Below are 118,660 nucleotides of genomic sequence, written 5' to 3' on the forward strand. Positions count from 1 at the left end.
ACCCATCCAAATGCCTCTTAAATGTTGCAATTGTACCAGCCTCCACCACTTCCTCTGGTAGCTCATTCCATACACGTACCACCCTCTGTGTGAAAAGGTTGCCCCTTAGGTCTCTTTTATATCTTTCCCCTCTCATCCTAAACCTATGCCCTCTAGTTCTGGACTCCCCCACCCCAGGGAAAAGACTTTGTCTATTTATCTTATCCATGCCCCTCATAATTTTGTAAACCTCTATAAGGTCACACTTCAGCCTCTGACGCTCCAGGGAAAACAGCCCCAGCCTGTTCAGCCTCTCCCTATAGCTCAAATCCTCCAACCTGGCAACATCCTTGTAAATCTTTTCTGAACCCTTTCAAGTTTCACAAAATCTTTCCGATAGGAAGGAGACCAGAATTGCACGCAATATTCCAACAGTGGCCTAACCAATGTCCTGTACAGCCGCAACATGACCTCCCAACTCCTGTACTCAATACTCTGACCAATAAAGGAAAGCATACCAAACTCCTTCTTCACTATCCTATCTACCTGCCACTCCACCTTCAAGGAGCTATGAAGGAATTTCAGATGAGTGTGTGGATTCTTCTTTTCTGGTCCCGTACTAATGCGAGTATTTCATTAGCTGTCATCTAGTTGTGTTCTTTGAAGAGGATGTTTTGCCTGAGGACATTGGGAAGTATATTATTGCTGTTGCGTACATTGGAAACATTTAACAGGCCTTGGATAGATTCACTGTCACCAATCCTTCTGATTAGTATCAGTCCGCATTATATACTTCAAACTGGGAATGAAGCCCACACAAAGTGGATAGTCTTGTTGGACAGAATAGATTTATTACATAGTAATTACTAGCCAATTACGTAATCTGAGTTATGTAAAAGTCTGTTGTGAGACCTCAAGTTGCAGGCCTCAGGTTAAAGTGTAAGCACCGATTAATGTTCCACGACATGGAGCTTTGCACCAGAAAACCAACAATTAAACTGATAACTGGTTAGCTCCTCCCCCAAACAGCCCTTTATGTTCTGAAGGGATGCTTAATATAACATCGGTTCAAAGTCTGAAGCTAGAACAACACCTCCTTATTGCTAAAAAGAAGACCTGTTAAACCTTAGCTGTTTGGAGCAAGATCACCTTGTTTCATGTTGACCTTGGCTCTCTCAGCTCCGAGTCAGAATGTTTCAGGACTGGGACTTGAACACATATCCATTTTCCAAGCAGAACTGAGGGAATTGTGCATTCTCAAAACTTCTTTCTTTCGAATGAACATAGCCCATAGTTTAACTTAACTGCTCGTAGAAGATGTCGGGCACCTTTCAGAGGAGAATTCAAAGATTCTCCATCAGCCTAGCCAAAATGTATCCCTAAAAGATCAGCAATTAGTCAGAAATTCCATTATTGTTTGTTAGATTATACTGTAGGAGAAAATGAGGACTGCAGATGCTGGAGATCAGAGTCGAAAAGTGTGATGCTGGAAAAGCACAGCAGGTCAGGCAGCATCCAAGGAGCAGGAGAGTCGATGTTTCAGGCATGAGCCCTTCATTAGGAATGTGGATTATACTGTATGCAAATCATTTGTTTACCAAACAGCAAATGCAAGGGTCAAAAAACACTTGGAAATGAGTCAGTCTTTTTTTTATAACTTCAAAATTGTTATGTTCAAATGTGGTGGTGGTGGAAAAACTGTGTCTTTTCACTTTTGTACTTTTTAAAATTATGGACTGAAATGAGAATGAGCTGTGCTAAAGTGCTTTAAAGTAGCACATCACATTGTGAAAAGCAAGTCATGTGACACTGATAGCAAGCATTGTTTAAACAACAGCTTGAACAAGCAGGAATTGAAATTTAGGTTGGAAATGTACTGGGGTCAAGGGATTCTGTATTCAGATGGAGCTTTTGGATGGCAACAAGAGTTTGGCCGATGGTCTATGGACTAGTGACCAGTTACCAATGACAAAGACCTTTGTCTGCCAACAGCCATGTGATTGGGTCTAAGTAACTGAACATCTTGGGTCTGGGAATGGCTAAAGAAGAAACCATTAGGTCTTCATTCAACCAAGAGCTCAGTCCATTCTCCACAGTAAGTCTCTTTAAACCACTGGGCCACACACCACCCTGCCTCCAAATCATCTGGCTGCTCCATCAAGTGGTTAAAGTGCCTGTCTTGTAAACAAGAGATCCTGGGTTCAGAGCCCAGCAGTGCCTCTCTCTCACTTCAAAGAACCCACAATTCAACTTCACTCAAATGCTACATTCTTCATAATCAGATTCATCCCACCCCAATTTTATTCTTTTCCATCTGGCAGAAGATACAAAAATTTGCATACATGTATGAATAGGTTCAAGAACAGCTCCTTCCCTGCTTTCATTAGACTTTTGAATGGACCTCTCAATATTTAAATTTAATGTTGATCCTGCTATTTGTGCAGCCATAACATAATGATCCTTGCTCTGTTCTATTACCTGAAGTTTCTCTGTATGGTGCGGCCAGCCTGTACTGCACACAAATCAGAACTTTTCACTGGACCCAGATGCACATGACAATAATAAATCAAATCCTGGAACTCCTGAAGACCACTGCAGGTCTCCTTACTTCCTAAATGGACTGCAGTCCTTCAAGAGACCAGCTCACCACTACCTATTTCAAAGGCAATTAGGAATGGACAATTTAAAAAAAAAGCATCTCAGTGAACAATTTGTATTTCACTTTCTTTTTGCATATGAAGGGTTGGGGAATGTAACTACACCGACGTGGGAGCATGTTGACTAGCGCCTGGAGAAAGCAAACGTAATATTAAAACAGAAAGTGCTGGAAACACTGGGCAAGTCCCACAGCAATTCTGAAGAGAGAAAAACAAACATAACTGCACTTCCGGGATGAATCTTCATTATTGCAAAGGATCTGCGACGTTAACTCGGCTTCTCTCTCCGCTTGTAATCCAGCAACTTGTTTTTTGTTTTATTTTGCATACGGTGCAGATGTACGTCTTTACGCTTTTGCATTGCTTACCTCTTTGAAGAACTACAATTCCCGAAAGCCTCCCTCCTGCCTTGCGCCTATCCCAGGCAGGGTTGGCGGGGGGGGAGGAGAAGGCTGGCACATTCCCCTGTCAATCAAACCGCCTACAAAGGAGGAGAAGGAAGGTCATGATGACCGGTGCAGGTCGCTAGGTAGCAGAAAGTACACCGTCAGAAGTGACAGACTGCAAGGGAACTGAGCGACTGCTTCTTCCATTTCCCGGATTGGCTTTGCTTTTAAATCACCCGCAAGGCTGAAAAAAAGTTGAATTGCAGAAACGTGGCAATGGGAAATACCCTCGTGTGATTTTTTTTATTGTAAAATTTGGAGATCTGCCGGCTTGCTTGCTCCTTGATTGTGAGATTGAATTCCTTGTTGCAGTCAAACCCTGTCCTTTTTTTAATTATTTGCAGTTGTTGAAGCCTGTCCTCTTCTGTGTTTGAGAGGGGTTTGTTTTGCTTACATCTTAATTGCCCATCCCCTGTTTCCTGTGTGTGTGTGTATAGTTTTGGAGGTGACGATGTGGAGACTGGCCACTTGCTCCGTGGTGTTCCTGCTGCTGCGCTCCCTCACCGCTCTGCCGTGGCCGCTGCTCTGCGCCGCTACCTGCGCTCTCTACCTCGCCTCGGGAGGCCGCACGTTCCTGGGCATCTTCTTCAAGACCATCCGCCGGGACGTGCAGTGAGTACATTGCCAGCCCCCTCCCTCAAGGATGGGGAGGGACACCTGGGGTTTAATGCAGCTTCGGTGCGTGGGCGAGGGAGGCAGGGAGGGTGGGGGAATGTTGCATTTCAGTCAGATATTCCCCAGCTTGCGGTCCATGGGGTTGGGGTTGGGGGGGGGGGGGTTTAAAACCAACAATAGCCCTCACCCTCTCATCTCCGCACCCCCCCCCCCCCCCCGAGAGAGAGAGAGAGACACACACACTGACCCTGAAAATCTCCCAAGTTCACATCTTTTAATAAAAGCAGAAATTGCTGGAAAAGCTCAGCAGGTTTGGCAGCATCTCTGGAGAGAGAGTTAATGTTTTGGGTAGAGTGAGCCTTCCTCAGGACTGATCTTTTCCCACCTCAGCAGAGATGTTTTTAAGCATGGCCTAGGGGATTTGAACTCTCGCCTCCTGGTCCCTCCTCAGTTAGACTGCACAGCACTGCCCCGGTGAGGAGATGTTTATTGCACATCTCTGGAGGTGGTGGGACTTGAACATAGGCTTCCTGGCTCAGAAGTGTGGTCACTACCACTGTGCCATGAGAGCTCTCTGGCCCTGAGGTAGATGTTTTCCAACCAGGCATGCTTTTGCAGCAGCGCAGTGGCTCAGCGGTTAGCATTGTCCGTGTGGAGTTTGCACATTCTCCCCCTGTCTGTGTGGGTTTCCTCTGGGTGCTCCGGTTTCCTCCCACAATCCAAAGATGTGCAGGTCAGGGTGGATTGGCCATGCTGAATTGCCCAATGGTGTTCAGGGATGTGCAGGCTAGGTGGGTTAGCCATGGGAAGTGCAGAGTTGTGGGGCTGAGTCTGTGTGGGACACTCTCCAGAGGGACAGTGTGTATCTGTGGGCCAAATGGCCAGCTTCCACATTGTAAGAATTGCATTTACATGCCTGGGGAGTAGGTGGGACTAGAACCAGGGCCTCCCTTTCCTCTTTAGGCTGAGGTTGAGTTAACCTGCCCTCCCATTGGGGCATCACTTCTCACGGGGCATCCGTTTGGGTGGTGAGTGAGCGAGAAAGAGGAAAGGTTTTATTTTTAACAACAAACGCAGGTATATTTTTTGTGATTGTGAAGGCACCGGGAAAGAGTGCAAACAATATATAAAAGAATTGAGCCAAGGAGATGCAGCCCACGACCCCGAAGTGGGATGTCAAGCTAGGTTTGGGGTCATGCCCTCTGAGGCAGATCTGTGGCCAACTCTCTCGCCTTCCCCACTGAGTCTTGTCCTTCCGTCTCCCCTCTCTCACCGTCAACCATTCCATGGCGGGCAAGTTTCAAGAGTCGTGATAATTTCCAAGCCTCAAAATGGGCCCACAGCACGGGGACACAAATTGGGAAGTGCTGTGATACAGGAATGGCTGGATTGGTGAAGGTGGGACTGTTTTCCTTCATGAAAGAGGAGGTCCTGAGGAGGTTTGACAGAAGTCCTCAATACCATGAGGTCAGGTCCTGAAGGGAGACACTGCTCCCCATTGGCAATCAGTTCCAGAACCAGAGAGAGTCTGGTTGGTGAAAGAAGCAACCACAGGGGGGGGGGGGGGGGGGGGTGTAAATTTTCTTGCTGCCTGAGATTGTAGCGGAACATTCAAAAGGAATTTGGATAATTTTCCAAAGATAAAATAAATTGCAGGTTATGTGGGGAAAAGGCAGGGGGGTGAGATGATGAACTATAAGAGAGCCGGTATGAACCTGACAGACTAAATGGCCCCCTTAAATGGCCCCCTTACATCCTGTACCCGTTCTATGATGTGTGTCCAATGAACCCTGATGAAGGATGGGAGCGTGAAAGAAATATTCAGACTCCACCAACTTCAGGACATTCCGAAGTATCCACACTGTTGTAATTTAGAAAACATGGCAGCCAGTAGGATCCCACCATTCCCATTACTTGTTGTATTTTTCTTTGTTTGCCCATGGGATATGGGCGTTGCTGGGTAGGCGCCCAGGGTGATAAATGTCAACATCCCACAACCAGATCACTTTTTTGTTTGGACATTAGCTAAAGGCCAAATAAAAGCAAAATATTGCTGGTGCTGGAAATCTGAAACAAACCAAGACAATGGTGGAGAAACTCAGCAGGTCTGGCAGCGTCTTTGGGAACAAAAAACACGAGAGAGAGAGACAGATGAAGAGCTGCAGGATAAATGTTGATGAGGACACAGTGGCCTCTTTACCACTGTTTGACTCAAATGGTGTCCGCCTGGGAGGGCAGACAGAGACCCCTTATTTGCCTGAAAGGACAGCAGCTCCAACATTGTGGCACTCCTTCAGTATTGCACTGAGGTACCAGTTTTGTGTTCAAAAACATGGAAGTGCGTCTTGAACCTACAATCTTCTGGGTGAAGACTCCAGTGTATTACCTACCGAGCTGAGGATGTCTAAAGGCATTGTTGATACAGAAATTTCTCCTAGTGTGTTCCCCCGTCAGCATTGTCAGAAACATGTCTTTGAAATGCATGGCAGCAGACTGGCGAAGGCATTGGGTCGAGAGTGTGGCGCTGGAAAAGCACAGCTGGTCAGGCAGCATCCAAGGAGCAAAAAAAATCAATGTTTCAGGCATAAACCCTTCATCAGGAATGGTTTATGCCTAAAATGTCAACTCTCCCTGCTCCTTGGATGCTGCCTGACCTGCTGTGCTTTTCCAGCACCACACTTTCCGACTCTGACTTTCCAGCATCTGCAGTCCTCCCTTTCACCTGGCGAAGGCATTGGGCAGAGTTTTGAATTGCAGTGGAGACGTTGGTAAAGTGGCCACCCATCATCTCCTCTTTACCCCTACCCCCACCCCCACCCTCACCCCCAAGCACGCACATGCCTACTCAGCTCAGGAGTCGGCAGGAGCCCTTACAACTCTGCCTATGAGGTGCCTGCCTGCTCAGAGAAAGGGGAAGGAGGAAGCAATTGGGTGAACAGTTGGCAAAGGGAAGAGAAACAGATGGACTATTGCAGTGCTGTGCTCGCAGTGCAGAAGTAGCTGCAAACTTATTGCTCAGTCTGATGAAGATTGTCATCATATTTAAATACATGGCACTTCAATAATGGTGAGGGCAGGGGAGCAACTGTAGCACATGAGAGGTCATTCTGTACCCCAGGAGCTTTAGTGTTCTGCCTGCTTATTCTCTTTTCACAACGCAAGGTGAGGATTTGGGAATGGAGTAATTTCTCCAGGCTCGTAGCATCAAGCAGTTCATGTCAAATAATAGCAAAAAATGTCTATTTATATGACACTGCTTTGAAGTGAAAGAACATCCCAAGGCTCTTCACAAAAGCAGGGTGACACTGCGCCATGTGAAGTTAGATGTCCACAAGCTTGGTCAAGGAGGTAGGTTTTCAAGGAGGGAAGTTGAGGTGGAGAGATGTAGGGAGGAAATTCAAGAGTGTGGTGTCTAGCAGCTGTGCAGTTGTCTGATGGTGGAATGGTTAAAACCAGGAAGGCACAAGAGGCCAGAATTATATAGAGCGGTTGAATAGTAAAGCTCCCAGCCAGTGCACGCCTTCCTCCTTGCAGTCTGGCTTGCATTTGGTTTTAATTTCCGAGCAGTGTTATGTGAAGTGTGTACATTTATATCTGCGCATTGTTGCTGCTGGGGGAGTTTAATGTCACGTTGAAGGGTTTGACTGTGAACTGGAGATAGGGATAGGGCTGCAGCTAATGCATCTGAGGCCTCCAAACCCAGCAAAGGTAGAATTATTCAGCTGCTGAAATCATCATGCTTTTGTTATTTCCTGCTGGCCTGTTGCACTGTCAAGCTAGCTGGCCTCACCAGCTTACATTTCACAACTTGGATTTGTTTTAATCAAGCCTCCTACTACATCTGAACTCCCTCAAAGTCCTGTTTCCCCCCTTGTCCCTGCCTTGTGCATCATTTGATTCCAGTGCAGCCTTTTTAAAAACGCTAACCCTCGTGTTGGAATCCCTCCTTAGTCTTGCCCTTTCAAAACCCCTCGAGGAGCTCTGTGTACCTCTGACTCTGGTTTTTGAGCATCCCCCACTTCCACTGTCTATAGCTGTGTAGCTCTAAACCTCTGGAATCCTCACCTCTTGTTCCTCCTCTAAGGTTCTGCTTAAAGTCTCCATTTTGATCTGTTTATCTAGCACGATATATCCATTTTGTTTCTATGCCAGATAAATATTGACAATGTTTCCGTGAAACACTTCAGGACAAGTTTACTCCAGAGGTGCCATATAAATGCAAGTTGTTGCTGTATAATTTTCTCTTCCCATTGAAGGTCCCAAGGTCACTCTTTGTCTTCTGATATTTCGCCCAGGTGACGTGTGTGCCTTTAGTTAAAAATCACACAACACCAGGTTATAGTCCAACAGGTTTATTTGGAAGCACTAGCTTTTGGAGCGCTGCTCCTTCATCAGGTGGTTGTGGAGCAGGGCCATAAGATACAGAATTTGTAGCAAAAGATTACAGTGTTATGCAACTAAAATGATTGTTGTTAAGTCTTTCACCTTTTAGAATGTGTGCCTTTGCCAGTCTACCCGCTGGTAGATTGTTTGATTGTGATGACTACAGCAGTTGAATAGCACCCTGAATTTGGCTTGTGTCCAAGTGGGGTCAATGTTAAGCAGGGGGAGCTGGATGAAAATGACAGGCAAGGAACGCCTAATGATTTCACTCCTCTCGCATCCTTCCTCAAACCTCCCTCACGCACCAACACTCAGAATTACAGACTGGCTTTTATGAGGAAGTCATTGGCTGTCAGTAACACCAAGTGGAGAGTACCGGCTACATTCACGCAACTTAAGATTGTAAAGGCTATGCTGTTCATATGAGGCACTGAGTCACTTCTGAGACAGTGTCAAACCAGTCGCTAATGATCTCTTGGAGAGCATCTAGTTACATACTAGCTACCAGTCAGAGTCACAGGAGTCTTACATCACAGAAGGAGCCTGTTCATTACACGAGGTCTGCGCCAGACCACTGCAGAGTGTTTTTATCCAAGTAATTTGACCAATCCCCAACTGAACCAGCCTCCATCACATTTCCAGGTACTGCATTCCACAGAGGGTGGTACGTGCATGGAATGAGCTGCCAGAGGAAGTGGCGGAGGCTGGTACAATTGCAACATTTAAGAGGCATCTGGATGGGTATATGAATCGGAAGGGTTTGAAGGGATATGGGCCGGGCACTGGCAGGTGGGACTAGATTGAGTTGGGATATCTGGTCGGCATGGACCATGCTGTACATCTCCTATACCTATGACTATTTGCTCAGTGAAAACTTTGCTTTTCTTTTCTCAGCTTAGCCTTGCTTTTTTGTTGTAACTTGCTTTAAGTCTGCGCTGTCTTGTTCATGTCCCGGTAACAAGTGGGAACAATTTCTTCATGTGTACTGTATCCAGCCTGCTCCTGATTTTAAGGAATTGGGAATGTCTGAAGGATGTTTGTGGCTGAGGGTTGTAAAAAAAGTTTCTGTCATCCCAGTGACTGGGTTACATTGGGACAGTACAGGAGTGCAAATGACCATGACCTATGTAGCTAAGTGTGGCCAACTCAGCCTGGACTACGGATTGAACTTGAGACCTTCCTGACTTGTATCAGACAGCATTACATTGTGCAAAGTCTATTTTAATAATTCACCAGCACTTCATTATAGTCAAGGACATTTGCTTGGTATGTTCCTGAGATCAATTAGTCATCACATCCACATGTTTTCTGAGTGGTTTACAGCGTTTACATCATTAGCACGATTCCCACGTTGTATTTTAATGTTGGTTACAGCTTTACCCACATTATGGAGTTGGAGGTCAGTGCCAGCTAAGAAATTTGGTTGGCTTGTTTGATTAAACCAGGTTCCGCTTCTACATGAGAAGGCAAAACGTTACCGGCTGATGAGAAGCTGAATGAAATACCTCCACAGAGGCTGGTATCCCATCACCTAGTCGGCCTTTATTTACATGTGGAGAGTCCTTGACTCTGATCCAGCTCTCGGAGTGAGCAGAGCCTCTGACACTTCTGTTTCTATCTATCAGGCAGGGCTCCCGAATTGGACCAGATTAACCCAATCAGGGAACTCCTATTCTTTTGAGGCCCACCTGGCTGACTTCATTACAGTCACTACATTGTGCCCTGGGACAGATTGGAGGGCTGTTTCAAGGGGCTAACACAGGAATGATGGGCTGACTGGCCACCTTCCACATTGCTAGATTTTCTTACAATTTGGGGAAGTGTTTCCTCTCTTTCTATTTTGATGCGCGGTGATCATTGTTCGTGTTCTCCATTCTCCTAGTTCTTCATTTCTTTTCATTCTTCTGTGGGATGTAGGTGCCACTAGGAAAGCTAGCATCTGTTGCCTGTGCCTCATTTCCCTTGAAATGATTGAATTGCTGGGGCCATTCAGGAGTCAGCAAAGAGTCGTTGTTGTGGGCCTAGAGTCACGTGTCTGCCAGACCAGATTTCCTTCCCAGAAGGACTTTGGTGAACTAGGTGGTCTTTTTGCGACAATCCATGATGGTTGACATGGTCACTGTCACTAGGGCCAGTTTTATATTGCATTCCGAAAGAACTGCAGATGCTGTAAATCGGAGACAAAATTGGAAATTGCTGGAAAAGCTCAGCAGCATCTATAGCAAGAAATTGGAATTGCATTCTGAGAAAGGGTCACTCGAGCTGAAATGTTAACTCTGACTTCTCTCCACAGATGCCAGATGTGCTGAGCTTTTCTAGCAATTTCTATCTTTTCTCTCTTTTATATTGTATTCCAGTTATATTTAAATCCCACCGGCGTCATGGGTGGGATTTGAACCACTGTCCCAAGAGCATTTGCCTTACCTCTGTATTGCTAAGATAATGACATTCCCGCTCTGCCCCATCTCCCAAGACGAGAGACCTCACAAAAGAATTCTTCCATGGGATGTGACGGTCACTGCTCAGGTCAGTATTTATTGTTCATGATGCGATTGCCTCGAAAGAGTGATGATGAGCCATTTCCTGGAGGTGCTGCTGCCTCTGTAGTGAGGGGGTACTGTTAGAAAGGGAGTTCCTGGTGTTTGATCCAGTGACGTAAAGAACAGTGATACACCATCCGGACTTGGAAGTATATGGCTCGGAGGGGAACTTTCAGGCAATGGTGGTCCCAAGTGTCTACTGCCTTTGGCTTTTGGAGTTGTAGCAGTCAACGGTTTGGAAGATGTGGAGTTGCTGCACCTTTAACCAAGTCATATTGTCCTTAGCTTTGTTCCCCAGAGAGGCCGTAAAAGAGACAGACTCCGAAAAGTCTACGTTTGAAGAGTTTTAGGGGCAGTTTGATCATAGCTAACAGATACTGTGTCAGGAAAAAGGCTTTCAAGTTATCACTTATACAATGAAAGGGGACTGGCCTGTTCTCCCAGCTCAGCTTTTCTCTGGTTTGGTTTGGTCTGGCTGTTCACTGAAAGCAGGCAGGCAGTTTTGAACATACTGGACCCAAAAGAAGCAGGTCCATGCTGACTCTCCTCTCTCTCTGACTTCTCCCCTGGAAGACCCTGGGTTTGATTTTACCTTGTTGTGCCAAGGGGTGTTTATGGGGATTGTTACAAGTATTGGGAACAGCATCATTAAGTTGGGATGATCTGTTGGGTTTTCGGGTAGGTTAGGTTAGGGTGCGGAAAAGGGTAAAGACCACTTGCTGAAGTAGTTGTTCCTGTGTGGCTGGTGCTGGGGGAAGGTCACTGGGACACAGTAGAAGGAAACTTTAACTTGCCACTGAGGAAAGCTGCCAGCTCTGATGTCTGTCTTGTGCCTGAGGGGATTCCTGTATTCTGTTCTCTTTTTGTTTGTGGGGGGGTTCATTTGGTAATCATGGAAATAAATTCTGTTTTGTTTAAACCCTTCTGGAATATCTGTGTTATACCTGCTGAAAGCAACTAGCAAAGATAGGGTGTGGGCTACTTTCTTGAAATGTTTTAAGGAGGCCTTAACAGTCCATAACAGAGGAGCTTGTACACACTGCTGCCACTGAAATAGAGAACATGGTGCAGGAGTCAGAAAGCTGTGGTGTTAGACAATGTTCACTCCTCATGTCTTTCTCTCAGTTTTTAATTGCAGACTGTGGAATTGGGGCTGACCACATTGGGAGGTGGACATGCTGGCAGGGAGGGTTCTGAAACTTTGCTGTCTCACTGTGGTTTCCTCTTCCCCTTCACGACCTCATTGCTGACGAACCTCTTCAACTTCGAGCAAGAATCCCATCAGGCACAAGACAGACATCAGAGCTGGCAGCTTTCCTCAGTGGCAAGTTAAAGTTTCCTTTTACTGTGTCCCAGTGACCTTCCCCCCAGCACCAGCCACACAGGAACAACTACTTCAGCAAGTGGTCTTTACCCTTTTCCGCACCCAACCATTCTTCTGTAGAGTTCAGTCTGGAGTTTGAAAGGGAGAAGGCAAAATCGGATGTAATGGTGTTACAGTTGAATAAAGGTAATTATGAGGGCATGAGAGAGGAACTGACTAAAATAGACTGGAAGCAGAGGCTAACCGGGAAGACAGTAGAGCAAAAATGGCAGGAGTTTGGAGGTATAATTGAGGACACTGTACAGAGGTTCATTCCCAAGAAAAGAAAGATTAACCGGGGAGGGATTAGACAACTTTGGCTGACAAAGGAAGTCAGGAAATGTATTAAAGAAAAAGAGAGATCCTATAAAGTGGCTAAGAACAGTGGGAAATCAGAAGATTGGGAAGGATACAAAAGCAAACAGAGGATAACAAAGAGTGTAATAAGAAATGAGAGGATCAAATATGAAGGTAGGCTAGCCAGTAATATTAGAAATAATAGTAAAAGTTTCTTTCAGTACATAAGAAACTCCCAGATCCCTTTGTGCTTTGGCTTTATTAATTTTCTCACCATTTAGAAAGTAGTCTATGCTTTTATTCTTTTTGCCAAAGTGCAAGACCTGGCACTTGCTCACATTAAATTCCATCAGCCATTTCCTGGACCACTCTCCCAACCTGTCGAGATCCTTCTGTAGCCTCCCCACTTCCTCAGTACTACCTGCCTGTCCACCTAACTTCGTATCATCGGCAAACTTCGCTAGAATGCCCCCGGTTCCCTCATCCAAATCATTAATATATAATGCGAACAGCTGTGGCCCCAGCACCGAACCCTGCGGGACACCGCTCGTCACCGGCTGCCAAGAAACAAACGACAGGCAAAAGTAGACATTGGGTCACTTCAAACTGATGCTGGAAGCCTAGTGATGGGAGATAAGGAAATAGCAGGAGAACTTAACAAGTACTTTGCGTCAGTTTTCACAGTGGAAGACATGAGCAATATCCCAAAAATTAAAGGGTGTCACGGGGCTGAGTTGAGTATGGTTGCCATTATGAAAGAGATAGTGCTAGAAAAGTTAAAAAGTCTTAAAATTGATAAATCTCCTGGCCCCGATTGGGTACACCCTAGAGTTCTGAGAGAGGTGGCTGAGGAAATAGCAGAGGCATTGGTTGAGATCTTTCAAGAGTCACTGGAGTCAGGAAAGGTCCCGGATGATTGGAAGATGGCTGTTGTAACCCCCTTGTTCAAGAAAGGATCAAGGCAAAAGATGGAAAATTATAGGCCAATCAGCTTAACCTCGGTTGTTGGTAAAATTCTAGAATCCATCATTAAGGATGAGGTTTCTAAATTCTTGGAAGAGCAGAGTCTGATCAGAACAAGTCAACATGGATTTAGTAAAGGGAGGTCATGCCTGACAAACCTGTTGGAATTTTTTGAAGAGGTAACAAGTAGGTTAGACCAGGGAAACCCAGTGGATGTGGTCTATCTAGACTTTCAAAAGGCCTTTGATAAGGTGCCACACGGGAGGCTGCTGAGCAAGGTGAGGGCCCATGGTGTTCGAGGTGAGCTGCTGGGATGGATTGAGGATTGGCTGTCTGACAGGAGGCAGAGAGTTGGGATAAAAGGTTCTTTTTCAGAATGGCAGCCGGTGACGAGCGGTGTCCCGCAGGGTTCGGTGCTGGGGCCACAGCTGTTCGCATTATATATTAATGATTTGGATGAGGGAACCGGGGGCATTCTAGCGAAGTTTGCCGATGATACGAAGTTAGGTGGACAGGCAGGTAGTACTGAGGAAGTGGGGAGGCTACAGAAGGATCTTGACAGGTTGGGAGAGTGGTCCAGGAAATGGCTGATGGAATTTAATGTGAGCAAGTGCCAGGTCTTGCACTTTGGCAAAAAGAATAAAAGCATAGACTACTTTCTAAATGGTGAGAAAATTAATAAAGCCAAAGCACAAAGGGATCTGGGAGTGCTAGTCGAGGATTCTCTAAAGGTAAATATGCAGGTTGAGTCCGTGATTAAGAAAGCGAATGCAATGTTGTCTCTTATCTCAAGAGGGTTGGAATATAAAAGCAGAGATGTACTACTAAGACTTTATAAAGCTCTGGTTAGGCCCCATTTGGAGTACTGTGTCCAGTTTTGGTCCCCACACCTCAGGAAGGACATACTGGCACTGGAACGTGTCCAGCGGAGATTCACACGGATGATCCCTGGAATGACAGGTCTAACATATGAGGAACGGCTGAGGATACTGGGATTGTATTCGTTGGAGTTTAGAAGATTAAGGGGAGACTTAATAGAGACGTACAAAATAATACATGGCTTGGAAAAGGTGGATGCTAGGAAATTGTTTCCGTTAAACGAGGAGACTAGGACCCGTGGACACAGCCTTAGAATTAGAGGGGGTCATTTCAGAACAGAAATGCGGAGACATTTCTTCAGCCAGAGAGTGGTGGGCCTGTGGAATTCATTGCCACGGAGTGCAGTGGAAGCCGGGACGCTAAATGTCTTCAAGGCCGAGATTGATAGATTCTTGTTGTCTAGAGGAATTAAGGGCTACGGGGAGAACGCTGGTAAGTGGAGCTGAAATGCGCATCAGCCATGATTGAATGGCGGAGTGGACTCGATGGGCCGAATGGCCTTACTTCCACTCCTATGTCTTATGGTCTTCTGAGCTTTCTTGAACGGGGCCTCTACTTCTTTGGGGATACACTCCAACCCAGGCTGACACAGCCCGAACCCATTTCACGGCGAAGCTCCACAGTTAGCATTTGGAGGAGGCGATTGTCACTCTGCCATTGGTTGTAGTTGTGCTCTGAGAGAGAGAGAGAGAGAGAGAACAGTGGACCTGACCCAGCAGCTTTCACTCCACAGTGTCCTTCACCGTGACTCCCCCACCCAAATCTGTATTGAGACTGATCCACTGTTTCAGTTCAAAACCTTTGCTTCTCCCTATCAATCTCACTCAAAATAAAACCCACATTTGTCGCTGATGCTGTCCTTTCCTCTCCTACACCTTTAACTCCCGGGATTTGGTAGGGTTTTGCAGAGATGGGGCTAAACTGTCTGACAAAGGAGTAAGTGCTTCACACAAGTGTGGACACAAGACCAGTGCTTAACTTAACCAACTTAAAACAAATATTAATCTGTTTTATTCACTATAGATTCAGACCCATACAGCACAGAAACGGACCCTTCGATCCAACCAGTCCATGCTGACCATAATCCCAAACTAGACTAGTCCCAGCTGCCTGCTCCTGGCCCATATCCCTCTAAACCTTTCCTATTCATGTACTTAAAATTATGTCTTTTAAACATTGTAACTGCACCTGCACCTGCATCCACCACCTCCTCAGGAAGTCCTTTCCACACCTGAACCACTCTGTTTTTAAAAAAAAAGTTGTCCCTCGTGTCTTTTTTTTAAAATCTTTTTCCCCACACCTTAAAAATATGCCTCATAGTTTTGAAAGCCACCACCTTGGGGAAAGGACATCTGCTGTTTTAAGAAAGAGAGTAATGCAATTTCTAGTGCCTTTCATGACCACGAGGTATCTCAGAGTGCCTTTGAACTAATCAAGTACTTTTTGAAATATAATCACTATAGTAAGGCAGGAACTGCGACACTAGATTGATGGGGCTCGATATGCATAGTCAGTAACGTGATAAAGGCAAGATAAGTCTGTAATTTGTGGGCGGCACGGTGGCACAGTGGTTAGCACTGCTGCCTCACAGCGCCAGAGACCCGGGTTCAATTCCCGCCGCAGGCGACTGACTATGTGGAGTTTGCACGTTCTCCCCGTGGGTTTCCTCCGGGTGCTCCGGTTTCCTCCCACAGTCCAAAGATGTGCAGGGTCAGGTGAATTGGCCACGCTAAATTGCCCGTAGTGTTAGGTAAGGAGTAAATGTAGGGGTATGGGTGGGTTACGCTTCGGCGGGTCGGTGTGGACTTGTTGGGCCGAAGGGCCTGTTTCCACACTGTAATGTAATCTAATCTAATCGTGTCTTGTGATGTTGATTTAAGGAATAAATATTGAACAGGGAAGGACCACTTTCTACTTATTGAAGTAATGCCCTGGGATATACTGCGTCTAGTGAGCAGCAGATCTAATCTGAAAGAAAGCACAGTCAACCTTGCAGTACTCCCTCGATACTGCACCAGATTGTCAGGGGTTTGTTTTTGTGCTCAAGCCCTTTTTTCACCTGTGGGACATTGGTTTTGCTGGCTGGGCCTGTATTTTTTTTTGCCTTCTCTCTAGTTGCCTCTTGAGAAGGTGGGAGTGAGCTGCCTTCTTGAACTGCTGCAGTCCACCTGTTGTGAGTTGACTCACAATGCCCTTAGGGAGGGAATTCGAGGATTTTGACCCAGCGACAGTGAAGGAACGGTGAAATATTTCCAAGTCAGGATCGTGAGTGATTTAGAGGGAATCCTGGAGGGGTGGTGATACTATGTATCTGCTGCCCTTCTCCTTCTAGATGGAAGGGGTCATGGGTTTGGAAGGTGCTGCCTAAGGATCTTTGGTGAACTTCCGCACTGCATCTTGTAGATAGTACATTCTGCTGCTGCTGAGTGTCAGTGGTGGAGCGAATGGATGCTTGTGGATGTGGTGTCAGTCAAGTGGGGGCTGCTCTGCCCTGGGTGGTGTCAAGCTTCTTAAATGTTGTTAGGGCTGCACCCATCCAGGCAAGTGGGGAGTATTCCATCACCCTCCTGACTTGGGCCTAGTAGATGGTGGACAGGCTTTAGACATTGGACTTGAACATTGACTCCATGTTGGGTGTTCTAGCAATGGATCTACATCTGAGACACGCTACCACAACCGTACTCTGTTCAGGCAGGATTATTCGGCAATAGAGTTTACAGTTTAATTGTAGGAAAATGTCAGCCATTTATCAGTAAGGCAAAATCTTCAGTTGTACTTCTGCCTGAGATTGGAATTCTTAAACCAGTGACAGCCAATAGGAATGGCCAAACTTAATCCGATTCACAGCCAAAACAGGAGTTCGGCACTGACGTCAGAAATATAACAACATTCCAAACTTCTCTTTTTGTTCCAAGCAGAATTTTTTGGATTGTAAAATTCCGAGTTGGAAAACTCGGGATGTTTCTTGCTGAGCTCTCCCAGAATACTTCCAGGCACAGTGCAATCAAAGGCTATAGGGAATGGGTGTGTGGGAGTGATTCTGTGTGAATGACTGTGCAAGAGAACTAGCACAGCCGTGATGGGTCAAATGGCCTCCTCCTGTGCAGTCCCCAGTTCTGTGAAGCTAACAACAGCTTGCATTTATATGGCGCTTTTAAATATTGAAAGTGACCCTTCACCTTGAGGTAGGATCCTGGGTGAGGGAGTTTTTTTTTCTTCATTTCCCAAAGTGAGAGAGACATTTTAAATGATTCCAGAAAATGGCACTAAGTGGGTGGAATGCTCTGGAATGAATGGTGCTCCAATCGGAGGTGAGAGGGTATGAGAAAGGGGTGGGGGGGGGGGATGAGAAATCCAGGAGGGGCTGTCAAGTTGGAGGAGACTTACAAGATGGAGGACAAGATGAGATTGTGGAGTGATTCAAAGGGTTTGCTGAAGAGACTAAGTTCTGTGCCCCGGGAAATGTGGATCAGGAACATGGGTGTAAGAGCCAATCATTTGGCCATTTTTGAGCCTCCTGCAACGTCAGTAAGATCCTAAGTGGCTTTGGTTGTGATCTCCGTTCCACTTTCCTATTTGTTTCCTGCCCTTCTGTCACCCGGTCTCTAGAGTGTAGCAACCTGGCCTTGAATACGTCTGAAGACCCAGCCTCGACTACCCTCTGGGGAAGAGAGCTTCATATTCCAACAACCCTCTGAGTGAAAAGATTTCTCCTCATTCCTGTCTTACAAAGAGAGACCTTTTTTGTTTTAAGAACAGTGTCCCGTAGCACCCCCCCCACCCCACACACACGCATATGCACAAGAGGAAACGTTTTCCCGAAACCCTCCCTGTCAAGCCCCCTCAGGATCTGTCTTTGTTTCAAAAGGGTCACCTACATTTCTATAAAATTTGAGAGGTGGGCTTGACCTATCCAAACCTCATTCATAAGATAACTCCCCTACCCATCCCAGGAATGAGTCAAGGGGGCATGGGAACAGGAGTAGGCCATTCAGCCCGTCGGGTCTGCTCCACCATTTAATACAGTCATGGCTGATTGAACTTTTCAGTGCATTTTACTCACATTGCCCCCAAGACTCTGTCCAGTACTGGTAATCGGACATCTATCAATCTGCTACTTTAAGTATTCTCTCAGGCTGAGCTACCATGGCCCAAAGATGCCAAAGATTCGTCATCCCATCTCCATCTGAAAATGCATGACCCTTATTTTTAAATTGCGTTGGCTCGTTCTTGGACTCGAGGGTGTGGTGCTGGAAAAGGACAGCAGGTCAGGCAGCATCCAAGGAGCAGGAAAATCGAAGTTTCAGGAATGATGCCTGATGTAGAGCTTATTCCCGAAATGTCGACTCTCCTGCTCCTCGGATGCTGCCTGACCGGCTGTGCTCTTCCAGCACCACACTCTGGCTCTGATCTCCAGCATCTGCAATCCTCACTTTCTCCTAGTTCTTGGACTCCCAACCTCCGGGAAATGTCCAAGAGCGTTTCTTGGATTTGCAGAGCGTTTCTTTCAATGTACTGCCACCCTTAACATCCTTATTAGCCACTGATAATGCATGCTTCTCACTCACTGGGATAAACCACTAAGTATCACCTTGAAGTTTCCTACTATAACTCTAGCTTTTTAACCTTGTTTCCCAACACCGCTTTCACACTCTCCCCTTACTTGGGCTTTAAACTCCAGTCACTGATACACACTCCTCTTTTTCAGACAGAGCGTGGAAGTTTGGATCTGTCACACCTTGAAACTAGTTGAGAGTGTGGTGCTGGAAAAGCACAGCAGATCAGGAGGCATCAGAGGAGCAGGAAAATCAACATTTTGGGCCAGAGCCCTAAATCAGGAAACCGATGAAGAGCTCTGGCCCGAAACGTTGATATTCCTGCTCCTCGGATGCTGCCTGACCTGCTGTGCTTTTCCAGCACCACACTCTCGACTCTGATCTCCCGCATCTGCAGACCTCACTGACACCTTGAAAGTAGGCTACCCTGTTGCTCTTTCACACAGGCTAACACCTCTGTTAACAAAGCCCACGACAGAGGAATTCCTTGGGGATGAGGCAATAGCTTGTGACTAATCTGGTGTCATGTCAGTCTGTGTGGTTTACCTTCACTTCCTGTTTGAATGAAAATAAATCACCTTTACAAATGAGCTGCAATTAGTGAACGTGGTCTTTCAGAAAGGTCAAATAGACGGTTATCACCTTGTCTCTAACCCAGGAGTATCTGGAAGAGTGGTGAAAATTGTGGGAGTAGCTCAGCAGGTCCAGCAGTATCTGTGGAGAGAGAAAGTGGGGTTAGCATTTTGAATCCAGTGACCCCCCCTCACCCTTTTGACCGAAAACATCTGAAGCTGCCAAGTTGAGGAAAAAAAGTCTCCCATTGATGACGGCTGACATATCTCACCTTGATGTTGAGGAAATGAGCAGAGCACTTGCTCTCTTGGTACAATGTGATGGCTCACTGTTTCACAGCATCCCTACAGTGTGGAAACAGACCATTTGGCCCAACAAGTCCACAGTGACCCTCCAAAGAGCAAGCCACCCAGACCCTTTCCCCCACTCTATTATTTGACTTTTATCCCTGACTGATGCACCTAACCTACACATCTCTGAACACCATCGGCAATTTTAGCATGGCTAATTCATTTAACCTGCACATCTTTGGATTGTGGGAGCACCCGGAGCAAAGCCAGGGAGAATGTTCAAACTTCACACATTCAGTTGCCTGAGGCTGGAATTGAACCTGGGTCCCTGGTGCTGTGAGGCCGTTTCCTTCACGTCTCGCTCATTGGTTGCTGTCTGTGTCACCCACCCTCTCCCTGGCCTCTAAAACCTTGTTTTCCCTCCAGTCTCTTCTCCTTTGGTACTTTGCTTCCTATCACTGCACGCCCCCTCAAGCCTGACCGAGAAACTTTGTCCCATGACGATAACACAGGTTAGCTGGCCCCCAGGGAATCAGAAAGGGGGCAGGAGTATAGAGACCTAGCAATGTGTGTCCACATCCTATTGAAGGCAATGGGGCAGCTCAAATTAAGATGGTTAAAAAGGCACATAAAACCCTGCCTTCGTTAGCTGAGGGTTAGCAGATGAATAGGAAAGATACACTGGATATGCTGGTACTGTGTAAACATGAACTAGACTCTCGCACCAATGTTGTGTACATTTACACCAGAGAGTGTGCAGAAGTGATTTAGAAGGTGTTGCCAAGACTGGAGCTACTGAGAAAAAGCTTGATGGTGGGGGGGGGGGTGATATTGTCATTGCCCCAATAATCAGAGAATCCCTACAGTACAGAAAGGGAGAATTCAGCCCTAATCCTCCATACAGCATTCCACCCATTCCCAGTAATCCTGCATTCCCCGTGGCCAATCCACCTAACCTGCACATCTTTGGATTGTGGGAGAAAAGCAGAGCAAACCCACGCAGACATGGTGAGACTGTGCAAACGCCACACAGACAGTCGCCCGAGGCCGGAACTGAACCCGGGTGCCAGCCGCCGTGAGGCAGCAGTGCTAACCACTGAGCCACGTGCCACCGTGAGGATGTTTTTGTGGATGGCTTTTGTAGATGTTTTGTTGCTACACGTGATTGCTAACTTTTCATGTTGGATCATGATTAGAATCAACACTTAAATAATCGTGAGGCCCAGGTTAATGCTCTGGGAATGTGTCTTCAAATCCCATCATGACAGCTGGTGCAATTTAAAATCAATTAATAATAATCACCGGGAATTGGAAGCTAGTCCCTGTAATGGTGAGCATTTAAGGTATTTTGATTTGCTGCAAAAATTCATTGGGTTCACTAACGTCCTTGAGGCAAGGAAATCTGCTGTCCTTGCCTGGTCTGACCTACGCCGCACCACTGTCGATGACTATCAGCTGCCCACTGAAATGGCCAAGCCTGTCCCTTCAAGGGCATTCAGGGATGGCCAATAAATGCCAGCTTTGCTGTTGACCTCCACAGGAAAAAAAATGGTGTTCTTTTTCTACGGAGTTGGTGAGGCAGAGTCGTGACTTCACTGCATAAAACCTTTCGTTTAATTCCAATAGAATTGAGTGGCCTGGATGGAAGAAATTAATGGGTAACTGATTGTCTTTATCAGAGGGATCAAAAACCAGGGGTCAATGGCTCGAAGTAAATTGGTGGAAGGATTATTGAGCCATAGAGCATGGGAATAGACCTTTGGTCCAACTCTTCCATGCCGACCAGATATCCCAATCTAATCTAGTCCCATTTGCCAGCATTTGGCCCATATTCCTGTAAACCCTTCCTATTCATATACCCATCCAGATGCCTCTTAAATGTTGCAATTGTACCAGCCTCCACCACATCTGCTGACAGCTCATTCCGTATATGCACCACCCTCTGTATGAAAATGTTGCCCCTTAGGTCCCTTTTATATCTTTCCCCTCTCACTCTAAACCTATATCCTTTGGTTGTGGACTCCACCATCCCAGGGAAAAGACCTTTTCTACTTACCCTATCCATGCCCCTCATGATTTTATAAATCTCCTATAAGGTCACCTCTCAGCCTCTGCTCCAGGGAAAACAGCCCCAGCCTATTCAGCCTCTCCCTATAGCTCAAACCCTCCAACCGTGGCAACATCTTTGTAAATCTTTTCTGAACCCTTTCAAGATCAGAAAGGAGGAGCAAACTTCTTATTTTACCCACATGTTGAGGGTATGGAACCCTCTGCCTGGCAAGGAAGGGGGAAGACAGAAAGGATGTTGATAGTGTGGTGCTGGAAAAGCACAGCCGGTCAGGCAGCATCTGAGGAGCAGGAGAATCGACGTTTCAGCCATCAGCTCTTCATCAGGAATGAGGCTTTTGAACCGGGGGCTCAGAGAGAAATGGGAGGAGGGTGGGGGGTGGGGATGGGGGGGTTAGGTAGCTGAGGATGAGACAGGTAGATGAAGGTGGGGGAAAAGGGTGATAGGTCGGAGAGGAGGGTGGAGCGGGTAGGTGGGAAAGATGATGGACAGGTCAAGAGGGCGATACCAATTTGGAATTGGGATAAGGTAGGGGAGGGGAAATGAGGAAACTGGTGAAATCCACATTGATCCTGTGTGGTTGGAGGGTCCCAAGGCGGAAGATGAGGTGTTCTTCCTCCAGGTGGCAGATGGTAAGGGTTGGATGTTGATGTCCATTTACGTAGAGCTGTGACCTGTAGGGTTACAGATTGTACAAAAACCCAGCAGTAGGAGTAGGTTATTGGGCCCCTCAAGTCTGTTCGCTAATATCACGACTGACCTGACTGTGATCCTAACTCCCCATTCCTGGTTGCAATCCTATCTCCTGGCTTCCTTGTTGATCAATAAGTGTTTAACTCTGCCTTGAAAACATTCATTTAAGCCAACCCCTGCTCCTACTCCTCGGAACTGGAAGGTCTGTTATTTTGACCTGCTCTACCCGGTTCCACATCATTCCCATGAGACCAAGTATTTATCCTGTCAAGCTCCCTCAGAATCTTCTATGTCTCAGTAAGATCTTATGTTTGTTTTCTCACCTCCAATGAGTACAGGCCCAACCCTTTCCTTTATAAGACAAACCCCTTTAATCAAGTGAAACTTCTCTGAGCTGTTTGCAATGCAGGTTTTTCCTGAAGTACAGAGCTACAAACTGTTCTCCGTACTCAACGTGTAGTCTCACCACTGCCCTGTGGCAAGATATCCCTCCATTTATACACTTTTGGCAAATCTCATTTGCATTGTGGGCGGCGCGGTGGCACAGTGGTTAGCACTGCTGCCTCACAGCGCCAGAGACCCGGGTTCAATTCCCGCCTCAGGCGACTGGCTGTGTGGAGTTTGCACGTTCTCCCTGTGTCTGCGTGGGTTTCCTCCGGGTGCTCCGGTTTCCTCCCACAGTCCAAAGATGTGCAGGTCAGGTGAATTGGCCGTGCTAAATTGCCTGTAGTGTTAGGTAGGGGGTAAATGTAGGGGTATGGGTGGGTTGCGATTCGGCGGGGCGGTGTGGACTTGTTGGGCCGAAGGGCCTGTTTCCACACTGTAATGTAATCTAATCTAATCATTCTACTGCGTTGTTTTTCCTGCATGCTAATTCTTTGTAATTCATGTACAAGGACATGCAGATCTCTCTTGCCCTGTAGCATTCTGCAGTCTTTCTCTACTTATAGAGTCATACGGTCATATAGAGTCATATAGTAAAAAGATGTGGCGCTTCATCCTTTTTAAAATCTTTTTTTTCCAGTCTTAAAAATAAATCCGGGAGAAAGTGAGGACTGCAGACGCTGGAGCTCAGAGTCGAGAGTGTGGTGCTGGAAAAGCACAGCAGGTCAGGCAGCATCCGAGGAGCAGGAGAATCGATGTTTTAGATATAAGCCCAAATACTCTCATTTTAAACTCCCCCCACCTTGGGGGGAAAAGTCACCCTATCTATATCTCCCATGATTTTTGTAAACCTCTATAAGGTCACCCCTCAACCTCCTTTGCTCCAGTGAAAATAAGCCCCAGCCTATCCTAATAACTCCAACCATCCTTGGGACCCTCCACCACATGGGATCAATGTGGATTTCACCAGTTTTCTCATTTTCCCCCCCCCCACCCACCTTATCCCAGTTCCAACTTGGTATCGCCCTCTTGATCCACCTATCGTCTTTCCCACCTATTAGCTCCACCCTCCTCTCTGACCTATCACCCTTTTCCCCCACCTTCATCTACCTGTCATATTCTCAGCTACCTTCCCCCCCCCCCCCCCCCCCCCCCCAGCCCCACCCCCACCCCCACCCCCACCCCCATTTCTCTCTCAGCCCCCTTGGCCCAAAAGCCTCCTTTTCTGATGAAGAGCTTATGCCCGAAACGTTGATTCTCCTGCACCTCAGATGCTCCCAGACTGGCTGTGCTTTTCCAGCGCCACACTATACTTTTCTAACTATCAAAGTAGAAAGTCTCAGATGTTTCCACATATTAAAGGCCCCCTGTGGACTGTTTGTATCTTCACCACTTGCTTTCCGACCTGTCTTCATACTATCATGAAACTTGGCCACAGTACTGCCCATACTTTAATCCAAATCATTAAAATAGATCATGCATAGTGGAAGTCCCTGCACTGAACACTCTCTATCTGCTAGTTATAAATAAAACCCACAATATTGGGGTAACTCAGTAGAGGTAAGGCAGCATGTGTGGAGAAGGAAACCGAGTTAACATTTCGAGTCTGGTATAATTTTATTACAGATAATATCGACTTGAAATGTTAACTCAGTTTCTCTCTCCATGGATGCTACCAGACCTGCTGAGTTTCTCCAACAGTTCCTGTTTTCATTTTGTATTTGTGGCATTCAGTATTTTTCTTTCTTTTTACTAGTTAGAGTTTGCCAATCTGAAAATAATCCATTTGTTCTAACTTGGTTTCCTGTTGTTAGCCAGCTCTTTAACTCTGCCTAGGGTGGCATAGTGACTCAGTGGTTAGCACTGCTGCATCATAGTGCCAGCGACCCGGGTTCAATTCCTGCCTTGGACAACTGTCTGTGTGGAGTTTGCTCATTCTCTCCGTGTCTGTGTGGGTTTCCTCCGGGTGCTCCGGTTTCCTCCCACAGTCCAAAGATGTGCAGGTTAGGGTGGATTGGCTGTGCTAAAGTTGCCCATAGTGTTCAGGGATGTGTAGGTTAGGTGGATTAGCCATGGGAAATGCAGGGTTATAGGTAGGAGGATGAGTCTGGATGGGATGTTCTTCAGAGAGTTGGTATGGACTTGTTGGGCCGTATGGCTGTTTCCACACCATAGGGATTCTATAATACATTGCCCCAGTACCATGGACTCTTGTAGAATCATAGAGATGTACAGCATGGAAACAGACCCTTTGGTCCAACTCATTTCTTCTGCAATAACCTTTTCGGTGAGACCTCATTCAAATGCCTTTTGCAAATCTACATATACGCCATCTATCGGTTTCCCCGAATCCACCCTGCTTGTTACATCCTCAAAAAAATACTCATCAAATGAAGTTTCCCTTTCACAGCACCATGTTGACTCTTTGCAGGAGGGAGGGGTTAGGCTGGGTAACTCTGACAAGCAGCACATACCATGGGCTGAATGGCCTCTCTCTTGTCTTGTAATTTATTTTTATGATTTCAAGATTCCAAGGGAAAAGAACCTGCTGTAGACGCAACGCCAATAGTCGAAGAGTGTGGTACTGGAAAAGCACAGCCGGTCAGGCAGCATCAGAGGAGCAGGAGAGTCGGTGTTTCCAGCATAAGGCCTTCATTAGGAGCTTATGGTGGAAACTCGATTCTCATGCTCCTTGGATACTGCATGACCTGCTGTGCTTTTCCAGCACCACACTCTTCGACTCTGATCTCCAGCATCTGCAGTCCTCACTTTCTCCTAGTTGATTTAAGTGCCAATAATGCAGGGCAAGGTTACCCATGCGGTCATGAAGTGAATGAATTGGCCCTTTGTTTTAGGAGCTGGTTGTCAGTATTTGTTGGTCAATGGACCGACTGAACTCCTCTCTACAGCTCTTCTCATCATCTCTGTGAGAGAAGACAGGGGCAGCAGAGTATTGGATGATCTTGAGGGTAGAATGTCGGAACAGATGACAAGTTGGGGTTAGCGAGGGAATGAATGATGGTCTCAGCAGTTGGGAGCAATCTGGAATTGTCCGATGGGATCCAATGGATGTGGAGTGGGAAGAGTGTTGGAGATGTTTTACTACCCAGTGTTGGAGGGACCAGGAATGCGCTCTCTCTTTCTCTCTGTGTTCACGTTCCTGTCTCTTGTTTTTCTCTCCTTCTCCCGCAGTGCCGCAGGGGTCCTCCTCAAAGTCAAGCTCAACGTGAGGCGCAACTTGAAGCTGAACAACACAATTCCGAAAATCTTCCACGAAGTGGTCCAGAGGCACCCGGACAAGATTGCACTCATTTTCGAGGGGACTGGCGTCGCCTGGAGTTTCCGGGACCTGGATGAGTTCTCCAACCGAGTGGCCAACTGTTTCCGGGAGCAGGGCTTCCGCACCGGCGACGTGGTGGCGCTGTTCATGGAGAGCAGGAGCGAGTATGTGGGACTGTGGCTGGGGATGGCCAAGATTGGTGTGGAGGTGGCACTGATTAACTTCAATCTGCGGATGGACGCACTGGCGCACTGCATCAACATCTCCAGAGCCAAGGCCATTGTGTTCGGGGGCGAACTGAACACTGGTAAGTGCAAGACTATAGCTTTAATAAGCAAGAGGAGCCAGAAAAGGCTTGTCATGGAATCCCTACAGTGTAGGAAAGGGCCATTCAGCCCACCCAGTCTGCACACTGACCCTCCATAGACCATCCCACTCAGACCCAGTGCACCAGCCATCTCCATTGCTCTGCAATTCCTACGGCCAATCTACCTAACCTGCACTCTACAGGGTAATTTAGCATGACCCATCTATCTAACCTGCATATGACAGGGCAATGTTCCATCCCATTCTACCTAACCTGCACACTACAGGGCAATTTCCCATGGCCAGGCCACCAAACCCGGCATTATTTGGAAGGAAACCGGAGCACCCGGAAGAAACCCATCCCGACACAGGCAGTTGCCCGAGGTTGGGATGGAACCCGGACACCTGGCGCTGTGAGGCAGCCGTGTTAACCACTGAGCCACCATGCCACTGTCGAGTTCAAGTGACTTACCTGAGACCAATTCTAAAATAAGAGAATACAGAGGAACCTCGATTATCTGAATGACACGGGCAGGGAGTGTTTTGTTCAGATAATTGGATACTGGATAACACAGTTTAGCCAAGCGTTGGGACCTTGCGATCTTGTTCGGAGAATCTGAAATTTGGATAATCAAATGCCGTATAATCGAGGGTCGTCTGTAAATATAAATGCCATACAGCAGCCTGACCCCAGTTCTTTGGCTACACAAGCTGTCAGAATGTGTCGAATGTGTAAGGCTGAGAGGATGTTATATTTGATGCCACGCAAAGCTTCCAACCTCCTATTTGTGTCATCGTGTAATCACACTTACTCCCACCTCCATATTATCATCCAAACTTTGCCCCATCCCAGCTCATCTGCTGCCAAATTCCTCTCTCATGCAATCAACACTGCCTGGGGTCAACTGTTCTGACATTCTACCCTCCGCAAACTCGAGCTCATCCAATACTCTGCTGCCCCTGTCTCCGCTCACAGCAGGTCCTGTTGCCCACCCACCCCCGCTGGGGGCACACTGGCTCCTTATTTTAACATTGCTCTCCTTGTTTTCAAATCTGTCCATCTCCCCCCGTCCCTATCATCCCCACCACCTGGAAACAATGGAAATAGGAACAGGAGGAGGCCGTTTGGCCCATCGTGCCTGCTGTACCATTCTGTGTGGTTATGGCTGATCATCCAACTCAGTCCCGTGTTCACACATTCCCCCCACACCCTTTGATCCCTTTAGCCCTAAAACTGTATCCACCTCCTCCTTGAAAACTACTCTGAGATACCTCTCTAGTTTGAAACATCTTGAATTTGATTGCCCACCATTGGTGGATGCACCTTCAGTTGCCTGGGCCCCAAAATCTGACAGTCCCTCTCTACACTTCTCCACCTCTCTAACCTGCCTTTGTCCTAAAAACCATTTATTCAAACCTACCCCTTTGACCAAACTTTTCGTCATCTGACCTTGTGCAGCTGAGGGTTGTAGTTTGCTTTAACAGACAATCGTGAGTTGTCTTGAGGGCGTTCACGATGTTAAAAGTGCTTTGTGAATGTAAGTTGTTGTTGTTGTTGTTGTCTGTTTTTTAGTGGTTGCATCAAGGTCATATTTTGCAGAAGTACCATGACTTGAAACCAGTAGACAGAAGCTAAGTAGCTTTATTCATTCAATTTGTGACTTGATCACTGAACTGAAGGTGAAAAATTATCAGCTTCATCTGTGGCTTTTGAGCTTCAGTGAACATCACTTATTCATGTTTATATCAGATGTCTACTGATCTGCCGTGTCAAAAGATGATTTCTAGTGTTTCCTGCCTTGCACAGTTTCGGATCAGGCAAGTATCATTGAAGGGTGGACCCTACAAATGCCTGAAAAAGAAAGAATTGCAAAAAAGTTGATTTGTATTTTTTTTTTTTTTGAGGCATCCCTTTTAAATTCCTCAGTTTTCAAATCCCTGTATTGCCCTTTCACAAGTTGGATGACAGTGCAGTGAGGATCAGAATATTCATTTAATGGATTTTATCTGCAGAAATACACTTTGTATATTGCGCGATCTGAATAGCACAGTGCCATTTCAGTCTGATCCCACGGTCACTTGGTATTTCAGAACTTCAGAGCTGAAAATGTGTTGCTGGAAAAGCGCAGCAGGTCAGGCAGCATCCAGGGAACAGGAGAATCGACGTTTCGGGCATAAGCCCTTCTTCAGGAATGAGGAAAGTTTGTCCAGCAGGCTAAGATAAAAGGTAACACGGTGTCGGTCTCACCCAATAGTACACTCTTTTATCAGCAATTGGAGCTTGATTGGCTATTTCAGGACAGTAAAGACTCAACTACGTTGACCATCGACCTGGAGTCACATGTAGGCCAGGCTAGAAAAGAATGGCAGATTTCCTTCCTGGAGAGATGTTTGTGGATCAGATGGGTTTTTACAGCGATCCAACAGCTTTGTGCTCATCGTTAATGAGATTAGTATTGTGTTCCTGGTTTGCTGATTAAAATTTAAATTAAATCCCTTAGCTGCTGTTGTGAGATTTGAGTTGCTATTTTCGGAGCATTAGTTCAGATCGCTAGTCTCGGTAAAGCTATTTCTCTGCTATCGTCCGGTCAAGGGGTTGCTAGAAAGTCGTCCAGGGGTAAAGTCCTGATAATGATCTAGCCTGAACTACAGCAGCCCTAACCCCTGACCTCCTGCTATCAGTCAGCCTCCACAGCATTGTCTAAGCTGGCATCCTCTGGCCTGCCTGCTGCAGGAACACACAGGAGGGAAGTGAAACTTTCCCTCCAGTCAGTTAATTCTCACTGTGTGGTTGAAGCAAGCGAGTTGCTCTAACCTCAATTGAACGCTGGTTAGGCCTCAGCTCGCACGTTGGTTATGGTTCTGGGCACTACGTTTTAGGGAAGGGGTCAAGGCCTCTGAGAGAGTGAGGGAGGTTAACTGGAATGATGGCGGAGTTGAGGATCTTCACTTGGACGGATAGACTGGAGAAGTTGGTGCTATACTCAGCAGAGATGGCGATGAGATTAGACTGTGTGTCCAAGAGTGTCAGGGATGATCGTGACAAAGTAAATCAGACAGAACTGTTCCCAGGCGAAGGGACAGTTGTTAAGGTTGTATAAAGAACAATACAGCACAGGAACAGGCCCTTCAGCCCTCCAAGCCTGCGCTGACACATTTTGCTTGTCCACACTAAAACTGTCTTGACTTAAAGGATTCATATTCCCTTCCTATTCCCTCCTCAGATGACTCTGGGTGTCTTACAGAAACATATAAAATTATGAAGGAAATAGATAAGAGAGAAGTGGAGAGGATGTTTCCACTGGCAGGTGAAAGTAGGATCAGCAGGCGTAGCCTCAAAGTTAGGGGAGCAGATTTAGGACTGAATTGAGAAGGAACGTCTCACCCAGTGGGTTGTGAATCTATGGAATTCCCTGCCCAGTGAAGTGGTTGAAGCCTCCTCAGTAAATGTTTTTAAAGCAAAGATAGATCATTTTTTGACCAGTAAAGGAATTAAAGGTTATAGGGAAGGGATAGGTAAGTGGAGCTGAGGCCACAAAAAAAGATCAGCCATAATCTAATCCTAGTTCTTATGTTCTTAGTCATGTATTTGTCCAGGTGTTTCTTGAATTACCCATGTTTTCCAATTTTTAAAAATTCATTCATGGGATGAGGGTGTCATTGGTTGGCCTGGTTAATTGCCCATCCCCGAGGGCAGTTAAGAGCCAACCACATTGCTGTGGGTCTGGAATCACATGTAGGCCAGACCAGGTAAGGACGGCAGATTCCTTCCCTAGAGGTCATTAGTGAAGCAGATAGGTTTTTTTTCACAAAGGACAATGAATGCATGGTCATCATTAGATACCCAATTCCAGGAGATTATTTTTAATTGAATTCAAATTCCTCCACCTGGTGTGGCGGGATTTGTACCGAGGTCCCCAGAACGTTACCTGTGGTTGACTGACTGCCCCCTAAAATGGCCATTGGGACAAAGTAGTATTGTCATTGGTCTGGAGTCACGTGTAAACCAACCTGAATAAGGAGAGATGATTTCCTTCCATGAAGGGTATAAGTGAGCCTTTTTTTTTAATGACAATCTGGTCATTTCGTGACCCCTAATGAGACTCAAATTTTATTCCAGGTTTAATTAATTGAATTTGAATTCCTCCAGCTGTCAGGCTGGTATATATTTTTTGAATGCGTCTGTTTGAAGTGTGAGTCTGGGTTGTTGGATTAGCCTAATAACATTCCCATTGTACTCCTACTGCTGCAACACTGCACCCAGCATGAATACACCATGGCCTGTCTCCTGTTCCAGTTCTCCTTCAGCCTCGCTGTGTGAGGTTGAGCCTTTACTTCCTGTTTACTCTGGCTGGTTCCGTCATGTTGAAACAAATCCTGGAGGAATTACGCTGAAAGTGTTGCAAAGTCATTTCAAGTAGGCTTCTCGCAGCAGGCAGAGAGGGATTGTGGTTTCATCTGATCCATTTCAGTTAGTCTCCGAGATAAATCTCTCTGTCTCTCTCTGTCTCTCTCTGTCTCTCTCTGTCTCTCTCTGTCTCTCTCTGTCTCTCTCTCTCTGTCTCTCTCTCTCTGTCTCTCTCTCTCTGTCTCTCTCTCTCTGTCTCTCTCTCTCTGTCTCTCTCTCTCTGTCTCTCTCTCTCTGTCTCTCTCTCTCTGTCTCTCTCTCTCTGTCTCTCTCTCTCTGTCTCTCTCTCTCTGTCTCTCTCTCTCTGTCTCTCTCTCTCTGTCTCTCTCTCTCTGTCTCTCTCTCTCTGTCTCTCTCTCTCTGTCTCTCTCTCTGTCATCTCGATATATAAATGTGAATGTACCTCATCTATATCTCTATTTCTTGATATATACTATACTTATCTCTCTCTACAGATATCTATCTATAGCTCTATCTCTCACTGAAGATAACTATCTATATTTCTACATATTATTTTTGTCTCTTCTGCTCTCTCTGTAACTCTAGATATGCATCTATACCTCTATATTGTATATGTCTCTACCTCTTTCTCTGTACCTCTCTCTACAGATATCTATATCTCTATATTGTATATGTCTGTGTTTCTCTCTACAGATAATTCTGTGACTGTCTCTCTAGAGATATCTATCTATACTTCTATATTGTATATGTCTCTATCTCTCTCTTTCTATATCTCTCTCTACAGATAATCTGTCTGTATCTCTATATATTCGAATATCTGCAGCAGATTTTGCCATGACATCATTCACTTTCATTGAATTGATGTAGTTTGTGGTGGGGGCAAATGATACTGACTGTAGGGCAGAGAGCCAGGAGGGTACATGGCTGTAGGCAGCATTACTGAGATGTAATGGAAAAGTCAGAGAGTGGGAGCTGCCACAGAGATACTGTTTAAAAATCTCACAACACCAGGTTATAGTCCCAATTATCTACTCTACAACCACCTGATGAAGGAGCAGCGCTGCAGAAGCCAGTGCATCCAAATAAATCTGTTGGACTATAACCTGGTGTGTGATTTTTAACTTTGTCCACCCCAGCCCAACACCGACATCTCCACATCAATAGAGATACTGTTTGTGCTGGAATCAGGGAATGAGGAAGGTGTGTGTGTCGATGGAATCTGGGGTCATCTGAGGTCGCTGGGGCAATTTGGTTGGAAGGTGTCCGGAGTGACCTTTAGATGGAGTATAGCAGTGGAAATTACTAATGTAGAGCCAAAAGCCCTGGGGCAGCTGAAGCAGCAACATGACCCAGGAAGAAAAGCATGCAGCTAGGTGGGAAGTTGTGGAACTAGAATTGAATGTCTTCCTGAGCTGGGAGCCAGGCAGTTGTGGGGGGAGGTGCTTGCAGAATCTCTGTGGCTGGGGAGGTGAGGGTGGCTGGCAATTTTAAACTCCCATCTGAAATGGGTATAAAGTGAGGTTGGTGCCCTGCCAGCCCACATTACAAGCTGCGCTCGGTGACTGAACCATTGTCAGTCCAGGACTTCATTGAAATCTGGTTTACAATCCGTGAGGCAGCAACTTGCAGGACAGACCAATGGACTCTCCAGCAACTGGAATCTCATGTGCCTTTTTCACAGGAATGTACAAACCAAACATTGTTGTAGGGAGGACGTGGAGAGAGTGCCGTAAGCGTGGTTCCAGGAGTGAGGAACTTTCATTCTGAAAATAGGTTGAAAAAATGTTGAGGGAAGAAGACGGAGAGGAGAGTTGGTGGAGGTTTTCAAAATCACGAGGGGTCTGGACAGAGTAGACAGAGAAAAGCTGTTCCTGCTCATAAAAGGAACAAGAGGGCATAGAGTTAAAGTGATGCACAGATGAAGTGTGGTGATGTGAGGGGGCAGAAAACATTTTCTCACAAAAGATGAGTGTGGTTAGGATCTGGAATGTACTGACTGGAAATATGGTGGAGACAAGTTTAATTGGGGCATTCAAGAGCATTGGATGTTTGAACAGAAATAAGGACAGTATTTGGACAGCAAGGATACTGGGGATAAAAAGCAGAAGATTGTCATTCCATTAATAGAAGGGGTTGCAGATATGATGGGCTGAATGGCCTGCTTCTGCACTGTAGCAGTTGTGACCAAGTAACTGCATAGGATGTGTGCTTTACACACCAACGTTTCCTCCTCCGTGATGCCTTTAGTATTGATGTGCAGGTGCCAGTGTTGGGCTGGGGTGGACAAAGTTAAGAATCGCACTACACCAGGTTATAGTCCAACAGGTTTACTTGGAAGTACAAGCTTTCAGAGCGCTGCTGTATGGCTGGAGGTGATGCCAGTTTCTTGTTCTTGGTCTGCATGTAGGTGGTGTAGTTCCATCGCCTCGTCTGCTCGGTAGTGTCTTGTACTTTTTTTGTACTTCCAAATAAACCTGTTGCACTGTAGCCTTGTGATATGTGGCCTTTATCGTCATTGAATCCCTACAGTGTGGAAACAGGCCATTCGGCCCAACAAGTCCACACCGATCCTCTGAAGTGTATCCCACCCTGACTCATTCCCCTACTGTATTACTCTACATTTCCCAAGACTAATGCAGCTAATCTACAGTAATGATCAGCCGAGATATCATCAGTGATGGAAAATGGCGTCGGTCACGCCCTTGTGGGTAATCCATATTCGTACCTCACTCAGTCCAACATCAAAATCAAGGCTGAACCTCCAGGAGGTAAAAACAATGACTGCAGAGGCTGGAAACCATAGCACAGCAGTTCGAGGAGCAGTCCTCCAGTGCTGTACTGAGGGAGTGCTGCACTGTTGGAGGTGCTGCTTTTTTTCAAAGCGGTGTTAAACTGAGAGCCTGTCTGCCTTCTCAAGTGGACATAAAACATTCAGCTCTTGAAAGAAGGCTATGGCACTCTGGTGACCAGCATTGTCCCCTAAATGGGAATGGCAGGACTGATGTCTGAAAAACAGAAACTGGATAAGTTAGGGCAATGTTCATGGGAGTGAGGGAAGGGAGGCAAGATCTTAGAAACCCATAAAATTTTAACAGGTCTAGATAGGGTCAACACAGGAAGGATGTTCCTGATGACAGGGGAATCCAGCACCAGGGGTCACAGTTTATGGATAAGGGATAGGCCATTTAGGACTGAGATGAGGAGAAATGTCTTCATCCAGAGAATGGGGAGCCTGTGGAATTCTCTACCACTATAAGTAGCTGAGGCCAAAACGTTGATGTTTTCATGAAGAAGTTAGATATAGTTCTTAATGTTAAAGGAATCAAAGGGTCTGGGGGAGAAAGGGGAGAACACGGCATTGAGTTGGACGATCAGCCACGATCACATTGAATGACAGAGCAGGCTGGAGGGGCTAAATGGCCTACTCCTGTTTTCTATGTTTCTAAATTTGATCTGTCATCAGCGCATGGGAACTTGCTGTCTGCACATTGACGGCTGTGTTTCCTTCATCACAGCATTTTCCAAGAACTCTGTTGACTGTCAGGGGCTTTGGGATGTCCTGGAGTCATAAAAGGTGCTTTATCTTCTTTCTGTGTGAACATTGTGCTGTGAAATTTGGGTATTGACTATTCCTCAGTCTTGTTCCTCTTCAATTTCTATCGGTGAAAAAGCTACTTCTGGCAATAGTTGCGATTTTTAACGTGTGAAGTATGATTTGGCAGGCAGGTTTGTCGCCCCAGTATCTGCCCACTTCATCCTGATTATTTATTTATTTGTTAAGCACTGCTTTCTGTTGTTGGAAACAGGTTTCCAGTCTGCCTCAGCTGATATGGGATTCGAACTCCCTGCTGCTGGCATTATTGTGAACCACGTGATGATCATCGAATGTTAATGAAGGCGAGAAAATGACAGTGTGCAATTTGCACAGATGCTGCATTTTCCATTGACGCCTGAATAATAAACACTTCCCAAGTTATAATTAAACCAAGAGGGAGACAGACAGGTAGGATTTCCCCCCCCCCCCACCCCCCCACACCTCCCCAGGGCTAAATAACAGCAGTCCTGAAAATACGCATTCTAATATTTCAAATTAACATTTTGTGCTACACATGCCAGGCTATGACCATCTCTAAGAAGAGACAATCTAACCACTGCCCCCTTGACATTCAATGGTGTGATCATTGCTGAATCCTCCATTAACAATATTCTTGGAGTTACCGTTGACCTGTAACTCAATGTCATATAAATATGTTCTTGTATAAATACAATGGCAGCAAGAGCAGGTCAGAGGTTAGGAATACTGTGGCGTATAACTCACCTCCTGACTTCCCAAAGCCTGTCCACCATCTACAAGGACCAAGTCAGGAGTGTTTTGGAATACTCCCCAGTTGCCTGGATGGGTGTAGCCCCAACAATACTCAAGAAGCTTGACACCATCCAGGACAAAGCAGCCCACTTGATTGGCACTGCATTCACAAATATTCACTCCCTCCATCATCAATGCAGAGTAGCAGCAGTGTGTGTGTTATCTACAAAAAGCAGTACAGACATTCACCAAAGATCCTTAGACAGCACCTTCCAAACCCACAACTGTATCCGTCTGGAAGGACAAGATAACAGATACATGGAAACACCCAAGCACCTGTAAGATCCCCTTCAAGACACTCACCATCCTGATTTGGAAATATATCATTGTTCCTTCGATATCATTGGTCAAAATCCTGGAATTCCCTCCCTAAGGACATTGACGATCGACACACAGCTGAAATATCACAATTCTTCAACAAAGCTTTAAAAGCTCGTGTTTATAATGAAAATCATTTGAATTTAGATGGAGACATTTTCAATAGAAATATCTGTTGTGAATGAGTTGCAGACCTCCTGCCACTAGGCAGCGCTGGTTCCTGTCACAGTCAATGAACTCTCACTCCAACCATGTATGGGTTGCCAATGCAAAAAATACATATTTGGAATGGTAGCACAGTGAATCCTCTCGAAAATAAATGCTTTTTTACAGAGTTCAAGTCCACGCATTTTAGTGAGAGCTCTATTTCAATTAGCGACACTCAATAAAACCCAACACGTACTGATTACTAGCTCCCTATTTTTATACAACCAACCCTCTCCAAATGAACCCTTAACTAATATAGTGATCATGCGTTGCCTTGTTCCATAGAGGCTTTGACCTTATTAAATAACCTGAGCTACAAATCTTCTCAAACCTCACTGGTTATGTTACTGGATGTCTATTCAAGAGACCCCACTTTGGTGGAGAATTTAGATTCAATTAATTCAGTTCCCCAAGGGTCAGCATTGGAACCCTTGCTTTTCCTGATACACTTTAATGATTTGAATGTTGGTGTGCTGCGGACAATTTGAAAGTTTGCAGATGACGCAAAACGTGGAGAATTTGTAAACTGAGAGGACAGCGTACCCTTTCATAACGTGATACACAAGTTGGTGGAGTGGATGCATAGGTAGCAGAGGAGGTTCAATATAGGAAAGAGTGGGGTGATGTTCTTTTATATTGTCTTTCAGTGCATTTCCTGCCAAGATGTGAGTACAATCCTGAAGGTGGTGCAGGAGCTGGGTGTATGTGCACAGATCCCTGAAGGTGGTAGGACAGGTAGGGAGAGCATTTAATAAAGCATATCGTGTCCTTGGCTTTGCTAATAGGAGGATAGAGTACTGGAGCAAAGAGGTGACGTTCAACTTTTACAGGATACTGGTTAGACCTCAGCTGGAATATTGTGTACTGTTCTGGGTGCTACATCATACGGACATGAAGGAAATGGTGGTGTACTGTACAAGAATGGTTCCAGGGATGAAAAACTTTAGTTATGAGGGTGAAATGAAGAAGTTGGACTGTTCTCCTTGGAGAGGAGGAGGCTAAGAGGCGATCTGACTGAAATTTTCAACGTTGTGAGAGGAGCTGGCTAGACGAGGTAGGGAGAAGCTGTTTGCACTTGGGGAAAGGATCAAGAATGAGAGTGTAAATGGTTTGTAAAAGGAGCAAATGTGATGTAAAGAAAAAGCTTCTTCACCAGGTGAGCAGTTGGAGTTTAGAATGCATTGCCTGGAAATACAGTTCAATTGAGGCATTTGAGAGCGTTTTGGATAATTAATTAATAGCAATAATGTATGAGGATGTGGCAGAAAAGCAGGAAATTGGTAATAGAACGATAACGCACAGGAACAAGCCCTTCAGCCCACAATGGCCATGCCATTGTTTCTTTTATTTCAAAAATATACTTTATTCCTGAAAATATCTTTATATACATAGTCACTGAAGCAGTTCAGTTCTTTACAGTAACGCATGAAGAACCAAACCAACGTTGGAGTTTGACTCTATCCAACAAACAAACCCAAGGCATTTCTTTCTTGTACAAGGTTATACTTGCAGATGTTTGAGGGGGTGGGAAGGATCCAATAACTGTATGGGCTGCCAATGTACTTTACCTGAAAGACGTGAGACTGAACTGTGCCCACTGCACCTTGGCAGCTGCCCCAAACATTAGTGTGTCCCTTGCTCTGGAAGACCAACAAGTTTTGGACAGACCAAAGGGCATCTTTCACTCACTAGATGGTCCTCCAGGCGCAGTCGATGTTTGTCTCAGTGTTCTGCCCCTCCCCCTCTGGGAACAGCCCAGAGAGCACATAACGTCTGTATCCCACTCATCTCTGCTTGATAACATGTCTGTCTAAATGCTTCCTAAATATTATTGCCCATCTCTTGAAAATTGTTTGAATTCTGAAATAGTCATTGAAATCAGATAACCCAGGATTAATATTTCATATAAACATCATCTCAAGTTTTTGTTTGTCTTGAGAGTTGTGTCCAACTCTCAAGGGCTGTCACAGAAGGCTGAAGGGAATATTCATTTTTCAGAAAAATAAGGAATCTTACAAAATTAAAAGAGGAGTTGAGCCAATCTATGCATTTTCTAAATGCTTAGTTCCAAAAAACATAACTTCCAAACGTAAAGGGTCAGCTGATAATGAACATCCGAGGGTGGGGATTACGACAGACTCATGCTTTCAGAAAGTGAGCAGTATTTTAAAGTTATTCCGGTAGGAGATGTCTGTCCTTAGGAGTGTTTTTCTTCCACTTGTTATGATTCCACTGTCAGTATTGAGCTCTCTTAGTCTAAAGGATTGATGCCAGGTACACTGTTGAGGTACCTCTGACTTTGCCTGTTTTGAATTCAACCCCAAGCAAAGAACATGTTCCATTGTCAATACAAGACTGTCTATTTACACATTTGCAAAAGAAACTGCCTCTTGTGGAGACAGCACAAGTTCATTGCGCAGCACAGTGCAACTTGCTGAGGGCCTGTTACAGTTCATTGTGATTCCATTGAACCACTAGATGTCAAGAAGCTCATTTGAAGGCTGGTACAGACACGATGGGGCGAATAGCCACGCTCTGCACCGTAACCCTTCTGTGAATTAATAAATCTGGAATAAGAATCTTGTTATCACTGACCAGGATCTACTGATTCAGAGTAAAAGCACAACAGAATGATCAACTGTGTGACCCTTTTAAGGAAGGAAATCTGCTGTCACTGTGATTCTGACCTGCAGGTAATTGAAAAATCACACAACACCAGGTTATAGTCCAACAGGTTTATTTGGAAGCACTAGCTTTTGGAGCGCTGTTCCTTCATCAGGTAGGTGGTGGGGCAGGATCCTGCTCCACAGCTACCTGATGAAGGAGTGGCGTTCTGAAAGGCTTCCAACTAAACCTGTTGAACTATAACCTGGTGTTGTGTGTTGTTTACGTTGAGAATGTGGTGCTGGAAAAGCACAGCCGATCCAGGCAGCATCTGAGGAGCAGGAGAATTGACGTTTCGGGCAAAAGCTCTTCATCAGGAAAGATTTCCAAATAAACCCGTTGGACTATAACCTGGTGTTGTGTTTTTTAAGTTTGTCAACCCCAGTCCAACACCTACACCTACACCTACCCATCATGGTGCAGTAAAGCATTCTGTTGCACTTCAGGGACAATAAATGCTTTTCTTCCCCAGATTGAATTCTTTAAAATGGTAGAATTCCAGATTGTCAATTGTTGGGGCACTGCAGCGGGTCAGGATGGCAGTTCATGCCCACCTTCTCAAAGGCAGCTATTGTCCAGCCAGTGCCCACAAGTGAATAAAAACAAAAAATGAAAAATTGTGGCTTCCAAAATCACTTCCAGTACAAAGGCCTCGCCATGGATTACACACAGACTGATTTTAAGGCCATTATGTAAAGTGAGCAACGTTCCTCATTCAACAATCCATCCAGTCCATCCTTTCCATTGACTTCAATTGAAAGAAACGTTGAGTGAAATTCAGAAAGTCTGATTATTATGGAGCTCTGACTTGGTGTTGGTTGTATATTATTTCATGATCAGTTACATTGTGTCTCTGTGCACTGACTGCATAGTCACCTTGTACTCCTATATATAAAAGCAGAGAGAAACTGATAGTTAGGTTAAGAAGCACAGGTCTCTTATGTGTTTTTCTGAATAACAGCACTTATTTTTTTTGGACACTGATCCAGCTCTCAGAGTGAATAGGATGTCTGACACTCCTGTTTATTCTTTGTTTTTTTTCTTCCCCACACAGTACCGCCTAATGCGGTAGTCCTTATTTTTCCCCCACACCCATTTTGTGTGTGTGCAGGTGTGAGACACAGTGAGGGACACAAGGTATACGAATCTTTATTCAATTCTCACCACCAGGAAGAAAGGAAACATCCAAGTGGCCAGTGACAAGCAGTGCCCTTCACATCAAAGGGCAATGCTGCGTGATCAAACAGTGAAGGGGAGAGCAGGGATTAAATAAAAATAGAGTTGGAGGGGGAAGTAATGCACTCCACTCCCTGCGGCACCCACCTCTCCCTGAACAGCTCATGGGTGTTAGTGGACACCATGTGCTCCTTCTCCAGAGACACCTGGGCTCTGACATAACCACGGAAGAGGGGCAGGCAGTCGGCCCCAATGACCGCCTCCATGGCCCACTACCTGGAATGACAACTTTTACACTGTATAAGGATTGGCTCCAGTTCTATCCTCCACTGCTTGGCAATATGGTGGAGATAGGGCTGCACACTGATGGAGAGGGCTCAGGGTATTTCTGAGAGTTTAGAGCTTGGATCCTTTCTGATAGTCAATTGCAACACTGAAACTGTTCATTATCTGTCTGCTTACGAATTTTGGCAGTGTTTTTAAATTCCAATGTTTAATTAGGATCAATTGGTGGGCCCACCCAATTGCACACACTCAATTAGAAAGCTCTTGTTTCCCAAACTATCTGTGTGGGATGTAATCTGCCTGTTTACACTTTACAAATGTAAAGTCACATTGCAGGTCTGCCTCAAACTTTCTATGCGTTTTCTTTATGCTTGAGCCTTTATCTCTGTCAATTGGCTGGTCAGTTTTTGGAAGTGTGAGAGACTTTTCTCGTGTTTGCCATTTTGAGAAGGTGGGCATACACAGAATGGAACGGTTTCACAGCACCTGGAGAAAGCTGTTACGCTGTGCTGGTGGTGTGTTACAGTTCACTCGGGGAGTCTGCATTGCTGTTGCAACCTGCACTTTTCCAGGCATGTTGTATCCTGGAGTGACAGCAAAGATTCTCAGTGTCCTTCCCAACACGTGGCTGATCAGGAATCTCTCCCACTCCTCCTGCTGTCTGCTGCTAGCTTCCACATTAGCTGTAGTTACTCACTACGTGATTTCAGGAAGGGATTTGTTGGTGAAGTATAAGACCAGGGACACGGTTTGGGGAACTGTTTTGAATCCAGGTTCTCATTTGAAACCCCTCAGGAAGATTTGTTCTTTTATCTTAAGCACACAACGATTAGATCACTTCCACCAGCACAGGTATTGTCATAACAGGATCACATATCTGTATTTGAGTGCCACTCTCTCGAGACTGCAAAGATAAAGGTGCTGTAAAATTAATTAGAGATTAGGGAAATGAGTGGAACAAACAAGCAGCCCACAATCCTCAGGAATGGCTCCCCGAGGATCGCTTTGTTGCTGCTCACTATCTAGTACCTTGGGACTGAAGGCGGCTATATCAAGTCAAATGGTTGTTGTTGGAGGGTGCAGCACCTAGCTTTGTTTCTGTTCCACGTTAGGGGATGTCTTGTTAAAGGAGAGCATCTTGATCTGAGCACAGCCCATTGAGGAAGCGCACAGCCCAGAGGGCCCGATATATCACAGTCACTGCCAGTTCACCAGCCTCTGGGTTGAGTCCGTGTTGCTGGCTCAGTTTTGTCTGCTCCCACCCTTGCTGTCAGGGCCTGTCCCCTGTACCCGTGTGCATGGGTAACACAATCACCTCCTGAACTCCAGCCCCACGTCAGAGGCTTGAGTGCAGAATCCATCTGGATCCTCCAGTCCTGTCTCCCCACCGCCCCCACCCCCCCCCACCCCCCCCCACCCAAGCAGCAATAATCCATGACCCCCTTGATGCTTGGACTCAGCCTTGACTCTATTCAAAGACCCAGTCTCTCCTGTCTGGGGAAGATAATTCGAGAGAATGAAGACCCTCTGAGAGAAAGGAATTCTCCTCCCTCTTCACCTTAAATCCAGCTTATAGTCCAACAGGTTTATTTGGAAGTACTAGCTTTCAGAGCGCTGTTCCTTCATCAGGTATAAACCTGTCAGACTATAACCTGGTGTTGTGTGATTTTTAACTTTGTCCACCCCAGTCCAACACCGGCACATCTTCATCATTCAGCTGAAAGGGAGACCTCTTATTTTTAAAACTGGCTCAACTTAACCCTCCCCACAACCACCACCATTAAGGGAAAAAAATTTCTCGGCATCCACACCTGAGTACCTGACATGTTTCTTTTGGTGGGAGCTTACTGTGTGTGAATTAAATGAGATTGGAGATTGAGAGGAGACTGTATTGATTCTCCAGGGGCTTGCCTGAGGAAATGTGGTAAGGTCATTTCCCCTTTTCGCAGAGCCTAGGTACAGAAGGCGTCCTCTTTGAGGAAAGGGTCACCCATTTGAGACCGATAAAGACAGTTTTTTTTTAAGGTAATTAATCAGTGGAGTTCTTTACCATGGAGGGTTGTTGAGAGTCCCTAAGTGTATTCAAGGCTGAGAGAGATTTTTAATCAGTACGGGGAATGGGGGAATGGCAGAAAAGTGGAGGTGAGGATTGTCAGACCAGCCACTGAAAGGCATTGCAGACTCGATGGGCTGAATGGCCTTCTTTTACTCCAATGTTTAATTATCCTTTTGTGGTGCACGTGGAATTATCTGTCATGGATGGGACATTTTGAAAATGATCAAACTCGCAGCCTCTCCCTGGCTGGTCGGAGTATGAATTGTGGAGGGTCTGACATTGGGAAATGCCAAATGCTGAGAGTCTGTCTTCACTTTCCCTCTTTTTGTTTTGCTTTCTGAACAGCCCTGAAGGAGATCCATACGCTGCTGGGCAAATCCATCTCCCTCTACTGCTGTGGAGAGCCCGATTCCTCGGAGGTGCTTCCCGGTACGGAAAACCTCGATCATCTGCTGGAGGCTACGTCAAGCCGGCCCCCTCCCCCGCTCCAGAGCCGAGGATTCACAGGTACCAGCCTCGGGGAACAGGGCAATCCTGTCTGTCCCAATCCATTCGGAGGACACCAGAACATCGCTCAAAGCCCTGATGGAAATATAGAGAATAGGGACAGGAATAGTCCATTCGGCCCTTCGACCCTGCTCCTGCATACAGTATGATCATGGCTGATCATCTAACTAGGTCCCCTGTTCCCAGTTTCTCCCCAGGCCCTTTGATCTCTTTAGCCTGAAGAACTATATCTAACTCCCTCTTGAAAACATTCTGGCCTCCTCCACTTCCTGTGGCAGAGAATTCCCCACTCTCTGGGTGAAGATGTTTCTCCTCATGTTAGTGCTAAATGGCCTCCCCCATGTTCTTAAACCGTCACCCCTGTTTCTGAACCCCCCCCCCCCCCCCCACAGTCGTCCTCCTTCCTACATTTCCCCCAGTCTAGCCCTGTTTGAATTTTACAGAATTTACTCTGTGTCTGAAACCCCAGTGAATATAATCCGAACTGATCCACTCTCCCTTCATATGTCAGTCCTTCTGTCCCAGGAATCAGTTTGGTAAACCTTTGTTGCAATCCCTCCATCACCAGAACCACCTTCCTCCGACAGGGAGACCCAAACTGTCCTCAGTACTCCAGGCGTGGTCTCATCGAGGCCTTGTACAATCGCAGCGAGACATCGAAAACCCCAGGAGGGTCGGGGTTAGGTGGGTGAAGGAGAAGCATGCTGAGGAATTTCTCTGTTGGTGGTCTGGCTGGGTCGGAGAGATCACTCTGGTCCTGATTAATGTGAAGTTATTCTTATTATTGCCCTGATCTCTTTAGAAACAGCTCAAGCCTTTTTGCCTGGAGGAATTGAGCAGCACAGCGGGTGTCCATACCACAGGAGCACCAGCCCCTGGGTAATGCCCTCCCCAGCCCACTTTATCATATCTAACCCAGACCTACCCTTTCATCTAAGCATTTTTAAATTATCATATCACAGTGGGCGGCACGGTGGCACAGTGGTTAGCACTGCTGCCTCACAGCGCCAGAGACCCGGGTTCAGTTCCCGCCTCAGGCGACTGACTGTGTGGAGTTTACACATTCTCCCCGTGTCTGCGTGGGTTTCCTCCGGGTGCTCCGGTTTCCTCCCACAGTCCAAAGATGTGCAGGTTAGGTGAATTGGCCATGCTAAATTGCCCGTAGTGTTAGGTAAGGGGTAAATGTAGGGGTATGGGTGGGTTACGCTTCGGCGGGTCGGTGTAGACTTGTTGGGCCGAAGGGCCTGTTTCCACACTGTAATCTAATCTAAATCTAAAAGAATCCCTACGGTGTGGAAATAGGCCCTTTGGCCCAACACCGATTCTTCAAAGATTCTCCTACCCTATTACCCTACATTCCCCCTGACTAATGCACCTAACTTACACATTCCTGAACGCTATGGGCAATTTAGCATGGCCAGTTCACCTAACCTGCATATCTTTGGGCAATTTAGCCTGGCTAATTCACCTAACCTGCATATCTTTGGGTAACTTCACTTGGCCAATTCACCTAACCTGCACGTCTTTGGTCTGTGGGAGGAAACCCACACAGACACTGGGAGAGCGTGCAAACTCCACACAGACAGTCGTCCGAGGCTGGAATCGAACCCTGGTGCTGTGAGGCAGCAGTGCTAACCGCTGAGCCAACGTGCCACCCACACATTTGTGACTCCATGCTGTCTTTGATGGGTCACTGTAAGTATCACTGGCAAGGCCAGCATCCATTCCCTATTCCTAACTCCGGGACCTCACTGGCTTGCCCAGTTATTTCCGAGGACCTCACCCCTAAAAACTCCTTGCAGTGACGCCAAATCCTCAGGAAGAAGTTCAAAGGGGGCAGTGTTTATTCAGTGTGATGGGGAATGCACTGCCTGAAAGGGCATGTGCGAATAGATTTGGTCAGAACTTTGGGGGAGTTCAGCTCATTGCAGCTCACTCCACCTTTCAACAAAACTGACTTGAATTGGTTAAATACTTGGAGAGCAGGACTGCAAACCTGGGAAAGGAAGGCCCTGCGATGGGGGGAAATGAACTCTATGACAGGGCTAGCACAGATACAGTGGGACAAGTGTCTTTCTTCTGTGCTCTTTCCACAATTTAACAGGTTACTTTTCAGTCCCTTATAAATATAGAACATAGAACATAGAAGAATACAGCGCAGTACAGGCCCTTCGGCCCTCGATATTGCGCCGATCCAAGCCCACCTAACCTGCACTAGCCCACTATCCTCCATATGCCTATCCAATGCCCGCTTAAATGCCCATAATGAGGGAGAGTCCACCACTGCTACTGGCAGGGCATTCCATGAACTCACGACTTGCTGAGTAAAGAACCTACCCCTAACATCTGTCCTATACCTACCCCCCCTTAATTTAAAGCTATGCCCCCTTGTAATAGCTGACTCCATACGTGGAAAAAGATTCTCACTGTCGACCCTATCTAAACCCCTAATCATCTTATACACCTCTATCAAGTCACCCCTAAACCTTCTTTTCTCCAATGAAAACAACCCCAAGTGCCTCAGCCTTTCCTCATACGATCTTTCTACCATACCAGGCAACATCCTGGTAAACCTCCTCTGCACCCGTTCCAGTGCCTCCACATCCTTCCTATAGTATGGCGACCAAAACTGCACACAATACTCCAGATGCGGCCGCACCAGAGTCTTATACAACTGCAACATGACCTCAGTACTCCGGAACTCAATTCCTCTACCAATAAAAGCCAGTACGCCATATGCCTTCTTCACCGCACTATTTACCTGGGTGGCAACTTTCAGAGATCTGTGTACATGGACACCAAGATCCCTCTGCTCATCCACACTACCAAGTATCCGACCGTTAGCCCAGTACCCCACCTTTTTATTACTCTTACCAAAGTGAATCACCTCACACTTACCTACATTGAACTCCGTTTGCCACCTTTCTGCCCAGTTCTGCAGCTTATCTATATCCCGCTGTAACCTGCCACATCCTTCCTCACTGTCTACAACTCCTCCGACTTTCGTATCATCCGCAAACTTGCTCACCCAACCTTCTAACCCCTCCTCCAGGTCATTTATAAAAATGACAAACAGCAATGGTCCCAAAACAGATCCTTGCGGAACACCGCTAGTGACGGCACTCCAAGATGAACCTTTGCCATCAACTACTACCCTCTGTCTTCTTCCAGCCAGCCAACTCCTAATCCAAACCTCCAACTCACCCTCAATGTCATACCTCCGTATTTTTTGCAGTAGTCTACCATGGGGAACCTTATCAAACGCCTTACTAAAATCCATATACACCACATCTACTGCTTTCCCCTCGTCCACCTCCTTAGTCACCTTCTCAAAGAATTCAATAAGGTTTGTGAGGCATGACCTGCCCTTCACAAAACCATGCTGACTATCCTTGATCTCATTATTCCTATCCAGATGTTCATAAATCCTATCCCTTACAATTCTCTCTAAGATTTTGCCCACAACAGAAGTGAGACTCACCGGCCTATAGTTACTAGGGTTATCCCTACTCCCCTTCTTGAACAAGGGAACCACATTTGCTAGCCTCCAATCTTCTGGCACTATTCCTGTAGACAACGAGGACATAAAAATCAAGGCCAATGGCTCTGCAATCTCCTCCCTTGCTTCCCAGAGAATCCTAGGATAAATGCCATCAGGTCCAGGGGACTTATCTATTTTCACCCTTTCCAGAATTTCCAACACCTCTTCTCTACATACCTCAAAGTCATCCATTCTACTTAATTGTGACTCAGTACTCACATTGACAACAATGTCCTGTTCCTGATTGAATACTGACGAAAAGTATTCATTCAGTGTCTCCCCAATCTCTTCAGCCTCCACACGCAACTTCCCACTACTATCCTTGACTGGACCTATTCCTACCCTAGTCATTCTTTTATTCCTGACATACCTATAGAAAGCCTTAGGGTTTTCCCTAATCCTACCAACTAAGGACCTTTCATGTCCCCTCCTTGCTGCTCTTGGCTCTCTCTTCAGGTCCTTCCTGGCTACCTTATAACTCTCAATCGCCCCAATTGAACCTTCACGCCTCATCTTTACATAGGCCGCCCTCTTCCATTTAACAAGGGATTCCAATTCCTTATTAAACCACGGCTCCCTCACACGACCCTTTCCTCCCTGCCTGATGGGTACATACTTATCAAGGACACTCAATAGTTGCTCCTTGAACAAGCTCCACATATCAATTACACCCTTGCCTTGAAGCTTACTTTTCCAGGCCACACATCCTAAGTCATGCCTCACCGCATCATAATTTCCCTGCCCCCAGCTATAACTCTTGCCCTGTAGTGCACACTTATCCCTCTCCATCACTAGAGTAAAAGTCACCGAATTGTGGTCACTGTCCCCAAAGTGCTCACCTACCTCTAATTCATTACCCAGAACCAAATCCAGTATGGCCTCACCTCTTGTTGGCCTATCTACATATTGTGTCAGGAAACCCTCCTGCACACATTGGACAAACACTGACCCATCTAACGAACTTGAGCTATAGCTTTCCCAATCAATATCAGGAAAGTTAAAGTCCCACATAACAACCACCCTATTACTTTCACTCTTCTCTTGAATCATCCTCGCAATCCTTTCCTCTACGTTTCTAGGACTATTAGGAGGCTTGTAAAAAACTCCTAACAGGGTGAGCTCACCTTTCCTATTCCTAACCTCAGCCCAAACTACCTCAGATGGCGAGTCTTCATACAACGTCCTTTCCACAGCTGTAATACTATCTTTGACAAGCAATGCCACACCTCCCCCTCTTTTACCCCCACCTCTGACCCTACTAAAACATTTAAACCCTGGAACCTGCAACAGCCAATCCTGTCCCTATTCTACCCATGTCTCCGTAATAGCCACAACATCGAAATTCCAGGTACCAACCCACGCTGCAAGTTCACCTACCTTATTTCGTATACTTCTTGCATTGAAGTATACACACTTCAAACAACTTTCCTGTTTACAGGCACCCTCCTTTGAAATTGATGCCATGTTCCTAACCTCCCTACACTCCAGGTCCTGCACCCTAAAGCTACAGTCTAGGTTCCCATGCCCCTGCAGAGTTAGTTTAAACCCCCCCCAAGAGCACTAGCAAACCTCCCACCAAGGATACTGGTGCCCCTCAGGTTCAGGTGCAGACCATCCTGTTTATAGAGGTCCCACCTTCCCCAGAAAGAACCCCAGTTATCCAAATACCGGAATCCCTCCCTCCTGCACCATCCCTGTAGCCACGCATTTAACTGTTCTCTCTCCCTCTTCCTCGACTCTCTATCACGTGGCACGGGTAACAAACCAGAGACAACAACTCTGTTCGTTCTAACTCTGAGCTTCCAACCTAGCTCCCTGAAAGCCTGCCTAACTTCCTCAGCGCTCCTCCTACCTATGTCATTGGTACCAAATATGTATCTTTTGTTGCAGATCGTCTGTTTTATATCTACACCTCAGGAACGACAGGCATGCCCAAGGCAGCTATAGTTGTCCACAGCAGGTAAGGACCCACATCTGAAGGATTTCAAAAGCCACGGATCTCGCCCTGTGTCACTGCCCAATGCACTCACTCGACCTCTGTCGATCTACATTTTCAACGCCGTTTCTGGCTTTGTTCCCTGTACTCTATCCCCAACCTTTGAACAACAAATTTACTTCAAATATTTGCTCTTACATTTACTGGTTGTCAGCACTGCTGTCTTTCAGACCAGCCTGCCTTTTCAGGTCAACGTAAGAGATCCCGTGGCATCATTGTCCCTGGTATTTATTGACGGATTGCAGTGAGCAGTTTAACTGGCTGCCTGTTTTCTTGCTGTGTCGAAGCTTACTGTGCGCAAATTGGCTGCTGTTTTTCCCAAACATACAGTGATGCTGCTTCAGAGACACTTTCTTAGCAGAGAGGCATGTAGTGATGGCTGAAGGATATTGAAGGTGCTATATCAATGCAAGTTACTTGGAGTCTGCAGCACAGAAACTGGCAATATTCCCAGTAAGTCTGCAGCTGCATTTATGCACCGCAGGAGCCTCTCCCTATTTTGTCTCAACACACCAGCATAACCTCCTCTTCCCTGGACCTACAGTTGCTCAATGGACTTTCCCTTAAATGCATTTTTACTCTTTGGCTCGAGCGCTGCCTGTGCAGTTATAGGAAAGATGTTGTTAAACTTGAAAGGGTTCAGAAAAGATTTACAAGGATGTTGCCAGGGTAGGAGGGTGTGAGCTATAGGGAGAGGCTGAACAGACTGGGGCTGTTTTCCCTGGAGCGTCGGAGGCTGAGGGGTGACCTCATAGAGGTTTATAAAATCATGAGGGGCATGGATAGGATAAACAGGCAAGGTCTTTTTCTCTGGGGTGGGGGAGTCCAGAACTAGAGGGCATAGGTTTAGGGTGAGAGGAGAAACATATAAAAGAGACCTAAGGGGCAACGTTTTCACAAAGAGGGTGGTACCTGTATGGAATGAGCTGCCAGAGGATGTGGTGGAGGCTGGTACAATTGCAACATTTAAAAGGCATCTGGATGGGTATATGAATAGGAAGGGTTTTAGAGGGATATGGGCCAGATGCTGGCAATTGGGACTAGATTAATTTAGGAGATCTGGTTGGCATGGACAGGCTGGACTGAAGGATCTGTTTCCGTGCTTACTCTATGTCTCCGAGTGAGTCCAACATTCGATACCTAATTCCTATCTCTCCTAACCACAAATGGGGAGATTATTTCCACCCTTTCTACCCTTTGAATCTTTACCGTAACCTTCAAGATCTCATCCCAGTCACACTCTTCCTATGTATCACCAGGTGATGACTTGTATCCACCTAGATCCACTCCTGGTGTGAGTTAAGGATGGGTTTCCTTTTTATTCTCACACGGGATGAGAGTGTCAGGGAGGGGCAGATAGTTATTGCCTGTCCCTAAATGTCGTGGAGAAGGTGGGGATGAGCTGCCCTCTTGAACTGCTACACTCCAAGGGTGTAGAGACATTGAGAGTGCTATTAGGAAGGGTCAGGGTGAAGAATTGAGTCAATAATTCTGTTTACAAACACCAAAAGTGATGGAGAAACTCAGGTCTGGCAGCGTCTGTGGAGAGAGAAACAGTGAGCGTTTTGAGTCTGGTATGACTCTCCCTCAGAATCTGGCCTATATTACCATCTGCTGCCTTTCTCCTTCTCTGCTTCTCTTCAAAGTGTAGAGGTACCAGCTATTTGGCCGTTGAGTTTTTCCCTTTACAGATTGAGTTCCTCGCAATGAATCGAAGCCCAGGAAGTCGGGCCTCGTGAATAGTTTACTCAAGTAGTTAGCGTTTGGAACGTGCTTCTGCGAGTGTGGGGGAGGCAGGTTCACTCAAGTGGTTAGGGTCTGGAACATACTGTTTGAGAGTGTGGGGAGGGAGGTTCACTCGAGGGGTTAGGGTCTGGAACATACCGACAGAGGGTGTGGGGGAGGCAGGTTCACTCGAGGGGTTAGGGTCTAGAACGTACTGATAGAGAGTGTGAGGGACAGGCGTACTGGCACAGGGTGAAGGTCTGAATAGTATCTTCCAGAGCAGCCACCGTTCTGTGATCCTGTATTTCCCTCTTGCAGCCCATCCCTCTCCCCCCCGCCCTCTCTCCTCTCTCCCTGGTTAACCAAACACCACAGACAAACCCCTGCTGTGGCATTCAGTGAGATTGAGGTTGATCTGTTGCGCTTCAACTCCACTTTCCTGCCTCCCCACCCCATAGCCCTTGCTTTCCCTTCCTGATTAAAAACCTCTTGATCTCAGCCTTGAATACAGTTAATGACCCAGCCTCGATAGCTCTCTACAGTAAAGGATTCCACAGACTCACCACCCTCTGACTGGAAGCAATTCCTCCCCATCTCTGTCTTAAATAGATGACCTTTTACCCTGAGATGATGCCCTTTGGTCCTGCCCTCTCCAACAAGGGGAAACAACCTCTCCACATGGACTCTCAAGTGCCCCTAAGAATTTTATATTTTTCAATGAGGTTGCCTCTCGTACTTCGAAATTCCAGTGAGTACAGACCTAACCTCCTCAGCCTCTCCTTCATACCCAGGATCAGCTGAGTGAACCTTCAATGGCAGTAGAAGGGCATTACAACATAGAAGAAAGGCCATTCAGCCCATGCATGTCCTTTGTAAAGCTATCTACTTAGTCCCATCCCTGTAGTTCCTGCAAGGTTTCTCCCCCCTCAAATCATTCATTATCTCTGTTGCACCTCAGGCGTGTCCCAGGTCATTATCACGCACTGTTTAAAACAATTCTTCCTCTCATTACCTCTACCCGTTAATGGGATACCTTGCCTCGTGCTTGTACCACTCATTTAATGGAAACAGCTTTTCTTTAGTCTACCATCTATCTATAACCATAATAGATATTGATATAGACAGATGGTATAAATAAATAATAATATTTATAATATATTTATACCATATGTCTATAACCATAATAGATATTTATTTATACCATCTGTCGATAACCATAACAATATTTATAATATATTTATACCATATGTCTATAACCATAATAGATATTTTTAATAGGTATTTTTAATACCATCCACTGACCATATCCAGGCACATTGTAATCTTCTGCACCCTGTGGCACCTCATTTCCTACCAGATGGTCACTTAGCTCTCCACCCTGGAGGTTCCCTGTCTCCACTCCTGATGAAGGGCTTTTGCCCAAAACGTCGATTTTCCTGCTCCTGGGATGCTGCCTGACCTGCTGTGCTTTTCCAGCACCACTCTAATCTAAACCCTTGTTTCCAGCATCTGCAGTCCTCACTTTTGCCTTCTACTAGATGGTGCCAGGGGATCTTCAATATCTGATTTGAGGAAGCAGTCAGGCCTTCCCATTTAAAGTCTCATCTGAAAGGTGTCCCCTCAGACTGTGCAGTATTCTGCTGGCAGTGCCAGTCCAGCTTTGGCACTTGCATGTCTGGACATGAGTGTTCTACCACCAGCTGGCATCTGACCCGTTGCCTGTTCTCTAGAATTGGCACACTTTGCCCAGTAAACTCGACTGATGTGCCACAAAAAGGTAGGTGGGGAAAATCCTGGAAGGATAGACATTGGAGAAATTGAAAATGCAGCAAACTGTCCTCTGCAAACAAAAGCAGTATGTTCAGGCTGACACGCCATTTTCTGAATTTCTTGAGAGTTTGAGCAGCCTACTGTTTCACTGTTACTTTTGCCTTGGCCAATCAGGGTCAACTTGCCAATAAATCAGCATCTGTTCTGCTGTGATATAAATTGTTGCGATTGTTTGAAATTTGGCTTTTCTTGCATTTGTCCTGATGATCAGGAGAGAGAAACCTTTAATAACCTTCAACTGGAAACCAGTCTTAAATGTTCACTCTCCTTCCAGGTATTACCGAATGGCAGCTTTGGTTTATTATGGGTTTCGAATGCGCACTGACGACATTGTCTATGACTGTCTGCCTCTCTACCACTCTGCAGGTAACTGGGTGAGGAGGGGAGGGAGGATTTGGGGGACAGAAAGGGACAGGATACAGTGCTAGCTGTAAACACTGTCACTTCCCAAAATAGACCGTTAAGGTTTGGGACACCGGTCAGCATGGATGAGTTGGATTGAAGGAGCTGTATGACTCTATGTTGGAAAAGAAATAGGCCATTCAGCCCATCGAGTCTGCTCCACCATTCAATACGCTTATAGCTAATCTGATAATCCTCAACTCCACTTTTCTGTTTTTCCCAATAACCATTGATTTTCCTTTACTGCTTAAAGATCCGTCTATCTCCACCTTGAATATACTTAATGACCCAGCCTTGACCGCCTCTTGTGATCAAGAGTTCCACAGGTTTGTTACCCTCTGAGAGGAAATTCCTCCTCATCTCTACCTTAAATGTACAACCCTTTACTCTGAGACTATACCCTCTGAACCTAGATTTTCCCACCAGGGGAAACAACCTTTCCACATCTACCCTGTCAAGTAGGGGTGGGAAAGTGAGGGATGATGAAGGAAGGGGGGAGTGAGAGGTGATGAGGGACTGTGGAGGAACGCAAAGGGAGGGCAGGTGGGACAGAGAGGGAGGGTGAGGGTGGGCAGTGCTGGAGGGAGAGTGGGGAGGCGCATAAAGCTGGTGCAGTGAGGGAGGATAGGAGGAAGGGGCACATGGTGAGGGAGAGAGGGGCCTTGAGGGAAGTGCAGTGAAGCCGGGAGGGAGGTACAGGGCGGGATGAAGGACAATCGGAATGGGGGGTAAGGTGGATGGAGGAAGGGGTCAGTGAAGGGCAGGAGGGCAGTGAGGGAGGGGTCAGTGGGGGAAAGGGCAATGGGAGGGGGTCAGTGAGGGAGGGGTCAGGGTCAGTGAGGGAGGGAAGGGCAGTGGTGGGGGTCAGGTGAGGGAGGGAAGGGCAGTGGGGGGGGGTCTGTGAAGGAGGGGTCAGGGGGTCAGTGAAGGAGGGGAGGGCAGTGGGGGAGGGGTTCAGGTCAGTGGGGGAGGGGGGTCAGTGAGGGAGGGAAGGGCAGTGGTGGGGGTCAGTGAGGGAGGGAAGGGCAGTGGTGGGGGTCAGTGAAGGAGGGGTCAGGGTCAGTGAGGGAGGGAAGGGCAGTGGTGGGGGTCAGTGAGGGAGGGAAGGCCAGTGGTGGGGGTCAGTGAGGGAGGGAAGGGCAGTGGGGGGGGGGTCAGTGAAGGAAGGGTCAGGGGGTCAGTGAGGGAGGGAAGGGCAGTGGGGGGGTCAGGGAGTCATGAGGGAGGGAAGGGCAGTGGGGGGGGTCACTGAGGGAGGGAAGGGCAGTGGGGGGGTCAGTGAAGGAGGGGAGGGCAGTGGGGGAGGGGTTCAGGTCAGTGGGGGAGGGGGGTCAGTGAGGGAGGGAAGGGCAGTGGGGGGGGTCAGTGAAGGAGGGGTCAGGGGGTCAGTGAGGGAAGGAGAGGGGTCGGTATCCGGTTGTGATGCGCCTGGACCTTTCCCCTGTCGGTTTGATAGATCGCTGAGTGTTGTCTCGCTCCTGAGCGGCTCTGAGCTGAACGGAGCAGCATTTATCTCCAGCTGATACTCGGAACGTTAACGACTGGAAACCGAGCGTGTTGTCACTGACATGGTCCTGTTTGTTCCTCTAGGGAATATTGTGGGAATTGGGCAGTGTCTCCTGCACGGACTGACTGTGGTAATTAGGAGGAAGTTCTCTGCCTCACGCTTTTGGGACGATTGTGTGAAATACAGGTGCACGGTGAGTGATACTCTCTGTGAGACGTTGCAGAATACCGCCCCCCCGATTGCCCTTTAACCCTGTGCAGTCTGAGCTGGGCTAACACAATGGCCTTTTGTTCCAGGAAAGGTGAAGTCAGCACAGTCCCAGAGGAACACAGGGCGGCACTCTCATTTACCCCAATGGGCACCGTGCCTCACGCAGGGGGAGAGGTTGACAACGTGAGACCTTCATGGTAACCTCAGTCAGTGCAGGAATTGAACCCACACTGTTGGCATCACTCCCCATCACAAACCAGCCATCCAGCCAAGTGAGCTAACTGACCCCTCCTTACTCAGCTGATTAACACTAGGGCTCCTGCTGCAGGAATGAGATTGAATCTTCTTCAGGTCCATGTTGCTGTTTAATTTGGAATGAGACTGGGTCTCTCTCTCTCTCTCTCTCTCTCTCTCTCTCTCTCTCTCTCTCTCTCTCTCTCTCTCTCTCTCTCTCTCTCTCTCTCTCTCTGTGTCTCTCTCTGTGTGTGTGTCTCTCTTTCTCTCTCTTTCTCTTTTTTTCTCTCTCTCTCTCTGTCTCTCTCACTCTCTCTCTTTCCCTCTACCTCCCCAGCACCTGATGGTTCTCCTGCGTGTTCTCCTCCCTCAGATTGTACAGTACATCGGGGAGATATGCCGTTACCTGCTGAGCCAACCGGAGCGGGCAGTGGAGAGGCAGCACCGTGTGCGGATGGCGCTGGGGAATGGCCTGCGCCCGTCCATCTGGGAGGACTTCACGTCCCGCTTCCACATCCCACAGGTGGCTGAGTTTTACGGAGCCACGGAGTGTAACTGCAGCCTCGGAAACTTCGACAACAAGGTGGGGGGGTGGGGGGGGGGGGGGGGGGCTGGGGGGTGGGGGGCAGAGACGGAGGGGGAGACCTGGGGGGGTGGGAGCAGAGACGGAGGGGGAGACCTGGGGGGGTGGGAGCAGAGAGGGGGGGAGGGCTGGGGGGCGGAGAGGGAGGGGGGCGGAGAGGGCGGGGGGAGGGGTTGCAGATAGGGAGATGGGGTGAGGGAGAAGAAAGGGCGGTGGGAGGGAAAGCACAATGGGCCGGGGGGCGTTTGGGGAAATAAAACCAGGAGTGTGGTATCTGACAGTTTGCCATGAGAAACTGCTCACTGGGTCGTAGTGAGGCAGCAGGAAGCTGTTCAGCCGTTCAATTCCTGCTACCTCTCTCCAGGCTGGGTCCAATCAGTCTGATTTCCCCCAGGTCTCCCCCTCCACCCTCCACAGCACCCTACAGTGTGGAAGCAGGCCATTCTGCCCATTGCATCTACACTGAGCCTCCTAAGAGCATCCCACCCTTTGCTAGGTTTTTCCGGGGAGCTGAGCTTTCCGATTCCTTTCCTGAACTTGCTTCACACGGTTGCAGTCTTCTTGCCCTCTCCACACACTCTCGGTAACCGGGCGATCGCTCAGTGCTACTCCAATCCTTCAGATCCCGGGGAAAGTTGAGCTGCTCCAGCCCTGGTACCCCGTGGGTCCCTCACATCCTCCATCCTGTGTCCAGTGGCTGTGCCTATGGATGCCTGGGCCCTACAGTCCAGAATTCCTTCCCCTTCCCCCCTTCCCTCCCTCCACCAGCTCCCTCTCTCCCATCCCTCCTCCTCTCAGTCGTAAATGGCCTACCCTATATCCTCAGACTGTGACCCGTGGTTCTGCACTCCCTGCTCATCGGGAACAAGCTGTCTGTGTTTACCCTGGCTTGTCCTGTTGGAGTTGTACAGGTTTCTATGAGATGCGCCAGCCTCATACATCTAAGCTCCTGTGAATATAATCCTCACTGATCCAGTCTCTCTTCATACGTCACTCCTGCCATCAGTCTGGGAAATCTTTGCTGCACTTTCTCCATCCCCAGAACATCCTTCCTGAGGTGAGGAGGCCCAAACTGCACACACTTACTTCAAGGTCCCGTGCAACTGCAGCAAGACATCCTGCTCCTGTACCCGAATCCTCACTGTGAAGACCAATGGCCCATTTGCTTCCTTCACCCGCTGCTCCCGCATTCTTACTGACAGTGCCTGGTGTACGGTGGCACCCAGGCCTCATTCCACCTCCCCCTTTCCCAATCGATTGCTATTTGGATAATAACCCACTGCTTTTGCTGCCAGACTGGATAACCTCACATTTATCCACGTTATACTTTGTCTGCTATGTATTTGCCCACTCCCTTGCCCTGTCACATTCCGCAAGTGCAAGTTGTTGTCAAGAAATATTTCAAGCCTTTACTGGAGTTTGAGAGTTTCATAGGATCAGAGAATCCCTACAGTGTGGAAACAGGCCATTTGGCCTATTAAGACCACTCCAAAAAGTAACCATTCCCTTACCCTATTACTCTACATTTGCCCTGACTAATCTACACATCCCTGAGTACTATGGGCCAATTCACCTAACATGCACATCTTTGGACTGTGGGCGGAAACCGGAGCACCCAGAGGGTGTCATTTTGTCGAGAGTGGGACCACAGTCTGTTTGGTGTCACGTTGGCCAATGTTATCTTCAGACATTGCAGCCAAGTAATAATTTCCTGTGAAAATGTGACGTCCTATTTTTTATTTTTGCTGGCATGGGGCAGTATGGTGAGGCTTGCTTGAGCACTGGTGTGTGGGCAACAGGACAGGATTTCCGAGGTATACCTATTTTCCGGTGGCCACGTGGATCCTCGGGAGTTTGTCTGGCAGGGTGCCAGGCTGCAGTTTAAAATCGAATTGTCCTTCATTTCCTTTTGCAGGTTGGTGCCTGTGGCTTTAACAGTCGCATTTTGCCGTTTGTCTACCCGATCCGGTTAGTTAAGGTGAATGAGGACACGATGGAGCTGGTTCGAGGAGCTGATGGTGTCTGTATCCCCTGTAAACCAGGTATCCTTACAGCATCCGGTAACCTAGCAACTGCTGTTCACAGTCCATCCTCAGTCTGTGACCAAAGTACAACCAAACGACTCTTTGTGTTAAAAGAGAAAAACTCTCGGGTTAGTGGCGTTCAGTTTAACTCAGGTGTTACTGACTTAGAGAGCGAACGTGGGGGGATGTGTGCACGTACATACGTATGTGTATGTGCGTGTACACAGGTATGCACACACGGTCAGTCCCTGCCACAATTGCACCCACAGTCAAACAACCTTCAAAATCTCACCGGTTAGATTCACCGTTACAAAAATGGAACAGTTAGACAATATACCAGAATGTTGGAACAGCCCTCCCCCCAGCTAGGGGCTAAAGGAAGGCAGAGAATCGTCATTCTGAATGGCCAGGGACTGAACTAGACCTGCCATACAATTACTGTGGCAACAACAGCAGGTCTGGGTCTGAGGTTCCGTGGCCAGTAGCTCATCATCTGACTCCCCAAAGATTGTTCACCATCTACAAGGCCCAAGTCACGAGTGTGATGGAATACTCCCCGCTTGTCTGGATGGGTGTAGTTCCAACAACACTCAAGAAGGTCCACTCCACCAGCACAAAGCAGCCCACTTGATTAACATCGAATCCACCCCTTCAGCGTTCACTCCCACTCTCGAGAATGCACAGTGGCAGCAGTGCGTACCATCTACAAGGTGCACTGCAGCAGTTCACTGAGGGTCCTGAGACAGCACCTTCCAAACCCAGCGCCGTCTACCCTTGCAAAGGACACCACCATCTGAAGGTTCCCTTCCGCCCAGCTGGAACTATGTTGTCGTTCCTTCGTTGTTGTTGGGTCTGAATCCCAGAACAGCTCCAGTCAGACCACACAGACTGCAGACTGACTCAGCAACACCTTCTGAAGGACAGTTAGGGGATGTGGGCAAAGGCTGGTCCAACCAGCTGCAGGGCCCTGTCGGTGACACCCACATCCTGTACGGAATACACAATTAATTGGCACTCTAATCCCCTCTTTGATTAAGAGTCATCCACATTGCTGTGGGTCAGGAGTCACAAGTAGGCCAGATCGGGTAAGGATGGCAGATTCCCCAATGGACGTCAGTGAACTAGATGGGTCTTTAGGACAAGTGATGGTGCGTTACTTTAATTGTAGACTTTGATTGAAGTTTAGTTGGCCCGCACTCTGACCAGCCACTCTGTCTCCGTTTCCCCCCCGCCCCAGGTGAGGCGGGTCAGTTGGTGGGTCGGATTGTCCAGAGTGACCCTCTGCGGAGGTTCGACGGATACGTCAACGAGACGGCGACCACCAAAAAGGTCGCACAGGACGTGTTCAAGAAGGGGGATGCTGCCTACCTCTCAGGTAAAGGTGGGGGAGGGTATGGCCGGGGGAGCTGGGGCTCAGGTTGGAGTCCAGCCACTCGGCCAGTCATCGGGTCAGGGCAGCAAGCAGGAAGGCCCTGAGGAAGGAGGAGGGGGCATGTTGGAGCCCCCTCTGCAGCAGGAGTTGGGGGGAGCTGGTGGTCGGGAAGGGTATTGAGAGGAGTTCCCGAGTCGGCACGCTGTCTGTTTGCTTCATCAATCCCAACTTCCCGGGCTTCGGAAGCTCGATAAGAGCCTCTGTGCCTGACAGAATCCCGGGCACGTCCCCAACAGGAACCTGCATTAATATAGCGCCTTTCACAACTAAGCTGCTTGACCAATCCACTGCCTAACTGTACTTCTGTCTCCTGGTTCGGTTTTGTCAGACCCGATTTTACAATGTAACTGTGAAGGAACTTTGGATGTTTTGAACGTGAGAACGAATATAATATTTGTAAATGGCGTTAGGCCATTCGGCCCCTCAAGCTTGGTCTGCCATTCGTTAAGACCGCTGCTGCTCTGATTACTCCACATTCCGGCCAACTCCACAGAACCTTTTCCTTCCCCTCGCTCATCAATATCCACCTGCCTCTGCCTTAAAAAGATTCAAAGGTTTTGCTTCCACCGTCTTTTGAAAAAGAAAGATCCTCTGAGGAAATAATTTCCTCCTTAACTGCAATGATAATAAATATCTTATTTTAAATATTGTGTTAAAGGTGCTATAGGCTGTCGTTGTAGAGTCTGCCTGAGTCAGCTCCCCTGTTCAACATCATCATTCCACCTGATCTCATTGTTTCCACGGAAACAATCATCCAATGTGTAAAGGTACAGGAGAAAAACTGGAGGTTGGCACTAGGTAGCGACTGAAGATCTGGTATAGATACGATGGGCCTAATGGCCTCCTGCTGCATGCTATGCCTTTGTGGTCTCAGCTTTCTACCCAATCCTTTCCTTGGCTGGGTAAAAACACTTTGATCTCTCCCCTGAATAAGTTCCCTGATAGAGGATTCAGAATCTCCGTGAGTCTCTGAGGGGGAGCCATTTCTCCCGATCTAGGTCCCAAAATGGCCGCCACCTTATCCAGAGTCATTGGGTCACCTCCACAGTCTCCAGCCAAGGCGGGGATTGACCCTGGCATCTCTATTAAGGACGCTGTACATTTCAGTGAGATGACCACCTTTTACTCCTGTAAATGCCAGAAAAGGCTCTTTCCTTCCTCATAGGAACCGGCTTCTCTATGCAGGGAACGGTCAGGTGAAGTCCCCCTCAGCTGCAGCCTGTGGAAAGACACATTTCCTCCTTCTTTGGGACAGAGACCAATAGAAAACATTTGCCATTTGATTACCTCTGGTCAACCTTTGCGTGTGTCGGACATTTTCAGACCAGATCTCTGTGCAGGGCTGGGCCGCTGTATGAATACAAGGGTCTACCCTTGCCCAACGTCACTCCCCTTGGCTACGTCTAAGGTCATCGATGCTGCTGGCGCAGTCACATTTGGTGACCGGGCCCTTGGAAAACTGAGGCAGTCTCCAAGTACAATCCTCGCTCAGGGTCATGAACCTTGTTCAAAAGGCTCTCCATTCTGACTTGGAAACATTAAGGTTGCAACATGGTGACAGGTCATTTGGATGGGTTAGGCCACTTTTGGAATATTGTGTGCAGTTCTGGTCTCCATCCTATTGGAAAGACGTTGTGAAACTTGAAAGGCTCCAGAAAAGATTTACAAGGGTGTTGCCAGGGTTGGAGGGTTTGAGCTACAGGGAGGGGCTGAATAGGCTGGGGCTGTTTTCCCTGGAGGGTCAGAGGCTGAGGGGTGACCTTTATAGAGGTTTATAAAATCATGAGGGGCATGGATGGGGTAAACAAACAAGGTCTTTTCCCCAGGCTAGGGGAGTCCAGAACTAGAGGGCATAGGTTTAGGGTGAGAGGGGAAAGTTATAAAAGGGACCTAAGGGGCAACTTTTTCATCCAGAGGGTAGTGCGTGTATGGAATGGGCTGCCAGAGGAAGTGGTGGAGGCTGGTACAATTGCAACATTTAAAAGGCATCTGGATGGGTATATAAATAGGAAGGGTTTGAAGGGATATGAACCAAGTGCTGGCAAATGGGACTGGACTAAGTTAGGATATCTGGTCGGCATGAATGAGTTGGACCGAAGGGTCTATTCCCGTGCTGTACATCTCTATGACTCTCTTTGATTGTCTTCATGTACCTAAGCAGTCACAGCTACTCTCCCATCCTCACATTTGAGGGAAGGCTCACATGCCTGATTTCCTGATGGAGGTGGTGAGGTGGTATCTAATGTAGAAATGTGGGTCAGGTTGGGCCTGTATCCACTGGAGTTTAGAAGAAAGGGAGGTGACCTTGTTCAGCCATAACCTCTTGAAGGAACACTGAAAGGAGACTCTCTTTCTCCTTGTCCGAGAGACTAGAGCGAGCACCCACAGTTTTAAGAGGTCTCCCATTTAAAGGTTGCAAAGAGGGGAATTTTCTTTCTCTAGGAAGGTTGAGAGTCTGGAACTTTCTTCTCCAGAGAGCAGTTGAGGAGGCAACAGCTGGGTTTGACGAGCAAGGCAGTCATGGGTTTTGGGGAGTAGACTGAAAAATAAAGATCTCAATTCGATCAGCCATGACTTTATCAAACCGCGGAACAGACTCGAGGGCCGAATGGCCTCCTTCTGCTCCTAATTTGTATATTGGCTGGCCCAATGTAAATGTTTGAAGAGGTGGTATGGACCAGACCAAACCCCCTCAAAACATATCAAGGCGATAGCCAAGATCCTAGCATTTATTTTTATTTAAAGGCTAGTTTAAGGTGCTGTGTTCCAGACACGATTCGATTGGTCAAACTACTGGGCTTTAAACCAAACTCTCTTTATTCTTACACCACAGTTAAAATGCAAACAATAAACAAGAATTGGCACAACTTTAACTCTATCAAAATACTACATGAATAACTACGAGTCATCAACTGTTTCAATATGGCTGCATACCATTACCCCACCCTTGGCAAAGGCAAATTCAGCAAAACCAATTTCCCTCACTCGCTATCTCCTTCAGTCCCAGAGAAAGGAAAAACCAAAAGCTTGAATTGAGCAGCAGCAAGAGAGAGCTGTAACTCGCAGCTTCAACTCCAAAACCCCAGCTTCAACAACAGAAAGCTCAAACCCACGGCTGTGTGAGCCTGACTCCACCCACTCGCACTTGTTTTGTCTGTCCTTTTTAAAAAAAACCAAAGCTATTTACTGTGCTGTCCATGGAGAAACAGAACAAATCCCTCTTAAAAACACATCTCATCACAGGAGAGTCATAGCAGACTCTGTGTTAGCTGTGTTCCCTTCTTTGCAGACTCTGAAAGGCCTTCTGAGTTTCTCCAGCATTCTCTGTCTCTAATGTTGTTTTCCTAATCAGTACCTCTGAATCTCTGATGTTTAGTAATTTTATAAAGATAAAGCTGTTAATACGCCAGGAAAGATATTCCTCAGTTCAGCTCATTGACCTCTCTCGCTACCCAGATGTTTTAGATTAGATTAGATTACTTACAGTGTGGAAACAGGCCCGCCGAAGCGCAGCTTCACCCTACATCTACCGCTTAACTAACAGTACGGGCAATTTAGCATGGCCAATTCACCTGACCTGCACATCTTTAGGACTGTGGGAGGAAACCGGAGCACCCGGAGGAAACCCACGCAGACACGGGGAGAACGTGCAAACTCCACACAGTCAGTCGCCTGAGGCGGGAATTGAACCCGGGTCTCTGGCGCTGTGAGGCAGCAGTGCTAACCACTGTGCCACCGTGCCGCCCACCAATGTGCATTCTTATACCCTGCCTTGCTGTTCATGTGCAGAACAACTTCGATTATCGGAATGAGACAGACAGGGAGTATTTTGTTCAGATAACTGATCTGATTGTAAACAAAGGAAGCATTTACGAGACCTTGAGATCTTGTTTGGATAATTTGGGGCAGCACGGTGCCTGAGTGGTTAGCACTGCTGCCTCACAGCGCTGGGGACCCAGGTTCAATTCCAGCCTCAGGCGACTGTCTCTGTGTGGGGTTTGCACATTCTCCCCGTGTCTGCGTGGGTTTCCTCTGGGTGCTGCTCCGGTTGGTGTGGATTTTATCGTCTGTAGCTGTCAGCTCCTGAGCACTCACTGCAGGCTCCCTGTTCCCTGCAGGCGACGTCCTGGTCATGGACGAGTATGGTTACATGTATTTCCGAGACCGCACGGGGGACACTTTCCGTTGGAAAGGTGAGAATGTGTCGACCACAGAGGTGGAGGGGACTCTGAGTCGGATCCTCGGCATGACGGACGTTGTGGTGTACGGAGTTGAGGTGCCCGGTAAGTCTTTAGCATTCAGACGGAAACGGGGAGCTGGTTACCGGACACTGACCCTTATTTCTGCATCAGTGGAGCCCCCAGGCAGGAATCCTGGTGGCCCTGATCAGATTGCAGTCGGGTGAGGGTGTTAGTATGATGCCTACCATAGTTGAATTGCCAGTCAGCTCGCTAGGGACTTGCAACAGCAAGGCACTGCTGTGTAGTTAGTGCCTGGGCTCCTCCATCTGTTGCTGTCTCTGGTGGTGGTGGGCAGGGTGAGAATAGGGGGTAGAAAGTTGGCTAAGGGGTAACAATGAAGACCCCACCCTCACTGAGAACATCAACCAAGAGGGGGTGCCATTTAGCCACTCTCCTGCCTGTTTTGCCAATCAATGCGATAATGATCAGCTGTCACAGTTATGCCATAGATCAGGGATCACTCAGAGTAAGGAGTTTTAGATTTCCCCACCCTCTGTGGCTGGAAGAGTTTCCTGATTTCAGGAATGAAAAATCCACCTTGAATTTTCGCCCTCCCTCACCCAGCACCAGCCTCACTGACCAGTGGAAATGGCATCTCTCTATCTACCCTGTCCGGTGTCTTAAACATCTTTAAACACCTTAACTCTCCATTTGAATGAAGTGTGGCTGGGTGACCGCTTTGCAGAGCACCTATGTTCTGCCACAGAAATGACCTGGAGTTTTCCACTTGCTTGCCACTTTAACATACCGACCTGTTTCCCAGTGTCCCTGTTCCAGGCTCACTGCGGTGCTCCAGCAAAGCTTAGTAGAAGCTGGAAGAGCAGTATCTCATTTTCTGCTCTGGGAACCTGCAACCTTCAGGACTTAAATATTTAGTTCAACAACTTTAGGGCTGGAGCACCTTTCCCCATCCCAATACACCAAGCCTTGTCATCACATGGACTGTTACCACATGCTACCCACTGTCATCACGTGGGCTGTTACCACACGCTACTCACTGTCATTACGTGGACTGTGACCACACGCTACCCACTGTCATCACGTGGGCTGTTACCACACGCTACTCACTGTCATTACATGGACTGTGACCACACGCTACCCACTATCATCACATGGACTATTAGCACACGCTACCCACTGTCATCATATGGACTGTTATCCATGCTGCCCACTGTCAGTCATTAATAGCCTTCATTAGCAGTTATTCCTAACCCCAGCCTGACCTTTAACCCCAGCCTGACCTTTAACCACTCCTCTGTTTGTCCAGCTGTTTTTCTATCTCTTTGGGTTCTATCTCACCTATCGTTTACTCTTCCCCAGCCCATTTTCTCTATTAAAAAAGTCCTTTTCCCAGCTCCCACCAGTTCTGAGGAAGGGTCACTGCACCCGAAGCATTAATTCTGACTCCCCTCCACAGATGCTGCCAGACTTAGTGAGATTTTCCAGCAACTCCTGTTTTTGTTTACGATTTCCACTATCCTTGATATTTGAATGAAGGCAAAAGTCCTCCTTTTTAGAAATTCTTTGATAGGATGTGGTGTCATTGTCAGGGTGATTTTGTGTTGTCCACCCCTATTTACCCTTGAAATGATTTGATTTGATTTAGGAGTGTCACGAGTGAAAAGTGTTGTTTTATGTGCTAACAAGACACATTTAGATAGGGACATCATGTCAGAGGACAGTTAATGGTCAGCACGTTGCTGTGGGTCTGGAGTCACATGTAGGCCACAGTAGGTGAAGATGGCAGATTCCTTCATGAAAGGACGTTAGTGCACTAAATGGATTTTTCCAACGAACAATGATAATAATGAAGGCTACATTTCAAATCCAGATTTTTACTGATTATATTTAAATACCACCAGCTGCAGTGAGACCTGAACCTGTGTCACGATGGTTGTGAGCCAGGGTCTCTGGATTACGAGACTATTGATGTTACCAACTCCACCGATGAGCCATCGACAACAGGAAAGCGGTTAGTCACCCAGTCCCTCAAAGGGACAGTACGGCAGTGGTCTCTGTTTCACTCGGTGAGGGAGCTCAAATGTGAGCAGAACATCTGCTTCTGGGTCACTATCTGAAGTGCAGTGTGGGAAATACGCTCGTGTGGTTGGTAGGAGAGGGGCAGTTAACTGCCGTCCCTTTACATAAAAATTACTGAAGGAATGAAGCTCCAACAACACTCACCAAAACGCCATCCAGGACAAAGTTGATTGGCACCATGTCTCCTGGTGAATAATTTACACCTCTCTGGTTTCTGTCCCCACTTCAGGTGCAGAAGGTAAAGCTGGAATGGCTGCGATAGCAGACCCTAACCATCAGATCAACCTGGAGACGTTCTACACTGACCTCGAGGTAGCTTTACCTCAGTACGCACGACCCATATTCCTGCGATTATTACCAGCGGTGAGCAAAACAGGTACGAGATGGGAATCTTCTGGAAGCATTCTGCCACCTGGAATGCTGTCATCATGTCCGAAGTTTTGAAAAGACTGATAGCAATAAGCGAATTCAACAAGTTCCCTGCGCGGGTTGTAAGGGCTGAATGATTACATCACATGTTGGCTATTCCCATGGGACTGACCTCTAACTCCAGGACTGTAGCACCACAATTAGTCAGTACCGTCCCTCTGAGAGCGCAATGCAGCATTAATACAGCACCTTTCACCTGGCAATGTCTCTCTGGCACTGGCCCTCCAACCGCGTGGTGCTCCCTCAGAGCTAGCTCTCCGACCTCAGCACCCCCTGACCGCGCGGTGCTCCCTCGGCGCCGGCCCCCTGACCGCGCGGTGCTCCCTCGGCGCCGGCCCCCTGACCGCGCGGTGCTCCCTCGGCGCCGGCCCCCTGACCGCACGGTGCTCCCTCGGCGCCGGCCCCCTGACCGCGCGGTGCTCCCTCGGCGCCGGCCCCCTGACCGCGCGGTGCTCCCTCGGTGCCAGCCCTCCATTTCACACACTTGCCTTTGTTGCTCAGACCTTTGAGTGTAGGAGTTAGGACGTTATGTTGAAGTTGTACAGGAAGTTGGTGAGACCTTGTCTGGAGTCCTGCATTACAGGAAGGATATTATTGAGCTGGATAGTGTTCAGAAAAGATTTACCAGGATATTGCTGGGAATGGAGAGTTTGAGTTATCGGATGGGGTCGGACAGGCTTAGCCTTTTTCACTGGAGCGTAGGAGATTGAGGGGTGACTTATAGAGGCTTCTAAAATAGAGAGGCAGGGATAAGGTGATTGGTGGGTGTGCAAACTCCACACAGACAGTCGCCTGAGGCAGGAATTGAACCCGGGTCTCTGACGCTGTGAGGCAGCAGTGCTAAGCACTGTGCCGTGTAGTTAAATACATGAGTAAGAAATGTTTGGAGGGATATACAGGCCAAGCGCAGGCAGATGAGACTAGTTTGGGATTATGGTCAGTGTAGATTATTGGACTGAAGGGTCTGTTTCTGTGCTGTATGACTCTCGAATTGCTTTCCTGACACTGACTTTTCTTTCTCATACCCAGGAACGTTCAAATTCCAAAAAACAGACATGAGGAAGGAGGGGTTCGACCCGAGGAACATTAAGGACAAACTTTATCTCCTGGATCAAAAACAGCGAACGTACATCCAATTGGATGAAGAGCTCTTCAGAAGCATCCAATCAGGGAAACGGAAATTGTGATGAAAGCTCAGTGATCTCTCTCTAACTGTTTGTTTACCTCACTCTTACTGCTGTGAGTAGCCAGAAATAGCAAAAGGGATAATTAATTCCATTTCTGTTACTTGACCAGATTTGCATGTACAGGAACTTTACAGAGAATTCCATTATTTTTCTTTAAGTTTATTACAGATTTGCTAGTAATTTATGAAGAGCGATTATTACAATTTTGCACAAGAGAATTATAATTTTTATTATCGGTTTTGTTTGGGATGGTGATCTTCAATTGGGACAGAGCTTTTATTTATTGGTTTCTTCGACAGCCCTGTGTAGCATCTTTGGGTGTTTGAACGTTTAATTAAACGGGATTCATACGGGGATGTGAGCTGTCACCGTTTGATCTCCATATAAATTATCCCTCAGTACTGGTCCTTTTACACCATTCAGGTTATTGTTGTTGGATGCAGGGAGTGACGGGTACAGTATCACTCCTGTCCACTAAGGAATCATCTATTTACCACATCTATACTTGACACCCCTACTTCAGCATGGAGTGGGTGTTGGAGGGTCAGCGGTGAGGGATGGAACGCCGCACTGTCGGAGGGTCAGCGCTAACGGAGGGAGCATTGCACTGTCAGAGGGTCAGTGCTGAGGGAGGGAGTTCCGCACTGTCGGAGGGTCAGCGCTGAGGGAGGGTGCATTGCACTGTCGGAGGATCAGCGCTGAGGGAGGGAGCTCCGTGCTGTCGGAGGGTCAGTGTTGAGGGAGGGTGCATTGCAATGTCGGAGGGTCAGCGCTGAGGGAGGGGGCTCTGAGCTGTCGGAGGGTCAGTGCTGAGGGAGGGAGCATTGCACTGTCGGAGGGTCAGTGCTGAGGGAGGGAGTACCGCACTGTTGGAGGGTCAGCGCTGAGGGAGGGAGTTCCGCACTGTCGGAGGGTCAGCGCTGAGGGAGGGAGTTCCGCACTGTTGGAGGGTCAGCGCTGAGGGAGGGAGCATTGCACTGTCGGAGGATCAGCGCTGAGGGAGGGAGCTCCGTGCTGTCGGAGGGTCAGTGTTGAGGGAGGGTGCATTGCAATGTCGGAGGGTCAGCGCTGAGGGAGGGGGCTCTGAGCTGTCGGAGGGTCAGTGCTGAGGGAGGGAGCATTGCACTGTCGGAGGGTCAGTGCTGAGGGAGGGAGTACCGCACTGTTGGAGGGTCAGCGCTGAGGGAGGGAGTTCCGCACTGTCGGAGGGTCAGCGCTGAGGGAGGGAGTTCCGCACTGTTGGAGGGTCAGCGCTGAGGGAGGGAGCATTGCACTGTCGGAGGGTCAGCGCTGAGGGAGGGAGCGGTGCACTGTCGGAGGGTCTGTGCTTTCGGAGGGTCAGTGCTGAGGGAGGGAGCATTGCACTGTCGGAGGGTCAGCACTGAGGGAGGGAGCTCCGTGCTGTCGGAGGGTCAGTGCTGAGGGAGGATCAATTGCACTGTCGGAGGGTCAGTGCTGAGGGAGGGAGCGGTGCACTGTCGGAGGGTCAGCGCTGAGGGTGGGAGCATTGCAATGTCGGAGGGTCAGCGCTGAGGGAGGGAGCTCTGAGCTGTCGGAGGGTCAGTGTTGAGGGAGGGTGCATTGCACTGTCGGAGGGTCCGCGCTGAGGGAGGGTGCATTGCACTGTCGGAGGGTCAGCGCTGAGGGAGGGAGCTCCGCACTGTCGGAGGGTCAGCGCTGAGGGTGGGAGCATTGCAATGTCGGAGGGTCAGCGCTGAGGGAGGGAGCTCTGAGCTGTCGGAGGGTCAGTGTTGAGGGAGGGTGCATTGCACTGTCGGAGGGTCAGCGCTGAGAGAGGGGGCTCTGAGCTGTCAGAGGGTCAGTGCTGAGGGAGGGAGCATTGCAATGTCGGAGGGTCAGTGCTGAGGGAGGGAGCACAGTGCTGAGGGAGGGGGCTCTGAGCTGTCGGAGGGTAAGTGCTGAGGGAGGGAGCATTGCAATGTCGGAGGGTCAGTGCTGAGGGAGGGAGCTCCGTGCTGCCGGAGGGTCAGCGCTGAGGGAGGGCGCTCTGAGCTGTTGGAGGGTAAGTGCTGAGGGAGGGAGCATTGCAATGTCGGAGGGTCAGTGCTGAGGGAGGGTGCATTGCACTGTTGGAGGGTCAATGCTGAGGGAGGGACCATTGCAATGTCGGAGGGTCAGTGCTGAGGGAGGGAGCTCAGTGCTGTTGGAGGGTCAGCGCTGAGAGAGGGGGCTCTGAGCTGTCGGAGGGTAAGTGCTGAGGGAGGGAGCATTGCAATGTCGGAGGGTCAGTGCTGAGGGAGGGTGCATTGCACTGTCGGAGGGTCAATGCTGAGGGAGGGAGCTCCGTGCTGCCGGAGGGTCCGCGCTGAGGGAGGGAGCTCCACATTCAGTGACAAAGATTCACGTGACTGATTCCTGGGATGAAGGGACTATTCTATCAGCAGAAACTGAGTGGAATGAGTGTGTGTTCTCTGGGCTGTTGAAAGGTGAGGGTTGGTCTTAGTGATGTCAAGGATTTGACAGGGTCAATACAGAGGAAGAGTGTCCCTGATGGCAAAGTCTAGAGCAGCTTCAGATAAGGGGTCATACCTTAGAGGCTAAAATGGTGGGGAATGTCTTCACACAAACTATTGTTGTGTGTTAGGAATTATTTACCCAGTTCGGCAGTGTACGTGCAGCTTGTGAATAACCTGGATCAATCTGGGATCAGATGGAACAGCAGAGCTGATGTGAAGGTCAGCCAAACTATGGGAGAGCAGGCCCGAGGGGACGAATGGCCTCCTCAAACCAAGTTTCACCTCCTCTGTACAACAGCTGTAACCAGAATGTGTCAGCGCCCTCCTCAGTTGGCACCTGTGCAGGATCCCACAAAGAAATTGGAAAAGGGCGATGCACTGGAGGAACTCATACAGACACTGGGTCAAACATTACAGGGAATAATGGCCTCTACTGTTTCCAACCCAAGAGAGGACAGGCTTTTACTGGACACCACACCCCCGTGGCAGCTGCACCGTGGGGCCTGACAGTAGCTCCACCCTGGGGCCTAGCGGTAGCTGAACTGTGGGGACCATGGTATCTGAACCTTGGGACCCTGTAGTAGCTCCACCATTTGGCCCTGTAGTCGCTCTGTGGGACCCTGTGGTATCTCCACCCTAGGGTCTAGTGGTAGCTCCACCGTGGGACCCAGTGGTATCTTTGCCCTGGGGCCCAGTGGTATCTCCACCATTGGGCCTTGTAGTAGCTCCACTGTGGGACTCATTGGTATCTCCGCCCTAGGGCCCAGTGGTAGCTTCACCGTGGCACCCAGTGGTATCTCCGCCCTGGGGCCCAGTGGTAGCTGCACCGTGGGGCCCAGTAGTAGCTCCACTGTGGGACCCATTGGTGTCTCCACCCTGGGGCCTAGTGGTAGCTGCTCAGTGGGGCCCAGCCTCTCTCTTGAGGTGATAAGTCTCTCTCTCTCTCGGTGGAGGGAGCTGGTTCTTGTTGTAATCCCCTGACCCGCGATGACCCCCAGACGAGGGGCAGCAGCTTCACCCCGTGTGGCAGCTGCAATGTGAACGGTCAGACAGGATGAAGGTTCCCTGGGGTGGGGTGAGGGGATAGGCTTCTGCTGGAGAAATGAGCCCAGGTCCAGCAGGTTCACAATGACTCCACGAAGGAGTGAGGTGGCAGGGAGCGGAGGGCGGTGCCAGTGCTGGTTTGATTTTTCTTTTGTTCCCCTCTCCCCCGCGTACAGTTTGTGGTTTATGTCCTGAGCAGGTGCCCCCATTGACCTTGCAGTCTGGGATTATGCAGCAGCACAAGGAGGGAATGCTCATGGGAATAAGCGGTGTCCTCTGATGTGCTGAGAATTCTATTACACTGGTAGCTTTCCCTGCCTTTGCTGGTGCAATGTGATTGGAATGATTTCTCATTTAGTGAGGCTACAACGGTGGTGATTATTGACCGTTCGGAATATTAAGGTGTGTTGCTTCCCTCTGATGCTGTGGGTCTCTTTATGCTAATGGGTTTGGACATTCTCTATTGAGCTGCTTGTGGCCTTTAGTGTTGACAAGTCAATAATTCAGCACCACTGCGTGGTTTGAATCAAATACACTGACTGTTTCCAGTTCAGGAGTATCGTCAGGGCAGCAGGAAGTGCTGCTGGGATTTTGGGTTCATTAGCAGAGTGAGGAAAGGCTCAGAGCAGGCCAGGCCTGCCCAGGGAGTGTGAGCTAACCCAGGAGGCACACAGCCTGGAGCCTGGCACTCGACTGGGCTGGGCTGCCATATGTCTTCACTGTCGGAACAGGGAGTGATGCCACAGGGCAGGAGAGGGCACATTGGGACGGCACGGTGGCTCATTGGTTAGCATTGCTGCCTCGCAGTGCCAGGGACCTGGGTTCGATTCCAGCCTCAGGTGACTGTCTGTGTGGAGTTTGCACGTTCTCCCCGTGTTGCGTGTGTTTCCTCCCACAATCCAAAGACGTGTGGGTTAGGTGAATTGGCCATGCTAAATTGTCCATAGTGTTCAGGGATGTGTAGGTTGGGTGCATTATTCAGGAGTAAATATAATAGAGTAGGGGAATGGGTCTGGATGGGTTACTCTTCAGAGGGTTGGTGTGGACTTGTTGGGCCGAAGGGCCTGTTTCCACACTGTAGGGATTCTATGATCACTGAGTTTACAGGATACAGGTCATTAATTTTTAAATTTTAATTAAACTATTCACTATTTGGATATGGGCGTCAGCAGCAAGGTGAAACTGTGTTGCCACTCTGTAATAGCCCTTGGGAGGGTAACAGTGAGCCGTTGTTGCAGTCTACGTGCTGGGGTGGGGTGCTATCAAGGGTTCACTGGGCCTTTTCAGAGCAACCAGAGAGTGCTGGAGAAACTCAGCAGGTCTGATAACTCTTGCTTTCTCTTTCCACAGATGCTAAATCACTGAGGTATCGCAGATAACTCAGTGGATCTGTCATCACCAGTGGAGGGAGAAAGCAAGAGTTAATGTTGTGAGTCCACAATGACTTATTGAGAGACCTGGGGAAAAGCCAGGAGATTAGTATCAAATGCTCAGTGAGCCAGTATGGGCAGAATGGCCTTCAGTACCCGAACAATTCTGTAAATTGGTATCTCACAAGCTCTGCCCATCAGGATATAAAGGACTGCCCCTGGGTGGAGCTAACCGTTGTTAGCTGCCTCACAGTTGTGGGCCATAAAAGGACAAGTACACACATTGTTAGGCCTTAAGCTATACTTAATGTTTCAAAGGACTCGTGTGTATCCGTGACACATTATATCGAGCAATGAAGCCCGCTGTAACCGACCTGTCCTGGTGACAATGTGAAGTCTGTCTGCTGCTGCAGAGCTGGGGCAACTATCCTTCCCACGTGTCCCCAGTCACTGAGACAAACAGCAATAATACGCTTTGCTCCCTGTCACCATTCCCGACACGTGACACCTAAGTAATTCGAGACTAAATGTGGGGACTGGGTCCTCCTCCAGGACATCATGAAGCCAGACCAGGAGAAGTGGGATAATAGTGTGGAGGCAATACAGAGAGCTCTGCGCATGGAGCAGGATAGGAGCCAGAGTTTGTTGGATCTGCACTCTCCTCTGGCACCACTGACTTGGTGGCTTCCTGGAGTCTCACTACTTGGATGAGCGAGTGAAGATGCTGAGAATTGTGTGGGAGAGTGAGGGTACGTGTTTGACACGCTTACCCTGGGGGGCGGGGGAGGGAGTGAATTGACTGGCAAGGAGCGAGCTTTGGTATAAATGGGAGACCTGAGTTTTCTGCTTGTGAAAAAACAGATAAGACTTGGTCTGTATTGTGAAATATACCAACTGTAAATAAACCGATCAATATTGTTCTGTTTTCTTAAAAAAAACTCGAGGCCTCTCTGATGGTTCCAGTAGACCCAAACACAACATGAGGGTGGTGGTTGGTGATTTGGGAGAGAGTAGAAACGGGGTGGAGGGGGAGCTGCAATGGCAAGAGATGAGATGATCTATCACAGCACCTTGCTCGTGCAGACTGGTGGCTTGGATAACGTAGCAGTACAGGGTTTGACCCCTTAGCTTCTCTACCAAGAGCTGGAACTGAGCTGTGAGGGGACAGCATCTGGAGAACGGGGGAATAACTCCGGCCAGAGAGAGCGGTCTGCAATTTGAAATCGCTCCGAAGGTGAATGGCCTCTCTTCACATTCAGCCCATGGCCTGATGGGAGTGCAGTTGGTATTCCCCCTTCCTGTTTATTCACCACCACCGACATGGGAAGGAAACCCATTTACACCCAGCTGCTGCCTGGGAGGGGGAGTCAATAGATGGAAGGGCACAGCAAGCCAGGGAGCATCTGCGAACAGTTTCAGCCCGGAACGTTGACTTTCCTGCTCCATGTGGAATCCCTACAGTGTGGAAGCAGGCCCTTCGGCCCAACAAGTCCACACTGACTCTCCGAAGAGTAACCCACCCAGGCCCAGGCCCATTCCCCTACCCTATTATTCTACATTTACCCCTGACTAACCCACCTAATCTACACATTCCTGCACACTGTGAGCCTTTAGAATGGCCAATTGACCTAACCTGCACATCTTTGGACTGTGGGAGGAAACCGGAGCATCCGGAGGAAACCTGCACAGACACGAGGAGAATGTGCAAACTTCACACAAATGGTCACCCGAGGCTGTGAGGCAGCAGTGCTAACCACTGAGCCACCGTGCCACCCCAACTCAGATGCTGTCTGACCTGCTGTGCCTCTCCATCTTCACATCTGAAGCACTAGCTGATTGACTTTCACCTCCCAGTGGGAGCTATGGGTGATCCAATCTTCTCTGGGTCAGTATCTGGCCCCACCCACCCAGCCTGCCCATGCTGCTGTGATCATTTGGGAGGCTGTGGGTTCTAAGCCATGGGGATTGTGCTGTTTTATCGTCGTCGTCGTCGTCGTCGTCGTCATCATCATCATTCTGGGGCTGGAAATGGTGTCGTCATCGTCATCGTCATCGTCATCGTCATCATCATCATTCTGGGGCTGGAAATGGTGTCGTCATCGTCATCGTCATCGTCATCGTCATCGTCATCGTCATCGTCATCGTCATCGTCATCGTCATCGTCATCGTCATCATTCTGGGGCTGGAAATGGTGACGCAGAGACCGAGAGACTCCAATAACCTGCTGCATTGAGTTGGCTCCCCAACCTATTCTGTTCCTGCAGCATCCTCTTACTTATTGTATTGACCTATCCCCCAGTTTCCTCCTTTTTCCCCCATTAGTGACACAGTCAATGGAACTCACTGACAGGAGCTGCCACCAATCTCCCCCCACCCCCTTTCCCCAATCTCCCCCCACCCCCCCTGTCCCCAATGCAGCACCAATCTTCACTCCAATCCACTCTTCACATCCAGCCCAGGATCGACCACATTGGGTGCAGACCAGCCAATCAGATGCCTGAATAAGAGCATGTTACATACAGAAAGTCTTGCATTTGTATAGCACCGTTTCACATTTTGTCCAGACACTCCCAAACCTTGAAAAGCCTATAATGTACTACAGAGGTCACCATTGTTATGGATAATTTGAAATTGAATAATTTCATCATTTTACATGTCACTTGTATTTTACAGTGAATGAATGATACAGTAAAAAGCTTCAACTCATATCATTTTATTCTTCAACTACACAAAATGACAAAAGTTCCGCTCTCTCTGCCTGAGCCAGCTCATCAGTGCAGGAGTAGCCAGTCTTCAGGAGCCATCTCTTTGCTGCTGGGCCAGCCGAGCCCATGCTGAGACCCAGACCCAACCAGCATCCCCTGACTCCACCGCTACTGCCCCTTGTCGCCAATAACCGGAAATCTGCAACCAGGACCCACCACAATGGGGAATCCCTAACCTGGGCCCACCACAGCCAGAATCCCCAACCCTGGGCCACCACAACGGGGAATCCCCAACCCGGGCCCATCACCTGTAGGAGTATACTGAAGAGGGAAATCAGGAGGGCAAAAAGGGGACATGAGATAGCTTTGGCAAATTGGATTCTCTTTAATTCTAAGGGTTTTTACAAATATATTAAGGACAAAAGGGTAACTAGGGAGAGAATAGGGCCCCTCGAAGATCAGCAAGGCGGCCTTTGTGTGGAGCCACAGAAAATGGGGGAGATGTAAAATATTCATTTGGTATCAGTAAATACTGATGCAAAGGAAATGGAAGATATAGACAGTAGGGAAATAGATGGTGACATCTTGCAAAATGTCCAGATTACAGAGGAGGAAGTGCTGGATGTCTTGAAACTGGTAAAAGTGGATAAATTCCCAGGACCTGATCAGGTGTTCCCGAGAACTCTGTGGGAAGCTAGAGAAGTGAATGCTGGGCCTCTTGCTGAGATATTTGTATCATCGATAGTCACAGGTGAGATGCCAGAAGACTGGAAGTTGGCAAACATGGTGCCACTGTTTAAGAAAGGCGGTAAAGACAAGCCAGAGAACTATAGACCAGTGAGCCTGACCTCGGTGGTCGGCAAGTTGTTGGAGGGAATCCTGAGGGACAGGATTTCCCACGCACAAAGCCGTGTACATCATGTCTCAATAATGTTGACTATCCCTAATCAGTCCTTGCCTTTCCAAATACAAGTTTTTTGAGTTTTTTGAAGAAGTAATAAAGATTGATGAGAGCAGATCAATAGATGTAATCTATATGGACTTCAGTAAGGCGTTCGACAAGGTTCTCCATGGGAGACTGATTAGCAAGGTTAGATCTCAAGGAATACAGGGAGAACTAGCTATTTGGATACAGAACTGGCTCAAAGGTAGAAGACAGAGGGTGGTGGTGGAGGGTTGTTTTTCAGACTGGAAGCCTGTGACCAGTGGAGTGCCACAAGGATCAGTGCTGGGCCCTCTACTTTTTGTCATTTACTAACTGTACTTCTTATGCTCGCATCCAAATCATTTATGTAAGTTTGCAGATGACACCAAAATTGGAGGTGTAGTGGACAGCGAAGAGGGTTACCTCAGATTACAACAGGATCTGGACCAGATGGGTCAATGGGCTGAGAAGTGGCAGATGGAATTTAATTTAGATAAATGCAAGGTGCTGCATTTTGAGAAAGCAAATCTTATACAGTTAATGGCAAGTCTTGCTAATGTCCTAGGGAGTGTTGCTGAACAAAGAGACCTTGTAGTGCAGGTTCATATACACCTGCGACTCCACTTTCAAGGAGCTAAGATAGTGAAGAAAGCATTTGGTATGCTTTCCTTTATTGGTCAGAGTGTTGAGTACAGGAGTTGGGAGGTCATGTTGCAGCTGTACGGGACATTGGTTAGGCCACTGATGGAATATTGCGTGCAATTCTGGTCTCCTTCCTATCGGAAAGATGTTGTGAAACTTGAAAGGGTTCAGAAAAGATTTACAAGGATGTTGCCAGAGTTGGAGGATCTGAGCTCCAGGGAGAGGCTGAACAGGCTGGGGCTGTTTTCCCTGGAGCGTTGGAGGCTGAGGGGTGACCTTATAGAGGTTTACAAAATTTGAGGGACATGGATAAGATAAATAGGCAAAGTCTTTAGTTCTGGACTCCCCGACCTCAGGGAAGAGGGCATAGGTTTAGGGTGAGAGGAGAAAGATATAAAAGAGACCTAAGGGGCAACCTTTTCACACAGAGGGTGGTACGTATATGGAATGAGCTGCCAGAGGAAGTGGTGGAGGCTGGTACAATTGCAACATTTAACAGGCATTTGGATGGATATATGAATAGGAAGGGTTTGGAGGGATATGGGCAGGGTGCTGGCAGGTGGGACTATATTGGGATGGGATATCTGGACAGGTTGGACTGAAGGGTCTGTTCCATGCTGTACATCTCTATTATTCTGTGAACTGGTTGGGAATTCCCAGTTGTGGTGGGCCTGGGTTGGCATCTCCATGTGTAATGTTGTTACCTGTGTCGATACTCTACCATGTCTTGCAGCGGCTGCTGTGGCAGAGTTGTGCGGTGTTGCTGTCCTGAAGGCTGGGACAGTTTGCTACAAATCACGATCTGTTTTAAGGTTTGGTGGTTATTTCAAGGCGAGAAGTGGAGGTGCGGGGAAGGTTTTGGTGAGGTGCTCATTACAACAATCACCAGACAGGGATGTTCCCTCACAGTCGGGGAACTAGGAGGTCTTCAGCGGTCGGGGAATGGCCTCAACCGGGACCTTGGATTCATGTCACATGACAGGTGACCCCACCTCTCACACACCCACGCAGACCCTCCCTCATACACAAGCTCTCTCTCATATGCACACACATATACCAACACATGCACCCTCTCACACATAGTCCACTACACTCTCTCACACACACTTAACCAAGCTTACACACACACATTTATACACACACACTCTGTCATGTGCACTCACACCCATGTACACACTTGTTCTGTCGCTCCTACATGCTCACACATTTTATTTTGCTCCAACTCACCTCATAAACTTATATGTAATTCTGCAAAAACAAAAACCGCATGAATCCATGTAAAACTCTGATAAACCCTCTGTATAGTTTTACAGTCGGACACAGCATTGGGACACAAACAGACTTCATAGCTCAGCTTTTTAAACAATGGATATCTTGAAAATGCAATTTAAAAGAAGTTCTGGGATTTATATATCAAAGAACAGAAACCAGGATATCCCATTATAAAAGATGAAAGTTTTAAGCGTGGCTTGTTTACCGTATCACATCCCCATGACATGGACTCCTTTGGCTAGAAGTTCTGTGAGATTGATCTTAACCTTCACATCCACCTGATGAAGGAGCAGTGCTCTGAAAGCTAGTGCTTGCAAATAAACCTGTTGGACTATAATCTGGTGTTGTGTGATTTTTTTTTTAACTTCCTTGATGATGTCACAGGGAGGACTGATGAAGCTTCCATTTGACAGCACACTGGGAAAGGCAGCACTTCCAACAGTGCAGCCCTCCCTCAGTACTGCACTGGGGAATCAGTCTGCTGAGCACGACCTTGTCTTCCCATCTATCTCCCTGCCTTTGATGCTGAGAACCAGCCAGATTGTAGCTCCATTAGTACCCTGACATCATGGACTCCTAGCCTGTCTTCAATCCACAGCCACCCACCTGTGTTCCAGCAATACTGTTTAAATATCACCTCCTCAGCACACTGACCCGAAACGCCATTACTCTATCCCCATCACCTTCCCCCCCCACCCCCATCCCAGCTGACTGAGGGATTAAACAAAAGCTGCTCCCCACAAGTGAAACATTTTAATATCACACTCATTTATAGCAGGAACATGCATGACAGCCAGTTCTATCCTACTGTCAAATACTCCTCTATATTGTGGAAAGACACTGTAGAGGGCAAAACAGAAATTGCTGAAGCACGTCTGGGAACATCTGTAGGAAGAAAGCAGTTAACATTTCCAGTTTGGTGATTCTTCATCAGGACTCTTAGCAACGAGGAAAAAATGCGAGCTGTTTGTTTTTGATTCCTAATCATACTCGATTTTAAAAAAATCTGCACATATTAGAAATTGGAAACAATAGAACTGCCCGGGGAACTTCAGGTCTGGCAGCATCTGTAGAGAGAGGAAAGCAGAGTTAAATTGCTGGGAAAGTTCCGAACTTTTTGGAAGAAGGGTCATTGGACTCGAAACATTACTCAGCAATGTCTGTTGTTAGAGAAATCTCAGCAGGTCTGGCAGCACGCATGGAGAGAGAAAGCAGAGGTAGAGTAGTTTTTTATTTGTCACTTCTACCATTACTGTATCAGTTGTATAAAACAACAGTGTTGCTCCAGGACTGAGGACGCTACATTGACAGCATAAACTACACACTCGTACACGGCATGCAGTGCATTAGAAGTGCAAAACACGCAGGTTACAGTGTAACAGAAGAATGATAAATATATATTATTTATTTTAGATTAGATTACTTACAGTGTGGAAACAGGCCTTTCGGCCCAACAAGTCCACACCGACCTTCTGAAGCGCAACCCACCCATACCCCTACATCTACCCCTTCACCTAACACTACGGGCAATTTAGCATAGCCAATTCACCTAACCTGCACATCTTCGAATTGCTGCTAGAAGTCCAAAGATGTGCAAAGAATTTCAGATGGAAAAGAGTCTACCACAGTATGATCAACGAGCCTGATGGCTTGGGAGAAGAAACTTTTGCACAGTCTGGCCGTGAGAGACCGAATGTTCTAGAATCTTCTCCCTCCTGTCAACTGGCAGAAGAGTTTGAGTGAGGGGTGTGTGGGGTCTTACACCGACGCTGCATCCGAAAGGCTAAGAACATTACAGACTTTTCCACAATGGAGGGAGAGAGACACCAATGATCCTCTCAGCTGTCCTCACTATCCGTTGTCGGGTCTTATAATCCAAGACGGTACAATTTCCAAACCAGGTTTAATAGTTCTTAAATGAACAAATTTGCTGGAATGTTGATGTTAGAAATATTGATTATTATTGTCAAAGAACCTGTATGATCTAATAGTTTCTGGGCTATCGTGGATTAACCTATTGAATGCTGTAATGTTAAAATCTGTAAAGTGATTTTTGAGATATCCTGCCTTATCTTGCCATCACCACCAGAGGGTGGTATTCTTTAATAAAAGTATGTGATGACCCATATCTGTGTTATGGACTGAAAGAACAATCATTTTTTTCCAGAAACAACAACACTTTACCCAAATAGAGTTCTTAACTGAAAACTGAGAGGTTCAGTTCAAAAAGTGTTAACCTCCAGCTTCAGTAACATTTTGCAGAGATAGTTGGATTTTTATTAGTTAGTAGGGGGAGAGGTGATGATTCACGATAAGCGATAGCAGATTTAAAACAGATGAGGAGAAGTCACTTCTCTCAAAAGGGTTGTGATTCTGTGGAACGCACCCGCCCAGACTCTGTTGTGCTCCACCAATGTCTCTCCTTGCTCAGGAGGCTGAGGACATTGTTCAGAGTCCTTCCTGAATGTTTATAGATGCTGTACCACACTGTGATGCGCGTCCAGAGATGATGCTTTCTTTGGTGCAACTGCTCTGCCCAAGACCACATCACATGAACCGATAAACTTACTCGATTGATTGATCATTGTATAAGGAGGAGATAGATTTTTGAGTTTTAATTAATAACGGGTCGAAGGGTTATGGAGAATGGGCAGGAAAGTGCTGATCTCATCTCAGACTCAACCCCAATGAGCATCTTAAATGGCATGGCAGACTCGAGGGGCTGAATGGCCTACTGTTCCTGGTTCTTATGTTCTTATTGGTGAGTATGGGGAGCTAGCCATTTGGATACAGAACTGGCTCAAAGGTAGAAGACAGAGGGTGGTGGTGGAGGGTTGTTTTTCAGACTGGAGGCCTGTGACCAATGGAGTGCCACAAGGTTCGGTGCTGGGTCCTCTACTTTTTGTCATGCTCGCATCCAAATCATTTCTGTACCTCACATTTATGTAAATAAGTCGGTAGACAGATCAGGAGAGGAGTGATAGGCTTTTTGGTGATTGAGTTATTATTGTCACATTTCACTGAGGTACAAGTTTTGTTTTGTGTGCAGAACAGGCAGATCATACGATGAAACGATCATGGGGTGATTGGACAGAGCCAGGAATACAAAGTTATGACTGTGCGCCTTCTCTGCAAAGTACAAGATCAACATTACCCTCTTACTCTCACATTTCACCTTTACCCTCTGACATTTCAAATCTAAAAGTGAGAAAGGTAAAAGTGCTTGCAGAACGTTTGTAAGAATAGTTTTTCAGACTGGAGGCTTGTGACCAGTGGGGTGCCACAAGTATCAGTGCTGGGTCCACTACTTTTATATAAATTATTTGGATGTGAACCTAAATGATGAAGAGGTATAGTTAGTAAGTTTGCTGATGACACCAAAATTGGAGGTGTCGTGGACAGCGAAGAGGGTTACCTCAGATTACAACAGGATCTGGACCAGATGGGCCGATGGGTTGAGAAGTGGCAGATGGAGTTTAATTCAGATAAATGCGAGGTGCTGCATTTTGGGAAAGCAAATCTTAGCAGGATTTATACACTTAATGGTAAGGTCCGAGGGAGTGTTGCTGAACAAAGAGACCTTGGAGTGCAGGCTCATAGCTCCTTTAAAGTGGAGTCACAGGTAGATAGGATAGTGAAGAAGGCGTTTGGTATGCTTTCCTTTATTGGTCAGAGTATTGCGTACAGGAGTTGGGAGGTCATATTGCGGCTGTACAGGACATTGATTAGGCCACTGTTGGAATATTGCGTGCAATTCTGGTCTCCTTCCTATCGGAAAGATGTTGTGAAACTTGAAAGGGTTCAGAAAAGATTTACAAGGATGTTGCCAGGGTTGGAGGATCTGAGCTACAGGGAGAGGCTGAACAGGCTGGGGCTGTTTTCCCTGGAGCGTCGGAGGCTGAGGGGTGACCTTATAGAGATTTATGAAATCATGAGGGGCATGGATAGGATAAATAGGCAAAGTCTTTTCCCTGGGTTCGGGGAGTCCAGAACTAGAGGGCATAGATTTAGGGTGAGAGGGGAAAGATATAAAAGAGACCTAAGGGGCAACCTTTTCAGACAGAGGGTGGTACGTGTATGGAATGAGCTGCCAGAGGAAGCGGTAGAGGCTGGTACAATTGCAACATTTAAGAGGCATCTGGATGGGTATGTGAATAGGAAGGGTTTAGAGGGAAATGGGCCGGGTGCTGGGCAGGTGGGACTAGATTGGGTTGGGATATCTGGTCAGCATGGACAGGTTGGACCAAAGGGTCTGTTTCTGTGCTGTACATCTCTATAACTCTAAGATCTGCCACAGAGAGCTTGCACAGAGTCGTCCTGTGTCAGCGCCATCTTGAATCCAGCTGAGTGTGTCCTCTCCTGTTAGCAAGAGGCAGAGGGAGGGATTCATTAGAGGTCTGTAAAATTAAGAAAAGTTCAAAAGTGTCCCCACAGAGAGAATCTTTCATTTTCTGGGGGAGGACCAACCAGAGGCCATTGACATAAGAGAATCACCAAGAAATCCAACAGGAAACGAGAAAGAATCCTCTCCACCTGCACTTTCTATGACAGGGAGGGGTTGGCCTGAATTGTGTGAATGCATTTAAAGGAAAGCTAGACGCAAAGAGAAGGGAATAGGTAGTGATAGATTTAAATAAAGCAAAACAGGAGGAGGGCCAAATATACAAACTGACATGGGCTGGTTAGGGTTGATTGGCCTGTTTTAGATTCCCTACAATCTAAATGTGGAAACAGGCCCTTCGGCCCAACCAGTTCACACCGACCCTCGGGAAAGTAACCCACCCAGACCCACTTCCCTCTGACTAATGCACCTAACACTACAGGCAATTTAGCATGGCTAATTCACCTGCCCTGCACATCTTTGGACTGTGGGAGGAACCAGAGCACCTGGAGGGAACGCACACAGACACAGGGAGAATGGAATCGAACCTGGGACCCTGGTGCTGTGAGGAGTAGTGCTAACCACTGAGTCACCGTGCTGCCCACATCATATTTGAAAAATTCATTCACAGGACGAGAGCGTCACAGCCAAGCCAGCATTTATTACCCATCCCTAATTGTCCCAAGGGCAGTGAAGAGTCAACCTCGTTGCTATGTTTTTGGATTAGTGGTGCTGGAAGAGCACAGCAGTTCAGGCAGCATCTGAGGAGCAGCAAAATCGATGTTTCGGGCAAAAGCCCATTTCTGATGAAGGGCTTTTGCCCGAAACGTCGATTTTGCTACTCCTCAGATGCTGCCTGAACTGCTGTGCTCTTCCAGCACCACTCTAATCCAGAATCTGGTTTCCAGCATCTGCAGTCATTGTTTTTACCCATTGCTATGTGTCTGGAGTCATATGTAGGTCAGACCAGGTAATGATGGTAGATTCTCCCTGAAGGACATCAGTGAATCTAATGGGTTTTTCCAAGAATTGGCAATGGATTCACGGTCATTATTAGACTCTTAGCTCAAATTAGACCATCTGCCGTGGAGAGATTCAAACCCAGGTGCCCAGAACATTATTTGGGTCTCGGAATTAACAGTCAAGCGATAATATCACTAGGCCATTGCCTACCATAATAATATAAAATGTACTGGTAATTTAAAGGCTGAGATTATTGTATGCACACCTGATATGGTTACTAAGCGATGAGAGAGAGAGAGGGAGAGTCAATCATGACTGGCTACCTGGGGCAGTGAGCTTCATGAACATTACGCTATCATTTTCCTTCTCATTGTTACTGAGCACACACTGGTGTACACATCAGTTCACGCTGAAGCATCAACATCAATATTTTGGACACAGTGTATTTGTCAGAAACATTTATTTGCTATCTTAAATACTTTTACACCAATCCCTAAAACATGAGTCTTCTCCACCCATGAGAACACTTTTTTTTAAATAGTTGTCTGGGTTAAGTGGTTTAATTTTTAAAACCCTTTGTTTAACTAGTTTGCTTTAATTAGAAAATAGAATTCATTGTGAACACAAGGGGCTCCCACCGAGATGCTTCCTGCATTTTGAAGGCCTCGTTGGTGTCATTTGGAGTTCCAAAGCTTCCTCTAATCCTTTATTTTTATTCAGTTTAAACTGTGCAAAGCGATAAGGTCAGTGGGACCCAATGCATGCTTCACTATCAATTAGCACATGAACAGGGAGACTGCAAATGGTCCTCACATCTCTGACAGAAGCCGCTAATGCAGGGGATCTGCAATTCAAATGTTTCTTCGGATGTTTTAAAGAGACCGTGCCCTTGTTTGCCATGGCTTATGGCCAGGGTCAACAGGGAAAGAGGCAGAGACAGAAAGAAACATGCAGGTCTGGGTTTCCCACACAAAGAGAATAACAACCCACTCCCCATTTTATTCCTACACATTTGTTTTAATTTTACACTCAATGTTGATTGCGGTTTGATGTTTGAGTCCCAAACATAAATCTCAAATTATCCCCAGCTCATCTTTTGGTGGTTAATTCTGGTTATAATCAGACTCCTGTTCCACAAAAGCTCCCACGGAGCAGTGGCTGTATTGCATCCCTCTGAAGCAGCAACTGTCAGGATCATGTCCCACTCCAGGATGTGATGATAAATCAGCTGGTTTAGCCCCATTGTGAGTGAGGCTTCCTTGACCATGTTGGGGTGAAGCCTCCCAGAATGTACCATTGGAAGGGGTGAGGGCAGGGGAGATTCCTGGTCTCCCTATGCTGGGACTGTCCACTGCTCCAGAATGTGAAAGTACAAACTGGAATCCCAGAGTGAACTCTAACACAAGGCCACTGGCATCAACTGTCCTCCAGTATTTCATCCAAGGAGCTAGCTTCAATCTCCCAGCTCTCTCCCTCTATCACTGTCCCTCTCTCACACCCCCGATCACTGTCCCACACTACCCTTCTATCCCCCCCCCCCCCCCCCACCTCCCTGTCCCTCTCTGACTCCTACCGGTCAGTATTCCTTTATCCCTCTCCCTCTCTCACTCCCTCATCCCTCCCATTCGATCACAATCCCACACTATCCCTTTACCTCCTTCTTCCTTTATTCCTCTCAATCACTAGCCTTCACTATTCTTCCATCCCTCTCTATCAATATCCACCCCCCCCCCCCACCTCACTAACTGAATCCCTCTATCACTGTCTCTCTCTATCCCTCGGTCTTCCCCCCCTCTACCACTATCCCTCCCTCTCGATCCTCTTACCTTGCTCTCATTATCACTATTCCATCTATTCCTCTATCCCTCTATCACTATCCCTCTCCATCACTATCCATCTCTCTCTCTCTATCCCTCCCTCTCTATCCCTCTTTCTATCCCTCTCTCTATTCCTCTTTCTATCACTATCCCTCTCTCTCTATTGCTATACCCCTCTCTCTATCACTCGCTATCCCTCTATCAATCTATCACTAGCCCTCTCTATTACTAGCCCTCACTATCCTCATTCTCTACTACTATCCCTTTCTCCTTCTATCACTATCCCTCACTTTCCCTCTCTGTCTATCACTATCCTTCCCCCTCTCTCTATCACTATCCTTCCCTCTCTATCACTATCCCTCTCTCTGTCAATATCCCTCTCTATCACAACCCCCCCCCCCCTCCCCTTTATTACTATCCCTCTCTCTATTATTATGGCTCTCTCTCTATCACTATACCTTTCTCTCACGCACACTATCCCTCTCTCCATCTCTCACTATCCCTCTATCTCCCCATCACTATCCCTCTCTCTACCACTATGGCTCTCTCACTCTATCACTATCCCTCTCTCTCTCTATTACTATCCCCCTCTCCCTATCACTATCCCTCTCTCCCTAACATTAACTCTCTCACTATCCCTCTATATCTCTGTCACTATGGCTCTCTCTCTCAAACACTAACCCTCTCTCTATCACTATCCACCCCTCTCTCTCTATCCCTTCTCTCACTATTCCTCTCTCACTCTATCACTATCTCTCCCACTCTCTATCACTATCCTTCTATCACCATCCCTCTCTCTCTATCACTATCCCTCTCTCTATCATTAACCCTCTCTCTCTATCACTATTCCTCTCTCTCCCCCTACCACACTCTCTCTCTATCGCTTCTCTATCACTGTCCCTCTATGTCTCTCTATCACTGACTCTCTCTATCACTAACCCTCCCCTCTCTTCCTCCCTCTCTCACCATTCCTCTATTTCTCTATCACTAACCCTCTCTCTATTCCTCTATCTCTCTCTCTCTCACACTAACTCTGTCTCTCTATCACTATTCCCCCCCTCTCTCTATCACTATCCCTCTCTCTTTCTATCACTATCCCTCTCTCTCTCACTATTCCTCTCTCTCACTATTTCACTATCTCTCTATCACCATCCCTATCTCTCTCTATCACAATCCCTCTTTATCACTATCCCTCTCTCTATCACTAACTCTATCACTTATCTCTCTCTCCCTATCACTATCCCTCTCTCTATCTATCACTAACTCTATCACTTATCTCTCTCTCCCTATCACTATCCCCCTCTCCCCCTATCACTATCCCCCTCTCCCCTATCACTAACCTCTCTCTCACCATTCTTCTATCTCTCTACCACTATCCTCCTTTCTCTATCACTATCCTCCTTTCTCTATCACTATCCCTCTCTCTATCACCATCTTCCTCTCTATCACTATCCCCCTCTATCATTAACCCTCCCTCTCTCTATCACTAATCCTCTCTCTAACTATTCTGCTATCTCTCTATCACCATCCCTCTCTCTCACTATTCATCTATCACTATCCCTCTCTCTAACACTATCCCTCTCCCTCTCTATCACTATCCCTCTCTCTATCTGTCATTAACCCTCTCTATCACTATGACTCTCTCGCTCTATCACTATCTTCTCTATTCTCATTCCCCCTCTCCCTCTATCATCATCCCTCTCTCTCTACCACTGTCCCTGTGTCTCACTATCACTATCCCTCTATCACTATCCCTCTCTCAATCACTATCCCTCTCTGTCCCTACCACTATCTCACTCTCTCTCTATCACTATCGCTTCTCTATCACTAACCCCCTCTCTCTTGATCACTAACCCTCCCCTCTCTCTATCCCTCTCTCTCACTATCTCTACCTCTCTATTCCTCGCCCTATCACTATCCCTCTCTCTCACTATCACTATCCCTCTCTATCACTTACCCTCTTTCTCTCTATTTCTTCTCTCACTATTTCTCTATAAGTATTTCTCTCTCTGTCACTATCTCTCACAATCAGTATCTCTCTGTCACTATCTCTCTATCAGTATTTCTCTCTCTGTCACTATCTCTCTATCTGTCACTATCTATCAGTATCTCACTCTCTGTTAGTACCTCTCTCTCCGTCACTCTCTCTCTCTATCAGTATCTGTCTCTCTGTCACTATCTGTCTCTCTGTCACTATCTCTCTCTCTCTATCAGTATCTGTCTCTCTATCAGTATCTGTCTCTCTATCACTATCTCTCTCTCTGTCACTATCTCTCTCTATCACTATATCTCTCTCTGTCACTGTCTCTCTCTCTCTCTATCACTATCTCTCTCTCTGTCACTATCTCTCTCTCTGTCACTGTCTCTCTCTCTCTATCACTATCTCTCCCTCTGTCACTGTCTCTCACTCTCTCTGTCACTGTCTCTCTCTCTGTCACTGTCTCTCTCTCTCTCTATCACTGTCTCTCTCTCTCTATCACTATCTCTCCCTCTGTCACTCTCTCTCTCTCTCTCTCTCGGTCACTGTCTCTCTCTGTCACTGTCTCTCTCTCTCTCTCTATCACTGTCTCTCTCTCTCTCTCTATCACTGTCTCTCTCTCTCTATCACTGTCTCTCTCTCTGTCACTCAATCGCTATCACTATCTCTTTCTCTGTCACTCTCTCTCTATCACTATCTCTTTCTCTGTCACTCTCTCTCTATCACTAACTCTCTCTCTGTCACTCTCTCTATCTGTCACTATCTCTCTCTCTGTCACACTCTCTCTCTATCACTATCTCTCTCTGTCACTATCTCTCTCTATCACTGTCACTCTCTCTCTCTATCACTGTCACTCTCTCTCTCTATCACTATCTCTCTCTCTCTCTGTCACTATCTCTCTCTCAGTATCTCTCTCTGTCACTATCTCTCTCTATCACTCTCTATCTCTCTCTCACTATCTCTCTCTCTGTCACCCTCACTACCTCTCTCTCAGTCACTATCTCTCTACCAGTATTTCTCTCTGTCACTATTTCTCCCTATGTCAGTATCTCTCTCTCTGTCAGTATCTCTCTTTCTATCAGTATCTCTCTCTCTGTCAGTGCCTCTCTCTCTGTCAGGGTCTCTCTATTAGTATCTCACTCTCTGTTAGTATCTCTCTCTGTCACTCTCTCTCTCTATCAGTATCTCTCTCTATGAGTATCTGTCTCTCTGTCACTATCACTCTATCTATCTGTATCTCTCTCTGTCACTATCACTCTATCTATCTGTATCTCTCTCTCTATCAGTTTCTGTCTCTCTATCACTATCTCTCTCTCTCTTTCAGTATCTGTCTCTCTATCACTATCTCTCTCTGTCACTATCTTTCCATCTGTCACTATCTCTCTCTCTGTCACTATCTCTATCTCTCTCTCTGTCACTCTCTCTCTATCACTATCTCTCTCTCTGTCACTCTCTATCTCTCTCTGTCACTCTCACTATCTCTGTCACTCTCACTATCTCTGTCACTCTCACTATCTCTGTCACTATCTCTTTCTCTGTCACTATCTCTTTCTCTGTCACTCTCTCACTCTATCACTACCTCTCTCTCTCTGTCACTACCTCTCTTTCTATCAGTATCTCTCTCTATCACTCTCTCTGTCACCCTCACTATCTCTCTTTCTGTCACTGTCTCTCTCTCTCTCTCTGACACTATCTCTCTCTCAGTATCTCTCTCTGTCCCTATCTCTCTACCAGTATTTCTCTCTGTCACTATTTCTCCTTATGTCAGTATCTCTCTCTCTGTCAGTATCTCTCTTTCTATCAGTATCTCTCTCTCTGTCAGTGCCTCTCTCTCTGTCAGTGTCTCTCTATTAGTATCTCACTCTCTGTTAGTATCTCTCTCTCTCTGTCACTCTCTCTCTGTCACTCTCTCTATCAGTATTTGTCCCTCTGTCACTATCGCTGTATCTATCTGTATCTCTCTCTCTATCAGTATCTGTCTCCCTATCACTATCTCTCTCGATCACTCTATCTCACTCTGTCACTCTCTCTATCTCTCTCTCTCTCTGTCACCCTCACTATCTCTCTCACTGTCACTATCTCTCTGTCTATCTGTATCTGTCTTTCCGTCACTATCTCTCTCTCTATCAGTATCTGTCTCTCTATCACTATCTCTCTCTGTCACTATCTCTCCCTCTATCACTCTCTATCACTATCTCTCTCTCTGTCACTCTCTCTCTATCACTATCTCTCTCTCTGTCACTCTCTCTCTATCACTATCTCTCTCTCTGTCACTCTCTCTCTATCTCTATCTGTCACTCTCTCTCTATCACTATCTCTCTCTCTGTCACTCTCTCGATCACACTCTATCACTATGTCTCTCTCTGTCACTGTCTCTGTCTCTCTATCACTCTCTCTCTCTCTATCACTATCACTCTCTCTTTCACTCTCTCTCTATCACTTTCTCTCTCTCTTTCACTATCTCTCTCTGTCACTGTCTCTCTCTCTCTATGACTATCTCTCTCTGTCACTGTTTCTCTCTGTCATTGTCTCTCTCTCTCTATCACGATCTCTCTCTGTCTCTGTCTCTCTCTCTATCACTATCTCTCTCTGTCTCTGTCTCTATCACTATCTCTCTCTCTATCACTATCTCTATCTCTCTATCACTATCTCTCTCTCTATCACTATCTCTCTCTCTGTCACTCTCTCTCTCGCTCTCTTTCTATCACTATCTCTCCCTCTATCATTCTATCACTATCTCTCTCTATCACTATCTCTCTCTCTATCTCTCTCTCTATCACTATCTCTCTCTCTGTCACTCTCTCTCTCGTTCTCTCTGTCACTGTCTCTCTCTCTCTGTCTCCCTCTATCACTATCTGTCTCTCTGTCACTGTCTCTCTCTCTATCACTATCTCTCTCTCTGTCACTCTCTCTCTGTCTGTCACACTTTCTATCACTATCTCTCTCTCTGTCACTGTCTCTCTCTCTCTCTATCACTATCTCTCTCTGTCACTGTCTCTCTCTCTATCACTATCTCTCTCTCTCTATCACTATCTCTCTCTCTGTCACTGTCTCTCTCTCTCTCTGTCACTGTCTCTCTCTCTCTCTCTGTCTGTCACTATCTCTCTCTCTATCAGCATCTCTCTATCAGTATCTCTCTCTGTCACTTACTCTCTCTCTATCAATATCTCTCCGTCACTATCTCTCTACCAGTATTTCTCTCTGTCACTATTTCTCCCTATGTCAGTATCTCTCTCTCTGTCAGTATCTCTCTTTCTATCAGTATCTCTCTCTCTCTCTGTCAGTGCCTCTCTCTGTCAGTGCCTCTCTATTAGTATCTCACTCTCTGTTAGTATCTCTCTCTCTGTCACTATCTCTCTCTATCAGTATCTCTCTCTATCAGTTTCTGTCTCTCTGTCACTATCGCTCTATCTATCTGTATCTCTCTCTCTATCAGTATCTGCCTCTCTATCACTATCTCTCTCTGTCACTATCTCTCCCTCTATCACTATCTCTATCTCTCTCTCTGTCACTGTCTCTCTCTCTATCACTATCTCTCTCTCTGTCACTGTCTCTCTCTCTCTCTCTCTATCACTATCTCTCTCTCTATCACTGTCTCTCTCTCTATCACTGTCTCTCTCTCTCTCTATATATCACTATCTCTCTCTCTATCTCAATTACTATCTCTCTCTGTCACTCAATCTCTATCACTATCTCTCTCTGTCACTCAATCTCTATCACTATCTCTCTCTCTCTGTCACCCTCACTATCTCTCTCTCTCTGTCACTCTCTGTCACTATCTCTCTCTCTCTGTCACTATCTCTCTCTCTCTGTCACTATCTCTCTCTATCACTATCTCTCTCTCTGTCACTATCTCTCTCTATCACTATATCTCTCTCTATCATTATCTCTCTATCATTATCTCTCTATCACTGTCTCTCTCTCTCTCTCTATCACAATCTCTCTCTCTATCACTGTCTCTCTCTCTATCACTGTCTCTCTCTCTCTCTCTCTCTATCACTATCTCTCTCTATCACTATCTCTCTCTCTATCACTATCACTCTCTCTATCACTATCACTATCTCTCTCTCTCTCTATCACTATCTCTCTCTATGACACGCTCTATCACTATCTCTCTCTCTGTCACTCTCTCTCTATCACTATCTCTCTCTCTCTGTCACTCTCTCTCTCTATCTCTCTCAGTCACTCTCTCTCTCTCTCAGTCACTCTCTCTATCTCTCTGTCACTCTCTCTGTCACTCTCTATCTCTCTCTGTCACTCTATCTCTGTCTATCACTATCTCTCTCTCTCTGTCACTCTCTCTGTCTATCACTATCTCTCTCTCTGTCACTCTCTCTCTATCACTATCTCTCTCTCTGTCACTCTCTCTCTATCACTATCTCTCTCTCTGTCACTATCTCTATCACTATCTCTCTCTCTATCACTCTCTCTCTATCTCTGTCACTGTCTCTCCCTCTCTGTCACTCTCTCTCTGTCACTCTCTCTGTCACTCTCACTCTCTCTCTGTCACTCTCTCTCTCTATCTCTCCCTCTATCACTATCTCTCCCTCTCTATCACCATCTCTCTCTCTATCACTCAATCTCTATCACCATCTCTCTCTCTGTCACACTCTCTCTATCACTATCTCTCTCTGTGTCACTCTCTATCTCTCTCTGTCGCTCTCTCTATCTGTCTCTCTGTCACCATCACTATCTCCCTCTCTGTCACTCTCTCTCTGTCACTCTCTCTCGTTCTGTCACTATCTCTCTATCTCTGTCACTATCTCTCTGTCACTATCTCTCTCTCTCTAACTCTGTCACTATCTCTCTCTCTTTCACTATCTCTCTCTCTATCACTATCTCTCTCTCTATCACTATTTCTCTCTCTGTCACTCTCTCTCTATCAATATCTCTCTCTCTGTCACTCTCTATCACTATCTCTCTCTCTATCACTCTCTCTCTATCTCTGTCACTATCTCTCTGTCACTATCTCTCTCTCTAACTCTGTCACTATCTCTCTCTCTTTCACTGTCTCTCTCTCTCTGTCACTATCTCTCTCTGTCACTGTCTCTCTCTCTCTCTATCACTATTTCTCTCTCTGTCATTCTCTCTCGATCAATATCTCTCTCTCTGTCACTATCTCTATCACTATCTCCCTCTCTGTCACTCTCTATCACTATCTCTCTCTCTATCAGTCTCTATCACTATCTCTCTCTCTATCACTCTCTATCACTATCTCTCTCTCTATCACTCTCTCTCTATCTCTGTCACTGTCTCTCCCTCTCTGTCACTCTCTCTCTGTCACTCTCACTCTCTCTCTCCCTCTATCACTATCTCTCTCTCTCTATCACTATTTCTCTCTCTGTCACTCAATCTCTATCACTATCTCTTTCTCTGTCACACACTCTCTATCACTATCTCCCTCTCTGTCACTCTCTCTGTCACCCTCACTATCTCCCTCTCTGTCACTCTCTCTCTTGTCACTCTTCCTCGCTCTGTCACTCTCTCTCGCTCTGTCACTATCTCTCTATCTCTGTCACTATCTCTCTGTCACTTTCTCTCTATCTCTGTCACTATCTCTCTGTCACTATCTCTCTCTCTCTCTAACTCTGTCACTATCTCTCTCTCTTTCACTATCTCTCTCTCTCTCTGCCACTATCTCTCTCTCTCTGTCACTATCTCTCTCTCTATCACTATTTCTCTCTCTGTCACTCTCTCTCTATCAATATCTCTCTCTCTGTCACTATCTCTATCACTATCTCTCTCTCTGTCACTCTCTAGCACTATATCTCTCTCTATCACTCTCTCTCTATCTCTGTCACTGTCTCTCCCTCTCTGTCACTCTCTCTCTCTCTCTCTATCTCTCCCTCTATCACTATCTCTCCCTCTCTATCACTATCTCTCTCTCTCTATCACTATCTCTCTCTGTCACTCAATCTCTATCACTATCTCTTTCTCTATCACACTCTATCACTATCTCTCTCCCTGTCACTCTCTCTATCTCTCTCTCTATCTCTGTCACCCTCACTATCTCCCTCTCTGTCACTCTCTCTCTCTGTCACTCTTCCTCGCTCTGTCACTCTCTCTCGCTCTGTCACTATCTCTCTATGTCTGTCACTATCTCCCTGTCACTATCTCTCTATCTCTGTCATTATCTCTCTGTCACTATCTCTCTCTCTCTCTAACTCTGTCACTATCTCTCTCTCTTTCACTATCTCTCTCTCTCTGTCACTATCTCTCTCTCTCTATCACTATCTCTCTCTCTGTCACTCAATCTCTATCACTATCTCTTTCTCTATCACACTCTATCACTATCTCTCTCCCTGTCACTCTCTCTATCTCTGTCACCCTCACTATCTCCCTCTCTGTCACTCTCTCTCTCTGTCACTCTTCCTCGCTCTGTCACTATCTCTCTATCTCTCTGTCACTATCTCTCTATCTCTGTCACTATCTCTCTGTCACTATCTCTCTCTCTCTCTAACTCTGTCACTATCTCTCTCTCTTTCACTATCTCTCTCTCTCTGTCACTATCTCTCTCGGTCACTGTCTCTCTCTCTCTCTATCACTACCTCTCTCTCTCTCTATCTCTCTCTCTCTATCTCTCTATCACCATTTCTCTCTCTGTCACTCTCTCTCTATCAATATCTCTCTCTCTGTCACTATCTCGATCACTATCTCTCTCTCTGTCACTCTCTCTCTATCTCTGTCACTATCTCTCTCTCTCTAACTCTGTCACTATCTCTCTCTCTTTCACTATCTCTCTCTCTCTGTCACTATCTCTCTCTGTCACTGTCTCTCTCTCTCTCTATCACTATCTCTCTCTCTCTATCACTATCTCTCTCTCTATCACTATTTCTCCCTCTGTCACTCTCTCTCTATCAATATCTCTCTCTCTGTCACTATCTCTATCACTATCTCCCTCTCTGTCACTCTCTATCACTATCTCTCTCTCTATCACTCTCTCTCTATCTCTGTCACTGTCTCTCCCTCTCTGTCACTCTCTCTCTGTCACTCTCACTCTCTCTCTCTCTATCTCTCCCTCTATCACTATCTCTCCCTCTCTATCACTATCTCTCTCTCTCTATCACTATCTCTCTCTCTGTCACTCAATCTCTATCACTATCTCTTTCTCTGTCACACACTCTCTATCACTATCTCTTTCTCTGTCACTCTCTCTCTATCACTATCTCTCTCTCTGTCACTCTCTCTATCTCTCTCTCTGTCACTCTCTCTATCTCTCTCTCTGTCACCCTCACTATCTCCCTCTCTGTCACACTCTCTCTCTGTCACTCTTCCTCGCTCTGTCACTATCTCTCTATCTCTGTCACTATCTCTCTCTCTGTCACTCTCTATCACTATCTCTCGCTCTGTCACACTCTCTCTCGCTCTCTCCATCACTATCTCTCTCTCTGTCACTGTCTCTCTCTCTCTGTCTCCCTCTATCACTATCTGTCTCTCTGTCACTGTCTCTATCTCTATCACTATCTCTCTCTCTGTCACTCTCTCTCTATCACTATCTCTCTCTCTCTATCACTATCTCTCTCTCTCTGTCACTCAATCTCTATCACTATCTCTTTCTCTGTCACACACTCTCTATCACTATCTCTTTCTCTGTCACTCTCTCTCTATCACTATCTCTCTCTCTCTGTCACTCTCTCTATCTCTCTCTCTGTCACTCTCTCTGTCTCTGTCACTCTCTCTGTCTCTGTCACTATCTCTCTCACTCTGTCACTATCTCTATCTCTTTCTCTGTCACACACTCTCTATCACTATCTCTTTCTCTGTCACTCTCTCTCTATCACTATCTCTCTCTCTCTGTCACTCTCTCTATCTCTCTCTCTGTCACTTTCTCTGTCTCTGTCACTATCTCTCTCACTCTGTCACTATCTCTCTCTCTCTCTGTCACTATCTCTCTGTCATTATCTCTCTCTGTCACTATCTCTCTCTGTCACTCTCTCTCTATATATATCACTATCTCTCTTTCTGTCTATCACTATCTCACTCTCTGTCACTCTCTCTCTCTGTCACTCTCTCTCTATCTCTCTCTCTCTATCTCTCTGTCACTCTCTCCCTCTATCTCTCTCTCAGTCTATCACTCTCTCTCTGTCTATCACTATCTCTCTCTCTGTCACTCTCTCTCTATCACTCTCTCTCTCTCTGTCACACTCTATCACTATCTCTCTCTCTGTCACTCTCTCTCTGTCACTCTCTCTCTCATCTCTGTCACTCTCTCTATCACTCTCTATCTCTCTCTGTCACTCTCTCTCTCTGTCACTCTCTCTATCACTATCTCTCTCTCAGTCTATCACTCTCTCTCTGTCTATCACTCTCTCTCTGTCTATCACTATCTCTCTCTCTGTCACTCTCTCTTTCTCTGTCACACTCTCTCTATCACTATCTCTCTCTCTGTCACTCTCTCTATCTCTCTCTCTGTCACCCTCACTATCTCTCTCTGTCACTCTCTCTCTCTGTCACTCTCTCTTGCTCTCTCACTATCTCTCTATCCCTGTCACTATCTCTCTGTCTCTGTCACTCTCTCTCTATCTCTCTCTGTCACTCTCTCTCTCTCTCTATATCACTATCTCTCTCTGTCTATCACTATCTCTCTCTCTGTCACTAGCTCTATCACTATCTCTCTCTGTCACTGTTTCTCTATCACTATCTCTCTCTCTCTCTGTATATCTCTCTCTCTGTCTCCCTCTCTCGCTCTCTCACTATCTCTCTATCTCTGTCACTATCTCTCTGTCACTATCTCTCTCTCTCTGTCACTCTCTCTCTATCACTATCTCTCTCTCTCTGTCACTCTCTCTATCTCTATATCTCTCTCTGTCACTCTCTCTCTCTCAGTCTATCACTCTCTCTGTCTATCACTATCTCTCTCTCTGTCACTCTCTCTCTATCACTATCTCTGTCACTATCTCTATCACTATCTCTCTCTCTCTGTCACTCTCTATCACTATCTCTCTCTCTGTCACTCTCTCTCTATCTCTGTCACTGTCTCTCCCTCTCTGTCACTCTCTCTCTCTCTGTCACTCTCTCTCTGTATCTCTCCCTCTCTATCACTATCTCTCTCTCTCTATCACTCAATCTCTATCACTATCTCTTTGTCTGTCACACTCTCTCTATCACTCTCTCTCTATCACTCTCTCTCTCTGTCACTCTCTCTATCTCTCTCTCTGTCACCCTCACTATCTCCCTCTCTGTCACTCTCTCTCTCTCTGTCACTCTCTCTCTATCTGTCACTCTCTCTCTATCTGTCATTCTCTCACTATCTGTCTATCTCTGTCACTATCTCTCTGTCACTATCTCTCTCTCTCTCTCTGTCACTCTCTCTCTCTCTGTCACTCTCTCGCTCTCTGTCACTATCTCTCTCTCTCTGTCACTCTCTCTATCTCTTTCTCTGTCACACACTCTCTATCACTATCTCTTTCTCTGTCACTCTCTCTCTATCACTATCTCTCTCTCTCTGTCACTCTCTCTATCTCTCTCTCTGTCACTCTCTCTGTCTCTGTCACTATCTCTCTCACTCTGTCACTATCTCTCTCTCTCTCTCTGTCACTATCTCTCTGTCATTATCTCTCTCTGTCACTATCTCTCTCTGTCACTCTCTCTCTCTGTCACTCTCTCTATATATATCACTATCTCTCTTTCTGTCTATCACTATCTCACTCTCTCACTCTCTGTCACTCTCTCTCTATCTCTCTGTCACTCTCTCCCTCTATCTCTCTCTCTGTCACTATCTCTCTCTCAGTCTATCACTCTCTCTCTGTCTATCACTATCTCTCTCTGTCACTATCTCTCTCTCTGTCTATCACTATCTCTTTCTCTGTCACTCTCTCTCTATCACTCTCTCTTTCTCTGTCACACTCTATCACTATCTCTTTCTCTGTCACACTCTCTCTATCACTATCTCTCTCTCTGTCACTCTCTCTCTGTCACTCTCTCTCTCATCTCTCTGTCACTCTCTCTCTCATCTCTCTGTCACTCTCTCTATCACTCCCTATCTCTCTCTGTCACTCTCTCTATCACTATCTCTCTCTCAGTCTATCACTCTCTCTCTGTCTATCACTCTCTCTCTGTCTATCACTATCTCTTTCTCTGTCACTCTCTCTATCTCTCTCTCTGTCACCCTCACTATCTCTCTCTGTCACTCTCTCTCTCTGTCACTCTCTCTCGCTCTCTCACTATCTCTCTATCCCTGTCACTATCTCTCTGTCACTATCTCTCTCTCTCTGTCACTATCTCTCTGTCACTCTCTCTCTATCTCTCTCTGTCACTCTCTCTCTCTCTCTATATCACTATCTCTCTCTGTCTATCACTATCTCTCTCTCTGTCACTAGCTCTATCACTATCTCTCTCTGTCACTGTTTCTCTATCACTATCTCTCTCTCTCTCTGTATCTAGTGGGCGGCACGGTGGCACAGTGGTTAGCACTGCTGCCTCGCAGCGCCAGAGACCCGGGTTCAATTCCCGACTCAGGCGACTGACTGTGTGGAGTTTGCACGTTCTCCCCGTGTCTGCGTGGGTTTCCTCCGGGGGCTCCGGTTTCCTCCCACAGTCCAAAGATGTGCAAGTCAGGTGAATTGGCCATGCTAAATTGCCCGTAGTGTTGGGTAAATGTAGGGGTATGGGTGGGTTACGCTTCGGCGGGTCGATGTGGACTTGTTGGGCCGAAGGGCCTGTTTCCACACTGTAATCTAATCTAATCTAATCTAATCTAATCTCTCTCTCTCTGTCTCCCTCTCTCGCTCTCTCACTATCTCTGTCACTATCTCTCTGTCACTATCTCTCTCTCTCTGTCACTCTCTCTATCTCTATATCTCTCTCTGTCACTCTCTCTCTCTCAGTCTATCACTCTCTCTGTCTATCACTATCTCTCTCTCTGTCACTCTATCTCTATCACTATCTCTCTCTCTCTATCTCTGTCACTCTCTCTGTCTCTGTCACTATCTCTCTCACTCTGTCACTATCTCTCTCTCTCTCTGTCACTATCTCTCTGTCATTATCTCTCTCTGTCACTATCTCTCTCTGTCACTCTCTCTCTCTATATATATCACTATCTCTCTTTCTGTCTATCACTATCTCACTCTCTGTCACTCTCTCTCTCTGTCACTCTCTCTCTATCTCTCTCTCTCTATCTCTCTGTCACTCTCTCTATCTCTCTCTCTGTCACTCTCTCTGTCTCTGTCACTCTCTCTGTCTCTGTCACTATCTCTCTCACTCTGTTGCTATCTCTCTCACTCTGTCACTATCTCTCTCTCTCTCTGTCACTATCTCTCTGTCATTATCTCTCTCTGTCACTATCTCTCTCTGTCACTCTCTCTCTCTGTCACTCTCTCTCTATATATATCACTATCTCTCTTTCTGTCTATCACTATCTCATTCTCTGTCACTCTCTCTCTCTGTCACTCTCTCTCTATCTCTCTGTCACTCTCTCCCTCTATCTCTCTCCCAGTCTATCACTCTCTCTCTGTCTATCACTATCTCTCTCTCTGTCACTCTCTCTCTATCACTCTCTCTTTCTCTGTCACACTCTATCACTATCTCTCTCTCTGTCACTCTCTCTCTCATCTCTCTGTCACTCTCTCTATCACTCTCTATCTCTCTCTGTCACTCTCTCTATCACTATCTCTCTCTCAGTCTATCACTCTCTCTCTGTCTATCACTCTCTCTCTGTCTATCACTATCTCTCTCTCTGTCACTCTCTCTCTATCACTCTCTCTTTCTCTGTCACACTCTATCACTATCTCTTTCTCTGTCACACTCTCTCTATCACTATCTCTCTCTCTGTCACTCTCTCTATCTCTCTGTCACCCTCACTATCTCTCTCTGTCACTCTCTCTTGCTCTCTCACTATCTCTCTATCCCTGTCACTATCTCTCTGTCACTATCTCTCTCTCTCTGTCACTCTCTCTCTATCTCTCTCTGTCACTCTCTCTCTCTCTCTATATATCACTATATCTCTCTGTCTATCACTATCTCTCTCTCTGTCACTAGCTCTATCACTATCTCTCTCTGTCACTGTTTCTCTATCACTATCTCTCTCTCTCTCTGTATCTCTCTCTCTCTGTCTCCCTCTCTCGCTCTCTCACTATCTCTCTATCTCTGTCACTATCTCTCTGTCACTATCTCTCTCTCTCTGTCACTCTCTCTCTATCACTATCTCTCTCTCTCTGTCACTCTCTCTATCTCTATATCTCTCTCTGTCACTCTCTCTCTCTCAGTCTATCACTCTCTCTGTCTATCACTATCTCTCTCTGTCACTCTCTCTGTCTATCACTATCTCTCTCTCTGTCACTCTCTCTATCACTATCTCTGTCACTATCTCTATCACTATCTCTCTCTCTCTCTGTCACTCTCTATCACTACCTCTCTCTCTGTCACTCTCTCTCTATCTCTGTCACTGTCTCTCCCTCTCTGTCACTCTCTCTCTCTCTGTCACTCTCTCTCTGTATCTCTCCCTCTCTATCACTATCTCTCTCTCTCTATCACTCAATCTCTATCACTATCTCTTTGTCTGTCACACTCTCTCTATCACTCTCTCTCTATCACTCTCTCTCTATCACTCTCTCTCTCTCTGTCACCCTCACTATCTCCCTCTCTGTCACTCTCTCTCTCTGTCACTCTCTCTCGCTCTGTCACTATCTCTCTCTCTCTGTCACTATCTCGATCACTATCTCTCTCTCTGTCACTCTCTCTCTATCTCTGTCACTATCTCTCTCTCTCTAACTCTGTCACTATCTCTCTCTCTTTCACTATCTCTCTCTCTCTGTCACTATCTCTCTCTGTCACTGTCTCTCTCTCTCTCTATCACTATCTCTCTCTCTCTATCACTATCTCTCTCTCTCTATCACTATCTCTCTCTCTATCACTATTTCTCCCTCTGTCACTCTCTCTCTATCAATATCTCTCTCTCTGTCACTATCTCTATCACTATCTCCCTCTCTGTCACTCTCTATCACTATCTCTCTCTCTATCACTCTCTCTCTATCTCTGTCACTGTCTCTCCCTCTCTGTCACTCTCTCTCTGTCACTCTCACTCTCTCTCTCTCTATCTCTCCCTCTATCACTATCTCTCCCTCTCTATCACTATCTCTCTCTCTCTATCACTATCTCTCTCTCTGTCACTCAATCTCTATCACTATCTCTTTCTCTGTCACACACTCTCTATCACTATCTCTTTCTCTGTCACTCTCTCTCTATCACTATCTCTCTCTCTGTCACTCTCTCTATCTCTCTCTCTGTCACTCTCTCTATCTCTCTCTCTGTCACCCTCACTATCTCCCTCTCTGTCACACTCTCTCTCTGTCACTCTTCCTCGCTCTGTCACTATCTCTCTATCTCTGTCACTATCTCTCTCTCTGTCACTCTCTATCACTATCTCTCGCTCTGTCACACTCTCTCTCGCTCTCTCCATCACTATCTCTCTCTCTGTCACTGTCTCTCTCTCTCTGTCTCCCTCTATCACTATCTGTCTCTCTGTCACTGTCTCTATCTCTATCACTATCTCTCTCTCTGTCACTCTCTCTCTATCACTATCTCTCTCTCTCTATCACTATCTCTCTCTCTCTGTCACTCAATCTCTATCACTATCTCTTTCTCTGTCACACACTCTCTATCACTATCTCTTTCTCTGTCACTCTCTCTCTATCACTATCTCTCTCTCTCTGTCACTCTCTCTATCTCTCTCTCTGTCACTCTCTCTGTCTCTGTCACTCTCTCTGTCTCTGTCACTATCTCTCTCACTCTGTCACTATCTCTATCTCTTTCTCTGTCACACACTCTCTATCACTATCTCTTTCTCTGTCACTCTCTCTCTATCACTATCTCTCTCTCTCTGTCACTCTCTCTATCTCTCTCTCTGTCACTTTCTCTGTCTCTGTCACTATCTCTCTCACTCTGTCACTATCTCTCTCTCTCTCTGTCACTATCTCTCTGTCATTATCTCTCTCTGTCACTATCTCTCTCTGTCACTCTCTCTCTATATATATCACTATCTCTCTTTCTGTCTATCACTATCTCACTCTCTGTCACTCTCTCTCTCTGTCACTCTCTCTCTATCTCTCTCTCTCTATCTCTCTGTCACTCTCTCCCTCTATCTCTCTCTCAGTCTATCACTCTCTCTCTGTCTATCACTATCTCTCTCTCTGTCACTCTCTCTCTATCACTCTCTCTCTCTCTGTCACACTCTATCACTATCTCTCTCTCTGTCACTCTCTCTGTCACTCTCTCTCTCATCTCTGTCACTCTCTCTATCACTCTCTATCTCTCTCTGTCACTCTCTCTCTCTGTCACTCTCTCTATCACTATCTCTCTCTCAGTCTATCACTCTCTCTCTGTCTATCACTCTCTCTCTGTCTATCACTATCTCTCTCTCTGTCACTCTCTCTCTATCACTCTCTCTTTCTCTGTCACACTCTCTCTATCACTATCTCTTTCTCTGTCACACTCTCTCTATCACTATCTCTCTCTCTGTCACTCTCTCTATCTCTCTCTCTGTCACCCTCACTATCTCTCTCTGTCACTCTCTCTCTCTGTCACTCTCTCTTGCTCTCTCACTATCTCTCTATCCCTGTCACTATCTCTCTGTCACTATCTCTCTCTCTCTGTCACTCTCTCTCTATCTCTCTCTGTCACTCTCTCTCTCTCTCTATATCACTATCTCTCTCTGTCTATCACTATCTCTCTCTCTGTCACTAGCTCTATCACTATCTCTCTCTGTCACTGTTTCTCTATCACTATCTCTCTCTCTCTCTGTATATCTCTCTCTCTGTCTCCCTCTCTCGCTCTCTCACTATCTCTCTATCTCTGTCACTATCTCTCTGTCACTATCTCTCTCTCTCTGTCACTCTCTCTCTATCACTATCTCTCTCTCTCTGTCACTCTCTCTATCTCTATATCTCTCTCTGTCACTCTCTCTCTCTCAGTCTATCACTCTCTCTGTCTATCACTATCTCTCTCTCTGTCACTCTCTCTCTATCACTATCTCTGTCACTATCTCTATCACTATCTCTCTCTCTCTGTCACTCTCTATCACTATCTCTCTCTCTGTCACTCTCTCTCTATCTCTGTCACTGTCTCTCCCTCTCTGTCACTCTCTCTCTCTCTGTCACTCTCTCTCTGTATCTCTCCCTCTCTATCACTATCTCTCTCTCTCTATCACTCAATCTCTATCACTATCTCTTTGTCTGTCACACTCTCTCTATCACTCTCTCTCTATCACTATCTCTCTCTCTGTCACTCTCTCTATCTCTCTCTCTGTCACCCTCACTATCTCCCTCTCTGTCACTCTCTCTCTCTCTGTCACTCTCTCTCTATCTGTCACTCTCTCTCTATCTGTCATTCTCTCACTATCTGTCTATCTCTGTCACTATCTCTCTGTCACTATCTCTCTCTCTCTCTCTGTCACTCTCTCTCTCTCTGTCACTCTCTCGCTCTCTGTCACTATCTCTCTCTCTCTGTCACTCTCTCTATCTCTTTCTCTGTCACACACTCTCTATCACTATCTCTTTCTCTGTCACTCTCTCTCTATCACTATCTCTCTCTCTCTGTCACTCTCTCTATCTCTCTCTCTGTCACTCTCTCTGTCTCTGTCACTATCTCTCTCACTCTGTCACTATCTCTCTCTCTCTCTCTGTCACTATCTCTCTGTCATTATCTCTCTCTGTCACTATCTCTCTCTGTCACTCTCTCTCTCTGTCACTCTCTCTATATATATCACTATCTCTCTTTCTGTCTATCACTATCTCACTCTCTCACTCTCTGTCACTCTCTCTCTATCTCTCTGTCACTCTCTCCCTCTATCTCTCTCTCTGTCACTATCTCTCTCTCAGTCTATCACTCTCTCTCTGTCTATCACTATCTCTCTCTGTCACTATCTCTCTCTCTGTCTATCACTATCTCTTTCTCTGTCACTCTCTCTCTATCACTCTCTCTTTCTCTGTCACACTCTATCACTATCTCTTTCTCTGTCACACTCTCTCTATCACTATCTCTCTCTCTGTCACTCTCTCTCTGTCACTCTCTCTCTCATCTCTCTGTCACTCTCTCTCTCATCTCTCTGTCACTCTCTCTATCACTCCCTATCTCTCTCTGTCACTCTCTCTATCACTATCTCTCTCTCAGTCTATCACTCTCTCTCTGTCTATCACTCTCTCTCTGTCTATCACTATCTCTCTCTCTGTCACTCTCTCTATCTCTCTCTCTGTCACCCTCACTATCTCTCTCTGTCACTCTCTCTCTCTGTCACTCTCTCACTATCTCTCTATCCCTGTCACTATCTCTCTGTCACTATCTCTCTCTCTCTGTCACTATCTCTCTGTCACTCTCTCTCTATCTCTCTCTGTCACTCTCTCTCTCTCTCTATATCACTATCTCTCTCTGTCTATCACTATCTCTCTCTCTGTCACTAGCTCTATCACTATCTCTCTCTGTCACTGTTTCTCTATCACTATCTCTCTCTCTCTCTGTATCTAGTGGGCGGCACGGTGGCACAGTGGTTAGCACTGCTGCCTCGCAGCGCCAGAGACCCGGGTTCAATTCCCGACTCAGGCGACTGACTGTGTGGAGTTTGCACGTTCTCCCCGTGTCTGCGTGGGTTTCCTCCGGGGGCTCCGGTTTCCTCCCACAGTCCAAAGATGTGCAAGTCAGGTGAATTGGCCATGCTAAATTGCCCGTAGTGTTGGGTAAATGTAGGGGTATGGGTGGGTTACGCTTCGGCGGGTCGATGTGGACTTGTTGGGCCGAAGGGCCTGTTTCCACACTGTAATCTAATCTAATCTAATCTAATCTAATCTCTCTCTCTCTGTCTCCCTCTCTCGCTCTCTCACTATCTCTGTCACTATCTCTCTGTCACTATCTCTCTCTCTCTGTCACTCTCTCTATCTCTATATCTCTCTCTGTCACTCTCTCTCTCTCAGTCTATCACTCTCTCTGTCTATCACTATCTCTCTCTCTGTCACTCTATCTCTATCACTATCTCTCTCTCTCTATCTCTGTCACTCTCTCTGTCTCTGTCACTATCTCTCTCACTCTGTCACTATCTCTCTCTCTCTCTGTCACTATCTCTCTGTCATTATCTCTCTCTGTCACTATCTCTCTCTGTCACTCTCTCTCTCTATATATATCACTATCTCTCTTTCTGTCTATCACTATCTCACTCTCTGTCACTCTCTCTCTCTGTCACTCTCTCTCTATCTCTCTCTCTCTATCTCTCTGTCACTCTCTCTATCTCTCTCTCTGTCACTCTCTCTGTCTCTGTCACTCTCTCTGTCTCTGTCACTATCTCTCTCACTCTGTTGCTATCTCTCTCACTCTGTCACTATCTCTCTCTCTCTCTGTCACTATCTCTCTGTCATTATCTCTCTCTGTCACTATCTCTCTCTGTCACTCTCTCTCTCTGTCACTCTCTCTCTATATATATCACTATCTCTCTTTCTGTCTATCACTATCTCATTCTCTGTCACTCTCTCTCTCTGTCACTCTCTCTCTATCTCTCTCTCTCTCTGTCACTCTCTCCCTCTATCTCTCTCCCAGTCTATCACTCTCTCTCTGTCTATCACTATCTCTCTCTCTGTCACTCTCTCTCTATCACTCTCTCTTTCTCTGTCACACTCTATCACTATCTCTCTCTCTGTCACTCTCTCTCTCATCTCTCTGTCACTCTCTCTATCACTCTCTATCTCTCTCTGTCACTCTCTCTATCACTATCTCTCTCTCAGTCTATCACTCTCTCTCTGTCTATCACTCTCTCTCTGTCTATCACTATCTCTCTCTCTGTCACTCTCTCTCTATCACTCTCTCTTTCTCTGTCACACTCTATCACTATCTCTTTCTCTGTCACACTCTCTCTATCACTATCTCTCTCTCTGTCACTCTCTCTATCTCTCTGTCACCCTCACTATCTCTCTCTGTCACTCTCTCTTGCTCTCTCACTATCTCTCTATCCCTGTCACTATCTCTCTGTCACTATCTCTCTCTCTCTGTCACTCTCTCTCTATCTCTCTCTGTCACTCTCTCTCTCTCTCTATATATCACTATATCTCTCTGTCTATCACTATCTCTCTCTCTGTCACTAGCTCTATCACTATCTCTCTATCACTATCTCTCTCTCTCTCTGTATCTCTCTCTCTCTGTCTCCCTCTCTCGCTCTCTCACTATCTCTCTATCTCTGTCACTATCTCTCTGTCACTATCTCTCTCTCTCTGTCACTCTCTCTCTATCACTATCTCTCTCTCTCTGTCACTCTCTCTATCTCTATATCTCTCTCTGTCACTCTCTCTCTCTCAGTCTATCACTCTCTCTGTCTATCACTATCTCTCTCTGTCACTCTCTCTGTCTATCACTATCTCTCTCTCTGTCACTCTCTCTATCACTATCTCTGTCACTATCTCTATCACTATCTCTCTCTCTCTCTGTCACTCTCTATCACTACCTCTCTCTCTGTCACTCTCTCTCTATCTCTGTCACTGTCTCTCCCTCTCTGTCACTCTCTCTCTCTCTGTCACTCTCTCTCTGTATCTCTCCCTCTCTATCACTATCTCTCTCTCTCTATCACTCAATCTCTATCACTATCTCTTTGTCTGTCACACTCTCTCTATCACTCTCTCTCTATCACTCTCTCTCTATCACTCTCTCTCTCTCTGTCACCCTCACTATCTCCCTCTCTGTCACTCTCTCTCTCTCTGTCACTCTCTCTCGCTCTGTCACTATCTCTCTATCTCTGTCACTATCTCTCTCTCTCTCTCTGTCACTCTCTCTCTATCTCTGTCACTCTCTCTCTATCTGTCATTCTCTCACTATCTGTCTATCTCTGTCACTATCTCTCTGTCACTATCTCTCTCTCTCTCTGTCACTCTCTCTCTGTCACTCTCTCTCTGTATCTCTCCCTCACTATCACTATCTCTCTCTCTCTATCACTCAATCTCTATCACTATCTCTTTCTCTGTCACACTCTCTCTATCACTCTCTCTCTATCACTATCTCTCTCTCTGTCACTCTCTCTATCTCTCTCTCTGTCACCCTCACTATCTCCCTCTCTGTCACTCTCTCTCTCTCTGTCACTCTCTCTCGCTCTGTCACTATCTCTCTATCTCTGTCACTATCTCTCTCTCTCTCTCTGTCACTATCTCTCTCTCTCTGTCACTCTCTATCTCTGTCACTCTATCTCTATCTGCCATTCTCTATCTGTCTATCTCTGTCACTATCTCTCTGTCACTATCTCTCTCTCTCTGTCACTCTCTCTCTCTCTGTCACTCTCTCTCTCTCTGTCACTATCTCTCTCTCTCTGTCACTCTCTCTATCTCTTTCTCTGTCACACACTCTCTATCACTATCTCTTTCTCTGTCACTCTCTCTCTATCACTATCTCTCTCTCTCTGTCACTCTCTCTATCTCTCTCTCTGTCACTCTCTCTGTCTCTGTCACTCTCTCTGTCTCTGTCACTATCTCTCTCACTCTGTCACTATCTCTCTCTCTCTCTGTCACTATCTCTCTCTGTCACTCTCTCTCTCTGTCACTCTCTCTCTCTGTCACTCTCTCTCTATAGATATCACTATCTCTCTTTCTGTCTATCACTATCTCACTCTCTGTCACTCTCTCTCTGTCACTCTCTCTCTATCTCTCTCTCTCTATCTCTCTGTCACTCTCTCCCTCTATCTCTCTCTCTGTCACTATCTCTCTCTCAGTCTATCACTCTCTCTCTGTCTATCACTATCTCTCTCTCTGTCACTCTCTCTCTATCACTCTCTCTTTCTCTGTCACACTCTATCACTATCTCTTTCTCTGTCACACTCTCTCTATCACTATCTCTCTCTCTGTCACTCTCTCTCTGTCACTCTCTCTCTCATCTCTCTGTCACTCTCTCTCTCTATCACTCTCTATCTCTCTCTGTCACTCTCTCTCTCTGTCACTCTCTCTATCACTATCTCTCTCTCAGTCTATCACTCTCTCTCTGTCTATCACTCTCTCTCTGTCTATCACTATCTCTCTCTCTGTCACTCTCTCTCTATCACTCTCTCTTTCTCTGTCACACTCTCTCTATCACTATCTCTCTCTCTGTCACTCTCTCTATCTCTCTCTCTGTCACCCTCACTATCTCTCTCTGTCACTCTCTCTCGCTCTCTCACTATCTCTCTATCCCTGTCACTATCTCTCTGTCACTATCTCTCTCTCTCTGTCACTCTCTCTCTATCTCTCTCTGTCACTCTCTCTCTCTCTCTATATCACTATCTCTCTCTGTCTATCAGTATCTCTCTCTCTGTCACTAGCTCTATCACTATCTCTCTCTGTCACTGTTTCTCTATCACTATCTCTCTCTCTCTCTGTATCTCTCTCTCTCTGTCTCCCTCTCTCGCTCTCTCACTATCTCTCTATCTCTGTCACTATCTCTCTGTCACTATCTCTCTCTCTCTGTCACTCTCTCTCTATCACTATCTCTCTCTCTGTCACTCTCTCTATCTCTATATCTCTCTCTGTCACTCTCTCTCTCTCAGTCTATCACTCTCTCTGTCTATCACTATCTCTCTCTGTCACTCTCTCTGTCTATCACTATCTCTCTCTCTGTCACTCTCTCTCTATCACTATCTCTGTCACTATCTCTATCACTATCTCTCTCTCTCTCTGTCACTCTCTATCACTATCTCTCTCTCTGTCACTCTCTCTCTATCTCTGTCACTGTCTCTCCCTCTCTGTCACTCTCTCTCTCTCTGTCACTCTCTCTCTGTATCTCTCCCTCTCTATCACTATCTCTCTCTCTCTATCACTCAATCTCTATCACTATCTCTTTCTCTGTCACACTCTCTCTATCACTCTCTCTCTATCACTATCTCTCTCTCTGTCACTCTCTCTATCTCTCTCTCTGTCACCCTCACTATCTCCCTCTCTGTCACACTCTCTCTCTCTGTCACTCTCTCTCGCTCTGTCACTATCTCTCTATCTCTGTCACTATCTCTCTCTCTCTCTAGCTCTCTCACTCTGTCACTATCTCTCTATCTCTGTCACTACCTCTCTCTCTCTCTAGCTCTCTCACTCTGTCACTATCTCTCTCTCTCTCTGTCACTATCTCTCTCTCTCTCTCTCTCTCTGTCACTCTCTCTCTATCTCTGTCACTCTCTCTCTATCTCTGTCACTCTCTCTCTATCTGTCTATCTCTGTCACTATCTCTCTGTCACTATCTCTCTCTCTCTCTGTCACTCTCTCTGTCACTATCTCTCTCTCTCTGTCACTCTCTCTATCTCTATCTCTCTCTGTCACTCTCTCTATCTCTATCTCTCTCTGTCACTCTCTCTATCTCTCTCTGTCACTATCTCTCTCTGTCACTATCTCTATCTCTCTCTCTGTCACTCTCTCTCTATCTCTGTCACTCTCTCTCTGTCACTCTCTCTCTATCACTATCTCTGTCACTATCTCTATCACTATCTCTCTCTCTCTCTGTCACTCTCTATCACTATCTCTCTCTCTGTCACTCTCTCTCTATCTCTGTCACTGTCTCTCCCTCTCTGTCACTCTCTCTCTCTCTGTCACTCTCTCTCTGTATCTCTCCCTCTCTATCACTATCTCTCTCTCTCTATCACTCAATCTCTATCACTATCTCTTTCTCTGTCACACTCTCCCTATCACTCTCTCTCTATCACTATCTCTCTCTCTGTCACTCTCTCTATCTCTCTCTCTGTCACCCTCACTATCTCCCTCTCTGTCACTCTCTCTCTCTCTGTCACTCTCTCTCGCTCTGTCACTATCTCTCTATCTCTGTCACTATCTCTCTCTCTCTCTCTGTCACTCTCTATCTCTGTCACTCTATCTCTATCTGCCATTCTCTATCTGTCTATCTCTGTCACTATCTCTCTGTCACTATCTCTCTCTCTCTGTCACTCTCTCTCTCTCTGTCACTCTCTCTCTCTCTGTCACTATCTCTCTCTCTCTGTCACTCTCTCTATCTCTTTCTCTGTCACACACTCTCTATCACTATCTCTTTCTCTGTCACTCTCTCTCTATCACTATCTCTCTCTCTCTGTCACTCTCTCTATCTCTCTCTCTGTCACTCTCTCTGTCTCTGTCACTCTCTCTGTCTCTGTCACTATCTCTCTCACTCTGTCACTATCTCTCTCTCTCTCTGTCACTATCTCTCTCTGTCACTCTCTCTCTCTGTCACTCTCTCTCTCTGTCACTCTCTCTCTATAGATATCACTATCTCTCTTTCTGTCTATCACTATCTCACTCTCTGTCACTCTCTCTCTGTCACTCTCTCTCTATCTCTCTCTCTCTATCTCTCTGTCACTCTCTCCCTCTATCTCTCTCTCTGTCACTATCTCTCTCTCAGTCTATCACTCTCTCTCTGTCTATCACTATCTCTCTCTCTGTCACTCTCTCTCTATCACTCTCTCTTTCTCTGTCACACTCTATCACTATCTCTTTCTCTGTCACACTCTCTCTATCACTATCTCTCTCTCTGTCACTCTCTCTCTGTCACTCTCTCTCTCATCTCTCTGTCACTCTCTCTCTCTATCACTCTCTATCTCTCTCTGTCACTCTCTCTCTCTGTCACTCTCTCTATCACTATCTCTCTCTCAGTCTATCACTCTCTCTCTGTCTATCACTCTCTCTCTGTCTATCACTATCTCTCTCTCTGTCACTCTCTCTCTGTCTATCACTATCTCTCTCTCTGTCACTCTCTCTCTATCACTCTCTCTTTCTCTGTCACACTCTCTCTATCACTATCTCTCTCTCTGTCACTCTCTCTATCTCTCTCTCTGTCACCCTCACTATCTCTCTCTGTCACTTTCTCTCTCTGTCACTCTCTCTCGCTCTCTCACTATCTCTCTATCCCTGTCACTATCTCTCTGTCACTATCTCTCTCTCTCTGTCACTCTCTCTCTATCTCTCTCTGTCACTCTCTCTCTCTCTCTATATCACTATCTCTCTCTGTCTATCAGTATCTCTCTCTCTGTCACTAGCTCTATCACTATCTCTCTCTGTCACTGTTTCTCTATCACTATCTCTCTCTCTCTCTGTATCTCTCTCTCTCTGTCTCCCTCTCTCGCTCTCTCACTATCTCTCTATCTCTGTCACTATCTCTCTGTCACTATCTCTCTCTCTCTGTCACTCTCTCTCTATCACTATCTCTCTCTCTGTCACTCTCTCTATCTCTATATCTCTCTCTGTCACTCTCTCTCTCTCAGTCTATCACTCTCTCTGTCTATCACTATCTCTCTCTGTCACTCTCTCTGTCTATCACTATCTCTCTCTCTGTCACTCTCTCTCTATCACTATCTCTGTCACTATCTCTATCACTATCTCTCTCTCTCTCTGTCACTCTCTATCACTATCTCTCTCTCTGTCACTCTCTCTCTATCTCTGTCACTGTCTCTCCCTCTCTGTCACTCTCTCTCTCTCTGTCACTCTCTCTCTGTATCTCTCCCTCTCTATCACTATCTCTCTCTCTCTATCACTCAATCTCTATCACTATCTCTTTCTCTGTCACACTCTCTCTATCACTCTCTCTCTATCACTATCTCTCTCTCTGTCACTCTCTCTATCTCTCTCTCTGTCACCCTCACTATCTCCCTCTCTGTCACACTCTCTCTCTCTGTCACTCTCTCTCGCTCTGTCACTATCTCTCTATCTCTGTCACTATCTCTCTCTCTCTCTAGCTCTCTCACTCTGTCACTATCTCTCTATCTCTGTCACTATCTCTCTCTCTCTCTAGCTCTCTCACTCTGTCACTATCTCTCTCTCTCTCTGTCACTATCTCTCTCTCTCTCTCTCTCTCTGTCACTCTCTCTCTATCTCTGTCACTCTCTCTCTATCTCTGTCACTCTCTCTCTATCTGTCTATCTCTGTCACTATCTCTCTGTCACTATCTCTCTCTCTCTCTGTCACTCTCTCTCTCTGTCACTATCTCTCTCTCTCTGTCACTCTCTCTATCTCTATCTCTCTCTGTCACTCTCTCTATCTCTATCTCTCTCTGTCACTCTCTCTATCTCTCTCTGTCACTATCTCTCTCTGTCACTATCTCTATCTCTCTCTCTGTCACTCTCTCTCTATCTCTGTCACTCTCACTCTGTCACTCTCTCTCTATCACTATCTCTCTCTCTCTCTATCACTATCTCTCTGTCACTCTATCACTATCTCTCTGTCACTCTATCACTATCTCTCTGTCACTATCTCTCTCTGTCACTATCTCCCTGTCACTCTCTCTATCTCTCTGTGTCACTCTGTCTCTATCACTCTCTATCACTATCTCTATCACTATCTCTCTCTCTGTCACTGTGTCTCTCTCTCTCTCTATCACTATCTCTCTCTCTGTCACTGTGTGTGTCTCTCTCTCTCTATCACTATCTCTCTCTCTGTCACTGTGTGTCTCTCTCTGTCACTATCTCTCTCTCTGTCACTCTCTCTCTGTCACTATCTCTCTCTCTCTATCACTATCTCTCTCTCTCTATCACTCTCTCTCTATCACAATCTCACTCTCTGTCACTATCTCTATCTCTCTCTGTCACTCTCTCTCTCTGTCACTCTCTCTGTCACTATCTCTATCTCTCTTTGTCACTATCTCTCTGTCACTCTCTCTCTCTGTCACTATCTCTATCTCTCTTTGTCACTATCTCTATCTCTCTCTGTCACTCTGTCTCTGTCACTCTCTCTTTATCACTATCTCTATCACTATATCTCTATCACTATCTCTCTCTCTCTATCACTCTGTCTGTCACTCTCTATCACTATCTCTATCTGTCACTGTCACTATCTCTCTCTCTGTCACTATCTCTATCACTCTCTGTCACTATCTCTATCACTCTCTCTCTGTCACTCTCTCTATAACTGTCACTCTCTCTATCACTCTCTCTATCACTGTCACTCTCTCTATCACTATCTCTCTCTCTCTCTATCACTATCTCTCTCTGTCACTCTATCACTATCTCTCTGTCACTATCTCTCTCTGTCACTATCTCTCTTTGTCACTATCTCCCTGTCACTCTCTCTCTGTCACTATCTCTACCTCTCTTTGTCACTATCTCTATCTCTCTGTGTCACTCGGTCTTGTCACTCTGTCTCTATCACTCTCTATCACTATCTCTATCACTATATCTCGATCACTATCTCTCTCTCTGTCACTGTGTCTCTCTCTCTCTCTATCACTATCTCTCTCTCTGTCACTGTGTGTCTCTCTCTGTCACTATCTCTCTCTCTGTCACTCTCTCTCTGTCACTATCTCTCTCTCTCTATCACTATCTCTCTCTCTCTATCACTCTCTCTCTATCACAATCTCACTCTCTGTCACTATCTCTATCTCTCTCTGTCACTCTCTCACTCTCTCTGTCACTATCTCTATCTCTCTTTGTCACTATCTCTCTGTCACTCTCTCTCTGTCACTATCTCTATCTCTCTTTGTCACTATCTCTATCTCTCTCTGTCACTCTGTCTCTGTCTCTATCACTCTCTCTTTATCACTATCTCTATCACTATATCTCTATCACTATCTCTCTCTCTCTATCACTCTCTCTGTCTGTCACTCTCTATCACTATCTCTATCTGTCACTGTCACTATCTCTATCACTCTCTGTCACTATCTCTATCACTCTCTGTCTATCTCTATCACTCTCTCTCTCTCTATCACTCTCTCTCTATCACTATCTCTCTGTCTCTGTCACTCTCTCTATCACTATCTCTCTCTCTCTCTCTATCACTATCTCTCTCTCTGTCACTCTATCACTATCTCTCTCTCTCTGTCACACTCTCTCTCTGTCACTCTCTCTCTCTGTCACTATCTCTATCTGTCACTATCTCTCTCTGTCACTATCTCTACCTCTCTTTGTCACTATCTCTATCTCTCTGTGTCACTCTGTCTCTGTCACTCTGTCTCTATCACTCTCTATCACTATCTCTATCACTATATCTCTATCACTATCTCTCTCTCTGTCTGTCACTCTCTATCACTATCTCACTCTCTGTCACTATCTCTACCTGTCACTGTCACTATCTCTATCTGTCACTCTCTCTCTCTCACTATCTCTATCACTCTGTCACTCTCTCTCTGTCTATCACTCTCTGTCTGTCACTCTCTCTATCACTATCTCTCTCTCTCTCTCTCTGTCACTCTCTCTATCACTATCTCTCTCTCTCTCTCTATCACTATCTCTCTCTCTCTGTCACTCTCTCTATCTCTCTCTCTGTCACTCTCTCTGTCTCTGTCACTCTCTCTGTCTCTGTCACTATCTCTCTCACTCTGTCACTATCTCTCTCTCTCTCTGTCACTATCTCTCTCTGTCACTCTCTCTCTCTGTCACTCTCTCTCTCTGTCACTCTCTCTCTATAGATATCACTATCTCTCTTTCTGTCTATCACTATCTCACTCTCTGTCACTCTCTCTCTGTCACTCTCTCTCTATCTCTCTCTCTCTATCTCTCTGTCACTCTCTCCCTCTATCTCTCTCTCTGTCACTATCTCTCTCTCAGTCTATCACTCTCTCTCTGTCTATCACTATCTCTCTCTCTGTCACTCTCTCTCTATCACTCTCTCTTTCTCTGTCACACTCTATCACTATCTCTTTCTCTGTCACACTCTCTCTATCACTATCTCTCTCTCTGTCACTCTCTCTCTGTCACTCTCTCTCTCATCTCTCTGTCACTCTCTCTCTCTATCACTCTCTATCTCTCTCTGTCACTCTCTCTCTCTGTCACTCTCTCTATCACTATCTCTCTCTCAGTCTATCACTCTCTCTCTGTCTATCACTCTCTCTCTGTCTATCACTATCTCTCTCTCTGTCACTCTCTCTCTATCACTCTCTCTTTCTCTGTCACACTCTCTCTATCACTATCTCTCTCTCTGTCACTCTCTCTATCTCTCTCTCTGTCACCCTCACTATCTCTCTCTGTCACTCTCTCTCGCTCTCTCACTATCTCTCTATCCCTGTCACTATCTCTCTGTCACTATCTCTCTCTCTCTGTCACTCTCTCTCTATCTCTCTCTGTCACTCTCTCTCTCTCTCTATATCACTATCTCTCTCTGTCTATCAGTATCTCTCTCTCTGTCACTAGCTCTATCACTATCTCTCTCTGTCACTGTTTCTCTATCACTATCTCTCTCTCTCTCTGTATCTCTCTCTCTCTGTCTCCCTCTCTCGCTCTCTCACTATCTCTCTATCTCTGTCACTATCTCTCTGTCACTATCTCTCTCTCTCTGTCACTCTCTCTCTATCACTATCTCTCTCTCTGTCACTCTCTCTATCTCTATATCTCTCTCTGTCACTCTCTCTCTCTCAGTCTATCACTCTCTCTGTCTATCACTATCTCTCTCTGTCACTCTCTCTGTCTATCACTATCTCTCTCTCTGTCACTCTCTCTCTATCACTATCTCTGTCACTATCTCTATCACTATCTCTCTCTCTCTCTGTCACTCTCTATCACTATCTCTCTCTCTGTCACTCTCTCTCTATCTCTGTCACTGTCTCTCCCTCTCTGTCACTCTCTCTCTCTCTGTCACTCTCTCTCTGTATCTCTCCCTCTCTATCACTATCTCTCTCTCTCTATCACTCAATCTCTATCACTATCTCTTTCTCTGTCACACTCTCTCTATCACTCTCTCTCTATCACTATCTCTCTCTCTGTCACTCTCTCTATCTCTCTCTCTGTCACCCTCACTATCTCCCTCTCTGTCACACTCTCTCTCTCTGTCACTCTCTCTCGCTCTGTCACTATCTCTCTATCTCTGTCACTATCTCTCTCTCTCTCTAGCTCTCTCACTCTGTCACTATCTCTCTATCTCTGTCACTACCTCTCTCTCTCTCTAGCTCTCTCACTCTGTCACTATCTCTCTCTCTCTCTGTCACTATCTCTCTCTCTCTCTCTCTCTCTGTCACTCTCTCTCTATCTCTGTCACTCTCTCTCTATCTCTGTCACTCTCTCTCTATCTGTCTATCTCTGTCACTATCTCTCTGTCACTATCTCTCTCTCTCTCTGTCACTCTCTCTGTCACTATCTCTCTCTCTCTGTCACTCTCTCTATCTCTATCTCTCTCTGTCACTCTCTCTATCTCTATCTCTCTCTGTCACTCTCTCTATCTCTCTCTGTCACTATCTCTCTCTGTCACTATCTCTATCTCTCTCTCTGTCACTCTCTCTCTATCTCTGTCACTCTCTCTCTGTCACTCTCTCTCTATCACTATCTCTGTCACTATCTCTATCACTATCTCTCTCTCTCTCTGTCACTCTCTATCACTATCTCTCTCTCTGTCACTCTCTCTCTATCTCTGTCACTGTCTCTCCCTCTCTGTCACTCTCTCTCTCTCTGTCACTCTCTCTCTGTATCTCTCCCTCTCTATCACTATCTCTCTCTCTCTATCACTATCTCTTTCTCTGTCACACTCTCCCTATCACTCTCTCTCTATCACTATCTCTCTCTCTGTCACTCTCTCTATCTCTCTCTCTGTCACCCTCACTATCTCCCTCTCTGTCACTCTCTCTCTCTCTGTCACTCTCTCTCGCTCTGTCACTATCTCTCTATCTCTGTCACTATCTCTCTCTCTCTCTCTGTCACTCTCTATCTCTGTCACTCTATCTCTATCTGCCATTCTCTATCTGTCTATCTCTGTCACTATCTCTCTGTCACTATCTCTCTCTCTCTGTCACTCTCTCTCTCTCTGTCACTCTCTCTCTCTCTGTCACTATCTCTCTCTCTCTGTCACTCTCTCTATCTCTTTCTCTGTCACACACTCTCTATCACTATCTCTTTCTCTGTCACTCTCTCTCTATCACTATCTCTCTCTCTCTGTCACTCTCTCTATCTCTCTCTCTGTCACTCTCTCTGTCTCTGTCACTCTCTCTGTCTCTGTCACTATCTCTCTCACTCTGTCACTATCTCTCTCTCTCTCTGTCACTATCTCTCTCTGTCACTCTCTCTCTCTGTCACTCTCTCTCTCTGTCACTCTCTCTCTATAGATATCACTATCTCTCTTTCTGTCTATCACTATCTCACTCTCTGTCACTCTCTCTCTGTCACTCTCTCTCTATCTCTCTCTCTCTATCTCTCTGTCACTCTCTCCCTCTATCTCTCTCTCTGTCACTATCTCTCTCTCAGTCTATCACTCTCTCTCTGTCTATCACTATCTCTCTCTCTGTCACTCTCTCTCTATCACTCTCTCTTTCTCTGTCACACTCTATCACTATCTCTTTCTCTGTCACACTCTCTCTATCACTATCTCTCTCTCTGTCACTCTCTCTCTGTCACTCTCTCTCTCATCTCTCTGTCACTCTCTCTCTCTATCACTCTCTATCTCTCTCTGTCACTCTCTCTCTCTGTCACTCTCTCTATCACTATCTCTCTCTCAGTCTATCACTCTCTCTCTGTCTATCACTCTCTCTCTGTCTATCACTATCTCTCTCTCTGTCACTCTCTCTCTGTCTATCACTATCTCTCTCTCTGTCACTCTCTCTCTATCACTCTCTCTTTCTCTGTCACACTCTCTCTATCACTATCTCTCTCTCTGTCACTCTCTCTATCTCTCTCTCTGTCACCCTCACTATCTCTCTCTGTCACTTTCTCTCTCTGTCACTCTCTCTCGCTCTCTCACTATCTCTCTATCCCTGTCACTATCTCTCTGTCACTATCTCTCTCTCTCTGTCACTCTCTCTCTATCTCTCTCTGTCACTCTCTCTCTCTCTCTATATCACTATCTCTCTCTGTCTATCAGTATCTCTCTCTCTGTCACTAGCTCTATCACTATCTCTCTCTGTCACTGTTTCTCTATCACTATCTCTCTCTCTCTCTGTATCTCTCTCTCTCTGTCTCCCTCTCTCGCTCTCTCACTATCTCTCTATCTCTGTCACTATCTCTCTGTCACTATCTCTCTCTCTCTGTCACTCTCTCTCTATCACTATCTCTCTCTCTGTCACTCTCTCTATCTCTATATCTCTCTCTGTCACTCTCTCTCTCTCAGTCTATCACTCTCTCTGTCTATCACTATCTCTCTCTGTCACTCTCTCTGTCTATCACTATCTCTCTCTCTGTCACTCTCTCTCTATCACTATCTCTGTCACTATCTCTATCACTATCTCTCTCTCTCTCTGTCACTCTCTATCACTATCTCTCTCTCTGTCACTCTCTCTCTATCTCTGTCACTGTCTCTCCCTCTCTGTCACTCTCTCTCTCTCTGTCACTCTCTCTCTGTATCTCTCCCTCTCTATCACTATCTCTCTCTCTCTATCACTCAATCTCTATCACTATCTCTTTCTCTGTCACACTCTCTCTATCACTCTCTCTCTATCACTATCTCTCTCTCTGTCACTCTCTCTATCTCTCTCTCTGTCACCCTCACTATCTCCCTCTCTGTCACACTCTCTCTCTCTGTCACTCTCTCTCGCTCTGTCACTATCTCTCTATCTCTGTCACTATCTCTCTCTCTCTCTAGCTCTCTCACTCTGTCACTATCTCTCTATCTCTGTCACTATCTCTCTCTCTCTCTAGCTCTCTCACTCTGTCACTATCTCTCTCTCTCTCTGTCACTATCTCTCTCTCTCTCTCTCTCTCTGTCACTCTCTCTCTATCTCTGTCACTCTCTCTCTATCTCTGTCACTCTCTCTCTATCTGTCTATCTCTGTCACTATCTCTCTGTCACTATCTCTCTCTCTCTCTGTCACTCTCTCTCTCTGTCACTATCTCTCTCTCTCTGTCACTCTCTCTATCTCTATCTCTCTCTGTCACTCTCTCTATCTCTATCTCTCTCTGTCACTCTCTCTATCTCTCTCTGTCACTATCTCTCTCTGTCACTATCTCTATCTCTCTCTCTGTCACTCTCTCTCTATCTCTGTCACTCTCACTCTGTCACTCTCTCTCTATCACTATCTCTCTCTCTCTCTATCACTATCTCTCTGTCACTCTATCACTATCTCTCTGTCACTCTATCACTATCTCTCTGTCACTATCTCTCTCTGTCACTATCTCCCTGTCACTCTCTCTATCTCTCTGTGTCACTCTGTCTCTATCACTCTCTATCACTATCTCTATCACTATCTCTCTCTCTGTCACTGTGTCTCTCTCTCTCTCTATCACTATCTCTCTCTCTGTCACTGTGTGTGTCTCTCTCTCTCTATCACTATCTCTCTCTCTGTCACTGTGTGTCTCTCTCTGTCACTATCTCTCTCTCTGTCACTCTCTCTCTGTCACTATCTCTCTCTCTCTATCACTATCTCTCTCTCTCTATCACTCTCTCTCTATCACAATCTCACTCTCTGTCACTATCTCTATCTCTCTCTGTCACTCTCTCTCTCTGTCACTCTCTCTGTCACTATCTCTATCTCTCTTTGTCACTATCTCTCTGTCACTCTCTCTCTCTGTCACTATCTCTATCTCTCTTTGTCACTATCTCTATCTCTCTCTGTCACTCTGTCTCTGTCACTCTCTCTTTATCACTATCTCTATCACTATATCTCTATCACTATCTCTCTCTCTCTATCACTCTGTCTGTCACTCTCTATCACTATCTCTATCTGTCACTGTCACTATCTCTCTCTCTGTCACTATCTCTATCACTCTCTGTCACTATCTCTATCACTCTCTCTCTGTCACTCTCTCTATAACTGTCACTCTCTCTATCACTCTCTCTATCACTGTCACTCTCTCTATCACTATCTCTCTCTCTCTCTATCACTATCTCTCTCTGTCACTCTATCACTATCTCTCTGTCACTATCTCTCTCTGTCACTATCTCTCTTTGTCACTATCTCCCTGTCACTCTCTCTCTGTCACTATCTCTACCTCTCTTTGTCACTATCTCTATCTCTCTGTGTCACTCGGTCTTGTCACTCTGTCTCTATCACTCTCTATCACTATCTCTATCACTATATCTCGATCACTATCTCTCTCTCTGTCACTGTGTCTCTCTCTCTCTCTATCACTATCTCTCTCTCTGTCACTGTGTGTCTCTCTCTGTCACTATCTCTCTCTCTGTCACTCTCTCTCTGTCACTATCTCTCTCTCTCTATCACTATCTCTCTCTCTCTATCACTCTCTCTCTATCACAATCTCACTCTCTGTCACTATCTCTATCTCTCTCTGTCACTCTCTCACTCTCTCTGTCACTATCTCTATCTCTCTTTGTCACTATCTCTCTGTCACTCTCTCTCTGTCACTATCTCTATCTCTCTTTGTCACTATCTCTATCTCTCTCTGTCACTCTGTCTCTGTCTCTATCACTCTCTCTTTATCACTATCTCTATCACTATATCTCTATCACTATCTCTCTCTCTCTATCACTCTCTCTGTCTGTCACTCTCTATCACTATCTCTATCTGTCACTGTCACTATCTCTATCACTCTCTGTCACTATCTCTATCACTCTCTGTCTATCTCTATCACTCTCTCTCTCTCTATCACTCTCTCTCTATCACTATCTCTCTGTCTCTGTCACTCTCTCTATCACTATCTCTCTCTCTCTCTCTATCACTATCTCTCTCTCTGTCACTCTATCACTATCTCTCTCTCTCTGTCACACTCTCTCTCTGTCACTCTCTCTCTCTGTCACTATCTCTATCTGTCACTATCTCTCTCTGTCACTATCTCTACCTCTCTTTGTCACTATCTCTATCTCTCTGTGTCACTCTGTCTCTGTCACTCTGTCTCTATCACTCTCTATCACTATCTCTATCACTATATCTCTATCACTATCTCTCTCTCTGTCTGTCACTCTCTATCACTATCTCACTCTCTGTCACTATCTCTACCTGTCACTGTCACTATCTCTATCTGTCACTCTCTCTCTCTCACTATCTCTATCACTCTGTCACTCTCTCTCTGTCTATCACTCTCTGTCTGTCACTCTCTCTATCACTATCTCTCTCTCTCTCTCTCTGTCACTCTCTCTATCACTATCTCTCTCTCTCTCTCTATCACTATCTCTCTCTCTGTCACTCTATCACTATCTCTCTCTCTCTCTGTCACTATCTCTCTCTGTCACTATCTCTCTCTGTCACTATCTCTACCTCTCTTTGTCACTATCTCTATCTCTCTGTGTCACTCTGTCTCTGTCACTCTGTCTCTATCACTCTCTATCACTATCTCTATCACTATATCTCTATCACTATCTCTCTCTCTGTCTGTCACTCTCTATCACTATCTCTCTCTCTGTCACTGTGTCTCTCTCTGTCACTATCTCTCTCTCTGTCACTCTCTATCTCTGTCACTCTCTCTCTCTCTCTATCACTATCTCTCTCTCTATCACAATCTCACTCTCTGTCACTATCTCTCTCACTCTCTCTCTGTCACTATCTCTATCTCTCTTTGTCACTATCTCTCTGTCACTCTCTCTCTCTGTCACTATCTCTATCTCTCTTTGTCACTATCTCTATCTCTCTCTGTCACTCTGTCTCTGTCTCTATCACTCTCTCTTTATCACTATCTCTATCACTATATCTCTATCACTATCTCTCTCTCTCTATCACTCTCTCTGTCTGTCATTCTCTATCACTATCTCTATCTGTCACTGTCACTATCTCTCTCTCTGTCACTATCTCTATCACTC

At 46.6% G+C, this 118,660-nt stretch overlaps 1 protein-coding gene across 1 annotated transcript; it reads left to right on the forward strand.

Annotated features, from left to right (window-relative positions):
- The first annotated feature begins 3,156 nt into the window (after nucleotides 1-3,156).
- On the forward strand, nucleotides 3,157-66,256 carry slc27a4 (solute carrier family 27 member 4). The gene is made up of 13 exons (XM_087998287.1): nucleotides 3,157-3,370; nucleotides 3,520-3,694; nucleotides 25,879-26,273; nucleotides 42,059-42,220; nucleotides 47,652-47,721; nucleotides 51,587-51,678; nucleotides 53,305-53,414; nucleotides 54,039-54,248; nucleotides 56,164-56,290; nucleotides 57,510-57,647; nucleotides 61,823-61,987; nucleotides 64,215-64,361; nucleotides 65,444-66,256. The coding sequence occupies exons 2-13, from the start codon at nucleotides 3,534-3,536 to the stop codon at nucleotides 65,599-65,601; spliced, it is 1,935 nt and encodes a 644-aa protein (XP_087854413.1). The 5' UTR covers nucleotides 3,157-3,370; nucleotides 3,520-3,533; the 3' UTR covers nucleotides 65,602-66,256.
- Nucleotides 66,257-118,660: the final 52,404 nt, after the last annotated feature.

The sequence above is a fragment of the Chiloscyllium plagiosum genome, unplaced genomic scaffold (genome assembly GCF_037043375.1).
Source record: "Chiloscyllium plagiosum isolate Xiang-an unplaced genomic scaffold, Cpla_swu_hap1 HiC_scaffold_21, whole genome shotgun sequence".
NCBI classification, from domain to species: Eukaryota; Metazoa; Chordata; class Chondrichthyes; order Orectolobiformes; family Hemiscylliidae; genus Chiloscyllium; species Chiloscyllium plagiosum.

Bases quoted from the DNA above. Each gene is read 5' to 3' on its own strand.
- slc27a4 (XM_087998287.1), top strand. From the start codon at position 3,534: ATGTGGAGACTGGCCACTTGCTCCGTGGTGTTCCTGCTGCTGCGCTCC. The intron at 47,722-51,586 runs GTAAGGACCCAC...CTCTCCTTCCAG, and splicing joins GCTATAGTTGTCCACAGCAG to GTATTACCGAATGGCAGCTT. The intron at 54,249-56,163 runs GTGGGGGGGTGG...TTCCTTTTGCAG, and splicing joins TCGGAAACTTCGACAACAAG to GTTGGTGCCTGTGGCTTTAA.